The 117,747-nt window shown below is 46.6% G+C and overlaps 2 protein-coding genes and 1 pseudogene across 6 annotated transcripts; 2 read left to right on the forward strand and 1 right to left on the reverse strand.

The window, feature by feature from the left end:
• Window positions 1-1,081: 1,081 nt before the first annotated feature.
• LOC311587670 (integrin alpha-X-like) lies at window positions 1,082-108,088 on the forward strand. The gene is given in 26 exon segments (XM_084764744.1): window positions 1,082-1,390; window positions 12,532-12,860; window positions 24,760-24,840; window positions 25,246-25,349; window positions 25,648-25,718; window positions 25,850-25,964; window positions 96,477-96,625; window positions 96,745-96,890; window positions 97,135-97,288; window positions 98,340-98,456; window positions 98,458-98,491; window positions 98,692-98,765; window positions 98,921-99,050; window positions 99,179-99,321; window positions 99,478-99,618; window positions 99,703-99,912; window positions 102,922-103,052; window positions 103,177-103,334; window positions 103,449-103,461; window positions 103,463-103,601; window positions 104,278-104,356; window positions 104,359-104,408; window positions 105,014-105,087; window positions 105,246-105,271; window positions 105,274-105,410; window positions 107,682-108,088. Coding segments are annotated over 25 exon segments (2,925 nt in total). The 5' UTR covers window positions 1,082-1,390; window positions 12,532-12,780; the 3' UTR covers window positions 108,051-108,088.
• Window positions 49,326-88,387, forward strand: LOC311587641 (integrin alpha-M-like). 4 transcript variants are annotated; one of them, XM_084764697.1, is made up of 31 exons: window positions 49,326-49,471; window positions 50,384-50,470; window positions 52,448-52,553; window positions 58,626-58,729; window positions 60,371-60,441; window positions 60,596-60,713; window positions 64,654-64,784; window positions 65,095-65,240; window positions 66,213-66,366; window positions 67,610-67,760; window positions 68,491-68,564; window positions 68,735-68,864; window positions 69,147-69,289; window positions 70,689-70,829; window positions 70,909-71,121; window positions 77,855-77,985; window positions 78,072-78,235; window positions 81,271-81,425; window positions 81,519-81,650; window positions 81,798-81,871; window positions 82,087-82,228; window positions 82,312-82,422; window positions 82,881-82,960; window positions 84,387-84,470; window positions 84,856-84,931; window positions 85,619-85,726; window positions 85,875-85,958; window positions 86,053-86,166; window positions 86,256-86,357; window positions 86,604-86,714; window positions 87,124-88,387. In XM_084764697.1, exons 1-31 carry the CDS (start codon window positions 49,453-49,455, stop codon window positions 87,193-87,195), a joined length of 3,528 nt encoding a protein of 1,175 aa, XP_084620823.1. In that variant the 5' UTR covers window positions 49,326-49,452; the 3' UTR covers window positions 87,196-88,387. The 4 variants fall into 4 exon arrangements, with proteins under 4 accessions (XP_084620823.1, XP_084620821.1, XP_084620822.1 ...); XM_084764695.1 differs by lacking the exon at window positions 49,326-49,471 and having other exon boundaries at window positions 50,244-50,470; XM_084764696.1 differs by lacking the exon at window positions 49,326-49,471 and having other exon boundaries at window positions 50,244-50,470; window positions 70,912-71,121.
• On the reverse strand, window positions 57,498-58,218 carry LOC311587782 (small ribosomal subunit protein eS8-like; annotated as a pseudogene). Its single transcript has one exon. The product of its transcript is annotated as a small ribosomal subunit protein eS8-like (transcript).
• Window positions 108,089-117,747: the final 9,659 nt, after the last annotated feature.

A 117,747-nucleotide genomic window follows, 5' to 3' on the forward strand; every position in this document is an offset into this window, starting at 1 on the left:
TTTATCCATTCTTCTACTGAGGGACATTTAGGCTGTTTCCATGCTGTATCCTATTTTTAATTTTTTTTTACTTCTTCATATATTTTAGATACTAACCCTGTATCAGATATGTAATTGGTAAAGAATATTTCCCATTCTGTAGGCTGCCACTTTGCCCAAATGATATTGTCTTGTGTCACTCAGAGTTTTTCATTTTCATGACATCCCATCTAGTAATTGTTGGTCTTAGTGCCGGTGCTTTGGGTTCCTATTTGGAAAGTCTTTTCCCTATGCCAATCAGCTCAAGACTATTCCCCACTTTCTGTTCTAACGGGCTCAGGGTGAGGTCCACTTGGAGTTGAATCTTGGGCAGAGGATAAACATAAAGTTATTTCCATTCTCCTATGTGCAGTCTTCCATTTTGAACAGCACAATTTGTTGAGGATTCTGTTGTTGGGAACGAGCAAAGGAAACGTATTCTAAGCCCTACCACCATTTCTTTTTTCAGGCTCCATTTAATCCTAGGGAGAAACTAAGATCAAGGTCCCAGGCCCTAGGGAAACTGGAAAGTTCCCAATAGCTGAACAGCTTCTGTTGTGAGGAGACAGTTGTCTGAGTCCAGACATCTCAGGATTTAAGTGGACCCCAGAACATTGATATGTTCATTTGGCCAGGAATCCAATCATCCTACTCTGGTCCCTGTTTGTCATTGTGTGCATTCAGGGACGTTGTTTTGGAGATCCCACCAGTTAAGTCTGACTCTGATCTGTTCTGTGGTGCCGGTTTGAGCCCCAAAGAGGAGAAGCTGAGTGCAGCAAGGCTCCTAGGGTCAGAGGAGGTTGGGCGACATCCTGTTTCCTCTCTCCTTCCCACTGGTGAATGTCTTGTTTTGGCTTTGGTTCTGGGTCCCGCTGGCAGGACATCTGAGTCCCATTGTTTGGACATCTGGTTCTCTTCCCTCTCCTCCCTAATCCTATTGGTCGCCCTTGGCATGCCAGTCCATCCAAGTCCATCAGTTTATATCTGTAGTTCTGTTTAGTTGCTTGATTGTTGCTCTGTCTCATAGTCGGGGCGGGGGAAGGGCCAAACTTCATCTGCTGGTTGTTCACCCCTTGACTTAATATGAACTCATTTCAAAGACTTCCAGGGGGGAAATAGCAGCTGAATTGGGACAACAAAAACTGATAAGCTGGCACCGCCCTTGGAGCTCTGCACTTGCAGGCTGGAGTCTAGCTCTGCTGGGGAAGCCCCGCCTCCTGCCTGGATTCGGCAGACAGCAAGCCAGGGCCTGTCTGATCTGTTCAGGCTGCCCTTCCAGGGGAGCCAGCAGATTCCCAGCTTCTCTGATAAGGAAGCTGGTGGCTGGTCCTGCTACAAAAACCTCTGTGCCCTTGAGGACTGGATTCAGCAGGTAGCCAGTTGCTCTTTCTTTGAAATTACGTAGCCTCTACATGTTTGTTTCTGACTGGTCTTATGTGTATGAATTTACTGTGTTCTATATATCTTGGCTCTAGATTATTGGCTTATATACTATTGGATATAGTTAAAAATCTGTAGCATCTGTAACATAAAGTTAGCTTAAACTCCTAACGCAGGGTTGGAGCCATTCTGGGCAGTAACAAATGGCATAAGCCAACCAAAGAAACAGGTATCCAAAGATACTTTTAAATTGGGATAAGATTCTGCACAATTTCTGTCCTGTCTTAAAAACCAGGTTTGTAAAAATAAGATTTAAAACTATGCTTGATTAATGAGCTATTAAAGCTGCACCTCCATGCATTCATATACAGGAGGGGTTTTTTGTTTGGTTGGTTTTTGGTTTTTGCTAAAATTGGGCCACAACTAAATGCCAGAGACTGAAAAATCTCCATCTCATGATACAATAAAACAATGACCTTGGGCAGTCTAACAAAAACTTAGAATGGTTTCTCAATCTATGGGTTGCTACCCTTTAGGCATCCAAAGACCTTTTTAGAGGGGTAGCCTAGGATTACCTGCAAATCAGATGTTTATTTTATGATTGATGTCACTACAACATTATATATACACATTAAAGGGTTACAACATTAAAGAAAGTGAGAATCACTGGCTCACAGGGTCTATTCAGGATAACAGATATATATATATATTTAACCTCCTTGTTTTTACTAGCATTATGAAGATATAGCTATTTTTTGTAACCTGAGTCATACAAGGAAATATTCTATAACGATAAACCATGTTAGGATCAAGAAAGTTCCCAATCTCTATATTTTAAAATCTTCACACTGAAAGATTTTCAATTGAGAAATTGCTGTCTTATTATAAACTGTTAAAGATAATTAAAGCATACAAGTTAATTATTAGGTACCTCATAAATAGTTATATTGTTTAATATATTTATAACTACTTATAATCATTATTAATTACCAAAGTAAGCTGTATTTAACCTCCTGTATATGTTTTCAAAGTTAAGCAAAAAGTAAACAACTACAACAAACAACATTTGTCTATTTAGATATGTCAGACAGCTAGATGGTCCTCAGACATGTCAGAGATCTGCAGAACATGGCATTTAAAATATTTAATAGAAAAGCTTTTCATAATAGAGACACACCAGCTCCTGACAGCACCCCTAATGTCCTCCACAGAAGATGGGCCCAGAAGAACCTCCTCCTGGAGCTTTTGTTCATATGGCAAAGCTGGTCACTGGCTCTAAACTGTCCTTTGCCTCGGCTGCCGACAGCATGCTTTCCAAACTGCGGACAGGCGGGACACTGGGAAGTTGCCTGACTTACTTTGTATAGACAAAGGGGCAGTTCCCCCCCTCCCCTACCCCATACCACCACCACCAAAAAAAAAAATTTTTTTTTTCTGCTTCACATAAAAAGTCTTTTAAGGGCCTGGAGAGATGGCTCAGAGGTTAAGAGCACTGACTGCTCTTCCAGAGGTCCTGAGTTCAATTCCCAGCAACTACATGGGGGCTCACAACCATCTATAATGTGATCTAATGTGCACTGCATACGTAATAGGAAAAAAAAAGTCTTTCAGATCTTCCAGGCCTGACCGCCAATAACAGGTTTCCCTCCTTCCCCACCTCCCGACTACAGAAGTGATGGTGATTGACTGTCCAGGTAAGTTTATGTCATTTTCAATAGATCCCAAAGCTGCTTGCTTTGCACTTTCTGTTTACTCAGGTAAGAGTTATCCTTCTCAGGGCTCTGATGGGTTTGAAGATGAGGCTAATAAAAAGAAAACTTTTTGCTGGGCGTGGTGGCGCAGGCCTTTAATCCCAGCACTCAGGAGGCAGAGGCAGGCGGATCGCTGTGAGTTCGAGGCCAGCCTGGTCTACAAAGCGAGTCCAGGACAGCCAAGGCTACACAGAGAGACCCTGTCTCGAAAAACCAAAAAGAAAAAAAAGAAAAAAAAAAAAAAGAAAGAAAACTTTTTACTATTTCTTTACTATGACTACTCCCAATAATAAACTACTTGTGTCGTGATGAAAAATTGAATAGGAAGCCGGGAGTGGTGGCGCACGCCTTTAATCCCAGCACTTGGGAGGCAGAGGTAGGCGGATCACTGTGTGTTCGAGGCCAGCCTGGTCTACAAAGTGAGTCCAGGATGGCCAAGGCTACACAGAGAGACCCTGTCTCGAAAAACCAAAAAAAAAAAAAAAAAAAAAAAGAAAAGAAAAAAAAGAAAAATTGAATAGGAAAAACATAAAGTTTATATAAGTTCTGAGGATACAGAAATTTAAATTATGAAGATCTAAAAAAGATGTTTTAAATTTGATGAATGTAAATTATGAAAACTAGAGGATCTAAGAAGATATTTTAAAGTTGATAATGCATGTTATGAAGATTAGAGGATATGAAAACGAGCAGTGATAAGAAAATGATTTAAGATATATAAAAATTTTTAATGTCTTATTGTGCCCTTCGACCTGTTCCTCCTGGTTACACTTTATGCCCCTTACATGATAAGCTTCATTTCACATTTTATCCACGACTGCCTTAATGTTATAAAATTTATGATTTTGAAAACACAGTACCATCCCTTATATAACGGACAGGAGGCAGAACATCAAAGATTTGATTCAGGTACGTGAAGAGAGGGGCGATGTTGGGGACGAGCAATAGAAACGTATTCTAAGTGCTACCGTTTCGTTTTCAGGCTCCATTTAATCCTAGGGAGAAACTAAGTCCAAGGCCCCAGGCCCTAGGGAAACCAGGGACTTCCTAATAGCTGAACAGCTTCTGTTGTGAGGAGACAGTTGTCTGAGTCCAGACATCTTAGGGACAACTTGTAAGGAGACAGTTGTCTGAGTCCAGACATCGCAAGGACAACTTCCCCATCTTGCTGTCAGGGTCAAACAAGTTCATGTTCCCAGGTCCAGGGACCTACTCTTACCCTGATTGGTGGAGACTCCCTTGCTCAGCCCCGTATGTCAAAATATGATTGGACAGTGCTACAGCCCACCCCACACCCCCTTGCTCTATGGTTCTATCCTTTAAATACGCTGTACAGCGTCCCTTCGGCGTCCTAGTTCAGCTCCCAAGTCTGTTCTGTGGCCCTGATAGATGAGTGTGGCTTGATTATAGGACATGTTTGTAAAAAATAAAATAAATTAAATTAAAAAAAAACGTTTGTTATCTTCTTTGACCTGGTGTTTGACCCCAAAACACTGTCTTTTCTCCATTGTATATTTGTGGTGTCTATATATGTGTGGATTTATGTCTAGGTTTTCTTTTTTTATAATACATTTATTTAGCCGGGCGTGGTGGTGCACGCCTTTAATCCCAGCACTCGGGAGGCAGAGGCAGGCGGATCGCTGTGAGTTCGAGGCCAGCCTGGTCTACAAAGTGAGTCTAGGACAGCCAAGGCTACACAGAGAAACCCTGTCTCAAAAAAACAAAACAAAACAAAAAAACCAAAAAAAACCCAAACCCCACATTTATTTTATTACACACGTATAAAACAAAGTACATATAGCAGGAGAACCATGTGACAATCCTGAGTTCTATATATATTACATTTATAGTGGTTTGGCTATTTGTATCTGTCCAGCTTGAAGTAAACGTCTTTCCTGTCTTGTCGGGCCTAAATTTCAGAATGAAATTCAATATCTATCCTATCTCAACTCTACTAACTTGACTTCTTTATCTTGATCTAAAAAGATCTTATCCCCTAACCAGCTAAACTTGACTGTAAAACTGTACTATCTGGCCTTCAACACACCTCAGAGACTTGAGAAGGAATAAAACTTAAATTCCTGAGTGAGTCAGCAGTGCGGGTTAGCAGCTTCCAAAATGTACAAACTGACTTAGACAGTTTACTGCCTGAACAGTCACCCAGCACTCTCTATAACGTTGGAGCCTCACCTTCTGCTTTTTGGCCCCATATCTCGGCCAGACTTATTCGCAGGGCAGGAACTATTGAGGACTTGCTTACCCTGACTTGGCAGAGTGTGGTCATCGACTCTGCCCCTAAGCTGCCCATTTTTAGATAGAATTCTGTCTGTGGCAGGAACAAGGTATGTCTAGGTTTTGATTTCAATCCCATTGATCAACGTATCTGTTTTTTATGCCAACACCCTGCTGACTTTATTACCATAGCTCTGTAATACAACTTGCAATTAGGGATAGAAATACTTTTAGCAGTTCTTTTATTATTTGGGATTGCTTTAGCTACATCATTATAAAGATTAAGGTTGATTCCCCCCCCAATTTCTGTGAAGAATTGTGTTGAAATTTTGGTAGGGATTGCATTGAATCTGTAGATTGCTTTTGGTAGGATGTCCATTTTCACTATATTAATCCTACTGACCCATGAGCGTGGGAGATCCATCTTTTAGTGTTTTCTTCAATTTTTTTCAATATCTTAAAGTGATTATAATACACGTCTTTCACTTAACCTGGTTAGAGGTGGTGGAAGGGGGGTTGTGTTTTGGGGGCTTTTTGTTTGGTTTATTTTTGTGAGGTTTGGGGGGTTGTTTTGTTTTGTTGAGGTTAGATTGTTTCAGGCTATTGTGAAAAGTACTATTTCCCTGATTTTTCTCAGTCTCTTTGTCATTTGTATGAAGAGAGGCTACTGATTTGGGTGTGTTGACTTTGTATCCTGCTACTTTGCTGAGAAAAATGTCAGCTGTAGAAGATTCCTAGTGGGGGTTTTGGGGTCTTTAAGTGTAAAACCATATCATCTGCAAATAAGGATACTTTAATCTCTCCCTTTTCTATTTGTTTCCCCTTCATCTCCTTCAGCCGTCTTATTGCTCCAGCTAAGACTTCAAATACTATACTGTTGTTGGTCTTCGCAGCCTTGTGGGTTCTTCTTTTTCCCACCCTTTGTCCTCCCCGGTTTCAGCCACTAACACTACATAGGAGAGAAACAAGGAGAGAGAGAGAGAGAAATTAGGAAAATGCCTGAATCTAATTTCTTTCCTTTTGTTTCTTCTTTGACCACGGGCTATTAACAAACTGCAGCCAACCTCACTAAATGACCACCAACCACCAACCATGCCTGTCAGGGCTCTAGCATTTATATACTCTCTGAAAAGTTCCTAGAATTCCAAAGTCACATAATCGCAGAAACTATCTGCAGCTGGAAAAAATACACCTCTGCCAGGGCATGAGGCAAATCAGCATCAACTACTGTGGACAGTGCAAAGCAGACCCACATCCCTACACCTGGAATTAAAACAAAAGCACATACAATATTTCTGTGGGTTTTTTTTTGTTTGGTTTGGTTTTTTTGTTTTTGTTTGTTGTTGTTGTGTGTGTTTTGTTTGTTTGTTTGGTTTTGGTTTTTGGTTTTTCAAGACAGAGTTTCCCTGTGTGTAGCCCTGGCTGTCCTGGATTCACTTTGTAGACCAAGCTGGCCTCAAACTCACAGCAATCCTCCTGCTTCTGCCTTGAGTGATAGGATTAAAGGTGTGTGCCACCACGTCCGGCAACATTTCTGGGTTTTTTGTTTTTTGTTTTTTAAAGAAACCAGGATTCTTTCTACACTATATTGAATTGGTATGGAGAGAGTGGACAGCCTTCTCATGTTCCTGATTTTAGTAGACATGCTATAATTTCTCACCACTTAGGTTGATATGGGCTACTGTAAACTGCTTTTATTATGTAGAGGTTTGTCCCTTGTATCCCTAGTCTCTCTAGGACTTTTATCATGAAGGGGTATTGGATTTTTTTTTTTTTTTTGTCAAAATCCTTTAAGGAATCTAGTAAGGTGATCATGTGGATTTTTGTCTTTCAGTTTATTTATGTCATTGATTATGTTTGTTGAACCATCCCTGCATCTCTGGGATGAAGGCAACTTGATCGTTGTGGATAGTTTTTTTGATATGTTCTTAAATTCCAGTTCGCAAGTATTTTATTAAGAATTTTTACATCTGTATTCATGAAGGTATTGATCTATAATTTTCACTTTTGTCAGGTCTTTGTGTGATTTTGGTATCCAGGTAAAAACGTCTTTGTAAAAAAAGAAAAAGAACTAAACAATGTTCCTTCAGTTTCTGTTTTGTGGAATAATTTGAGGAGCATCAGTATTAATTCTTCTTTGAAGATCTGGTAGAATTCTGTGCTGAATCCATTTGGCCCTGAACTTTTTTTAAATTACTGCATCTACTTCACTAGGGGTTATGAGTTTGTTTAAATTAATTGTCTGAAAAGTAAATTAACGAGGAGGAAAAATAAATAAATAGCTTGTCTGATCTTGATTTAATTTTGGTCAATTACATACATCAAAAAATTCATCCTCTTGCATGGTTTCTAACTTTGTGGAGGACTGTATTTTTTTAAAATATTTTTTAATTTTTTACATACACATTTATATTATTACACAGATATAAAATAAACTATATACAGTAAGAAGAACCACAAAACAACCAGGAATTATAATAATTTTACATTCATAGTGTTTTTAGCTATTTGTATTTGGCAACCTTGAAGAAAACATCTTTCCTATCTTGGTGAGTCTAAAATTCTGGCTGTTAAGTCAATATCTATCATATCTCATCTCCATCAACTTAAAACATCTATCCAGACCTAAAAACATCTTAACCCCTAAACAACTAAGCTTCTTTGTAAAACTAAACTCTCTGGTCTTCAACCCCATCTGAGACTTGAGAAGGAATAAAATTAATTACCTGAGTAAACATAAGGTGCATGTTAGCAGCTTCCAAAGTGAAAAACAAAATACAGAGACAGTTTTCTATATTGTTAGAGGGAAGACTGCGTTTTAAAGTATGTCTTTATGATCTCTGGATTTCCTTGCTGTCTGTTGTTATGCTGGGGGGCGTGGCGGTTACTATCTCATTGTTAATTTGAATCTTCTTTCCTTGTCTTTTAGTTAATATGGTTAAGGATTTGTCAATCTTACTGATTATCTCAAAGAGCCAACTCTTTGTGTCCTTGATTTTTTTCTATTTTATTTATTTCAGCCCTGAGTTTGATTATTTCTTTTTGTCTACTCTTTTTGGTTTTATTTCTATTTGTTATCTAGAGCTTACAGGTATGTTGTTAAGTTAGTAATATAAGATTTTTCCAATTTTCTGATGTAGGCACTAGCCTCTTAAAACCACCTTCATTGTGTCCCATAGGTTTGGGTGTGTCGTGTTTTCACTTTCATTCAATTCTTTAATGTTTTTACTTTCCTCATTACTGTCTTCACCCTTTTTTTTTTTAATTCAGTAGTGAGCTGTTGGGTTTCTGGGAGTTTGTATGCTCTGTATTGTTTTTGCTGTTGATATCCAGCTTTAATCTGTTGTTGTGGTCAGATAGAACATGGGTGTTATTTCAGTTTTCTTACATCTATTGAGGCTTGCTTTGTGTCCAGGTATATGGCCAATCTTGGAGAAAGTTCTTCGAGCTGCTGAGAAGAAAAGTCATTATTTTGTGTTTAAATAATGTGTTCTGTAGATGTCTGCTGGGTCCATTTGGCTTACGTTATTATTTAACTCCAGCATTTCTTTGTTTGTGGCTTTTGTCTGGATGACCTGCTTATTGGTGAGAGTGGGGCACTGAAGTCTCCTACTATGGCTGTGTGAAGGCCGATATGTGATTTCAGCTGTTTCTTCTATGGACTTGGGTGCCCTCGTGTCTGGCAAATATGTTTAGAATTGCAGTATCTGCGTTGTGAATTTTTCCTTCAATGAATATGTAATGAATGTCCTTCCCAATCTCTTCTGATTGTTTTTGGCTTGAAGTCTATTTTGTCAAATATTAAAGTGGCTGTACCTGCTTGTTTCCTGGGTCTATTTATTTGAAATACCCTGAAGTAATGTTCAACCTTGATGATGAGGTATACTATTTGGATGTGGTAGAAAAGTTGGATTCTGTTTTCTAATACAATCTGTTGGTCTGTGTGTGTGTGTGTGTTTTTTTTTAATTGAGAGTTATCAATGAGAAGTGTTTCTTGATTCCTGTTATTTTGTTTTTATACTATGGGTTTTTTTTTCTTCCTCTTTTGATTTACTGCTCTGGGATTGTTTATTCCTTATGTCTTGGGTATAGTTCACCTCTTGAGACTGAAGTTGTCCTTCTAATGCCTTCTGTAGAGTTGCCTTGGTAGATAGATATGGCTTAAATTTGGTTTTATCATGGAATGTTTATCTTTCTCTATCAAATGTGTTTGATAATTTTTCTGAATATAGTAGAGTGAACAGGCCTGGGGTCTCTTGGAGTTTGTAGACCATCTGTCCAGGCCCTTCTGTGTTGGCTGTTTTTTAAAGATTAAACTTTATTATACAACCCAACTATCTTACACAAGAGGGGGAAAAACGTTAATGGGAAACAAGAGTGAACCTTCCGGTATCTTTTTCTCATTGAGAGTCGATTAGAAACACAATAATCCAGGTGGAGTGCCCGGTCCGGTCCGCTTCCTGAATTCCAGGCCCGGGATGGCACCACCCAGTCTATCTCAAGGTTAGTCTCAGGGAGTACCTGTGGTGTGTCCAAGGGCAAAGCCCGCCAAGACTGCTTTCCCCTGTGACAAAGCTTACACTCCTTCTCACACTTCTGGCTTTTAAAATCTCCATTGAGAAGTCAGGTGTTAGTCTATGTTAGTTATATATGACTTTGTCTTTTTTCCCTTGCAGTTTTTAACTTGATTTCTTTGCTCTGTATGTATAGTGCTTTAATTTTTATGTGTGTTGGGGAAGTTTTTTCTGATCCTGTCTATTTGGTATTCTGTATCCTTCTTGTATCTTGGTAGGCGTCTTCTTCTTTAGGTTGGGGAAATTTTCTTCTATGATTTTTGTTAAAAAGCATTTTCTGTGTCTTTGGTCTGGTTTTTGTTTGACATCCTAAGCTTTTCACTTCCAGCTTTATTTCAGTTTGATTTTTCTATAGTGATTCTATTCCTTTGTTTAATTTTACTCTTATGTCTTAAAATGTTTTCATTATTTTTGTTTCCCAAGATCATTTTTATTAAGATTTGTTTATTTTTATTTTCTGTATATGAGTGTTTTGCCTGCTTGAATGTATGTGCACCACATGCATGCCCAGTGCCTGCTGAGGCCAGAAAAGATCATCAAGTCCCCTGGAAATGGAATTATAAATGGTAGGTACCGAGAGTCAAGCCCGGGGCCACTGAGAGAGCGTCAAGTGCTCTTAATCACTGGTCATCACATCAAATCCACGAGAGGCAGCAAGTCATTTATTTGTGCTCTCTCTGATTTTTTTTTAATATAGGAGTTTAACAGTATAAATTTCCCTCTGAGAAATGCTTTTAATGTGTTTCAGAGATTTTGTTGTACTGTACTATGATTTTCATTTTGTTCTAAGATTTAAAAAAAAAAACTTTCCTGGATTTGGAGAGACGTCTCAGCAGTTAAGGGTACTTGCTGCTCTTCCAGATGATCCAAGTTCAGTTCCCAGACTTATATCAGGTGACCCATAACCATCGATCACCCCCAGTTCCAGGGGAGCCAATGACATCTTCTGGCACCCACACATAGGGTATACACAGACATACACACATAAGTGAAAATAATCTTAAAAATAGGAATATTTCCTACTGTCTTCTTTGACCCGTTCACCATTCTGGAATGTGTTGTATAATTTCCATACGTCTGGGTAAATTTGTGCACTCTTGATTTTGACTTTAATTGCATTGTGATCAAATAGAATACACAAAGTTGTTTCGGTGTTTTGTGTCTGGTTTAAACTTCTTGAAGCTATTTGATGACCCTCCTGATTGTTCTCTTAAACTCTGTGTCCTAGAGCCCACCTAGGTGACTCTCGTTGGAGAACATCTACAGCACAGGTCAGTTAGGGCGGGGATGTACTGCTGCCTTGGTCTTCCTTACAGCTTCCGTTGCTGTAACGAACCCTGCACATGGGGGTGTCTTTCCTGGATTGTGTGTCTGGGGTGAGAGTCTAGTCGGCCTTGGGTTGGGCTGGTGCAGATGCTGCATGACTAGATCCAGGCCTGGGACAGCCAGAGCTGCTTTGACTGCAGTCAGTCTCGCAAGTGTAGAGATGACCCAAGAGCCTCGAGAGTCAGGGGTATTCAGGCGGCAAAGTTGGTGTGCGAGCTGCAGGAGCTAGGCTGTCAGGTGTGGAGGAGGTGGGTGAGGGGCCACATTATACGTTCTAATTCTACTACTCTTCCCGCTCCCCCTCTCTTATTCCCTTCCCACCCCAACCAGCCCAGCAATCCCACTAGTCCCATCCTACTTTGGTGCAGTTTTTCTTTGTTTTTCGGTCTCTGCTTTGTGACCCTCTTGGTCTAACCAAGGCAAGTGCATGGGCATGGGTGAGAAGCTAGCCGCTGAAGCACGGAGACACCACTGAAGCCAATGACCTCTCTGCCAGCAACCTTTGAGAATGCCGTCAGCTCCCCGTGGCAGGGCAGGGCACCGTCTCTATGACTGAGTATTGACTAGTTCAGTTTTGTGGGGGCCTATGCAGACAACTGCAGCTATTCACGAACGCCATAAGATAGCCTTTCATAGCCCTCCAACCTATGACTCCAACTCTTACACTCTTCCCGTTCCTTCTTCTGAGATGCTGTTCTCTGAGCCTTGGAAAGGGTGACCTAAGTGTCCTGTTTGACACTCAGTACTCAACAGTCTCCTGGTTTCAGCAGCAAACCCAGCCATGAGTCTACATTAGCCACCATTCACTGCAAAGACAGGATAGGGAAAATGTGGAAAACGCTTTATTATGTAAGGCTAGTTAGTCCTCAAGTGCCCCTAAACTTGGGAAAGTATCTGAAAGAACAGTGAAACAGCAGTTAGAGTCTGAATGAAGGCACATTGTATTGGTGGGGAAAGGCATTCCCTAGGAGCCACAAGATGGGGTATTACCCTATAAGTTGTTAGCCAAAGAGATTTCTGGTGCCCCTAAAGCCATAAAACCTGTTTCCACGGCTGCTGGTTGCATGTTAGAACTAGACGGTAACTCCACTGCTGCTGGTGCCACATGTTGGCTGTGAGAACAAACAAGCTGGAGCAGAGCTGCCAGCTCCCTCATTTGTTGGCTAGACAAGCCCTGGGTGGAATAGCTCCTTTGGCCTTTTATCAGTGCTCCATCGTGGGTAAGCAGATGTTTGCTTATGTCTTCCCAGGAAAAGAAGAAGTCACACAGCAAAGTGGCATAGGCCTTTTTTTTTTTTGACCTTGAGCTGCACTAGAGCAACGTGCCTCCTAAGACAGCAGGACACCGTTCTTCCCAGAGCAACACTGATGCCAGAATCCGCTTCCATCTATTACACTGCACAGATGTTTCCTTGCCAATTCAGTTTGAGAATGCTGGGGTTAACAGTCTCAAAGAGAAGCTAGAAACCGATGTTAACAATACTAAAACTGAGGATAATATGGAAGCACAGAGCATCCCAGGCCATCAAGTCAACTGTAACCTCCTGACGGGAGACGGGAGACGCGGGAAACAGACAAGGTAAACAACTACCGCCATTCTTCACCACAGAAAGCCCATTGGTGGCCATGACGCAAGGGGCCAGTGAGCTGCCCATGTATCCCTAGGTAGAAATCTCGCTCACGTTCTCTGGGCCATGGCCGAGACCCTGTCATCTGAGTTTCCAGGTAAAGTTTTGAGCAGACAATGGCCTTTCTCAAACAAGACACAAAGAATACAGTTGGCCTAGTCCCAGCATTCCTGGTGCCGAACACACCACTGGGCCTGGTGTAGGGGAGAGCACAGGATCTGGGAAACATCTCAGGAGGGCATGTTCAAAGAAGACGAGGAGGTGAGTTCTCACTGGGCAACTTGGGGGTCCGACGTCCCGTGTTCTGAGGCAAACTGGCCATTTGCTTCCTCCATCATTTCCTGGTACTGACATTTGAAGAAACCAGCCTGCGGCAAGAAAATCGGCATGAAGTAGTGAGGGGGAAAAAGAGAGGCTCTAGTGTGGTCAGTGAGTAAAGCACTCCAGAACCTACATAAAGGCAGGGTGGCCACCGTGCCCCTCCTGTCATCCCAGAACTCAGGAGGTGGAGGCAGGGGATCCCTGGAGCAAGACGGCTAGCTAGACCAGCCAATGGATGATCTCTGAGTTCAAGTGAGAGGCTCTGTTTCAATATATACGGTAGAGAGCAAGGGAGACAGACACTCAACATCTACTGATAGCCTTCACATGCACACATGCGTGTATACCCACAAAATCACGTGTGCCTACACAGGCATGCATACACACATTCATGCACAAACTCGTGCACGTGCGCGCGCACACACACACACCATGCAAAAAAAAGAAAGGAAGATGACTAAAGGAGAGGAAAGCCAGCCATCCTAATACTTTCAAATAACCTGGTACATGTTGTATCACTTAGACAGGGCCGGGGGGGGGGGCAAAATTATGTGACTGAAGTCACCCTCACACTAAAAAACACCAAGACCCAGACGAGCCCCAGGGCTTATGTCAACAACCCTCAGATTATGTGGGTCCCATCAGCGCATGGATTAATTACACACGGGAGCTCAACCAATGTTTGTTCCTGATGAGTGACTTCATAGAGAGTAGCCATGCTCTGCCTGACATGGAATGCTAAGATGGCGCCTGCTCGGTATTCTCTGCTCCCTGGGCTCAGGGCCTTCTCCCATCCTCTCCGGTCCACTTAGGTCCTATCTGCCACTCCCCTTCCCTGACACCAGTCCTCAGCAGCATCTCTTTTGTCCCTGTTTTCTACAAAAGTGGGGAAGGAGAAGGTTCAAAAAGCCCTATGGGAGTGGTTTCCAACCTTCCTAATGCTGCTACAATTCTACATGTCATGGTGACCCCCCCAACTATAAAATTAATTTGTTGCCACGTCATAACTGTAATTCTGCTACTGTTATGAGTTATCATGTAAATATCTGATATGCAGGACTATGATATGCAGCCTCTGTGAGGGTCTCAGCTGTTTCTTAAGAAAAGAAATGTCTTATGCAAATGCTGAAGGCCTTTTTCAGATTAGCAAACTTCAAGCTTACTTTTAAACTTACTCTGCTTTGCCATGTTTACGCTATACTTTGATTTTTTTTTTTTACATTTCCAGAAGACTGTATAATGGGAGATATAAATTGGCCTCTGCTTTCTAGCTTGTCTCTGTAAATAAATGACATTTACATTTAGAATGACCACATAGTTCTAGGCATATTAGAAACATTTAATCACTTATGAGGTGATTGACCATTAACTCATATTTTAATTACCTTTGTTTTAAGAATTAATAATGAACTAGAAACTCCCATAAGATTTAGTATTTTATAAATTAGAGTAATTTATCTTTGTTAAGATTTTAAGCTTTGGGGGTGGGTATGGTGGCACACACCTTTAATCCCAGCACTCGGGAGGCAGAGGGCAGGTGGATCTCTGAGTTTGAGGCCAGCCTGGTCTACAGAGCGAGTCCAGGACAGCCAGGGCTTGTTGGCTCTGTTTATTAACAATTAAGCTTTATTATACAACCCAACTAGCATATACAAGAAGGAAAAAAAGGTTAAAGGGACAAAAGAGTAAACCTTCTGGAATCCGTTCCCCAGGACGGGTCCTTAGGTGTCTCTGTCCCACGAGCTGGTCCGGTCCCTTGCTCTCTCCGCGCGCCCTGCTCGCCTTCACCTGTTGTTTTTTCCACCTTGTTGCGAGCAGAGAGTTTACACTCAGAATCTGGAAGAAAGGAGGCAGGCCAAGAGCAAGTGGTACGATTTAGCAAGAGAGGTTTATTAGCAATACAAAGGCAACTACAACAAAAGGCAGCAGCTAAGGCTCCAAGGCCAAGCCACCAATACCATTCCATTATACTCTTAAAACTATCTTAATTCTAATAGGAGTAGCATTTAGCATCTTATACTATCAATGTTCTGGGAGCTTATGTCATTAGGGTATACGACCTGATATCGCGAAGTTCTGCCGAACAGGTTCGCTGCTGCGACTTGAATCAGTTCTCGGGTTGTTATCTGACAGCATGTCTGTCTGCTCTGTCCGGGGAGAGCGCCCCATCGGCTGGCAGCATTTCAGGTAATCATGGTGACAGCGAGAGAGCTGGCTGCTTCTTCTCAGGGTTTTTATACTTAACTTAACCTTATCCTCTCTAATTCACACATCTAGCTTTCTGCGTCACTCTTATCACCAACTTGCAGTCCTGGCTGCTCCTAGGTCAGAACTTACTACTAAGGTTTTATCTATCACTCACACATCTGGTCAGACGTCAGCTTTTTGGACTGTCAGCTATTTTCTACACTGGGCTTTGAAACAAGCCCTGACATGTAGCTGCTTCCTACACTGGGCTTTGAAACAAGCCCTGACATGTTTATTACAGAGTGAAACTTCCGGTATCCGTTCCACAGGACGGGTCCTTAGGTGTCTCTGGCCTGCGCACTGGTCTGGCCTGTTTGCTGATCCTCTTCCTGATCCACATGCGCTCAAGGCCAGTCTGAGCCTGCTGCTCCTCTCTCCTCTCCACCTGCCTGTCTGTCACATGCAAGGGGCGGTCTCCCTCTCCCATTGAGGGTCGATTAGAAACACAATAGCCCAGGTGCAGTCCCTTGGTCCCCTTCCTGAATTCCAGGCCCGGGATGGCTCCACCCAGTCTATCTCAAGGTTAATCTCAGGGAGTACCCGTGGTGTGTCCAAGGGCAAAGCTCGCCAAGACTGCTTTCACCTGTGACAAAGCTTACAATCCTTCCCACACTAATTTACTCAACAGCCGCTGCTTGGGTACCCACCTGTGTACCAGTCCTTGCGACAAGTGTTGGTGGGCAGAGGGTGGGTAATAAGACAGTTGTTGTTCCCTCCCTTACAGACGTCCAGTGGCACAGGCAGGAAAGGAATCTGGTGATTACAATATAGTATAAAGCAAACGATCACGTGGTGACATTGGTAGGGGTTCCCGGTGTCCAGAGAAGAGTCTTGAAGAAAGCGTATTTAGGTTGTGAGTAAGTCAAGCAAAGGCCAAAAGATGGAAGGAAGCATGCACCAGGCAAACCCTGGAGCTTGGAGGCAACTGGGCATGCTCAGAACAGCTTACAGTTACGGGTCCTTGGGATGGGTGAAGGCTGACGACTTGCGTTGCACCCCTGGAACCCACCTAAAGGTGGCAGGAGAGTACCGACTCTATGGAGCTGTAGTATACGGGCTGCCGGGTATATGAAGCCACCCACAGCAGGGTGAGAATAAATCAGTAGGGTCTGCGGAGGCAGCTCATCAGGGAAGGGCCAAGTTCAACCTCTGCAAGCCACATGGCGGAGGGAGCAAAGCGACTTCCATAAGTTGTTTTCTGACCTCTGTGAGGTGGAGAGAACTGTAGGCTTTAGGACGCGGGGACAGCTGACATGGAGACAGATCGGGCGCAGAGGGGGAGGGGAGGGGAGATGGAAAGGCTGAGCCTCGGTGCTTAGAGCTAAGGACCTGCCTTCCTTTCAGTGAGAACAACATGTCCAGGACCCACAGAACTGAGTTTCAGTTGGAGCTGCCAGTGAAGTACGCCGTCTACATGGTTGTCACCAGGTGCTGTTCCACCCCGCTGTCCCCTGACAGGCTGGACACAGCCAGCTTAGTGTTCATGAGCTGCTGCCCTGCGTTGTGCATATATACATGCACCTGTGCTCATAGGCACACAAGTGTGTGTGCATGCGTGCATGTGTGTGTGTGTGTGTATACATATGGGGCCAGAGCAAACTTGGCACTGTGCCCGACACACAGGAAGCACAGTATTCATGCTTCCTAAAACTGCTTCTGCTTCTGCCCAGACCCACACACTTGGTGTCTAGCCGACCTTGTCCCCAAGACCTGTACTGCCACCTTCCTGTTCTCTGAATATTCAGTTCAAGCCCCTTTCTCAGGACACCATCATGTTCTGTCACCTGTTGTCTCTCTTTCTCTCTCTCTTTTTTTTTCTTTTAGCGATGAGAGTTCTATCAAATACCTCAACTTCACGGCTTCAGAGATGACCAGTCAGACCATACAGCATCAGTATCGGGTGAGGAGCAGGGAAGTCTGGGTCCTGAGAGGATGCTGGGATGGGAAAATTGCTGTAAAGAGAGGCAGAAGCAGTTTTAGGAAGCATGAATACTGTGCTTCCTGTGTGTCGGGCACAGTGCCAAGTTTGCTCTGGCCCCATATGTGTACACACACTTATACACATACACACATGCACTCACACACATGCATGCTTGCACTCCCACACATATATACACAATACACATACCATATGTGTACTTTCATACACAATTGCACATGCATATACACACTTACCCACATACATACCCCACACTCAGAAACAGATATTCTCTCTCTCTCTCTCTCTCTCTCTCTCTCTCTCTTTCTCTCTCTCTTTCGAGCAGGGGTCAGTACAGTCACCACCTTGACGGAGAACAAGAAGGCTCAGCTGGTGGTGGCTGCCCATGATGTAGACCCCATTGAGCTAGCTGGTGGTCTTCCTGCCTGCCCTGTGTGGAAAGACGGGGGTCCTTACTGCATCATCAAGGGAAAGGCCAGGCTGGGGCGGCTGGTCCACAGGAAGACTTGCACCACTGCTGCCTTCACACAGGTTAACTCGGAAGGCAAGGGTGCTCTGGCTAAGCTGGTGGGAGCTACTAGGACCAATTACGACGACAGATAGCATGAGATCCATTGCCACTCGGGAAACAACATCCTGGATCCTAAATCTGTGGCTCGCATTGCCAAGCTGGAAAAGGCAAAGGCTAAAGAACTGGCCACTAAACTGGGTTAAATGTACACTGCTGAGTTTTCTGTACATAAATATAATTACAAAATTAAAAAAAAGAACAACAGTTATTGGGACCTCATGGAACTTAGAAGCATTGGAACGGCAAAGGGCACAATCATTTGGGCAGAAGGGGCAGGCTACAGAGTTCGAAAGGTTCCTTACCGATTACACATTTGATAAAGGGTTAATATCTAAAATATATGAAGAGCTAAAAAAAAAAACCTGGACATCAAGAAAACAAATAGCCCAATTTAAAAATGGGGCACAGACTAAGAAGAGAACTCTCAAAAGGTAAAATGCAAACGATGAAGAAATGTTTAAAGATGTGTTCAACATCCTTAGCCAATAGGGAAATGCAAATGAACACTACTTAGAGATTTCATCTCACCCCAGTCAGAATGGGCAAGATCAATGAAACAAATGACAGCTCATGCTGGCGAGGATGCAGGGAAAGAGCGCTTATCCACTGCTGACGCGAGTCCACTTGTGCATCCACAAGGAAATCAGGGTGGAGGTTCCTCAGGACTCTAGAGCTACCTAAAGACCCAGCTACACCACTCTTGGGCATATACAGACATACTTGTCCATCCACGTCTGTTCCTGCTTTATTCATAATAGCCAGATGTTGCAAACAGCTTAGCTGTTTATCAACCGAAAACTGGGTAAAGTACATTTACACAACTGAATATTAGTCAGCTGTTAAGAAATGAAATTGTGTAATTTGCTCGTTCATGGATGGTTAGAAAACAATCATCCTGCGTGAGTTAACTCAGACCCCCTAAAAATCCCAATTATTGTTTACTTTCTTTTATGTGTGAATGTTGGCTTTTAAGTCTTTGATATGCATGCTGCAATTCATACACCTAACCACAGAGGTGAGGTACTTAGTAAGGACTAGGGAGAGGAGGGACAGCCCAACAAAGGGCACATAGGATATATTGTTGTAGAGGAATGGGGAAACGGGAATGGAAGGATTAAATGGGGAGGGAAAAGGGATGGGAAGGGAAGGAGTGTGGGGGAGGGAAAACAAACTCTAAGAAGGGCTCGACAAGTCGCCGTATTGGAAGCCTGCAACCATAGAAGCTTCCTGAAATATATACATATATGAAAAAGATCTAAATGGAGCCACCAAACAATGTGAGAGGCAAAGCCCCAAGTGAACCTTTTTTTTTTCCACACTAAGAGAAATCTCTAGCGACAGAAATAGGTTACAGCTAGCCGAGTCATTGGTCAAAGGGCTACAAAGAAACCCCCAGATTCCGCAGGCTGTTGCTAAGGTTTCTCTCCACAAACTGACGCTAACCTCTATTGTTGAAAGCAATATTTACATGTCTCATTAGACATGGAAAGGTTGAGCTGGTGCCTAACTAGAGGCTTCTCTCCTACTGACTGCACTTCGTGGTTCTAGAAGGTTCTGTAAGTGTTACCCAAAAAAGAAAAGCAGCCATCAACTCAGCTACAAACCTGCAACCTACAAAGCCGACCTGCTTACACGATACGCTGCTTTAACAGTAGCATAAATGTTTTGGGTGTAACCAACTTCTGTCTATGTTGTTGTTTGTTTGTTTCCCCAACCACTTTTTCATTAGATTTAAGACCTACTATGCGGAATCCATACCTGACGCGACTGTGGTAGCCAAGAACCTGACACTGGATAAGTCACGGATCTAGGGGGAAACCAAACACTATCGATCTGCTAAAGGAACACAGCGATAACATGACTTCGAATGATCCTCACCTATACCCATAGGCCAGTGCCTCACTTAACCATCACCAGAGAAATTTCTTGCAGTAGACAGGGAGTAACACAAAGACTCACAACTGGACAACGTAGGGTAAAAGATCTGAGCCCACTTTCTGGTTTGAAAACCTACTGAAACCCACGAATCCCTGAGCACAAACCCTCACCATTCCCTTGACTGAAATCTCACCAACCCCGCCCCCCCACACACACACCTTGGAAATCTCCAGGGCGCACTGTGTATTCAGATGCCAATTTCTGTGCCCAGAGAGATCTGGTTGCTGTCCAGTGGGCATTGCCGTTTCTATGAAGAATCTGCTGTCTCAATGTTGTTTAAGAATTGTTGTTTGTCACCTCTGATTGGTTAATAAAGAGCTGATCAGCCTATAGCTGGGCAGGAGAGGGAAGGAGGCAGGAACAGCCAGGGGCATTAGGTGGAGGAGGAGAGAGAGAAGAGAGTGAAGGGTTCGCCATGAAGACAGATGGAGCAGGAACACCCAGGGTGAGACTAAGATGGCAAGTCTCGTGGGACCCGTGGCTGGGAAGCAACGGGGCTAGTATAACTGGCTTAGATCAACATCATCTGCTCAGCTGTACTGCTTCAAGCTTGTTAATCAATGTAATTAGTCTCTATGTCATTATTTGGGAGTTAAATGGGTTTAGAAGATGCCCCTACTTATACTATATTTTTACCGTTTTTTAATGGAAAAGAAGGAAATTTAAAACACCTAAGGACAATAAGAAACATTGCAACTTATTGATTAATTATATGAATTTTAAATACTACATCTAAGTTAAAGGAAGATTGAAAATAGGAAATTAATAATAAACATTTAGAGGTTATGTCAGAACTAAAGATAAATATTTTTTAAATGGAGCTTTGCCCAACTGTCTCCTCTCATTTGTTTTTGGCCTAAAGCCCACTTTCTTTATTTTCAAGTAAATACAATTCTGTATAAAAAAGACGGTTACCATGGCTTGCTTTAGACAAAGCATAGAAGGCAAAGAGACCTCATACTACATCTAAGATTCTCACTTATAAAAGAAGTGACCCTATGCTGATTAAATGGGAAAAGAGCATGATGTAACAGCTTACTCCTGCTAATCAAGCTGGGCTCTTTCTTAATTAAACTTTTCTTACATCTTGAAAGATTAGAAATGTAAACTTTATATATTTGGACTGTATCTTGATCTATTTTATTTGCTTCGTGTCTCTTCATGACAGTTGTTTTCATGTAATTGTCTGTATATGCCTCTTCCCTCTCAACCCCTTCCCCCAACTCTCTATGTAGCCCTGGCTGTCCTGTAACTCACTATGTAGATGAGACTGGTCTCGAACCTCTGACTCCTGAGTGCTAGGGTTAAAGGTGTACACTACTACATCTGGCTGTCATATTCATTTTTTTATAATAAGAAAAAAAAACTGGAAAAAAAAGAAGAGAGAACTGAATAATAAAATCTCTGGTCACTTCATTTATGCCTTTAATCCCAGCACTCGGGAGGCAGAGGCAGGAGGATCGCTGTGAGTTCGAGGCCAGCCTGGTCTACAAAATAAGTCCAAGACAGCCAAGGCTACACAGAGAAACACTGTCTCAAAAAACCAAAAAAAAAAACCCAAACAAACAAATAAAAGAGAAACTGCCTTTACTACGAAATGAAGCACTTTAGGATAATCTGGAACCTTCACGTGCCCTATTATGCATTAATCCCATTAAACAGTGTTTTGTTGTTGTTGATTTTGTCTTTTGGTTTTTGGAGACAAGGTTTCTCTGTGTAACCTTGGCTGTCCTGGACTCACTTTGTAGACCAGGCTGGCCTCAAACGCATAGAGATCCGCCTGCCTCTGCCTCCCCTAGTGCTGGGATTCAGGCGTGCGCCACTGCCCCTGGCTGGTTAGACAGGTTTTAAATGACTTTTTAAAATGTAATTTTATGCAAAGGAAACTAACCACATCCTGGTTGTTATTGTTCATTAGTATTATATTGTCTTTAATTTCATATAGGAAAAGGAAATTTAAATATATATTCATCACTTTATATTTATAAGAGCTTTAATTAAATCTTATAATTATTTGCATATTATGACTATTCCTGGCCCTGATGACCTAAGTTCCATCTCTAGGCCCTACATGGTGAAAGGGAAGAACTAACGCTGCCAAACTGCCCTCCACATGAACAACAAATGAACAAACTCAGTAAAAATTCTGGTGTGTCTATACTGGAGAAATAAGCCTCCCAGTGAGAACTCACTTGATACACTCAGGAAAAATAAGGAAAACTCTTTAATAATCATGCGGGACTGGTTCTGGCTGATGCACAAAAGGGAGTCAGTCCAGAACAAAACCCACATCAGTTTATACAGCGCCACCCCCCCATAGTCCCACACCCCCACACCTCCACGGCCCCAACAGTCCCACACCTCCCATCCCCCCACACCCCCACACCCCCACACCCCCACACTCCCACAGCCCCACACTCCCACACCCCCACAGCCCCACACCCCCACAGCCCCACAGCCCCACACCCCCACACTCCCACAGTGCCACACTCCCACACCCCCACACCCTCACAGCCCCACACCCCCACAGCCCCACAGCCCCACACCCCCACAGTGCCACACCCCCACACCCCCTCACTCCCACAGTGCCACACCCCCACACCCCCACACCCTCACAGCCCCACACCCCCACAGCCCCACAGCCCCACAGCCCCACAGCCCCACACTCCCACAGTGCCACACCCCCACACCCCCACACCCCCACACCCTCACAGCCCCACACCCCCACAGCCCCACAGCCCCACAGCCCCACACCCCCACACTCCCACAGTGCCACACCCCCACACCCCCACACCCCCACACTCCCACAGTGCCACACCCCCACACCCTCACAGCCCCACACCCTCACAGTCCCACAGCCCCACAGCCCCACACCCCCACACTCCCACAGTGCCACACCCCCACACCCCCACACCCCCACACCCCCACACTCCCACAGTGCCACACCCCCACACCCTCACAGCCCCACACCCTCACAGTCCCACAGCCCCACACCCCCACACCCCCACACTCCCACAGCCTCACAGCCCCATGCTGCATCTGAGCAACTAAGCACGTTCCACAGAGACAGAAATTCCAAGGTGTGGTTGTTTGGAGAAACAGGGGGATTTACAATGTACGATATTGTCCCTGGCCATCCTGGCTTTCCCAGGCAGCTGTTAGCCAGGCCCATCCTGTCTGCCTGGCACAATTATGCTCCTTGCTGATAGGCATGCTGGGGGCGCACCTTCAGCTGAATTCTTCCTCGTGTGACTCAATATTTCTTGAGCAAGCTTAGCAGATCTTTTATAACATCACAGTAATATATTCTCAGCTTCTCCTCTAGTGTGGCCACAAGTGTCTGTGACCCCAGGGCAGGGTGACAGAGACAAGCGTCCCCCTGAAACTTGCTGGCCTGCTGAAAAGATGAGGGCAAACTCCTGCCAGTGGAAAAGGGAGCCAAGAGAGAGGAGACCGGCGGGGGGGGGGGGGGTGTGGGGGTGTGGTGGGGGGGGGGTTGCATCTACCCAGGCAGAAGTTGGGAGGGCCAGAAAAATGTGGCAAGTAATTTCTAACTAGAGCAACTTTTCCAGGGAAGTGAAGTGTGTGGGCTGCCTCAGCCCCCTCTGTACCCACTTCGTCGCAATTCCCCACCATCCCTGCCTGAGTCACCCTGGCAACTTCCCTGCTGCTTCCCTCTGGCCTCCTGACCACCTTTCTTCTCATTTGCTTCCTTGGTGACTCGGTAGCTGTTTCCGAGTTTGTTCGGAGCCTTGCTTCTGTTCTCCGGCCGTGAGCCACACATGCATGGCCCTTCTTCGGCTGATGGGTGAGCCTGGGGCCTGGAGAAGAGGGACTGGGTGCTTGGTCCTAGTGAGCCAGGCCCCTGAGCTGGAAGCTGCGCTTGAGAGATCGGGGTCTTGGTTAGGAGAGAGACTTGGCATTAGGGGAGGCTGAGGTGTGGGGCTTTGGATCTGGGGTTTGGGGAGTGGGAGACTATTGAAGAGCCAATCTGGGGGAGAACCCAAGTGGTCCTGAGAGTGAGGCTAGTTGACCTTGACAGCCCACAGATTTCTGATGTAGGCAGAGCTAGTACATTTCACGGTATATCCAGAATAGCACTGTGGCATCCATTTGTCCCCCCTGGACTCTCCCTCATCAAAGCCCCAAAGAGAGAGAGATGGGAAAACTGTCTTCAAGCCCTGAGGGTCACTCTGTGGAAACAGAGACCTGAAACTTGATGGTAAAAAGTGGTCCATGATCCAGGGGTCCTGCTCAAACTATGGCACCAGCCAAGGACAATATAGGGAGTAAACTTTGAACCCCTACCCAGATCTAGCCGATGAACAGGACATTCTCCACCATTGAGTGGAGAGTGGGGTCTGACTTTCATGCGAACTCTGGTGCCCCATTTTTGACCACATCCCCTTGATGGGGAGGCCTGGTGGCCCTCAGAGGAAGGATAGCAGGTTACTAAGAAGAGACTTGATACCCTATGAGCATATACAGGGGGAGGAGGTCCCCTTCAAGTCACAGTCATAGAGGAGGGGAGTAGGAGGAAAGCGAGAGGGAGGGAGGAATGGGAGGATACAAGGGATGGGCTAACAATTGAGATGTAATGTGAATAAATTTTTTAAAAAGTGGTCCATAAACTGAGTGCAGGAGAGAAGAGGGACAAGTCTGGGGTTCAGGGCAGTGGTTCTGAGGTATTGAGTGTGGAAGAGAGACAAAGGAGCAAGGAGCCTGGCAGATGCATGCTGGGAGGGAGGGCAGGGTGGCGGTCAGGAGGGAAGAGGCCGTCTGTAAAGCTTGTCGCTCCTCCCTCCCCAACATTGGCTTCTTCTCTTGCCCTCAGCTGGGACACAGAGACGGTGACACGCTTCCACATGGACGGCGCTGGGTTCGGACACAGTGTGGCTCAGTACGGCGGCTCCTGGTGAGGACTTGGCAGTCGCAGCAGTGCCCCATCCTTCCTCAGCCCTGCTCTCCTGTGGTATCACTGCAGACTTCTCCATTATGGGATGTTCTGAGGGTTTCCCTGACTACAGGCCTTCGGGATAATTTCAGATAGCATTGACCGAATGCTTACCAAGTGCCAGGCACTGTGACCTGCAGCCCACAGCATTCATATGGATCTCGTTGTACATTTGCAAGGAACTTCCCCTCAAACATATATTTACTAAATATCTAGATGCCGGCAGTGGAGGGCTTCTATTAGGACAGACCAAAACAGAAAAAAGACCTACCTACCCAGACCTTAAAATGAACCTTCGTTTTCCAGAGAGGTGGCGTCAGCTCTCTGCAGTGGCTCCTAACTGCAGCGCTCTCTGTCTTCCCACAGGGTGGTGGCCGGAGCGCCAAAGGAAATAAGGGCCACTAACCAAATAGGTGGCCTCTACAAATGTGGCTATCACACGGGCAAGTGTGAGTCTATTCACCTTCTGGGTGAGCTCTGGATCTCCTCAGGACTAATGCTGAGCTCCTACGATGTGGGGGGGGGCCTGTGTGGAGCCCAGGAGCCCCATTTCCCAGATGCAGCTCTGCCCATAAACTCAGTCTCAGACAAGCTCCTGGGCCTACCCATTGCACCCCAGTGCTGCCTCAGCCCCACCCCCTTATATGACCAGGATGTCTGCTTTATCCGTGGGGCCTCCCTGTCAACCAGGTGGGGGTAAGCCCCACGCATCTCTCATATGATGCTTTCTGTCCTCAAGGGTGACTATGTACATGTCTGTCTCCTTAGTGCCCCCACAGGCTGTGAACATGTCCCTGGGGCTGTCCCTTGCTGCTGCCACCAACCTTTCCCGGCTGTTGGTGAGTGGCTTGTGGGTAGGAATAGGGACATGGTGCTGCTGGGCTGGGCTGTCACAGAGGCTAGAGGTGCAGGGGTTGCAGAATAGACCAGACCAGAGCAATCCTCATTCACCAAGCCCTTCTGTTCCAAGGCCTGTGGTCCTACTGTGCGCCACACATGCAGAGAGAACACATACTTGACGGGGCTCTGCTTTCTACTGAGCTCATCGTTACTGAAGAAGCAGTTGCTCCCAGCTGGCCAGCAGGGTAAGTGTTCAGGGCCACCAGCTCCTCTGGGGAGTCCACACACATCCATTTGGGGTTCAGTGGGTTAGATTCTTTTCCAAAAGTGAGTAAGGAAGAGGCGATCTGGACAAACACACTGCCAGACGGTGCAGCAGCTCCAGCCACAGGTGGAGAGACACTGCTGGCACAGACACCTACTGTGTGATTGTCTTGGAACTTTGGTTTCTGCATCTATCAAACGTGCCTAGTAATAGATGGAATTTTGAAAACAACACAAGGTGACTCACGACCAGCATTTGGTACCGTGCCTGGCCTGCCATGATGGTGACGATGATATACACTGCTATTACTCTTAGAACGCAAGTGGAGGAGAGTCATTGGCCAATGACCAGTTAGTGCCACTGTCTGGGTCTTGTTGAAGGTGCAGTCTGAGCTGGAGGTATATATGGTGTGTGTGTGTGTGTGTGTGTGTGTGTGTGTGTGTGTGTGTATGTGTGTGTGTGTTTACCAGGTCAAGACATGGGGCTTGGCTTCTCTGGTACTGATGGAGATGGAAGATGAGGTGAGCCCACTGAGGCTCTCTCTTCCTCAGTTTCATACTCACTCTGAGGCCCTTAGGGAAATAGATGGGCATCCTTTACACGAATACCCTGTGTTTAGGCCCCACCCACAAGAACTGTCAGAACACTTGTCTCTTCTTTAGAGAGCACACAGAACAGGAAGGCTGGCAGGAATGGTAGGCACAGTTATAGAGGCCGTGTATTTTGTTAGTGGCCCTTTGCTTCTTGGGTGCTTCCACCACCACTCTGGGGAGTCAGAGAACGCTGCGGTTAAGAGAGGCAACATTGCTGCTGCGCCAGAGGGTTGGCTCCATTTTCTTAGCCTCTTGTGAAGAAAAATTCTGATATTATCCAGGAAGGGAATCCACACTGAAAACAAAAACAGAGACAGCGTGTGGTTCTTGCCAGGGATGACGCTGAAACCACCTAACTGTAATGTGGAACTGGAGCCATTGTGACTTCATCGTGTCAATGGACTCCATCTTAGGCCTGTCTTTAGGCCTGTTCTCAAGGTAACCTCAGCTACTGGAAGAAACATAAACTGCTCCAGGAAAAGAGCCCCCTTAGGCCTGAACTAGTCAGGGGACAGCAAGAAAGTACCTAACATCCCCAGATGTCAAGCATTTTGTGGTCAGGCTTGGCCAATCCCCTAGCGCCATCCCAAACCTTGATAAATGTAACTGCCAAACTCCCATTTTGTGTTGTAACCACAATAAAAACGCTGCCTAACAGCAGTTCAGGACTCTCCTACTGATCCACTACTTCAGTGAGGTTCGAGAACTTTCGGGCTGAAGTTTAAGTAAAGGCCCCTTGTTTTTTCATTCTGCTTCATACTCCTGGTGGTCTTTGGGAATCTACTGATCTGGGCACAACAGTAACAAAAGTACAGTGTCACACTGACCAATAAGGATAGGTACTGGCCACAGACTATGGTCCTTTCCAAGCTGGACATGGGGAGGGACTGTTGCAGGCCTCGGGGGAAGGGCTGGGTGGTCCACGCAGGGGGAGAAGGCTCTCAGTTTCTTGCTCCTAGAACAGGAGATGCTTACACACACACACACACACACCCATGCACACACACACATACACACACCCACATGCACACACACATGCACACATATACATACACACACCCACATGCACAACCACATGCACACACACATATACACACGCACACACACACATGCACACACACATGCACACACACACACTCGCGCACACACACGCACACACATGCACACACACACACATGCACACATACACGCACACACACACACACACACACATACACACCCTGCTCAGTTCTAGTGATACTTGTAGGCATATGATTCAGGGCTGAGCACTTGGGATCGAATAACCAATTAGGGGGTTAGGGGGCGTGTTCATCCCTAGGGAACACTTTTTCTCTTATTCTCAGCATCCTTATTGGCCCGTACCTCTTTTGTGTGTGTGTGTGTGTGTGTGTGTGTGTGTGTGTGTGTGCCCCAAGAGATTTCCCACTTCCATGTCAGCACGCCTGTGGGTGTTGCATTTCTTCATATCTTGTTTAAGCAGCAGTACTATTGAGGTATCACGGGTAAAAATTTAACTTCACATCTCTATATTTTCTATAACCTCTTAATTTTGATGAAGAGTAGGTGTTATTTGAGTACGTATGGGACGATGGAAGAAGACCTCAGAGAGGACTGTTTCATGGGATGACGTGGGAAAGCTGTGAGATGTGACTACCAGCGCCAATTTATTTCGCAAACCTGCAAGGATGTCAAGGTTCCGCACAAACATGGAGTGGCCACACCCATTCTGTAGAACTGGTTTCGCTTGGGGCTTTGGGAGAAGCAGGTGGCTTTTAAGGGGCATGAGCACTTAGTTACTTATCAATGAGCTCATTGTTTCTGGTTCAGGACTCCCGTAACCCTGCTGCTTCAGGCTGGGAGAGAGCCTCTGGGAGGGCTGTAAACACCACACACTCATCTAATTTCCGCACCTGGAACACAGAGAGGCAAGTGGAGGCCTTTTTTGTCATTCTGAGGTCAGCCTGCTAAAATAGTGAATTTGAGGTCTTCCAAGGTTACACAGTGAGACCTTGTCTCAAAACCAACAAAATTTGTCCCTCATGTGACACATTTATGGCAGAAAAACACTTACTCTCTCGAACGGAGATTGGGCAAGCAGAGTGATCAATTTCAGCCCTCACCGTCTCTCTCATGAGCCTCACTTCCGTGTACCACAACACTGGCACACTGCTTGCTGGAAGGGTTTTGTCTTGTGGTTTCTGTTGTTGTAATGAAACACCATGACCAAAAGCAACGTGGGGAGAAAAGAGTTTATTCCACCTCAAAGATGACAGTCCATCATTGAAAGAAGTCAGGGCAGAAACTCAAGGCAGGACCCTGGAGGCAGGAGCTGATGCAGAGGCCATGGAGGAGGATGCTTACTGGCTTGTTCCTCCTGGTTTCCTCAGCCTGCTTTCTTAGGGCATTCGGGACCACCTGCTCAGGGATGGTACCACCTTCACCGTGAGCTGGCCCTTCCCACACCAACCATCCATTAGGAAAATGCAGCACAGGCTTGTACAGGCCAATCTGGGGGAACATTTACTCAGTTGAACTTCTGTCTTCCAAAAATGACTCTAGCTATGTTAACTTATCGTAATAACTAGCCAGGTCAGGGTTGAAGCACTTTGACAAAATTCCTTCCTAGTGGAGATGGTCATTTGGGCCATTGTCCTTGGTGATATTGGCTTTGGAGAGGCCAGGTCACCTTCCCTCTCTGGACATCCATTTCTCTGTCTGTACTGAGAAAGAGCGGGTCTAGATTATTTCCCAGAGCAAGTGACTGGGACCAAGATGGCCTGGACAGCCAGGGCTACACAGAGAAGCCAGTCTTTAAAAAACCAACAAGGGCTGGAGAGATGGCTCGGAGGTTAAGAGCACTGTCTGCTCTTCCAAAGGTGGTAAATTCAATTCCCAGCAACCACATGGTGGCTCAAAGCCATCTATAATGAGATCTGGTGCCCTCTTCTGGCCTGCAGGTGTACATGCAAATAGAATACATCACCACCATCACCATCATCATCATCATCATCATCAAAACCCAAAAACAAACAAACAAAACAAACCAAAAACCAAAAAGCCAACCAACCAATCAACCAAAAACAAAACATTGAGTCCAATTTGTTCTGCCCATATATTCTTGGGTGGGCATTCACTGTGGTGGGCCAACATACCAAGGGTTGGTCTCTCCAGAGAAATTTAGCAGTGTTTTCTCCCAAACACTTATTGATTGTATAGGTGTAGAAACTGTAAGACATCCACAGGGCTTAGTTTCCATGGCAGTGTGGCAAGCTAAGGGCAGATAAAAGAGCAATATGTTGCTTAATTGAAAAAAAAAAAGTGTGGCCAGGCATGGTGGTACTCGCTTTTAATCCTAGTACTTGGGAGGCAGAGGCAGGCAGATCGCTGTGAGTTTGAGGCCAGCCTGGTCTACAAAGTGAATCCAGGACAGCCAAGGCTACACAGAGAAACCCTGTCTCGGGGGGCGGGGGGGGGGTGTATATGTGTGCATGTGCAGGTGCCCAAGGAGGCCAGAAGAGGGCAGTGGATCCCTTGGGTGAGTCCACTTAGTATGGGTTCTGGAAACAGAACTTAGGCGATTGATTAAGTAAACAGAGTGAGCTAATTGGCGGCCACGCTATAATGCAGGTTTGTTGGAAGCTGCACAGGAGGGGAAAGGGAAGGGGGGGAGCGGGCTGGGGTTGGGTGGGGGAGGGAAGGAGAGAAGGTAGGGAGGTAGGGAAAAAAAGGGGGTTCCTAGAACCAAAATGTCTGGTTTATATAGTGAATTTCTGGGAGAGGGTTAAGTCAGGCCCCTAGGTAGAGGGCAGGCCATGCCAGCCGTGCCCTGCAGCAGGACCTAACTTCCCAGCCTTTTGATGACAGTAAATGGATAAGGGATGAAGAAACAATCTGGTCTTTTGACTGTTTCCTGCTGACAGTAGGACGGCAACAGGGAGTCCAAAGGCTGAACTCTTGGCCAAGACCGGGAAGAGCAGGCTGCCATATTTGCTGTTCAGGATCCGTGAGACCATCTGTGGCCAAGAAACTGCAGGTCTAGCTAATGCAGTCTGTGAGGTTTAGGCCGGAGCACCTGCGTTCTCAATGCAGCCCCTGGCAGGACGCTGGGACATATATATGTTAGGAGCACATTACGTGCTTTGGAACCTCTAAACCATCTCTCCACCTTACTTTCTTGCTTTCTCTCTTCTTTCTTTCTTTCTGTCTGTCTTCCTTCCTTTCTCTCTTTCCTTCTTTCTTTCATTTCGTTTGAGACAGGGTTTCACTATGTAGCTTTGACTGGCCTAGAACTCACTAGATAGACCAGACTGGTCCCAAACTCACAGAGATCTGCCTGCGTCAGCTTCCTAAGTGTTGGGATTAAAGGTATGCGGCATCATGCCTTTAATTTTCTTTTTTCTTTTTAAAGATTTACTTGTTTTATTTTAGTGTGTGTGTGTGTGTGTGTGTGTGTGTGTGTGTGTGTGTGTGTGTACATGAGTGCGGGTATCCACAGAAGCCAGAGGAGTTGGATCTCCCTGCAGCTAGAGTCACAGGTAGTTGTGATCTGACATGGGTTCTGGGAATCAAACCCAGAGCTGAATGTACTCTTTACTGTTGAGCGATCTATCATGTTTGCAAAGCCATAGAGGTCAGAAGAGAGTGTCAGATACCCTGGAACTGGCATTCTGGGTGGTTATGATCAGCCATGTGTGCCCTGGTGTTCCAGATGGTTGTGAACAGCTATGTGTGCCCTGGTGTTCCAGATGGTTGTGAACAGCAGTGTGTACCCTGGCATTCCGGATGGTTGTAAACAGCAGTGTGTGCCCTGGTGTTCCAGATGGTTGTGAACAGCAGTGTGTACCCTGGCATTCCGGATGGTTGTAAACAGCAATGTGTGCCCTGGTGTTCCAGATGGTTGTGAACAGCTATGTGTGCCCTGGCATTCCGGATGGTTGTGAACAGCTATGTGTGCCCTGGTGTTCCAGATGGTTGTGAACAGCTATGTGTGCCCTGGGACTTGAACCCCTCTTCCCTGGAAGGCCAGGCAAGTGCTCTTAACTGCCGAGCCATCTCTTCAGCCACAGAAGTTGCTCTCTTACTTTATAACTTTGAAATCATCTTGGGACATTCGCTCCCTTCCCAAGGTACTGCTCGCCTTTCTTTTGTTTCTTTTTGGCAGTGTTTGGAAGGGAACCAGGGCCTCACACTTGAGAGTCCTCTCCCATTAAGTCCTTAGCTTTCCTCTCTTTTTGCTTGCTTATTTTTGAGGTGGGATTTCATGTAGCCCCGCTTAGCCTCAAACCCAACTGTAGGCAACTTGAGCTTCTGATCCTCTTGCTCCAACTTCCGGAGTTCTGAGGCTTTGCTCTGTATTTGCATGTGTGGGGGGGGACAAACAAGCAAACAAAACATCTGTGTCTCTGCACATACATTGGTTTTGTGCCCATGTTTAAGACAATTACTTAAGTCGCAGTGACAGAATACATAAGTTCAGAATACATGGCCTAACATATTGCTTTATAGGTCTCACCTTAGAGCTAGTGTGTCAGAGTCAACCTGTAAGCCCCACCTGCCCGAGGACCCGGTGACTTCCTGGAATCCTGGGAGTTGTAGTTCTTGGAAAATAAGAAAGCCACATGGGAAATATCCTTGGTTTTAGTCAACAGTTTTGTCCTTAAAAAGCCCCTACAACACGTGTCTTGTCGCCAATCACCAGGAACCCAGGAGTGGACCTGACCAGAGACCACATTTTCTGGTCAGTGCTTAATTAAAGCTTGCTTCAAATTTGGCTCAAAACTGTGGAACTGGCTTTTCTCTTTTGAATCTCAGGATTAGCACTAGGGTTTCCAAACCACATAGTCTTTCAAATGGAAGTCGAGAATTGCTGGGATGGGCAAAACTGGAATGCTGATAAAGGAATCACTGAACAGAAAATCAAAATCATTTGGTAGAGCTGGGAACGAAGCTCAGTTAAGGAGCCCTTACCTGGTGTGAACAAGGACTTGGATTGTATCTTGAGCAATGCAGAAGAAGGGAATGTGTTGTGTCTCATTCACCCAGCAGCCACCAAGCACAGCAGACGTAGTACTGTTGTAACACAAGAATAGTGCCACACACGCTCTTCAAGCACCAAGCTCAAGCACCAAGCTCAGGAAGACATTGGCGGCTTATCAGAACACCACACCCCAAGGCTGACCATGGCCGGGGACAAAGTAGACTTGGGAGCCAAACTGTGACACTGGCCTGTTTCTAAGGCAGGCCTTTTTATAAGAAAAACCATTACCCAGGTAACAGCCAGGCAACCAGGCGGGGAGCAAGTGGCAGGGCAGCATGACTTCATCATGATTAGCTGAACACAAGAAGAATTGATTCTATTCCAAGCACAATGTATCTAGGTAGCTAGACAAAGCATTTTAAGCTGGTTGGCTGGGATACAGGCTTGGGGACTTTCCAGTTCCACACTGTTCCAGAAGATAGGACCATAGCATGGTATCGTGGTTTTGTTTAAGTATTACATAAGTCACTAATTCAAGTAGAATTGATCAACAGGTTTTGAATTGTAAGTGAAAAGCTATTCAAGCCCTCAGCCAGGCAGAGCCTGGGAACCGGAACTTAATCTCACTTTATGATCAAAATGGAGACTTAAAGGCAAAATGGTTTCTGATATGCTAAAAGGGACAGCAGGCGTGAACAGAGGAGCCACAGTTACGCTAGAAACTAAAGTAGGTCTCAACTGAGGGCTGCGGAGTTTAAGCAGGTTAAGCAGATTACAACACTTTGATATCTGTAACTTTTCCCCCAACCTCCAAGGCCCATGCACCTGGCTTATAGAGCCTTGGATTGACTATAACTGTGATGCTGTGATACAGGATTGGGCCAGTGGTACCTATGGCTAGTCCTCACTTTGGCAAGCTGTTGAGATGTTTCTTTCAGGTGTTTGGAGTAACAAGAGGAAGAATGTGTCTGGAGCTAGTGGAGTTTCTTTTTTATATTCAATTTTAGCTAGACACATAGCTTCTTAGAACGAAGACTGTATTTTCCAGCCTCCCTGTCAGTTATGTATGTAACTAAATTCTGGCCAATGAGATGAGATGGGGAGAATACACAAAGCTGGCCCATCCCTAGAGCAATCTGCCACAAGGAGCCTGGGTCTCTGATACTGGATTCTTTACACTTCGTGGCCTGGCTGTGTTTGGACTGTCAACAGGGCAGCCTGGCTAAAGCCTCTGCAACTTTACTCTTATAACAATCTAACCCTCTGTGCTGGTGTGAATGAAAATTGGCCTCATGAGCTCATAGGGAGTGGCACTATTTAAAAGGATAAGGAGGTGTGGCCTTGTTGGAGTAGGTGAAGTGTTTCACTCAGAGTGGGCTTTATGGTTTCAAATGCTCAAGCTAGCCAGGCCCAGTGGCTCACTCTTTTCCTGTTGCCTGCCAGTCTGGATATAGAAGCCACCATGCTTCCTACAATGATGACAGTGAGCTAAACCTCTGAACCTGTAAGCTGGCCTCAATTAAATGCTCCTTTGTAAGAGTTGCTATGGCCTGTGGGCCTTTGTCTGCAGCCCTGCAGGCCAGAGGAAGCTCCCCCCCTGTAAGCTTCTGGCTGGGACATAGGTGAGCGGACCCCCTGCTGGCAACAGGCCGCCAGACCCAAATGTGTTAAGAGATAGTTCCTTGCAGACCCTAACCCACACAAAAGGTGTCAAAAGCTGGCTCTTTGGAGAGAAACACATCGAAGATGCCCTGGAGACAAGCCCCGGAAAGTGGCTTGGGAGCATCTCCTGCTAAAGCTTAGTTTAAAAACCCAGGGGCTGGAAGGTTGCGCAGCGCAACCCCCTTCCCTTCCCCGTAGCTCTCTGCCCTTGCCGTTTTTTTAAGTTTAGTGAATTAAAATCTAGTTGTTTGACTCTTTCATCTTTATTTTAATAAAGTGTAGACAGAAATTATTAGAAGCAGGCGATGTGGGATGAGGGCGATATGGAAGGTAGTTTATGGGGTTAATCTCTGTCCTGCCCCATGTGAAGGAAGGCTATTCTAAATACAACAGGTGTCTGGTGTTTTTATTGATTGATAGTGGGTTAGAAATTACCACCATAACAATTACAGGGCTAATAATAAAGTTTATTAGACTATACCTTGCAATGAACAGCAACAGGTGGGTAGCTAAATGTCTGGATTGTGTAGGGAGGAGCCTCTGGGGAAGGGCAGCCCAGCCCCTGGGCTGGAGAGTTCAGGGTTGAGGAAGGGGAATGCCAGCCATACTCTGTAATAGGTAGGGACTGAAGGATGCTGGGAGAATCTGGAGGCCAAGTCTGCTTTGATATGTTAAATAGGCACCTTAGGAACTTATTTTTGCTTTGAAACTTAACATATATGTACTCCATTTTCACAATACATCATTGCTTGAAGGACATTTTGGCTGTTTTCATTTCCTAGCTACTTTAAACAGAGCAGCAATGGACATGGCTGAGCAAGTATCTGTATGTTTCGTGTGTGTGTGTGTGTGTGTGTGTGTGTGTGTGTGTATCTGTGTGTGTGTGTGTGTCTGTGTGTGTGTGTGTCTCTGTGTGTGTGTGTGTGTGCGTGTGCGCGCGCGCGCGAGTGTGCTCCCTTCTTTAGTTTAGGGAAGTTTTTTTTTTTTTCATGGTGTCCCACATTTCCTGTGTGTTCCTTTCCTGTATTTATTTATTATTATTTTAAAAAAGATTTATTTATTACATATACAACGTTCTGCCTGCACGACAGAAGAGTGCACCAGATCTCATTATAGATGTTGTGAGCCACCATGTCGTAGCTGGGAATTGAACTCTGGACCTTTGGAAGAGCAGCCAGTGCTCCTAACCTCTGAGCCATCTCTCCAGCCACCCCCATGTTTGATGTTTTATTTCACATTCCTTGCTTGTTTGCCCTAGATCCTCTGCCTTAGCTCTGAGTCCTGATATTCTGTCCACTGCTTAGCTCATTCTTCTTGGGTTTTTTTCAATTCCATCTTAATTTCAGCTTGAGTTTCCCTTTGATATTCTTTTTTTTTTTTTTTATGTATGCAGTGCTCCACCTACAGAACAGAAGATGGAACCAGATCACTTATAGATGGTTGTGCACCATCATGTGGTTGCTGGGAATTGAACTCAGGACCTTTGGAGGAACAGCCAGTGCTCTTAACCTCTGAGCCATCTCTCCAGCCCCCCCCCCTTTCTTATCTCCTTATTGAATGCCATCCTCAGATCCTGGTTGTTCAGGCCATCATCCATTTTTTTTTCCCGAGACAGGGTTTCTCTGTGTAGCCTTGGCTGTCCTGGACTTGCTTTGTAGACCAGGCTGGCCTTGAACTCACAGAGACCTGCCTGCCTCTGCCTCCCAAGTGCTGGGATTAAAGGCATGCGCCACCACACCTGGCTTAAGGCCATCATCCTTTTGTTTGCATTGTCTTGGGCATCACTCAGGTCTTCCCTTTTCTTCTTTGCTCTTACTGTCATTGAGTTGTGTCTTCATTGTGTCTTCTTTAAACTCTGTGAGTTCTTCGATGACGTCTACAATTTTTCTCATAAATTCTGTGTTCTGGGTTCCATCTAGGAAATTCTCATTGGCCAACATTCCTGCTGGTCCGATAGGCTTTGGAGAGAAGATACTGACTTGACATTTCGTATTGTTGGTTTTGTTGTTGTTGTTTTGTTTTTGTTTTTCAATGAGACCTGGGCGTGTGGGCTTCCTTTTTAAATTCTGAGTCTGCTATGGTCAGAGCAAGTTGGGGTGGAGGAGAAGATGGGTGGGGTGGGGGGGCCTAGAGGTTGGAAATAGCTTGGATGAAGTGAAGTCAGGAGGAGAGAAGAGACTGGGTTGGTGAGGCGGAAGTGCGCTGTGGTCCACGCCTGGAGTGTGGGGCTACACATGGCTGAGTGGGGAGGATGGATGTGTGGGTCACTGAGCGGTGGCAGGTCCTGGAGGAATCTAGAGAATGGTTGTGGTGCAGCGTGGGTGGCCAGACTAGTTTGGTGCAGTGGCTGTCGTGCTGGGTCTAGATGTGGTGAGTTGGGGGGCATAAGCATGGATGGGAGGTCAAGGAGACTCCCAGGGATGCAGCCTGGAGAGGAGGAGTGGGGGAAGGCCTGGCTTTGAAGAGCAGTTGGGTTCATCGCAGAAGGGACCTGTAGCGCTTCTGTGTTTTCTTATTTGTGGAAATATCGTCATAATACTATTGCACAGCCAATACCACCATGAGTCGAGTATAACTACAGTGATTTCTTAGAACTGGTTTCAGCCTCTCAGGGGTCGTACACGATCAGAATATTGGGATCAAACGGTTTTGTTTTGTTTTTTAAATCATGAATAGACTCAAGACAGTGAAATGATTACAGTCAACTCAGGCTGAGCATTCAAGGCATGATTCCTGACAACTGTTGTCTCAGGAATTATCACAACAGCCACAGTACAGTAATAGCAGGAGAGCCAGAGAGTAACTTTATTAAGGCCTATACTTACATGGGCTGGAGAGAAGTCTTGGGGGGTTAAGAGCCCTCACTAGCTACTCTTCCAGAATACTGGGGTTGGAGTGCCAGCACTCATATCATGACTCTTTTGGAGCATTCAACTCAATCTCTTGTCTTCCTCCAGCACCAGACACAGATGTGGCATATAGCCATTTATGCTGGCAAAGCTCCCACAATGTAAAAACAACACAATTTAAAAAGTCATATACTTACAGCACTAGAGTTTAGCATCTCCTCAGTTTGGCTCATATTCTGTATTATTTACTGCTGCATCACTGTGACCAAAATAGACCTGCAGCTTCTGGGAGGGATAATTCTGGCTCCTGATTTCAGGGCATCCCAGTGTATCCCTGCAGGGAAGGCAAGGAGGAGCAGAGGCTGCTCACGTCACGGAAGAACAGGAAGTGGGGCCCAGTCTCGCCTCCAGCTCTTGATTTCCTGCCTCAGCTTTCCAAGTTGTGCGATCACAGGTGTGTAGCTCTCTGTTTGTCACCCAGTTTGCTTTACGAGACAAAGACCAGGAGGGGTTTTGGCTGTTTGTGTAAATGACCCACCGCTGGACCCTAAGGACGATCCAGTGTATCTTTATTGGTTAAACAACTCGGGCCCCCGGTGGTGTGGCCTTGTGTCATGGGCCGACGCACAGAGAGGGAGTAAAGGAGGCAGGTAAGACAGGTAGTAACGGTAATGAAACAAGGTCACACCATCGAGTTACACGACCAGTAAAGATGTACGTGTGAACACACACATACAAAGGCGTCTGTGAACACACACATGCACATGCACATAAACGCTCGTAGTACTTGGGAGGCAGAGCTGAGTGGATCTCTAGGAGTTTGAGGCCAGCTTGGTTTCAGATAGTGAGTTCCAGAACAGCTGGGGCTACATAGTGAAACAGCAACAACAACAACAACAACAACAACAACAACCACCAAAGAGGTACAAGGACTGACTTCTGAGCTCCTCCACTGGGGAGGAGAGAATTGACCAAAGAAATCAGGAAGGAGGGACCAAGGTAGCAGACAGGGCGACGCGGTTTCAGAGGCCGACTGAACACTCAGCTCCAGGAAGTAGTGATGAAATGTCAAAAGGGCTGCGTCACTAAAGATAAAGACTGGGACCTGAAAGCTGAAGTAGGCCCAGCTGGCTTGGTGACCTCCGAAGCTGTTTTGGTAGAGAAAGGGCTAGGGTGGGGTTTGCTGCCTTGGAAGGAGTTTTAGGGAGAAAAACACACAGCAGATATAGACAATTGTTTTGGGGAAGATTTGCAAAATGGAAGTGAAACCAGGGTGGTGGTTGATGAGGGAGATAGGACCACAGGCAGGCTTTTTGCTTCTCTTTGGGAGAAATTCATTGGTTTTGATGGTAGTGCCAGGTCCCCCTTTTTTCTTCATAAAATTTTGTTCTATTTTATTTATGTATGTGTGCGTGCCCACTTGTGCCAGGGTGTCATGTATGAAGGTAGAGAACAACTTTGGGGTGTCAGGCTTCGTAGCAAGAGCCTTTACCCACTGAGCCCCTTGTTGGTTTGCTCTATTTTTTTTTTTTTTTTTGAGACAGGGTCCCTCTGTGTAGCCTTGGCTGTTCTAGACTCAATTTGTAGACCAGGCTGGCCTCGAACTCACAGCGATCCGCCTGCCTCTGCCTCCCAAGTGCTGGGATTAAAGGTGTGCGCCACCACACCCGCCTGGCTGCTCTATTTTTTTTTTTTTAAACAGGCTCTTCTATATCTCAGGCTGGCCTTTAAGTCAGTGGTGTAGTCAAGTACAACCTTGAACTTCTTTTTAAAAATTTACTTATTTAATTTTATTTTATGTGCATTGTTGTAAGAGTGTCAGATCCCTTGGAACTAGAGGTATAGACAGTTGGTGAGCCCCCATGTGGTTGCTGGGAATTGAACCTGGGTCCTTTGGAAGAGCAGACAGTGCTCTTAACCACTGACCTACCCCACCTTGAACTTCTTATCTTTCTGCCTTCATCTCCAGAAGGCTGGGGTTATTAGTGTGTTCTGACATATTTAGCTGTTATTCCTTGAAGAGTCCTCTTTCTTTTAGATTTATTTTTATTATTTTATTCATTCATTCATTCATTTATTAATATTATTTTAGTTTTTGAGACACGGTCTCTTGACATAGCCCTGGCTATCCTGGAACTCACTCTGTAGATCAGACTGGTCTCAAACTCAGAGAGATCCACCTGCCTCTGCCTTCCCAGTGATGGGATTAAAGGCGTGTGCCACCATGCTCATCCTATTTTTCTTATTTTAAATTGTGTGATGTGTGTGTTTCATGTGGGTCGGTGCATACGAGTACAGATATCCGTGGAAGTCAGACCAAACTGAGGCCCTCTGCAAAAACAGCCAATGCTCTTAGCCTCTGAGCCTTTTCTTCAGCTTTTGTTCTTTCCTTTCTTTTCCCTATCTTCCTTTCCTTATTTTTTTGGGGGGGAGGGGGGAATCTCTGGCAGGTTTTACTACAGAAGAGCTTCCCTGGCTCACTGTTTCCCAGTCTGCTCTGGTGTGCTTCTACTTGAAAGAAAAATAAAAGGAAGCAGGGTGTGGTGGCACCCGCCTGTAATCCACGGCACTCAGGAGGCAGAGGCAGGCGGATTGCTGTGAGTTCGAGGCCAGCCTGGTCTACAAAGTGAGTCCAGGACAGCCAAGGCTACACAGAGAAACCATGTCTCGAAAAACTAAAAAAGAAAGAGAGAAAATAAATAGATAAAAATAAATAAAAAGGAAAGGACATGGCTGCTCTTAGGCGTGGTAGAGGAGAAAGTTTACTGTAGGTGAAAGGGAGAGCATAGGCAGAGGCAGGGACATCTGGGAGAGTCCAGAGTGAACATGACCCTGAACTGGGCCATGTGGGGAGAGGGGAAGAGAGAGGGGACAGAGGGAGACCAGGTACAGCAGCCAAGAGGGCAAGGGCACAAAAGGGGCTTGAAACCAAGGGAAGGGCCTCTGGGGGGAAGGGCAGCCCAGCCCCTAGCCTGGAGAGTTGTATTTGAGGGCGGGGTATGCCAGCTGTACCCTGTAACAGGTAGGGACTGAGGGATGCTGGGAGAATGTGGCAGGCAGGTCTGCGCCTCAGCTACCTGTCTGGTCAGAGGGGCTGTGCTGACAATCCTCTCCCTGTTTTGTCTTCTGCCTCATTGGCTGCCAGTGACAAGTACCTCACGACGCTGTCCTCTTTCTGCGCATGCTTACTTCTCTTTGAGCTCCTTAGACATAATACGTTCATTGTTCCGGCTCCAGACCTGTCTGCTCTTTCCCTGCTTGCTCATCTTCCTTTAAGTACCTGGAGTGAATTTGTTTTCCAGCTCCACAGAATTTTTTCTTAGGTTTTATCTTTCTGTTGCTATTTCTGTTTGCTTGCACGCTGGTTTCTTGATCCCCTCTATATTACCTTCCTTTGGTTTTCTTTTCTAACTCCCATGCAGAGCTCTTTCTTCTTAGCCTCCATGGTCAGGTGGCGTTGGGTAATTCACAGTGGCCTGGCTGAAGATTTCCTCTAGTTCCGCAGAGATCTTTAAAGAAGACGTCGGCTGGGCATTAGTGGCGTCTCAGGAGGCAGAGGCGGGTGGATCTCTGTGAGTTTGAAGATAGCCTGGTCTACATGGTGAGTTCCAGGACAGCCAGGGCTACACAGTGAGACATGTATTAAAGGGAAAAAAAGAAATATATATGTAGTTTGTTTTTTATATATTAATTTATCTATTCTTTCATGATTTCTCACACACACACACACACACACACACACACACACACACACACACTCTCATTGTGTTCTGTGACCATAGCTCTCCGCCGTACTCTCTCTTATTCCCTTCCCCATCTGCTCAAGCCCCTCCTTCTTGCTAAGGGGTTGCAGATGCTGATAAAGCCAAAGAATAGGAGCATCCAGGCTGGTTTGACGCAGATCAGGACTTTCTAAGGCACCTTGGAGGCCACCAAAAGGATGAGCTGAAGTCCTTCATCATTTAGAAGTACCACTGATCCATGCTCCCAAGGAGGCCCCCAAGAAGCTGCCCTTGCCACCTTTTCCTCCACTCTCATGTCTTTTCTTTCTTTCTTTTTTTTTTTTTTTTTTTGTGGCTCACTGCATTTAATTCAGGTTGCCTGCTTGGGAGCAGTAAGGGTTCTTTGCTTGAGCAAGGGCAATGCTCCAGGAGCTATACCATGACTCTCCTCCTCCCCCAGCAACTTTTAACGGCTTCTAGCTCAGCGGCTCTCAACCTTCTTAATGCTGTGACTTGTTGGACCAAGTGCCCTGGGATCTGGTTCCCGCCCTGCCACGGGCATTGTTATGAATGTTGAAACCATCTCCTGTACCCATGTGATGTAAGGAATGTTCCCCAATCATCCCTGGTTGGCTAAGTGAAAGGCCTACACACCCTGGCAGGACAGAAGGGAGAGCTGTAGCTAGGGTTCAAGGGCTTTGAGGGCCGAGGGGTCACTGACAGAAGAGTAGAGGAGGAGAGCCGCCTTGGGATAGGTAAAGAACCACGTGGGCTGGGTGGGAGGAGTCAAGTCTGAGAATGACGTGGGAGGAGCGGCCTGGACGGAAGGACAGAACGCTTGTGCGAGTCTTTCCGGGGCTATTGGATGGCAAAAAGTTCAGATAGAAGTGATTCAGTCAAATAGCGTGGGATGTGGGCCTGGGCAATAACGAGGTAGTTTCGGGGTTTAATATCTGCCGAGCCCCAGGTTAAAGAAGGCTTATCTAAAAATCTATCAGGTGTCTGTATCTTTTATTGTTTGATAGTGAGTTAAATAAAACTACCATAATATTTATGCGCTTTTAATAATAAACATTATCAGCATTTATATTTTCTACAACATTGACCCTTTAATAAAGTTCCTCCTATTGTGGTAACCTCCGATCACAAAATTATTATTTTTTTCAACATAACATTTTTTGGAATTATTTGGGAATTTCACATCATGCACCCCAATCATACTCACTCCCTAGTCTTCTCATGTCCACCTCTACCCTTGTGACCTCCCATCCCATAAAAAGAAGAAAGAAAGAAAGAGAGACAGACAGACAGACAGACACTGGAGTAAGGTCAAACTCCCAATGGCCAGTCCCCTAAAAGCAAGTGAGTCTTTCTCCACCTGCACCCCTGCCAGAAGCATCAGTTGTGGAGAGCTACACTTCAGCATCTTTATCACAATTTTTAAGAGTTCTCTTGAATGGCTTCCTGTCTAGACTGTTATGTTTGGGTTGTGGGGTTGTGGTTGTGGGTGGGGGTGATATAGAGGTGGTCACAGAAGCCTTCTGTGTCTGTCCTCCTAAACTGGGTGTCTGCAGTCATAGATTCCACTGCAAAAGTAGCTTTCTTGCCCTTCATAGTTAGGAGGAACATGGACCCCGGGCCTCTAATGGTTTCTGGCAACAGCACAGACCACGAACATCCACGTGGTCCCCAGCATCAGCGCGCATCAAGGCCCTCCACCTGGCACCCGGTGGCAGCATGGACAAGGCCCTCTGCTGAAGTACGGGCCATGGACACCAACATAGCACTCAGCAGCGGCACAGGCCAAGGACATCAACATGGCCTTAGGTGGCAGCACAGACCACAGATGGACCATAGACTCAGCATGGCCCCAGGTGGCTGCACAGACCACAGATGGACCACAGACTCAGCATGGCCCCAGGTGGCAGCACAGACCACAGATGGACCACAGACTCAGCATGGCCCCAGGTGGCTGCACAGCCCATGGATAACTGTAGTGGGAATTCTTGTTTCGTTAAAAACACACACACACACACACACACACACACACACACACACACACACAGAGAAATATTATGTGTTTTCATTTTAATCCCAGGTGTGGAATATGGGGCTGTTTCAGATTATCCACAGCAGCTGACTATGATTTGCCTCATGCTCTAGCGTGCAAAATCTGAGATTGTGTGACATTTGGAATTCTGGGTGTATTTTTAGAGGGTGTATAAATGCAATAGGCCTGATAGGTGGGTTGCTGGTTGGTTGCTGTTGGTTGTGGTTTGTTAAGTAGTCATGTATATAGAAAAAACAACAAGCTGGGTGTGGTGGTGCATCCCTGTAATGCCAGCACTCAGAAGCAAAGGCAGGCAGATGTCTGTGAGTTCGAGGCCAGCCTGGTCTACAGAGCCAGTTCCAGGACAGCCAAGGCTACACAGAGAAACCCTGTCTTGAAAAAAAAAAATTCAGATTCTTCTGCTTCTCTGGTTTTGTTGCTGTTTTTGGCTTTGCTTAATGCAGCTTCTTCAAAAAGTTTAACAGATTTATTGACTTTATTTTATGTTTTTGAGTGTTTTGCTTGTATGCTGTCTGTGCACCTTGTGCATTCAGAGGTCAGAAGGGGCACGGGATCCCCTGGAACTGGAGTGTCAGGCAGTTGTGAGCCACTTTGTGGGCGCTGAGAACTGAGCCTGAGTCCTCTGCAAGAGCAGCAAGTGCTTCTAACCACTGGGCCATCTCACCAATCCCTAACGGCAGCTTGATGACTCAGCAGTAAAAAGCTAAACTGAGTTCAGTTCCTGGAATTCACAAACAGGCGCCATTACAAGTGGGGTGTGGCTCTTCCTCCTCCTAAGCAGATGAATGAATGTGATTAAAGAGAAAGGGGAAGGGAAACACATTTGAGCTTTAAATCGCCCTGGCCTCTAAACATTGTAATCCGCTCTCAGCACGCACCCGCAGCTGCCTGCCCTGGGGTTGTGTGGTGGGGTCTATAGCTGTTGCAGGGTTCCAGACTGACGTTGTTAGAAGGAATCTCAATTTGCTCGTCACACTTTCTCCTGGAAGTTACAAGCTGTGACTTGCCTGGTCTAGACTGACTTGGAGACTCACTCTGGGCTTGGCTGTGAGAGAGTTTATAGACTGGGTTGATTAAGGTGGGCACTCCGTCCATGGTCCGCAGAGTAGCACTAGTCGGGAAAAGTGGGCCCATGAGACGCTACCCTTGCTGGAGGGACTACAACAATTAGCAGTTGAGAAGGGATGGCATTTTCTTCATGGATCCGGGCACAGATCAGTTGGCCTTGCTCCACTAAATAATCCTTCTCATGACTGTAACAAGTGCCTGACAAAGCAACATAAGGAGGGAACCGTTTATTTTGTTCACAGTTTGAGGTTGCAGTGAGTAATGTTAGGAAAGGAATGGTTGTGGAGCAGGAGTGTGGCTAGGTCACACCCACAGCCAGGAAGCCAAGGGACACAAATGCTGACACTCAGCTCAATGGGGGGCGGGGCGGGGGCAGGGTCCTCCCCGGGCTTCATGTACTTTATTACTGTAGTGTTTGACAACTTCGTATTCATATATAATGAATTTTAGTCATTTTCAACCCTTAGTCTTGGCTCTCATCCCCCTTCCTCTCCCACTGGGGGTGGGGTTGGGGGGGGGGGAAACCTTCTCAACAAATCTCCTCTTACTTTCTTCTCTTATTTTATAGGCCTCTGTGATGGTTGCTTTTAAATGTTAGCGTGCCACAACCCAGAACCACAGGGTCAGAAAGCCTCAGGTGAACGGCTGTGGGAGCATCTGGCCTGTGGTGATTATCTTGACTGCTAAGTGACGTGAAACAAGCAGCCCTTTGTGGGCAGCACTGGTGTGTGTGTGTGTGTGTGTGTGTGTGTGTGTGTGTGTGTGTGTTTTGTTTTTTTTCTTCCCCCATCTGGGCCTGGGACTGTGTACGTGAGAAGGAATGCCAGCAGGCAGCCGGTGCATTTTTCTCTCTCCTCTTGATCGTGGATGTGATGTGAGAGCAGCTTGACTCTCCCAAAAGGATGGACTGTCTGTCACCTGGAATTTTAAACTAAAACAAAACCCCTCCCAGTTGCCTTTGGTCATGTGTTTTATCACGGCAACAGAAATGCCACTAGGACAGTGGGCCACTGAGAAACACTCTGGACTGGAGAGCTGTGCTGAGACTTGTTCTAGATCTTTGCAGTCAGTGGACGCTTGGCTTCTGCTTATCCTAGAAGAGGTTTAGATGCTGAGTTAGAATAGCCCCTTGCAGTGGCCAGAATGGAAAAGATTTTTTTAAAATCAAAATCAACCCATCTCATTATTAACTTACTCCTTGTTAGTGGCTCAGATGTGAAATGGTCCATCTTCCTCCCTCTGCCCCCATTCAAGTGCTGGATGGTTGGTCTCTAGTTTGTGGCCTACTTTGGAAAGGTCTGGAGACTGAAGGAAGTGGGGTCTGTTTGGCAAAAGTAGGTTACCTTTGGGTGTCAGGGTTAGGGTTGTCTGGAGGAGCAGCACTAATGACAGGGTTCGGGTAGACCGACACCACCTGTTTGTACACACCTGTGAGGCCAAGAACTTGAAGCTGCTGGGGGAATTTTGCGGTCCTCAGTAGATGCTGGAGTCTGATGCCAGCGAAGGACAGCCACAGCAGATGACTGCCATGTCCACCAGTAAGATGAAAAGGCAGGTGGGCGAGCAATGCCTTCTCCCTCCAACCTCTTCTATCTGCGACACCCATCACAAGGAGCTGTATACCCAGAGGGGACGTTTCTTTCAATTTGTCTTTTCTGGAAGTTTCCTCAGAGATGCACCTACAAGTTATGCCTCTAGGCCGATTGATTCCAGATGCCGTCAAATCGACAGGCACAGATTCGCCATGGCACTGGGGTGGGACTCTGAAGCTTGTGTCTGGTCTCCAGTCTTCCTAGGGTTTGCTGAGAAGGGAAGTGTGTTCTCTGCCACACACTCCTGCCGTGATGTGTAACCTTACCAGGGTCCAGACACACAGAGCCAAGTAACAATGGAGTTTGGAACCTCTGAAGCGTTGAGTAAATAAAGGTCTTCTCCCCAGGCCGTTTCTGTCGGGTGTTTGTTCCCACACACCCCCACTCACATCCCGTAGGTAACTTCTCCTTTGCGTCTTTGGGCTTTTGTTCTTCTTTCCCTCAGCCCTTAGCTGCTAATAATAGTTTCACTTTTGTCAGTTTAAATCAACTACAGTTTTTTCTCTCTGGCTATAAGGGTTCCCTGCCTCCCCCCCCCCCCCACCTCTCTCAAGGCCACAGCTCTAATCCTAGCACTTTGGAGGCTGAAACAGGAGGATTACAAGGTTGAGACCGACGTGGCCTGTTGCAATCATCCCTCACATCTGCAAAAAAAAAAAAAAAAAAAAATCCCAATAATTTTTTTTTCTATTTTGAGTTAAGGTCTCACTATGTGGCCCTGGAAAAATCCCAATAAATTTTTTTTCTATTTTGAGTTAGGGTCTCACTATGTAGTGCTGGTTGACCTGGAATTTTCTATGAGGCCAGGCTGGCTTTGAACTCCTAAAGATGCCTTTAATCTCAGCACTCAGGAGGCAGAGGCAGGTGAATTGCTGTGAATGCGACGTTAGTCTGGTGTACAAAGCGAGTCCAGGACAGCCAAGGCTACACAGAGAAACCTTGTCTCGAAAAACCAAAACAAAGACTCACCTACTGCCTCTGCCTTTCCACGTGACCACTCCTGGCTCATGACCCCAATATTTCTGAAATAAAAACTGTGTGGAGGAAAATGATAATCTCTTCCCCTGGCAGATGAAGGCTGGTCACAGATCCTTGGGCACAGAGTTGAGAAGCACTGCTGCTCGCCGTGAACACGGAGGATCTCTGTAGCCACTTAGTGAATAGAACCTGGTGGCAGTGACTTTGGAACATTCTGGGAGAAACTCAAGCCACATGGAGAGATGCTGCAGCCGACAGCACCAGCCTTAGTCTGCAGCCAGCGCCAACGCTCAGCTGTGTGCATGACCCACCTTGGAAGGCCAGCTTAAGGGTGTTTGGATAGCTGCAGCAGTAGTCATGATCTGATTGCAGTCGCATGAGATACTTCAGTGGGAACTGTGAGCCAGGAGCCCCAGAAGCCATCACAACAATAACAACCCACCACAATACATTACCCATGAAATAAAGTGCTGTGTTAAGTTTTGGAGTGGTTTGTGAGGAAGTAACTGATAACCTCACGTGTTAATAACTCACTGTCTCAGAGATGACGATATTAGCATTTATCCATTCATTTGTATTTAATTTTTGTTTTCAAGCCAATATTGTTTATTCTTTGAAAATGTATACATTTGTGCAATGTATTTTGATCAAATCCATCTACAGTCGCCTTGTCCAACCTCTCTGCCCTGTCACCCATTGTACTGGCTAGTTTTATGTCAGCCAGAGACACCTGAGAAGAGAAATCTCAATTGAGGAAAATGTCTCCATTAGATCCACTAATTTTCTTAAAATTAGTGATCTAGAGGGGAGGGCCTGGCTCATTATGGGAGGTACCATCCCTGATATGGTGGTCCTGAGTTCTATAAGGAAGCAGGCTGAGCAAGCCATGGGGAGCAAGCCCATAAGCAGCGCCCCTCCATGGCCTCAGCATCAGCTCCTGCCTTCAGGTTCCTGCCCTGTCCCAACTTCCATCCATGACGAACAGTGCTGTGGAAGTGTAAGCCAAATAAACCCTTTCCTCTAAGTTGTTTTTGGTCGTGGTGTCTCATCATAGTGATAGCCCCCAAGCTAAGACACCCTTCTAACTTCATGTCCTCCTTTGCCAGAAATAATCTCAAGTTCAATTAGCTCTTCCCTTATGGACATAGGTGTCAGGCCACCCACTGGGGTATTTATTGCTTTTGTTTTTGTTTTTTTGAGACACTGTCTTAATTTGTATCCCAGGTTGACCTTAAATTTGTGGGAATCCTCCTGCATCAGCCTCTGGATGCTTAGATTACAGATGTGTGCCACCTTACATTTTAATTTTGTGTGTATATGTGTATATATGATGTATGCATGTATTTGTGTGGGTGTGCACATGTATGTGTGTTTGCATACATACATGTGTGTGTTTTCATGCTTAGATCGAAGATTACAGTTGTCAGGTGTCTTCCTCCATCATTCTCCATATATATATATATTTTTTTTTTTGGTGGGGGGGGGGGGAACACACTGAATGTGGACTCTCATTGATCAGCCAAACTGGTTGGCCAATGAGATCCAAGGGTCTGCCTGTGACTGTCCTCAGTGCCTGGGTTACAGGTGTGTGTCATCATGCCTAGATTTCACATGGGTTCTGGGAAATCCAACTCTAATGTTCATACTTGTGTAGCAGACACTTAACAAAGTGTGAAACAAAGTGTACACAATTTTTTTTCTAAGCAGGCGAACATCTATTTCCATCTGGATATTGAAAATAGAACTAGGAATGAAGAAAGCTGGGCACATCAGTGTGTGCCTGGGCACCCATCATCAGTGCGCACTGTGTGGGTAAAGGTACTTGCCACTAAGCCTGATGGCCTGAATTTGATCCCTGAGGCACCACGTGATGGAAAAAAAGAACCTGACCCCAACTAGTTGTACTCTGACCTTCATTCATACTTACACATTGAAACATAAAAGCATTCACACACACATACACAACCCAAATAAATAGATGTAAACAAAACAAAAGAAAAACAAACAAACAAACAAACAAACAAACAAAAACCCCCAAAGAGTAAAGAAACCACTTAAAAAAATTTTTTTAAATTTAATTTGACCAGGGGAGAGTGTTAAATATATAAAAATTTAAAGATTAAAGTGGATGATAGAACACAAGGTACCAGGCAGATATTACTTTATACAGAGTTTATTAAATGGGCATGGGGGGAGAAGGAAAGGGGGCAGAGAGATAGAGAGGGAGGGAGTGAGGGAGAGGGAGGGAGGGAGGGAGGGAGAGAGAGGGGGGGAAGCGCCACGTGGACGATCTGTTCTTTTATATGACCCAGGGCAGGGCCCCGCCCCCATGGCAGGTAAGCAGTGACATCACAGGTAGGCAAACTGATGCAGAATCCTAACACAGTGTGAATTCAGATCCCCCCTACCACAAATTAAACAGTCAATTATCCTGGATTTGGGGAAATCTCAGGGGACCGCGTGCCCCAAGTGCAATGGGTGAGTGTGGGGGACGGTCATTTTAAGACCCCCGAGCTCACAATAAGAGCTACTCCTTTCTGGCTATAAACTAGCTTTTCCAGTAAGACTACTGGTAAAACCAGATAAAGGCCAGCTCCCCGCCAGCAGCAGGTCCGGGAACTTTTTCCTGACTAACCAGATCTTTTACAACTTCCCTCTCTCTCTGGAATTTCTCCCTCTTCTGTGATCATAGCAGCTGTAAAAGTAGACACCTCCTGGAGCATCTCACAATTAGGCATCCATAGCAACCCCAGCTTACGCAAATACCCATGCCGCCATGCCTATAAAAACCCTGTGAAATTTTTCAATAAAAGAGATTTGATCAGAATCCAGACTTGCCCGGTTTCTTGTGTCTCCTACCCTCTCTCACTGCCGCACCCCTTTCCAGGGTCCCGTTTGAAAACCCCGCGGAGCTGGGGCAGGTGAGCCTCGCCCTGGGAAAACCACCTTCCTGACCATGGTGTCTACCCTGCCAGGTAAGTATGAGAAACCACTGTTTTTAAGAATGAGACTCTGGAATGTTCTGCATGTCCAACAAGGCAGCAATGGCTGAATATCTCACGAATGTCATCCTTCAATTCCATTGTGTGTAAATAACTTCAAGTTATTTTCCAAAACTTTCACGAACTATATAGAACACCAAGCTATGTCTTGGATGTATGGCTCTTAATGAGATCCTAAGTTGATAGTTTCTTCACTCTTGGGGTGGGTATGGGTGGGCATGTACCAGCTTGTAGGAGTTGGTTCTTTCCTTCAGCCGTGTGGATACTGGGGATGGAACTCATTCAGTGCTTAGCGGCAAGCCCCTTTACCAACTGAGCCACCTTGCTGGGCCAACTCATGGCTATTGCTTTTAAAACAAGATTTATTCATTTTATCTTACGTGTGTGGGTGTTTTACCTGCATGCATGTCTGTGTACCACGTGCATTCAGTGCCAAAGGGGGCATCGGATCTTATGGCCTGGAGTTAGAGATGATTTTAAGCCTCCATGTGAGAACCAGATATGGGTCCCCTGTGAGAGCAGCCTGGTCCTAAACGCTGAGCCTGAGCCGTCTTCCTAGCTTTTTTTTTTTTTTTTTTTTTGGTTTTTTGAGACAAGGTTTCTCTGTGTAGCCTTGGATATCCGGGACTCACTTTGTAGACCAGGCTGGCCTCGAGCTCACGGTGATCCACCTGCCTCTGTCTCCCAAGTGCTGGGATTAAAGGCGTGCGCCACCACCGCCCGGCTGTCTTCCTAGCTTTAAAAAAAAAAAAATTTGACCTCTCCCAGAGGGAAATCAGTACCAAATGGGTGCTTGCGGGGCCTCCGCCCTCTTTGAATCTCTCACAGCTTTTGCCTCTTACTTCTCTATTTTTACCCCTGCTGGCCTTCGTGGCTTCCTCAAAGTGTGTCTGCAGTGCTGCAACCCCACAGTTCACACTTCCAGACTCTCGTTGCTTTCAGTCATGACTTTTAAAGTTCTTCTGGTAACAGGTATGTCAGGGTATTTGGGGGATCGTCAGGGTGAGGAGAAGGGGTTGTGGGGGGCGCCTCAGGGTGGGAAGGAGGGATTCTTTTGGGCCTAAGAGTGGAGAGGACGGTCATAGGACAGGGAAGGTGGGAAGAGGCAAAGGGCGTTAGTGAATGTGAGGTACTAAGGATCGAACTCAGGCAGTCAGTGCTTAGTGGCAAGCCCCTTTACCAACTAAGCCACATTGCTGGACCAATTCTTGACTATTTCTTTTAAGAAAAAGATTCATTTAATTTCTATTATGATTATGATTATGATTATTATGATTGTTATTATTATTTGTGTTAGGGGGTATGGGTGTTTTGCCAGTGGAAGTCAGAGGGGGCCATCAGAAAGAGAGGAGGGGATCTTTGGGGCTACAAGTAGAGCGAAAGAAGGTCAGAGAACAGGAAGGAGGTGGTGGGGAGAGGCAAAGGGCGTTCGGGAAGGATGAATGATTCAAGAAGAAAAAGAGGAGAGGGAGACAAGAGGACCGGCCAGGGAAGCCTGCGTTGAAGGACTCAACCCATCGGCTCTGCGTAGAGGAGGCCACTGAGGCCGAGAGCTGCCGGGACAGCACCGTGGGGCACAGCCGGTGTGTTTCCTCCTGCGCTCCACTTAGCATTTCTACTTAGTCCCAAGTTCTAGCTATCCAGCGCCTGGCCTGGGTGTTTGTTGAATGACCGATAAATCAAAAGGGGGTTTGAGTTTGTTTCCTTTTATGTCGCTTTTTTTGTAGGGAGTGAGTCAAGAAGGGAAGGGGATGCCTGAGAGTTGCATAGGAAGGAAAATTTCTAACCTAAAGGTCTTGGTTGTGTAAATCATTGTGGTTGTGAAAGGGGCGGGGAAGAGGCCGCTGTGGGCTTAGACAAGGTTACGTTATAGCCCATGAAAGGCTCCCGTGGACCCTCGAGCCTGACTCAGCGCGTTTGGCAATGGGTTAAATGTGGCTATTCTTTTGAAAGACGGACCTCTGTCACTCATCAGCGACAGAGGTTGCTGAGTGAACTCCCCGGTTAAGTGAACCGCGAACAAGCCTGTCTCTCAGAAATTGTCCTAACTGATTACAGCTTGAATTTCCTTGATGAAAACTTGGTAGGGATGAGGCCTGGGGCTTGCCTAGCATTTATGAAACTCTAAATTTGATTCCTAGGGCCAGATAAACACCTGTGATTCCCTGCATAGGGGTGCGGGGTGTGGGGTGTGGGGTGTGGGGGTGGGGAGTGGGGTGTAGGGGTGGAGGGTGGGGAGTAGGGAATGGGGGTGGAGGTGGAGGATGGGGAGAATCAGGAGTTTAAGATTATCTTCATCTACACAAGGAATTCAGAGCCAGCCTAGAATAGGTGAGACTCTGTCTTGAAAAGCTTTCCCTCAAGCAGTGCAGGTGCCATGGAACATCCCTTTAATCCCAGCACTCAGGGGTCAGAGACAGGTGGATCTCTATGAGTTCAAAGCCAGCCTGGTCTACAGAGCTAGTTCCAGGACAGCCAGGGAACACACAGAGGAACCCTGACTCTAAACCACCACCACCACCACCACCACCACCACCACCACCACCACCACTTTCCTCCATGGTCTTGCCAGGCAGTCCTGACTAGTCTGGAACACACTAGTGAGTCTTTTGCCTCCCCAGTGCTGGGTTCTGCTTAACTTCTGTGGAAATAGTGAACGACGGCAGTGTGGTGGCCACCCCTGCACCCCCAGCGTCTGGGAGGTAGGATGGGTGGCAGGAAGATCAGGAGGTCTCGTAATCAGTTACACTCTAGTGCTCCAGGCCAGGCTGCTCTATGTACACCACTGTCTCACAGTACCACAACAGGCAGACCCCACGCCCGTGAAGCCCTGCCCGGGCTGTCAGTTTCAGTGAGTGTGGGCAGGAACGGTCCCATGGAGAGGTGTGCTGTCCTCTTAACCGTGCCGGCTCCTTCTCTTGGACTCTCGTTTCCTTGTTATCCTTCCAGTGCTGGGCCTATGTCATGGATTCAATCTGGACACGGAACATCCCATGACCTTCCGAGAGACTGCAAGAGGCTTCGGGCAGAGTGTGGTCCAGCTTGGTGAATCCCGGTAAAGGCTTCAGGGGAGCCTTTGGTCTAAAAGCCGGGGGTAGGGTGGGGAGAGAAAGAGTTTCCTTATTGATTGCCCCCTCCCCCCACTTTGCTTTCTTTTCTGGGGATGGAGTCCAAGGCTTGCCAATGCCCTGCCACTGAGCTGCAGCCCTCTGCTCTCTTGGCTGCTTTTTCTGTTTTGAATTAGTAATGAGGTTTCAGGAGTTCAAATTCACAAGATCCAAGAAAGTTGGGATTAAAAAAAAAATCTTTCTTACTCCTTGTACTTCCCTTCCTAGGAGGGGCCCCTGACAGCTTCCTTCTGTGGTTCTTCAGGAAGGATTTTTAATCTGTCTTCATAGCTGCCTCCGCTGCTGCCCAAATCCTGTCCTCAAGCTGCAGTATGAGCTTTGTTCAAATTATGGCCTACTTCCAGGTTATTACTGTAAATACTTCTAAGACTATTTTTTTAGTGTGTGTGTGTGCGTGTGCGCGCCACAGCATGCATGTGCGGAAGTCAGAGCTACTTGTTGGAGTTGGTCTTGCCATGAGGGCCCCAGGGATGCACACAGCTTGTCACCTTTGTCCAGTGAACCATCTCTCTGCCATGAAGTTAAATTTTATTGAGCATGTTCCTGCTTACTTGCCACTCAGAATAAAGGGAAGTGATAAGGGATAGAGGTCACAAAAATCTAAAGCAATTTTTAAAAAGAGAAATAACTTACTTGGGAGTATCTTCTCAGAATAAAGACGTCTTGGGGTCTGCAGTCACGGGGGGGGGGGCAGGGGCTGTGAGCAACAGCACTCTCAAGTCTAGAAAACACCGTTTCGCTATCATCGTCCATTGCTTCCGGCTCGCACAATCTTCCCACTTCCTGTTCCGTAATGAGCCCTCAGCCTTGAGAGGAAGTGTGTAGTATGGATGTCTCTTTTAGAGCTGGGCACTTGAGTCTCTCCTTCTCTGTACTCATGGCCACCTATGGAAGAAAAAGCTTCATTTGTGAGGATGGAGCGAGGTGCTAATCTAAGGTATAACGGAAGTTCTTCTAAAGAAGGTTAATACGGTGCCCACTTAGTAGATTAATAGCACTAGATTCTCCCCTCAGGCCTATGGCACACCTAACTACAAGACTCTTGACCTAGTTAGCAGTACTAGATATGCGCTTTATCTTGTGGACCAGACTCTGATGCAAATAGAGAGCAAAGGCTACTGCTTGTCTTAGGTTTCTCTGATAAAATACCATGACCTAAAGCAACTCGGGGGAGGAAGAGGCTAATTTGGATTGCAAATCCGGTGTCGCCTGTCCACCAAGGGAAGCCAAGGCAGGAATCTGGGGACAGGAACTTAGGAGGAAGGAACCACCGCAGAAGCCCTGGAGGAACCTTGCCTCTTGGCTTGCGTAGCCTGTGTTCCGAAGCAACGCAGAGCCACCTGCCCAGGGGTGGCAGTGCTCCCAGGACTCTCGTATCAACCACTAAGCAAGGAAGTGCCCCTACAGTCCAATGTGATGGAGGTTACTCTTTCACTGAGATTACTCTTTCCCTCATATGTCTGGGCTTGCGTCAAGATGAGAAAAGCTAACAAACACACTCCCATAATATTCACGCCACGAGTACATCAGTGGGCACTTGGATGTTGTGCCAGGCCAGTCCTTATTGTCGCTGTGTAAAACTTTTGGGTTACTTTCTCACTGGTAGTACGTATAGACCCGTCCAGCACTGTGGAAGCTGGGCAGTTGGGATGAAGTGTCCAGCTTGGTGCCAACTTGGTTTCTTTATACTCGATGACTCAAGGGTGTGTTGTCTTAAGCAATAAGCTATGGCCGTCAGATTCTGGAGGGTAAGCGAGAGCAGTGGCTGGTAGTCTGTAATGTTTGGCGGGGGAGTTTAAGGGATCCCACTGACCAACAACTTGAAAATAATAGGTCCTCTATAGCTAGACTTTTTATTTGATGGTATCTGCTCTATATACATTTCGTGTGTGTGTGTGTGTGTGTGTGTAGTGTGTGTATATGTATGTGTGTATTTGTGTGTGTGTATGTGTACATATTTTGTACATATTGTAAAATATGATGTACATATTTTAGGGAGCTCCTTTAGTAGTTGGTCTCTATACTGCTTTTTTTAAAAAGGTTTTTTATTGTTAGCTGCCCGTCCAATACCCATTCCTCTCTTAGCTCTCCTGCCTCACTGTCCTCCTTTCTCTCTCCGGGCCACTCTCATTCTATGCCTTCTCCCGGGACACTGCCCTCCCCACGATCCCTTGTTACTTCCTGACTTCTATGGGTACCCCAGCTTAAACATAGATAGACGAAGATCCAAAGACTGCACCCACATATGAGCGAGAACATGTGGTGTGCGTCTTTCTGGGTCTGGGGTACCTCACTCAGGATGATCTTTTCTAGTTCCATCCATTCGCCTGCAAATGTCATACTTTCTCTTTCCTTTATATTACATCATGCACATGTACCACATTTTCATTATGTTAGCCGGGGGACATCTAGGCTGCAGCCATTTCCTGGATATTGTGACTACAGCAGCAGTGGACGAGCTGGTCTCTCTGTAGCAGGAAACGGCACCCTTTGGGCAACATGCCCAGAGCTGGTGTCGTTGGATCTTGGGGTAGATCTATTTTGATCTTTTTGAGGAAACGCCACACTAATTTTCATAGTGCCTGTGCCAGTTTGCTCTCCCACCAACAGTGATTTCCTCACATCAGCATTTGTTGTAATTTTCAAAATAATCTTAGTCATTCTGCCCGGGGTAAGATGAAATCTCAAAGCATTTCCCTTTAATTTGCACTTCCCTGATTGATAAGGATGTTGAGTGTTAAAAATTTTTTTCTCAAAAAAATTTGAGATTTTTATTTCCATCCCAAAGGTATGCTTGTCTGCATGCCTATCTGTGCACCATGTGCATGCAGTGCCTATAGGGCCAGAAGAGGGCGTTAGATCACCTGGGACTGGAGTCATAGATGATACCCGAGCTTTTATTTGATAGCCACAGTGTCTGGGAGAGGAATTGCCTCCTCCATTATAGAGTAATGCCCTATAAATTAAAAATATATATATACATATGTGTGTGTATCAGTGTGTGGGGGTGTATGAATATTAGTTGTACACACACAACAAAATATAATAAGTGTTTGTATACATATACATATGATGTATATGTTTTAGGAAGCTTCTGTAGTCATTGGTTTCCATATTGCTTTCTTTCTAAAGGTTTTTATTGTTAGTTATCCTTCACTATACTTATTCACACACGCACACACACATGCACTTTAAACAAATCTTAGCCTAGTGTGAGATTGAGACCAGCCTGGTCTACATAATGAGTTCTAGGACAGCCAGAGTGACATAGTGAGACACTATCTTAAAAAGAGAAAGAGAGAGAGAGAGAGAGAGAGAGAGAGAGAGAGAAAGTAAGAGATAGTGATGGCCACCATGACAGGATCATGGGGAGAGTCCCAGAGGGAAGCTGGAAGAAATCCTGAGGACCCAAAGAAAAACGCTCGGCTTTTATAGCTTTTCAGGAGATGATGGAAAGTTTTGCAGCACGTGGTTTGGTGTGAGGTGGCATGTGTGATGAGCAGAACAGGTGCCAGGTGCCGAGTGGGGCATAAATTAGCAGTAATATCACACGCACAGAAGTCTTCCTCCCTCTGTCCCAGGGAGTGGGTGTAGCTGGACTTTCACTACTTTGTGGAGTCTTCTTTCACCCTTCTCCACTCCTTTTCTTCTTCCCTTTCAACCCCCTAATACTAGATATGAGAGAAAAAAAGCATAGAGTGTAAAGGAAAGAGATCCCTGAATAAAGTCAGGGGTTGGAAAGCGGTGACATCATCGTTAGACTACTTCCTGCTGATTAGGGACGTAGAGTTCTTGGGGGGCAAGTTTGATATTCATTTTCCAGGATATCTACTTGTTTTCTTCTTTGTGCACAACTGCTTAGCAAACTGCAAATACCCACCAAAAACCCACCACACCTCTCAGGGCCCTAGAATTTATAAACCTCTGAAAAGCTCCCAGAATTTCAAACACAATTGCAGAAATTATCTGCAGCTGGAAAAACCAAGCCTCTGCCAAAGGCACAGAGCAAATCATAGGAGCAGCCCCATCGCCCCACACCTGGGATTAAAACAAAACCATATTCTTATAATATTTCTGTGTTTTTATAGAAACCAAAATTCCAAAATTCTCACCACAGGGGAGCTTCTGGGGGGATGTGGCTTGATATTTTCAGACTGTGCAATCTGACCTCCTAGTAGTGTATGCATGTACAATGTGTGTGTGTGTGTGTGTGTGTGAGAGAGAGAGAGAGAGAGAGAGAGAGAGAGAGAGAGAGAGAGAGAAAGAGAGAGAGAGAGATGGCACACATATGGAGGTCAGAGGATCACTTTTGGGAGTCAGTTCTCTCCTTCCGTCATGGGACCTGGGGATTGAGCTGAGGTCATCACGTTTGTGTGGCAAGGCACCTTCACCATTGGTGCCATCTCACCAGCTGGTTTTCTCTTTTTATGGGAGGTGTTTTTTGTTGTGTGACTTTTTCCGGAAAGATATGATCAAATATATGTTTGCTGCAGAGAGGACACTAACCAGAGACTAAAGAATGATTCTGTCCATGTCTAGCTCTGTGGGCCAATGACTTTAACTGGGATTGCTTAAAGGGTTACCCACAGGAGCAGGAGCCAGAGGCTCTTTCTTCCGACTAACTCTTAAAGGGCTTGCGAGCTCCTCCCTCCTCTCCAATTGGAGCACTGATGGGGTCAGTCTCTTTCTGTTCTCTTCTGATCATTCCAGCTGCTGGGAGTTCAAGACGGCAGTGGCCAATCTGGGCCCAGAGCACTTGTTCCACAGCCGACCCTTTTCTGTTGATGCTTCCCCACCCCCACCCCCCCTTTTTCAACTTTTCCACTTCCTGGTTTGCAGGAAGACCAGAGGAGGAAGGCAACCTGGGGTGTAAGTTGCAAGTCTCCCTTTCCCAGATTGTCATTTATCTTTTGGCTTTGGTTTTTTGTGTGTGTGTTTTTGTTTTTTACATGAGCTAGGAATGGTTTATTTGCCTTTCCGGGCTTTGATCTTCCTCAAATAGAACTCCAGCTCCTTGCCCTCTAGCACATGGCCATCTGCTCTGCCACACTGGTCTTGAGGCGGTACAGGCAAGAAGCTTGCCCTGCTGGAACTGCTCCTCCAGAAGACTGCTGATTTTGGCATTCTTTTTTCCTCTCATCGTATTTCTTCTGAATTTTCCTTGATCGTTTTTTGTTTAAAATCTCTTCCTCCTCAGGAGTCAGCTTGGCCCCCTTCTTGCGGCCCAGGGGCAGCGCGTAGTGGGACTCGTCCCACTGCGGGGCGGGGTGCTGTCAATGAGCCACGATGCGGTTCTTCACCAGGGTCTTGGTGCGCACAAGCTCGTTATTGGATGCATTGTAGACAGCATCAATGATCCTTGTTTTACGAGTACAACACTCAGAGCCCCAGGAGAAGCTCCCCACATCCAGTCTCAGGGCACGGTACTTCTTACTGCCTCCTCGAACTCGGGCTGTGTGGGTGCGATGAGGCCAATCTTAGTGCTGGCAGCGGCCGTCCTAGCTCACACTTCCGCTTCTTGTGGTAGGGCTTTCTCTTACCCCCGGTCTTGCAGCCCTCGTGCCAGTTGTCCCGAGAGATGCCCATCGCTCGGCGCTGGCTTGGCTTTGTTTTTAATCATTGTCACATCTATACATTTATTAAAATGGTTATATGTTCAAAATACCCATTTATTTTGGTTTGAGAATTGCTTACGTGTGTAATGTCTTTTGAGCAAACCCACCTCTTAGCGCCTGCTCTCCCATGCTCCCCTATTACTCCATCCCTTTTCCATCCTAACTTTATGTGCTGTTTTCTTAAACCCATTTTTGAAAAACTCCCTCAGAGTTTTATGTTATTCTTAGAAAGAGCCTTCCCATTCGAGGATTTAATTTTTTTTTTTTTCATTTTTTCTTTGCTATTTCTTCCTATCTGTGGGAGTTCAGGAACCTTACTTCTCTCTGCATCTGTAGCCTCCTCTCCCTGCCTTCAGAATGTTCTTTATTACCCTCTTCCTACAGAGTGGTTGTTGCAGCCCCCCAGGAGGCAAAGGCTGTTAACCAGACAGGTGGCCTCTATGAGTGTGATGTCAGCACAAGCAAGTGTGAGCCCATCCGCTTGCAAGGTGAGTCTTGACTCTCCCTTTGACTCCTGAATGGAGTCTACCTGTGAACACACCTGGTTTGTCAAGCTTCTGTGCTTCTTTGGCGGGGCAGGGAGCACCTGGCTCCCCAGCCTCTGCCTTGGCTATAGACACCTCAGGCAACCCCTCTGTGCTCCTTCCTCATAGTCTATCCTGGGTCTTCCAGGCTGACGTGACTCTTTGCAGCTCTTTTTTGCTAAAACAATTAATATTTAAATTTTTATATGTGTGTGTGGTGTGTGCACATGTGTCTGTAGGTGCACATGCACTGGGTGCAGCTTGTGGTCAGGGTCAGCATCCGTTTCATCCCTGACTGCACTCTATCTTGCTTATTTTGAGTCAGGAATTCATTGATTTGGCAAGGCTTTCTGGGCAATGAATTTCTCTTCTTCTTCTTCTTCTTCTTCTTCTTCTTCTTCTTCTTCTTCTTCTTCTTCTTCTTCTTCCTCCTCCTCTTCCTCCTCCTCCTCCTCCTCCTCTTCTTCCTCTTCTTCTATTTATGTTATATCTGAGTATTTGCCTCCATGAATGTATATGTGCCATATGCACTTCTGGTGCCCAGGGAGGCCACACGAGCGTGTCAAGGGTCCTTGGAACTGGAGTTACAGACAGTTGTGAGCTGCTATGTAGGTGCTGCTGAGCCATCTGGCCAACGGATTTCAAGGGTGCTTCTGTCTCTGCCCTTCCAGCACTGGGGTTGGATGACATGACCACACACCCTCTTTATCACATGGGCTCTGGGGATCTGAACTCAGGTCCTTGTGCTTTCATGGCGACAACTTCATGGACTGAGGCAGCCATCTGGCCTGTCCCCAGATAGACATGAGTAGCATATATCATGTCATATAAGAGGAGAATCCTCTCTCTGTCCTCCTCGGCCTCTCTCTTCCCTTCCCCTCCCCTCTCTGCAAAGTCTCTTGACCCAAGATAGCCTCAAGCTTGCTTTGTAGCCAGCAATGGCCTTTGACTCCTGATCTTCCTGCTTCCTTCCCAAGTGATGGCTTCACCACAGGTGGCCTTATGCTTTCTGTATGCTAGGTCACACTCTACCAACAGGGTCACACCTCCATCATCCCTGAAGTTGGGCTTTTTTTTATGACAGTTTCTTTTTCTTTCTTTCTTTCTTTCTTTCTTTCTTTTTTCTTTTTTCTTTTTGAGACAGGGTCTTGAAACTTCTATGAGGACCAGGCTGGCCTCAGATGTGCAGAGACCTTCCTGCCTCTGCCTCCCAGCAACTGGGATTAAAAATGTTCTTCGCCATGCCTGGCTGACGTTGTGTATAATATATTTCAATCCTTTTGCCCTCGCTACCCTCTCTACTCTCCCCTGGCTCTTCCTGCTGACCTGCAATCCTAATAGTCTCCTGCATTTTAAATCTTATCTTACTCAGTCCCATCCACTTCTATACAAGGAACATAATTTCGTTCTTCTTTGTGTCTGGATAAGAGTCCATTGTGTAGACTGCAACCTCTTTATCCAGTCATCTTTTGACTGGCATCTGTGCCTGGCTATTGTGAGGAAGACATTGAACATGGGTGTCCACACCTGCCATGTCCCTGCCTGACTGTTTCACAACTTCTCTTCTCCCTGAGGGCACAACTATGCATATATCTGTCTTTTCAGTGCCCCCAGAGGCTGTGAATATGTCCTTGGGCCTGTCCCTGGCTGCTTCAGCAGTCCCTCCCCAGCTGCTGGTAAGTTGCCTTCCATCAGAAGAAGGTCTTGAGGAGAGAAATGGGAGACCTGGGATGCTGGGCTGGAGGTCTTGCGGAGGGTGGAGGCGCTTCAATGGGAGGCAGGAGCCGGGTGCAGGGGGTGAGCAGCCTCTTACTTCTGCTTTGCCCTCAGGCCTGTGGCCCCACTGTGCACCAAAACTGCAGGGAGAACACATACGTGAATGGTTTGTGCTACCTATTTGGCTCCAACCTGCAGAGGCCGCCCCAGCAGTTCCCAGAGGCTCTTAGAGGTAGGTGCCTTTCGGCAGAGACTTGGCAATGGGGGAGCGGGGCTGAGATGGTGGGTGCTCATTGGGAGGGGGGCGCGCGCGCGCATCTGAGTACAGGGAGATTAGAAACCCTGGGTCTCTTGGAGAGAAGTTAAGGGAAGTGCACTAGCCAGTCACTCCTGGGAGAAGGAGACCAAGCCACTCGGCTTCCTTGGAGCAATTGCTGGAGTTGCCCAGCCATAGTCCTTAGTGTTATTGATGGTGTAGACCCTGCTTGCTTCTCCAGCTTCCTTCCCAACCCACTCTGCCTCAGCCACTATGGTTCAGAGCCTCCCACTGCCTCTCTTCTCCAAGAATTTTACCAAGCTGTCCTCAGCGCACTATCCTGGGGGACTTCTTTCTCAACTCTCGTCTGATCATCCGTTATTGTCATTCTTGATTAAATATCATCTCCTTGGAAAGCTACTCATGGTGGCACTTCCTTGTGATGCCAGCGCCAGGAGGCTGAGGCAGGAGTGCCATGGGTTTGAGGCTGGTCTGGGCTACATAGCAGGACCCTGTCTAAGATAAGTAAATCAATAAAGTTGTTTGAAGTCGTCTCTCCTCTGTGCTCTGTGGGCCTTCGAATCATCACACCATCAGTCCTTATCATAACACCCTCCTTTGACATCTCATATAGACCCAACTTCCTTGTTTTTTTTTTCCTTATCCTGTCCTTCCTTCTGCATGAAAACAAGCACACTGCCTAGTGTGTTCCACGTGCCCTGTGCCTATTGTTACCTAACAAACAGCAGTTTCAAACTGGTTTTTATAAAAAAAAATTAATTTACTATCTCAAATGTTCTATAAGTCAAGAATTTTGTCTTGGCTTAGGCTTTACTTCTGAGTCTCTTGGGAGACTGAGGTGGAGTTGTTTAACCATGGGATTCTGCTTCCTTTGAAGTCTTGCCTGGGGTGTAGTCCTACTCCAAGCTCGTGTCTGTGCCTTCTGAGCTGACGGGCTCTGCTCCTCATGGGCAGTAGGCTGGGGGTCTCTCTCAGTTGTTTGCCACGTGGTTTCCTCAAACACCGGCTGAGGCATAAAAGGAGGGGTCATAGGGGAGGTAGGGGATGGACAAGGTAGATGAGTGATGGGGGACAGGGGAAAAGGGGAGGGAGGGGGGAGGAGAGGAGGGGGAGAGAAGGCAGAAGACGGAACAGAATTGTTTTCTGCTTTTTCAGAATTAGCATCTCAGTACCCCTGTCATATTCTATTCCTTTGAAGTAAGTTAAAAAAAAAAAAGTTCTGCTCAGCTAAGTGTAATGACCTGTCCCTGTGTACCTAACACTTGGGAGGAGGAGGAAGGAGGACCTTGTGTTCAGGGTCATCTTCAGCTACACAGTGGAGGGGACTGTCAGTGTTCTATCACTGTGAAGGGACACCATGACCAGGGCGACTTATAAAACAAAGCTTTAAATTGGGGCTGTGTTGACATTTGTCTTTAAGCTCTATTTTACTTGGGGGTATTGAAGCCTTTACCTACCTTCCACCAACTCCTTAACCCTAGGTAAGAGAGAAAGGAGGTTAGTGGGGAAAGAGGGACACAGACCCCTTTACTTGTCCCAGCTATTTAGGGTCACTTGGGTTCTTTTGGGGCAATATCAATCCCCCTCAACAGCAAACACAGCAAGCAGTCTGCTCTGAGCTGCTGCATTGAAACGTTTTTTTTCTCTGTCCGCCATACTGTCAGTCTCTGCCTCTCCATACTGCTACACGCTACATGCCACCAGCCCAGGCCACACGTTCTCTCTCAGGGTTCTCTACTATTTATATCACATAACTGAGTTTCCAAAGCAACCAAAACTCCCATTACAGGGCTGGCTTACAATTCATTATCATCATGGTGGGAAGCATGGCGCAGGCAGGCCAAACCAGTGCACGAGGAGTAGCTGAGAACTACATTCTATTCAGCTGGGGGAGAGAGAGAGAGAGAGAGAGAGAGAGAGAGAGAGAGACAGACAGACAGACAGACAGACAGAGACAGAGACAGAAACAGAGAGAGCGACAGAGAGAGAGAGAGACAGAGACAGAGAGACAGAGACAGAGAGACAGAGACAGAGACAGAGACAGAGAGACAAAGCCAGAGACAGAGACAGAGAAAGAGAGAGAGAGACAGAGAATGACTCTGGGTTTGGCATGGACTTTTGAAATCTCAAAGCCCATCCCCCAGAGACACACTTGCTTCCAACAAGGCCACACCTCCTAACCCTTTGAAATGGTGCCACTCCCTGCTGACCAAACATTCAAACCTATGAGCCTATGGGGGCTGCTCTCATGCAGACCATGATAGGGAGCATACAAGTTTACTGCAGTCGCAGGACGGGGCTGGGTGGCTGCCTAATAGACTCCCATCCCCTAGGCATTTGCAGATGGAGAATGTGAGGGGTTGAATAATCATTTCAAGCTGCTTTCCCACAGGGCTGCGTAGCTTCAAGCTGGCTGTACAGCTAAAGGCAGGCAGTTTTTTCTTCTTTTATAATTTCTTCTCTGTCTGTGTCTGTGTCTGTGTCTGTGTCTGTGTCTGTGTCTGTGTCTGTGTCTGTGTCTGTGTCTGTGTCTATGTCTGTCTGTTTGTCTGTCTATCTGTCTCCTTCTCTCTCTCTCTCTCTCTCTCTCTCTCTCTCTCTCTCTCTCTCTCTCTCTCTCTCTCTCTCCCCCCACCCCCCTGGAAACAAGGTCTCTCTACATAGCCCTGGCTGCTCTGGAACTCACTGGCTGGCCTTGAACTCAGAAGACGTGAATTCCATTGCTCCTCCTGGGCTGTTGCCTTGGCTTTTTCAGAGAATGGTCAACGGGATGGTTCCTATGGTGGTTTGAATGGGGCTGGATCCTGCAAGCTCATATATGTGAATGGTTGGTTCCCAGTTGGTGGGCTGTTTAGGAAAGACTAGGAGGTGTGGCCTTTAGGGTGGGTACATCACTGGAGGTGGGCTTTGAGGTTTTGAAAGCCCATGCCAGGCCCAGTCTCATTCCCTCTCTGCCTGCTGTCTTCAGATTAGAAGGTAAGTTCTTAGCTACTGCTCAAGCGCCATACCTGCCCGCCCGTGATGGTCAGGAATTAGCCCCATGAAGCTGTAAACAAGCATCCAATTAAAATGCCTTTCTTTTATAAACTGATTTGGCCATGATGTCCCTTCACAGCAACAGTACAATAACCAAGTCAGCTCCACAGTAACCTGAGCCCAAAGAGTACGTGGTAGTTGGATGGGTAGCCTCTGACCCCAGTGGTAGGAAGGTACCATGGTTACCCATCCCTAGAGCAGGACACACAGAGATGGTGTCTGTGGTTCTAAGATGTGATGGCGTTGTTGGAGCAGATGCAGTGTTGGCTTTTCCAGGGGAGCACAGCCATGTGGATTCCAGGATTCCCTTGGCTGGGCTTTATGCCTGTGAGGGCTGCCGAGATCCCCACTGATGAGGACTGTACATATTTAAGGTGCTGAGAGATGTTGGTACTCTCTTGCAAAGCTTCCTCCTGTCATAGGGAGAAGCCTCTATTGGTTTGGCACTGATCTTGGCTTTGGAAACCAGATGTAGACCCTCTGTGGCCAGGCTGGGTTTCTGTCCTCTCTAGGGTCACTGCTACTCCCTTGATGTGTTCTGGTACCCCACCCCCACCCCCCCAGTTACTTTCATACAAATGTAGTTGGTTTTAATTGTGCTGGCTACCAAAGGCTTCTGGTCACCCATCTTGAAGATGTGTAGGATATTTGTCCATGTTTATTTTTCTTGATGCAAAATCAGGATTTCTTTTCCTTCCTTCCTTCCTTCCTTCCTTCCTTCCTTCCTTCCTTTCCTCCTCCTTCTTATTATTATTATTTTTTTACCCTTTTCCCCTTCACTGTCCAGACGAGAGCTGATATTCAAAGATGACATTTCTAATTACATAACTAATTTGTATTCTTTTTCCCTCTGGCCTAGGATGTCCTCAGCAAGAGAGTGACATTGTCTTCTTGATTGATGGCTCTGGTAGCATCAAGACCACAGAATTTCAAAAAATGAAGGAGTTTGTCTCAACTGTGATGGACAAGTTCAAAACGTCTAAAACCTTGGTGAGGGCTGATGACAGATTCATGGTGGCAAGGCTGTCACTGTTCTTACATTACAAAAGTGTAGGATTTGGTAAACTGATGACCGTGTTGCTTTCTCACGCTCTGTTCTGCAGTGCTTGCTGCAGTCTCAGCATTCCTTTGGTTCCTGTCCAGTAGTGGTCCTGAGTAATTGATAGAGGCTACCCCTGTGGAATGGAATCCACATGTCGTTCTTGCTGAGCTCTAGTACTGTCAAAAGATGTGTAGGGCCGTTGTTGGGGTGATGGGCACTTTCTGGGGTGTAAAGCATGTGTGTGTGCCCTCTTTCTAGTTCTCTTTGATGCAGTACTCTAATCGCTTTCGGAAACACTTCACCTTCAATGATTTCAAGAAGAACCCTGACCCAAGATTTCACGTGAGCAAGATAAGTCAGCTGGACGGAGCAACGCACACCGCCACAGGGATCCGGATGGTAGTGTGAGTCCCTTCATCTTTGCTGTTGATTGGAGGAGGCGATGGTACTTACAGCTGGACTGGGAAGGGTCAGGGGAGCTCTTCAGACAGGGACTGGGTGAAGCAGTTTCCAGAGGGCAAAACTATTTGAGGAATGTTCATGTAAACACAGGTTGCAGTTAAAGTTGACAGCTAAAAGAGGCCTTTAAGAGCACAGCTGGAAAGAAGGGCTGAGCCTGTTCTGGGTGTGCATGTGGCTCAGGGCAGACCAGGAATTTTAAGCAGGTGGGAGGCATTCCGTTATGTCTCTGTTACAGTTTTTTCTAAGATGGCTCTGTTTTGGGTATGTATACAGAGGTGAGTGTGGGCTTGAAGTGTAGGAAGCTGAGGGTTTGGTTAATAAAGTTAGTAAAGGGCTTGTAATGCAATCATAAAGACCTGAGCTCACCCTATCCCCAGAGCCCATGCAGAAAAGCCAGATACTGGGACAATTCACGTATAATCCCAAGGAGGATCCCTGGAGCTTGCTGGCTAGCCCAGTAATAAGTGAGTCCCAGGCCAGTGAGAGACCCTGTCTCAAGACAAGGTAGACAACTGCTGAGGTGTGACATACACACATACACATGCGCACACACCCCACAAGTATAGGGAAATGAGCTAGAAAGCATGTATAGTATGCTGGGTGAGATTTGATGATGGACCAAGGAGGTCTATTTCTTTACATTTTTTCCCCTCTATATTTAACAGTAATGAGGAGCCCGTGTGTGGTGGTGCATAACTGTAATTCAGGAGGAAGAGGCAGGGGGATCACCAATTCGAGGCCCAGCAAGACTCTGTGTCCAAAACATAGAAACAGAACCACTCAAACTCAGGGGGAGATGGCTCCACCTAGACAGAGCTCAGCACCTGCGATGGTGACTCTGTTGCTGATTCATGACAAATGCTGATGGCATCTCTGTCTCTACTTTTGTTTCTGTCATTTTCTTTTCTGTACAGAAGAGAACTGTTTCATAAAAACAGCGGGGCCCGGGAGAATGCCCTGAAGATCCTCGTTGTCATCACAGATGGAGAAAAATATGGGGATCCCTTGAATTATGAGCATGTCATCCCTGAGGCAGAAAGCGCGGGGGTCATCCGCTATGTTATTGGGGTAGGAAATGTAGATATTGGGTATAGTACTTCTGTGGAGATTGGTGATTTTTCTACGGATGTGTTCTGTCTTCAGTGTGCAAATATTGGTAAAATTAAAAGAAGGCAAGGGCTACTGCTAGGCCACACACACTGCTGCCACAGATCTACGTCACAATAATACTGTACATGTAAAGGTGATCCTCAGGTCAGCGATCAATATAAGTCAGCTTGTAGTTAGTTTGGCCAGCAAGGCTTACTTAAATAGCCGCTGTTAGCTGCAGGCTAGTGGGCGGCTCTGCTGACCTTGCCTTTCTTCCCTCCTCTCCTCTCCTGGATGAGCTATGTTTGTCTGCTTGGGCCAGATGGCCTTGCTGGGAACAAGTAGAGAAACTTAGCTCTACTGCTCCCTGGGCCTCATTCTCCGGCGACCGCACCTGGGGATACCCTTATGATAAAGACAGAGAGGAAAGGAAGTAGACGCTGCAGGTGCTTTCTACAAGCTTCTATTCTTGGTCACACTTGGTAACAATCGTGGGCTGACACAGAGAGAGTGAGTGGGGCAGGATATCCCACCAAGACTCGTACGTGGGTGTGGTAAAATTTGGGGAAAAGGCTTATGCACAGGAAGAGGCCAAAATGTAAGGCTCGCCAGTGTGGCCATGGACAACATAGAAAAAGGTGTCATGAATCTATAGCGTGGTATGTGAGAAGGACCTTCACATATAGAAAAGGATTCTCTTGGGGCTGGAGAGAAGGCTCAATGTGAGAGAAGCAGTGTTCGCTTCCTAGCACCTAGGTCAGGTGGCTCAGAAAAGCTAGTAACTCCAGCTCCAAGTGGTCCAGTACTTCTGCCCACCTCCCACGACATATGCACAGACACATAAACATAGACACGGACATACACTCAGTCTCTCTTACACACACACACACACACACACACACACACAGACACACGGGGGTCGGGGGAGGGGAGAGAATTAAAAGCAAAATAAGTGAGAAGGATTCTCTTTTGCTGGGGAGATGTCAGCTCCCTACAGGAAGGGATGACGTAACAAATGGGCGACCATCTGGATACCAAATTGCTCTGTGTGCTGTGTAGGATCTGCCCAACTGTCCCCAGCAGCCCTGTTCTGAGGTGTTCTTTACTGAACTCTTTGTTTGACAGAAAACGTTTCCTATTCATTCATCAAGGAATTTTCTTCGCTACATGGTACTGCTACTTTCAGAGAATACACAGTGTCGCTTTTGCTCTTTGACAACAGGTAGGAAATGCCTTCATCAAATCTGAGTCCCGCAGAGAGCTTGACACCATTGCATCTAAGCCAGCTGGCGATCACGTGTTCCAAGTGAACAACTTTGAAGCCCTGACCACGATTCAGAATCAGCTTCAGGAAAAGATCTTCGCGATTGAGGGTGAGCCAGCCCGGTGCAGGCCAGCAGCTCCCCCTTAGCGTCTGTACCCCAGCACCAGCTCTTCTCTAGCAAAGATAAGATTTTTGTCTCCAATTATCAAATCTAGGCTAGCACAGTGGATTCAAATACTGTACAATATTTTTCCAACAATGTGTGTTATGAGCATTGTTTGGCTTGCCGTCATGTCTCCTCAGTCTAAAATAGTATGTGGTACATAGAAATGTCCAACATATTTATCAAATACATCTACACATTAGAGAATTTCATCCTCCTCCTCCTCCTGCTCTTCTTCTTCTCCTCCTCCTCTTCCTCTTCCTCCTCCTCCTCTTCCTCCTCTTCCTCCTTCTCCTCCTCCTTCTTCTTCTTGGGATTTGTTTTTGAGATAGAATCTTCCCTTATAGCCCAGGATGACCTTGAACTCTTGGTAATCCTCTTGCCTCAGCCTCTCAAATGCTGGGATTACATATATGTGCTACAACACCTGACCAAATTAGGTCATTTCATATGTAAGCTGGATCTCCAACTTCTGTGAAAAAGTTGGAAGGTCAGATACCTCGAGGACCCCGTTCTTCATTGAGAAAAGCAGCAGTAGCTGAAGGGCTGCCATCCACATAAGGTGCATGTGTGTGCAGGTCAACACTGGAGCCTCCCTTTGTCTGGCAACGAGCTTTTGGGTCTTTGGTCCAGGCTTTTCTGCTCACCTTAACATAGAACATTTTCTTCCTTCCAGGCACTCAGACAGGAAGTAGCAGCTCCTTTGAGCATGAGATGTCTCAAGAAGGCTTCAGTGCTGCCATCACTTCTGTGAGTGGTCCTGCATTAAACTGGGGGTAAAGGTGGGGCACAAAAGGAAAGAAGGGGTGCAGGGGTTTGGGGCTTCTCTCCACAGTGGGTTCTCATGGGGAGGCTTTTTGGTGGGTTTCACTGGTCCTCTCTTTCTTCTCCTCTCAGTCCTGTTTTGTTCTTTCCCCCAGAATGGCCCCTTGCTAGGCTCTGTGGGGAGCTTTGACTGGGCAGGCGGAGCCTTCCTGCACACATCAAAGGATCCAGCCACCTTCATCAACACAACCAGAGTGGATTCAGACATGAACGATGCTTACTTGGGTAAGTGAGGAGGGCAGAAGTTATTCTAGGAAGGGATCAGGATGTTATGTCACTCCACTGACATGGGTGCTATTGGATCTTTAGTTGGCCCTTTGGGTAGCTATAATGATTCTTTTTTTAAAAATCTACATCTAATTTTTGTTGTGGTCATAATAGTTACCCCAGCACATTAGGCATGGGGCTGATCTATTGCCCTAGTTAAGAATAGTTTTTCACGGTGGAAAGGGGGCGGGGGCGGGTCTGCGATGGAAAACACTTGGCCTATTAAAACATTCTCTCTAGGTTATGCTTCTGCAGTCATCACGAGGAGCAGGAGCCAAAGCCTGGTTTTAGGGGCACCTCGATATCAGCACACTGGCCTGGTGGTGATGTTCAGGCAGGACTCTGGTGCCTGGGAGTCCCACGCTAATATCCAGGGCAGCCAGGTAAGTGTGGGGCATGTGAAGTGTAAACATGCAGAGGCATCCAGGAACGGAGAGATTCGAGGACAGACCGGTGCCATGTGTGCCCATCTGTGGAGGGCTTTATGTTAGAGTCCCAGCTCAGCTTTGCATAGGAAAATGTTGTGCCCACCCAGGCTTGCTTACATGCCAGATGAGTGCTTTATCAGTGAGCTATATTCCTGTCCTAGCCTCAGCATTTCCAGCAATGTTTATTAATTACAATTAACAAATTATTTAAATACAGTTAATATCTGACTTATATAGCGCTTTCTATGACTACCTGTTTCTGGCATTCACCCAAGATGTAACCAATATAGAAACACTAGATGTTAAAACACTGAAATAATTCCACATCTATGGGTGGCATGGAGAGATACTTAAGACATGAATTTGATGTCTAGACCCCACATAAAAAAGCTGAGCCCACTGACTTTATAATACACTTCTCTAGTTAACAGTGTATTCAGTGAGACACAGCTCAGTGGTAGACCAGTTGCCTAGTATGCCTGAAGGACTGAATTTCATCCTTAACATTCTCTCTCTCTCTCTCTCTCTCTCTCTCTCTCTCTCTCTCTCACCCTCCCTCTCCTCCTCTCCCCTCTCTCTTTCCTTCACTCTCTCTCTCTCAAAATGTATCACGAATCATGTCTTAGTCATTTTGTTGCTGTGAAGACACCAAAATCAAGGCAGCTCTTATAAAAGAAAGCATTTAATGGGGGGTGGGGGTGGGCGGCTGGCTTATAGTTTCAGCGTTTTGGTTCACTCTCATCACGGTGGGGAACATGGTGGCTTGCCTGTCCCTGAGAGCAGTAACTGAGAAAGAGAGGAATGCTGGACCAGGCATGGGCTTTAGAAAACTTCAAAACCCGCGGAGCATGGTGGCACTTGGCTTTAATCCCAAAAGCGAGAGACAGGCAAATCTCTGCGAGTTTGAGGCCAGCCTGGTCTAGAAAGCAAGTTCCAGGACAGCGAGGGCTGTTCACATAGAGAAACTCTGTCTTGGTGTGTGTGTGTATGTGTGTGTGTGTGTGTGTGTGTGTGTGTGTGTGTACACATCCTAGTCCTTCCAATCCTATCCAAGAGCCCCATTCCGTGGTGACTAAGTCTTCAAATATATGAGCCTATGGGGCCATTCTTTTTCAAACTGCCACAAATCGTATAGAAAGTCTTATCTTCTCCAAAAGCTTCCCCCCAGTAGGCACGATCTCATTCTGCCCCCTCTTCCTTTCAGACGAGTCTTAGGACAGATCCCTACACAGGCCGTGAACTCCTGCCTCTGCCTTCTAAGTGCTGACAGACCATGTCTGCCTGTGGACTCCGTCATAGCCCAGACTCTTCATAGGTGGAAAGGACTATGCGATCTTTGCCCTGTCTCTTTCAGATTGGCTCTTACTTCGGGGCCTCCCTCTGTTCTGTGGACATGGACGGGGATGACAACACAAACTTGATCCTCATTGGGGCCCCTCATTATTATGCGCAGACCCGAGGCGGCCAGGTGTCAGTGTGTCCCTTGCCAAGGGGGGTGAGTCATGGGCTGGGTGGGACTGGGTGTGAGACGGAAGGTTGCCAGGGTTTTGGGTTCTGACAGGGTGTCTCTTCAGCAGAGGGCACGGTGGCGCTGCGAGGCTATTCTCCATGGTGAGCAGGGCCATCCCTGGGGTCGTTTTGGGGCAGCTCTGACAGTGCTGGGAGACGTGAACGGGGACAAGCTGACAGACGTGGCCATCGGGGCCCCGGGAGAGCAGGATAATCAGGGTGCGGTCTACATTTTCCACGGAACGTCGGAAGTCAGCATCAGCGCCTCCCACAGCCAGGTGAGGCTCCGCCCCCCCCCCCCGACCTTGCGCATGCTCATGTGATCGGAGTCGCTGATTTGACTGCATCAGTTTTCCTTCACTCCTTCCGGAACCTTGCGAAGAGCGACACACCCTTCACAGATGCCCCATTTAGATGAATTCTCTGTAATGGTAGGCGGTGCTTCGGCGCATCCACTCTCAACTGTATAGCTGAGGCCTGGGGCCGTGGACGGCAAGCTGCAGGTGTGAGCATGTTAACCGTTGAGCACTGGCTGGGGAACCGCAGTTAGATCAGACGAAGACATGTGTGGTAGCTGCTGTACCTTGTGCTGCGCCCTTCTGGAATCTCAGCTCTGGCTGAGTGACCAGGAGCTCTCTTCTCCCCAGATCGGTTCCAATGTTAGTACTGGAGATCCTACCCCATGGGAAACGCAGACATATAGGACCCCATTGATCCTGGGCTTTTGATGAGACTTCTGAGTTTGGCTTAAAATTCTCCTGTTGCTACATTAAAAGTCTGTATGGATTGCGTGTGTGTGTGTGTATGTGTGTGTGCGCGCGCGCGCACACGTGTGTGTTTGTGTTCCAGGAGAGTGATGTGGAGGTCAGAGTCTGGTGGCGGGAGGTTCTTTTTAATCATTTCTCCACTTTATTCTGCCACCCTCCCCCTCCCCCGCCCCCAATTGAGACAGGGTCTCACTACGTATATAGCCTTGGCTGACCTGGGATGTACTATGTAGACCAGGCTAGCCTCAAACTCATAAAGATCCTCCTGCTTCTGCCTTCAAAGTACTGGGATTAGAGGCATGCATCACTATGCCCAGCCCCTCTCTTCATATTTCTGATGTTTTAAAAATTGAATTTTATTTTACCGATTTATTATTTTTATTTATACGTATGCATGTCTGCCTGTATGAGTTTATGTGCACCACATGCCTGCAAGTACCCACTGAGGTCAGGGGGCAGTGGGTCCCCTGGAGCTGTTGTAAGCCGCCTGACGTGGGGGCCAGGAATCCAACTCAGGTCCTCTGCAAGAGCAGTAAGTGCTTTTAAGTTCTGAGCCATCTGTCTAGGCCACACATTAAATTTCTTTCTTTTTTTTTCACGTTTTCATACATGTTCTGAATTCTCTTGCCCCCATCTTCCCTTGTCTTTTACTAACCCTCTTTTCTCCCAACATAGACATAATCATGAGTTTTTGTGTTGACTTGAATCTCACTGAGGTTAGCCAGGGCTATCCATGTGACCTGGTGGGCTCACCAATGGTTGGTTACTCATCTGACAGCAGTAAGTCTTTAGTTCCCAGACTCTCTCAGCGGCTACTTGTTCAGTAGGGGCATGGCAGGTCCTCTTGAGCCCCTTCCCCATTGGCGAGTGACTCTTGACAGTCCCGTTCTTGTTTGGGCTCAGGGCTTGGCACACATTATTCATATTGAATTCATTATGGGAATGTATGCACCATGCCCAGAAGATGGCATTTCATAGCTTTCCTTTTTATTTTCTGGTTCTTAAACCCTTTCTAGCCTCCTCTCCCATAATATTTCTGGAGCCTCAGTGAGGGTGTATAAATTGAATTTTTAAAATTGCATGTGGAGGGCTGGAGAGATGGCTCAGAGGTTAAGAGCACCATCTGTTGTTCCAAAGGTCCCGAGTTCAATTCCCAGCAACCACACGGTGGCTCATAACCACCTGTAATGAGATCTGGTGCCTTCTTGTGGTGGGCAGGCACGCGTGTGGGCAGAATACTGTATAAATAATAAATAAGTCTTTTTTAAAAATTGCACATGGGGGTTGCAGAACAATGTGTGGTCCTCGGGGATTGAACTCAGGTCGTTGGGTTTGGCAGCAGGTACCGTTACCTGCTGAGCAGTCTCAAGGGTCAGTCATCCACTTTATCTTTTAAGGGACTCTCACTGAACCTGGAGCTTCCTGGTCCAGCTACAGTGGCTAGCCAGCGAGCTCTCAGAACCCACCTGTCTCCCTCTGCCCCAGCACAGGCATTACAGATGTGTTCTGCCTTGGTGTGAGTGCTAGGAGTCTGAACTTCGGCCCTCACACTTGTGCACCAACCCTCTGTCTCCCTAGCCCCATTTCAAACGTCTTAGTAGAAGTTAGGCATCTTACCGTGTAGCCCAGGCTGGCCTCCAGCTCAGCTGTGTAGCCCAGGCTGGTGATTTCCAGCCTCTGGGTTCTGGGTGTGGGGATTGGAGTTGAGATCCACCATGCTTGGCTAGCGATAGCTTTTAAACAGGTGAACCCAGGATCTTCCTTTTGTAATGGGTCTTGAAAGGACTCATCCTGAATTCTGGCCCCAGAAACGGTCCTCTCCTCAGTGACTCTGTCACTGCCACACGGATTCCCTGCCTGTGGAGTCCTTGAGTTCTTGGCCCTCCTCACCCATCTTGTGTTCTCTCTCCCACTACAGCAAGCTGACGACATGTGGTACCTGGGCTCTGGTCTTTTCCAGTCTCACATTTTCCTTTATTAAAAAAAATATATATTATGGTAAAACTACTCATATACTAGACCTCCCCTCTTAGCGGACTTGACACGCGCTCTCTCACACCTGACTTGCTCTAGCTGCTTCTGGGCATTGGTCGGCAACCCTCCATTTTGCCTCCTCTTTGAGTTTCGTGATACTGGGAGACTGTCACTCTCTGCTGTGCTTATGTGGTTTGATTATTTCAGACAACTCCCTGCAGTGGGATGATTTGACCTTTTGTGTCTGACTTATTTTATGTAGAATAATGTCTTCTAAGTCAATTCCTATTGGCACAAATGCCAGGTCTTCCTTCTTTATGAGGGGGGAGTTGTATTCCACTATAGAAAGTGTCGCTGTCGGGGTGACTTGTCATCAGCCATTGTACATGCAGGTCATTCCATCTCTTGGCTTCTGTGAATGGTGTGTGTCTTAGTCAGGTGTCTATTGCTGTGATGAAACACCATGACCAAAAAGCAAGTTGGGGAGGAAAGAGTTAATTCAGCTGACACTTCCAGATCATAATCCATCACTGGAGGAAGTCAGGACAGGAACTCAAGCAGGGCAGGAACCTGGAGGCAGGAGCTGAGGCAGAGGCCATGGAGGGGTGCTGCTTACTTGCTTGCTCCCCATGGCTTGCTCAGCCTGCTTTCTTACAGAACCCAGGACCACCAGCCCAGGGATGGCCCCACCTACCATGGGCTGCCAACCCCCACTGATGACTAACTGAGAAAATGCCCTATAGCTGGGTCTCATGGAGGAGGCATTTCCTCAACTGAGGCTCCTTCCTCTCTGATGACTCTAATTTGTGTCAAGTGAACACACAAAACCAGCCAGTTCAAGGTGGCAAGAAATGTGGATGTGCTAACATCTCTTCAAGATTCTTATTCTGAATCTTTTGAGTAATATTTAGGAGTGGGGTTTTTTGGATCACGTGACAGTCCTGTTAGTTCATCACTAGCACCTTTGAAAGCCTAGATTCTACATATGAGAGAAAACATGCAAAGTTTGTCTTTCTGGGCTTGAGTTATTTTACTTAGCATGGCTTTCTTCATTTCTGCTTATCCTCACAAATGACCTGGGTCTCGCCATTTTGGCTAGCCTGGGTGGCCAGCAAGCCCCGAGGATCCGTGTGTTTCCTCTCTCCAGTGCTGGAGTTACAGGCAGACATGCCTGGTTTTCACACGGTGCTAGAGATCCACACTCAGATTCTCACAGGTGTGTAGAGGGTGCCTAACACAGCCTTGCTTTCCCACCTTTCCGTCTGTCTGTCTGTCTGTCTGTCTCATCCTGTCTAGGCTGGCCTGAAATCCATGGTCCTTCTGCTTGAGCCTTCCAATGCTGCAGTTACAGCTGTGTGTTTCCACACCCGGCCCTTTCTTACATTCTGACATATTTTAAATTAAGTTGCACTATCAGTTCTCTTTGTCCACAATACTTTGACGTGTAGGTTAGTAGCTAGAAAGACTCGTTCACAGTTATTTTAAGACATACAAATAGAAAATGCATAAATACGTATTCAGCGAGTCTTAACCAACATAACTCATCCCTTCCAATATACAGACACGTGGCTGGATGTGGCAGGACACACTAGTAATGCCAGGACACAGGAGGTAGAAGTGGGAAGAGGTCACGTGTAAGGGCTTCTTGGGCAATCTAACAAGTTCAAGGCCAGCCTGAGCCGTATATTCCGACCTTGCTCCAGCCCCTCCAGACTTCATCCACCCCCCCAAAGAAAACCCTCCTACAATGTAGGACATCCCCTCCACAGTTGGTTCCTTTTCTGCCCTTTACTTTCCCCAGTTCTGCTCCTTCTCTGGGCTGGGCTGGAATCCACAGACTCTAGACATGTCGCTGCAGTGGGGCACTCCACGGTTGACACATATTGGCGCCATGTCTTCTTTCATTGGTACAGTTGTGGTTTTTTTGGTGTGCGTGTGTGTGTGTGTGTGTGTGTGTGTGTGTGTGTGTGTGTGTAAATGGGTTTGAAGGTTTTAGTTCTCATTTTGTTTTATTGTAGAGGTCCTACATGCCCGCTAAGTAAATTTCTATATAAAACAGACAGTGGAAGCCCTGCTCTTCTCACTCCATTGTCACTTTAGCTCACACTTCAGAGGAAAACAAGGCCAAGGAGGGCGTATTTTAAAAATCGATTTTATTTCAGAATTTCATGCATGCATATAACGGGTTTGAGGAAAGCTAACCCTGTTCCTTTCCCCCCACTTCTGTTCTGCTCCTCACAGCACTTTCCTCTCCCAGCTTCATACGTCACGTGTTCCTCCCTTTTTAAAAAATGTGTTTTCTGAAATCTTATACATAATGGGTGTTTTGTCTGCATGTCTGTCTGTGCACCGCTGGGACTAATTCCTGAGGAGGCCAGGAGAGGACATCGGGTCCCCTGGGATTGGAGTGACAGATGCTTGTGAGCTGCGGGTCTTCTGGGAGAACAGCTTTTAACCGCTGAGTCCTCCTTCCCTCCAGCCCTCCTGCGCCCTCCCGACCTGTGAGATCCTACCGAGTCCGCCGAGTGCTGCCAGTGCGCGCATGAACCTGGGGAGGCTCCTGGGGGCTGCGCGCTGGCGAAAACAGAAGGGCGGATACACATGCACACGTGTGTGCTCACCCACAGTCTGTGGTTCAAGCAAATACAGAACGGATTGTGCTGCTTTGCTTTTATTCTGGCTTAATATATTTTTGTCATATGATTGAAACTAAAGGTGATAAGTATGGAACAGCTAGTAAACCAGGGATCTGCTTATTATAGACCTGCCACATTAGGTAACTTCAAAGCAAATGTCTTTCCAGAAAAACAATACACGAGGCACCAAGAACGAGGTTCACTGTTACAGTGCTTGCCCAGCTGGGCCACAGGCAGCAAACACACAGACCTTTCTTCTTCTTCCTCTTCTTCTTCTTTTGTTTGTTTTCGAGACAGGGTTTCCCTGTGTAGCCTTGGATGTCCTGGACTCACTTTGTAGACCAGGCTGGCCTTGAACTCACAGCGATCTGCCTGCCTCTGCCTTGAGAGTGCAGGGGTTAAGGGCATGAGCCACCAAGCCGGCTTTTTTTTTTTTTAAGTTTTTTGAGACAGGGTTTCTCTGTGTAGCCTTGGCTGTCCTGGACCTCACTGTGTAGACCAGGTTGGCCTTGAACTCACAGAGATCTGCCTGCCTCTGCCTTCAGAGTGCTGGGATTAAGGGCATGGGCCACCACCACCTGGCCACGCTTTACGTGCGTGTGCTGTGCTGGCATACAGATCTCAAGTAATGGATTGCTAGCCATGAGGAAGCCCAGTTAGACTTAGCTATCAAACACTTGGGGCAAAATGGCTCAGTGGGAAAAAGTGTTTCCCACTGAATCTGACAACCTCAGTTCAGGCTCCAGAACCCACATGGTGGCCAGAGAGAAGCGACTTCTTTAAGTTGTTCGTTCACCACCACATACCCTGTGGCACATACACTCGTGTGACTGGATAACAGGTGTGACGACCGAGGCCACGCCTCGGAACACATGTGTTGGAAGGAGAGAACGATTCCTGAATGCTGTCCTCTCACCCCCACATGGGCACTGTGGTGTGGGAATCCTGCTCCCTCAGGAAGACCAATGTAATAAATAGATACTTTTGGTTAGATCAATACTCCATGTTTCTATTTTTCTGACTACGAAAATGGGATTTGGATAGGCCAAACAGTATTATATATTTTTTATTTCTCTTCCGTAATACTTTCAGCTTCCTTAGGAAATTCAGATATCCGGGAACACTCTGGGTATTGTTGGAGATCGTGACTTAAACAGTTCCTTAATACGTTTATTTTATTTTTTTTTAACGGTGGCAAGTTCTATTTTCTTTGTTTAAATATAATGAACAGCACTGCAGGAATTGTAGGGTTGCTGTTTTCTATTCAAGAAGCCTTTTGAGTTCTAAAATAAAAATAATTTTTAAAAAATTGCTCAACTACTTCAAGTCATATCAAAATATTTTCCCTTATATTTAGAACTGTGGCCCTTAAGCTAGGCTGTCCATGGGGATTATTTGAATATTTAAAGATACATGTAGAGTGTTTACTAGTTCCTCCAGACTGAACTCCTGTATCAGGATGTTGGCTAGAGCCTGAGGATGGGATTTCGGAACTGCACCGGTACCCGCTGTGTGCACATAAGTTTTCAGTCACCTGAATTCCTTGAAAAGTATGGGTGGTCAAGAAGAGAGTCTCTGCCTTGGGCGACTGAGTCACACACTTAAGTATTTTCTCTCTTCTTCCTTACCCTCAGCGGATCACAGGCGCTCACTTCTCCCTTGGGCTCCAGTACTTTGGGCAGTCTCTGAGTGGGGGCAAGGATCTCACAATGGATGGCCTGACAGACCTGGCTGTGGGTGCCCAGGGTCACCTACTGCTGCTCAGGTGAGAACCCAGCTCACTGCATCCGCCCTTCCCCTTTGGAGCATCTCTCTGCCTGTTCCTGACGGCTTTCTGGTGTGTCCCTCTAGAGCCCAGCCCGTGGTGAGACTTGAGGCTACCATGGAATTCAATCCCAAGACTCTAGCAAGGAGTGTGTTTGTGTGCCAAGAACAAGTGCCAAAAAACAAGGATGCTGGGGAGGTCAGAGTCTGCCTCCGTGTCCGCAAGAGTACCAAGGATCGGCTGCAAGAAGGTGAGGTGTGCTCATCTCGGTCTGCTCAGACTTCTAAGCAGACAAAGCTCTGTCACTGACAGCCTTTTGAAGCCTGGCTAGAATGCGTGGGACAGCTCAGCAAACCTTACCAGAGAAGTGTCTAGGTTCTCTTTCCCTCCCTCCCCCTCCCTCCCCTCCCTCCCCCTCCCTCCCTCCCTCCTCCTCCATCCTTTTATTCTTTCTTTGTCTTTTTTAAAAAAGATGTATTTATTAATTATGGATACAGATCTCGTTATAGATGGTTGTGAGCCAACATGTGGTTGCTGGGAATTGAACTCATGACCTTTGGAAGAGCAGTCAGTGCTCTTAACCTCTGTGCCATCTCTCCAGCCCTCTTTTTTTGTCTTATGCTTTGTTTTTTTTGCTACATGTGGAAGCATCTAGTAATACACGATGTCTAGTACTTATGCCTATAATTTACATGGATTGTTATTTTCTACATAATCACCTTCCTATTGTTTGGTTTTTTATTTTTTTGAGAGAGGCTTTCTCTGTGTAGCCTTGGCTGCGCTGGACTCACTTTGTAGACCAGGCTCGCCCTGAACTCACAGCGATACTCCTGCCTCTGCCTCCCTGAGTGCTGGGATTATAGACATGCACCACCACTCCCATCAAACTAACTGTTTTTTTTTTAACTTTATATAATAATAATGATAATAAATTATTTTTTTTCAAGGCAAAGTCATGTGTAGTCATGCCTGGCCTTGGTTATATAGCCCAGGAAGATGACTCTTAGCTTCTTGTTCTTTTTGCATTGACCTCCCAAGTGCTGGGACTACAGGGGTACCCTGCCACACTCAGTTTTATGTGGTTCTCAGATTGAACTCAGGGCTTTGAGTACGCTAGGCAAGCAGTTTACAACTGAGCTACATCCCAACTTAGCATTTCATTATTATCTATCAAAAATGTTTTTTATATTAAACATAGAAAATAAGAGAGCAACATATTGTATTCTTAGGCAAGTTTTACATCTTTTCCAAACATGCTTCATTCAGTTCTTTCTGTTTTTCTGTTTTTCCAAGGAATCTTTAGAAACTACTCTAAAGTTTTTAGTTTTTAATTCTATGTATGTCTCTTTAAATATGTATGTGTGACTGTGTAAGAGTGTGCACAGGAGTGTGGGTACCCACAGAGTCCAGAAGAGACTGTTGGACCTCCGGAGCTGCCTGACGTGGGTGCTTGTCAGCAGAGCTCCGGCCCTCCGTGAGAGCAGCCTGTGCTCTAACCACCAAGCCACATCTCCCGCCCTTTAAATCACCCTTTCGCTTTTGTTTTTGTTTTGTCAGTGTAGCCCTGGCTGTCCTAGAACTTGCTGTGTAGACCATAGTGGTCTTGATCTCACAGAGATCCACTTGCCTCTGCCTTCCTGTTCTGGGCTTAAAGGTGTGCACCTGCACACCTGACTTAAATTACTTTGAAATCCTTAAAATATACATTTGATTTATGTATTCATACATCTACATGTGATGGAGCACACATGGAAGCCAGAGGATAACTCGTGAGAGCAGGATTGGAATAAGATGTGCCTCTTGCTTTCTAGTGTTCTCATTTATTTATTTCCTTACTGATAACTTCGTACATGTGTACAATGTGGGCTATTCTGACCATTTCATACATGTAGACAATGTATTTTAGTTAGATTCACCTCACTATTCTCACTTGTTCCTTTACTTGAACTCCTTATTTTTCCAACTAATCCTTGTGCTATGTTCATGTAATTTGTATGTGAATCTAATGCAAGCACGGATGGGAAACTATTTATTGGAGGACAGAGCAGATTAGCAGTGGCTACCTCAGTGAGGAAAATGACTATTCCCAGGCAACTGGCAACAGCACCCCGAGGAGGAGTGGAACCCCACGAGCCCCTCTCCCGTCCGTGACAGGATGCTGTGTGGGTCTTGTGCAGGCAACCACAGCTGATGTGTGTTCATGACTGCAATGGCCACGCCACATCCAGAAGATCGTTTCACAGCACTCCCCCGTCCCCCATCCTCCTGCCTCTGCCTCCCTGAGTGTTGGGGTTACAGGTGTGCGCCACCATGCCCAGGTGGCCCCTACATTCTCTCCATCCCTCTGTCTTGAAGGTTCCTTGGCCCTGGTGGGGGAAAGTGATGTAGATGCCTGATGGCTCAGATGCCTAGTATAATTTATTTCATTTTAAAAGTAATATTTTAATTGATTTTTGAGAATTTCATACAATGAATTTTGATCATAGTCATCTTTCTCTCCCTTCTCCTTTCAAACACACCCCATCTCCGTATCTGCTCAATGATGTGTCCTTTAAAAAAAAACAAACCCATTGAGAGCCTGGGTGTGCTGGCCACATCTTTAATCCCAGCACTTGGAGGCAGAGGCAGGTGGACGTCTGTGAGTTCTAAGCCAGCCTGGTTTACAAAGCGAGCCCAGGACAGCCAAGGCTACACAGAGAGACCTTGTCTAAAAAAACAAAAAACAAACAAACAAACAAACCCAGAAGCTACGGTCCACAGAGGAGAGAGAATTTGGTGTTTATCATTCTAAGTCTATTACTCAATATATTATTTCTCCAGTTTCATCCACTTTCAAAAAGGTTCATTTTCAAATGAGCCAGAACTGACTTGACAGACTGACTTGATCAAGTCCAACACAGTTTTTTGTTGTTGTTGTTGTTGTTGTTGCCAATGGTCTGACTTCTTGGCCTGTCCATGTTCTTTCTTTCTTTCTTTTTCCCTTTTGGTTTTTTGAGATAGGGGTTTCTCTCTGTGTAGCTCTGACTGTGCTGGACTCACTTTGTAGACCAGGCTGGCCTCGAACTCACAGCGACCCGCCTCCTTCTGCCTCCCGAGTGCTGGGATCACAGGTGTCACCACCACACCCAGCTGGGTAATTATTCTTATTCTTCCTTTGAAAGTGACGAACTGAGATGCAGGCAGGTCAGATGACACGTGGATAACCCCACAGCTTGGAACAGAGTTGTGGCCGCTGACCTTGGTCTGCGTGGTCCCTCACCACTCACCCACTCCCTTTCCGTTCAGGAGCCATCCAGAGCACTGTCACTTATGACCTGGCTTTGGACCCTGGCCGCTCACACGCCCGTGCCTTCTTTGATGAGACACAGAACAACACGCGCAGGCGCATCCAGGCCTTTGGATTGACACAGAAATGTGAAACCTTGAAGCTGTATTTACCAGTGAGCGGGCAAAGGCAGCTCTCCTGGGTAAGGGTGGGTGGTGGCCTTGGGAAACTGAAGAAGGCAGATCCCCAAATCCCTACCATCTCTTAGGTCTGTGTGGAAGATTCTCTGAGTCCCATCATCCTGCGCCTCAATTATAGCCTGGTCGGGGAGCCCTTGCGCTCATCCAGGGACCTTCGGCCGGTTCTGGCTGTGGATGCTCAGAGGTTCTTCATGGCTATGGTGGGTCTCAGGATTGGCGCCTTGTGGGAGTGTAACAGAGGGAGCTCGTAAAACATCTGTCTTATGTCATCACATTTAAACATCTCGTTTTACTGCCCCATTCTACCCTTTCCTTTCCTTTCTTTTCGGCCACATTCGTTTTTCTAGCTTCCCTTTGAGAAGAACTGTGGCACTGACAGCATTTGCCAGGATGATCTCAGCATCACTATGAGTTTCATGGGGTGAGTTTCGTTCTGTTACTGATCCCCTCACACCCGAGTCAGTGGGTCCCTGGATCCCTGAGGGAGCCCAGGCATCTTCAGAGATATTCATGTGGCCCAAGGTTCCTAGTACCTGCTCTGTCAATAGCCTTATCGCTCCCAGGGACTGCTGCCTCTCTCCATCAAAACAGACTCGCTTCAGGGAAGCCCACATGACCGGCTTGTTATTCTCACAGCCTGGACACTTTGGTGGTGGGAGACCCCGGGGACTTCAACGTGGAGGTGACTGTAAGAAATGACGGTGAGGACTCCTATAGGACCCAGGCTACCATCTACTACCCACCTGGCTTGTCTTACCGGAAGGTGTCAGTGAACCAGGTAGCCGAGTCCTCCCTCAGTCTCTTGGCTCTGATTCTCTCTCCCTGGTGGCTGGCAGCTGACCGTACTGTTTGCTCTCCCAGAAGCCTTGGCGTGTGACCACCTCTGAGTCCAGCTTTTCCGCCGAAGGGCATGGAGCTCTGAAGAGTACCACGTGGAACATCAACCTGCCCATCTTTCCTGCTAATTCCGAGGTCAGAGCATCATCCCCTTGTCCTTTTCCTCCTCTTCTCCTTTCTCCTCCCTTGTCCTAAGAACGACGCAGGCCCTTTCTACAAACCAGCTTTATTGGGGCGTAAAAACACCCCATAAACTCACTCACTGTTACAGTTCAGTGGCTTTCAAGCATTCTCATCTGGGACCTAGCTGATACCCATGGGGCTCCTAATTGACTGTCTCTGCATGACTTCACCTCTCCTGGACATTTCCCATCCATGGACAACATGCAACATGTGGTCCCTCTGCGTTTGGCCTCTTTCAACGATCATCACATTTCCAAAGGGCACTTACCTGCCAGTTCTACTCTATTTATTTCCGAGCCATATTCTCTCCTGTGGGCAGAACATGTTTGATTTATCCCAGTCAGTGGTTGGCGGACAATTGTTCTGTTTCTTCTTTGTTTCTAACCACTGTCTCCATTCTCCAATGCTAGGTCACCTTTATTGTCACATTTTACGTGGACTCTGATGCTTCCCTTGGGAACAAGCTGCTCCTCAAGGCCAATGTGACCAGGTACCTGTCCGCACACACTGCAGTCACCCTCCCCTCTGAGACCCAGCCCCTCATCCAGGATGAACTTTTTCCTTCTGTTTTGATGACTAATTTACCCAACAACCGCTGCTTGAGTATCCAGCTATGTACCAGGCCTTGTGTCAAGTGCTGGTGGGCCCGGCTTGCTCAGTCCTATAGAACATGAGACTCTTAATCTCAGGATCGTGGGTTCAAGCCTCATGTTGGGTGCCACTTGTTGGCTCTGTTTCTTAACAATTAAACATTATCATACAACCCAACTAGCTTACACAAAAGGGAAAAAAGGTTAAAGGGAAACAAGAGTGAACCTTCCGGTATCCGTTCCACAGGACGGGTCCTTAGGTGTCTCTGGCCTGCGCACTGGTCTGGCCTGTTTGCTGATCCTCTTCCTGATCCACATGCGCTCAAGGCCAGTCTGAGCCTGCTGCTCCTCTCTCCTCTCCACCTGCCTGTCTGTCACATGCAAGGGGCGGTCTCCCTCTCCCATTGAGGGTTGATTAGAAACACAATAGTCCAGGTGCAGTCCCTTGGTCCCCTTCCTGAATTCCAGGCCCAGGAAGGCTCCACCCAGTCTATGTCAAGGTAGATCTCAGGGAGTATCCCTGGTGTGTCCAAGGGCAAAGCCTGCCAAGACTGCTTTCCCCTGTGACAAAGCTTACAATCCTTCCCACACTAATTTACTCAACAACCGCTGCTTGGGTACCCACCTGTGTACCAGTCCTTGCGACAAGTGTTGGTGGGCGGAGGGTGGGTAATAAGACAGTTGTTGTTCCCTCCCTTACAGACGTCCAGTGGCACAGGCAGGAAAGGAATCTGGTGATTACAATATAGTATTAAGCAAACGATCACGTGGTGACATTGGTAGGGGTTCCCGGTGTCCAGAGAAGAGTCTTGAAGAAAGCGTATTTAGGTTGTGAGTAAGTCAAGCAAAGGCCAAAAGATGGAAGGAAGCATGCACCAGGAAGGCAAACCCTGGAGCTTGGAGGCAGCTGGGCATGCTCAGAACAGCTTACGCTTATGGGTCCTTGGGATGGGTGAAGGCTGACGACTTGCGTTGCACCCCTGGAACCCATCTAAAGGTGGCAGGAGAGCACCGACTCTATGGAGCTGTAGTATACGGGCTGCCGGGTATATGAACCCACCCACAGCAGGGTGAGAATAAATCAGTAGGGTCTGCGGAGGCAGCTCATCAGGGAAGGGCCAAGTTCAACCTCTGCAAGCCACATGGCGGAGGGAGCAAAGCGACTTCCATAAGTTGTTTTCTGACCTCTGTGAGGTGGAGAGAACTGTAGGCTTTAGGAGGCGGGGACAGCTGACATGGAGACAGATCGGGCGCACAGGGGGAGGGGAGGGGAGATGGAAAGGCTGAGCCTCGGCGCTTAGAGCTAAGGACCTGCCTTCCTTTCAGTGAGAACAACATGTCCAGGACCCACAGAACTGAGTTTCAGTTGGAGCTGCCAGTGAAGTACGCCGTCTACATGGTTGTCACCAGGTGCTGTTCCACCCCGCTGTCCCCCGACAGTCTGGACACAGCCAGCTTAGTGTTCATGAGCTGCTGCCCTGCGTTGTGCATATATACATGCACCTGTGCTCATAGGCACACAAGTGTGTGTGCATGCGTGCATGTGTGTGTGTGTATACATATGGGGCCAGAGCAAACTTGGCACTGTGCCCGACACACAGGAAGCACAGTATTCATGCTTCCTAAAACTGCTTCTGCTTCTGCCCAGACCCACACACTTGGTGTCTAGCCGACCTTGTCCCCAAGACCTGCACTGCCACCTTCCTGTTCTCTGCATATTCAGTTCAAACCCCTTTCTCAGGACACCGTCATGTTCTGTCACCTGTTGTCTCTCTCTCTTTTTTTTTTCTTTTAGCGATGAGAGTTCTATCAAATACCTCAACTTCACGGCTTCAGAGATGACCAGTCAGACCATACAGCATCAGTATCGGGTGAGGAGCAGGGAAGTCTGGGTCCTGAGAGGATGCTGGGATGGGAAAATTGCTGTAAAGAGAGGCAGAAGCAGTTTTAGGAAGCATGAATACTGTGCTTCCTGTGTGTCGGGCACAGTGCCAGGTTTGCTCTGGCCCCATATGTGTACACACACTCATACACATACACACGTGCACTCACACACATGCATGCTTGCACTCCCACACATATATACACAATACACATACCATATGTGTACTTTCATACACAATTGCACATGCATATACACACTCACCCACATACATACCCCACACTCACAAACAGATATTCTCTCTCTCTCTCTCTCTCTCTCTCTCTCTCTCTCTCTCTCTCTCACACACACACACACACACACACACACACACAGACACACACATTTATGTTCCTATGAACCCTCTCTCACTCTTGGTGTCCCTTGTTTACAGATAGAGAAACTAAGGGCCAGAGAGACTTAAATGTCTGGATTCTCACAACTGGCAAGTGGCAGAGCTAGAAGCTAGGATGAGCCAGTCTGGCTCAGCTGCGTGGTTGGCGTTTGTTCACACGCTCCCATCTTCCTGAGAGCAGGATGCTTAAGCCTTATTCTGTGGTCCTGGGCTGTAGGAAATGAGCCAATGAGCTAGCTGGACCACAAGGCTAGCGTCCTGACCCCCTCCTTTCTCATGTAGTTCAGTAATCTGGGCCAGAGGAGCCTCCCCATCAGTGTGATCTTCTGGGTCCCTGCCCAGCTTAACAAGGTGCCCGTATGGGATGATCCCCAGGTCATCTTCGCCCAGGTGAGTCCAGCTGGGTCCCCAACGTTCAGGTCTTTCCTAAGATCTCTTTCTTGCCTCTTCTGACTCTCTCTCTGGCCCGGGCTGTTACTCTGCTGGTTGGGACCACAGTCCTCATTTCTGTCTCTTCTCGGTGTCTGTCTTCCCTCAGAACCTCTCAAGTGTTTGTCACACAGAGCAGACGTCCCCCTCCCTCTCCAAGTTCCAGGAAGAGCTTGAGAAGACTCCAGTGCTGGTAAGACTGTGGGGGCGGGGGGCAGCTGCGAGACCGCATGGACGCTCATCACGGTCGTCCCTTTGTCATTGTTTCTTTGTCTTTCCACTTCCAGAACTGCTCTGTTGCGGTCTGTAAGAGAATCCAGTGTGACCTCCCATCCTTCAACACTCAGGAAACGTTCAACGTCACCCTAGAGGGCAAACTGTCATTTGACTGGTACATCAAGGTAAGCTTATGCTGTGCGCTGAGACTCTCGGCATAGCCATAATGGCCCGCGGAGGCCAGGCCTGGCACCCACTCTGCTCTCCCCCACAGACTTCTCATGACCACCTCCTCCTTGTGAGCAATGCTGAGATCTCGTTTAATGACTCCGAGTTTGCCCTGTTGCCAGGCCAGGAGGGGTTTGTGAAGTCTCAGGTACCCCGTCTCAGGCTCTGGTGGGGCTGGGGGTGAGGGGTGGGTGGGGCTGTTAGAGGGAGGAGGAAGCCGGGATGACGGATCTTATCTCTGGGTTGACAAGACAAGCAGGTGCGAAGAGAAGTGAGGCCTGTGGTCAGTGGTGTGGGCTGTAGGGAGCCGTTAGCCCCTGAGCTCAGGGATCTTTCCAGAAGGTTGAGGTGTGATCTCTTCTGCTGTACCCTGCTTCTCTCCCTCCTTCCCTAGACACAGACCAAAGTGGAGCCGTACGAAGTTCACAACCCTGTCCCACTCATTGTGGGCAGCTCCATCGGGGGGCTGGTGCTCCTGGCGTTCATCACCGCTGGCCTGTACAAGGTGCTCCTCAATCTGCCTTCTCTCAGCCCCCTCTCCCCACTCCTCAGCAGCTCCATTGCTGGGCTTGGCTCAGTATTGCTGCCAACTATATGGCTTTGGGCAAGTTGGAGGCTCTTTCAGTGCCCAGATACTATTATCACCCATTTTACAAAGAACAGCGGCTTGATACATGCGGAACTCCCAGGATGGCTCTGGTTTACAATGACCACTATATAAGGAGTGACTGCCCCAGCATTGATGCTGCTGTTTCTCTCCCTGCCTGACTTCCCCTGGGTCCTTTCTATTTTCTGCCCTGTCAGCCTTCTCCTTGCTTGGTCCCGTTGTCTGCCTCTGTCTCTCTCCTGATCTGTGTGACCTTGACCTGCAGCCATGGATTCTGTGGCCTCACCCATTGTCTCTGCCCTGACAGCTCGGCTTTTTCAAGCGACAATACAAGGACATGATGAATGAAGCTCCTCCTCAAGATGCCCCACCTCAGTAATGGCTTTCTCCGTGCAGTGACCTCCCCAACAACAAGCAGGTCTCGACCGTCCGACCAACACCCAGGTCCTGAGGCTGATGGACAGACAGTGATGTCTTATAGAAAAATGGCTTGGGAGTTCCGTGTGTGTGTGTGTGTGTGTGTGTGTGTGTGTGTGTGTGTGTGTGTGTACCCATGTATGTATGCGCATGTGCATGTATGTCTCACACATTTCTTGCATGTGGGCAATGCCTTGAATGCATCTTCTTGGAAGGAAAAGAATTTCGTGGGTTTCCTAGGGCAGACACTAATGGACCCTTCTCTGGCAAGGTGAAGAGTTCCTTGTAGGTAAGCATAGCAAAATACTGTCGCTGCCCTGTCTGAAGGAAGTAATATTTTCTTTTCTTTTAAATGTTATTTTGTGTGCATTGGTATGGGGGCAAGGATGTCAGATCCCTTGGAACTGGAATTACAGACAGTTGTGACCTGCCATATGGGTGCTGGGAGTTGAACCCGGGTCCTTTGGAAGAGCAGACAGTGCTCTTAACCACTGAGCCATCTCTCCAGCCTGGAAGTAACATTTTCTTGCATGGGTGAGCTGCAGACTTGCAGAGAATATAAGAAAGGCTGGACATGGAGTAAAGAACTGATGGCCAACAAGGGTGTCCAAAGAATCAGAAACCTCCCACCACCTAGTCATTTATTATTGTAGTGTTAATCTAAATATTCATTGATCAAACTGTGCACAGTACAAAAATCAAAAGACACTTGAGAATGGGAAAAGGTGGAAGCGTGCAGCTCATGGCAGAATGCTTGTCTGCTGTATGCAAGGCTTGGGCTCAGTGGGCAACACTGAAAACCAAGCAAAGCAAAACCAAACCAAGCCAAAAAGTGTACAGTGTTGGGGTTGAATACTAGGAGTATTCAAGTCTGTATGTTTAGAATCTACTTCAGAAAGATTGTAGGTATCTGTACACACACACACACACACACACACACACACTGGTTTAAACTAGTGGTAGCACACTTTTTTACTACTATGCATGTCTTTTTATTAATATGCTCAAATAATTTTATATGTGATGTAAGTTAGCTGAAGAGTACTCCCCTGTGACTGTAATGTATTTAACCAGTCTCCCTTGAATATATTATTTCCAACCTCTTGCTAGTATGAACAATGTTGAGTTAATAAATTGGTCATATCTAACTTTTACATATGTATAAGTATAATTTATTGGATATTTCTAGAAGTTTGTCTTCTACTTGAAGTGAACCCAAAATAAAAATCTGAGAGAAAGATGAACTTGGTAGTTCTTTCTTATAATCCTTTCTACTCTGGAGGCAGAGGCAACATTGTGCTTTCAAGGCCAGCCTGGGCTAAGAGTGACATCAAGGCCAGCCCTAGTAATTATTAAGACTTTTCTCAACAAAAGAAGTGAACAGACAAGGACTGGGGCTAAAGCTTAGTGGTTGAACACTTTCTTAGCGTGCGTGAGGCCCTAGACTTTATCCTCAGGAACCTTCCCTCACCCCCCAACCCCCAAAGGATTCAAGTGAGAGAGGCATCTCACAAAATACCTACAGGTAGAGGGCATTGTCTGTGGGAATGGAAGGCGGATGGCAACCAATGGGAAGCTCTGGAACTTGTGGGAGACAGTAAATAACACACACCTGAGTGTCGTCCAGGGGCAGAAGGAGGTGCGCCATTTCCACACGGTTATCATCTCATATGTGTGTGTGTGTGTGTGTGTGTGTGTGTGTGTGCGTGTGTGTGTGTATGCATGCAGCATTTCCACATGGTTATCAACTCAAATATATGTATTTATTTATATATATGTGTGTGTGTACATATGTATGTATGCATGCTCCACTTCCATATGGTTATCAACTCAAATATGTATATATGTATGTTAGTGGGGAGAGCGTGTAAATCCCTTGACTCTTCTGGCCTGCAATAGATATGAGTGGAGTAGAGTCTAGCGGTCAGAACCAGAGGTGCTGCCAGTTGGAAGAGCACAGGCCCTGGGAAGGCCCGTGGGATATGGCTGCAGCATCGCCAGCACTGGCCAGCAAGAGCAGACAGGAAGGTGTGATGGCCGTTATCTAGATGGCCTCCATCCTCACGGGGAGCCCAGTGCCCATCTCTTGCACCTTTGTGAATGTGGTAACCACACCCTTAGCCTGGAAAGCACCCGGTCCAATTTTACACTAGTCTGGCTAAGTAAGTGGCTGTCACTTCCTGTTTATTAATATTTAAATTTCATTTATGGGGAAACAGAGCTTCCTCCTACCTCATCCTCCCAAGTAGTTGCCAATATGGATGCAAATCATCTTGTCCAACTTGGCTGGCTTTTATTTTGTTTTTTGTTTTTGTTTGGTTTTTCGAGACAGGTGCTGGGATTAAAGGCGTGAGCTACCATGCCTGGCTTATTTTGCATAAAAGAAAGATGTGAGTTTCATACTATTCACTGAGGTACAAGAAGACAGTTGTGGGCTGGGCATTTGCTCCACTTGTTCCAGATGTGGTAGGAAGGGAGGGACTTAATTCTTCCTGCGGAGATGGAGGAAGGTGTGGTTGGTGTGTAGTGTGGGCGTGTCTTCCTTAGCTGCTGTTAAGAGATGAAAACATTCTTCCTATGGCATCCTGAAGAGAGGGCCCTTTGAAAGGTGATTAAAATTAGGTGAGGTCATCAGGGTGGAGCTGCCACAACGGGGTCCTGGTGGCGCTGTAAGTAGAGAGTCCTTTTGGTCCAGACTCGAGGTCCTCCTCCCTCTCCTACCTTCCTCCTGTCTCTGCGGACTTACGCTTAGTCCTGCCGCAGCCTGCACGAGCCCCTCCTCGCACCACACCTTCAGTCTTTGCAGATGCTGCCTCGTAGTGTGGACCAAGCATCCCCCTACTTCCTTGCCACTGCCCCTCACAGCCTTTCCTCCTAGGCCATCTCCACTCCTCGTGTCACCCACCAGCACACAGCCACCACACTTGCCTAGAATCCAAACTGGGCAACGGGAACCAAAGGACAGAAGACGCCCCGAAAAAGATGGAACCTGATATCTATAGTGAGAAACACTTCAAACATCATAACTTCAGAAATGCAGGTTCAGAAACACAAGCATGAGCATCCCAGACAATACCCCTCCTCAGGAAGCCAGCAACCCTACTGACATAGACCTGGAGGAAAGCAGTTTAGTTGAAGTACAAGACAATCACTTCAATTATGTTCAAGGACCTTAAACAGGATATGAATAGTCATCATAATTAAGTCTGTGAAAACATAGTTTAATTAAACAATGGAGATATATCAAAATATGAAATTAGAATTTGACAAAGAAACAGAGTCATGGAAAACTCAAACTGAAATAAAGCTGGAAATGAAAAATTCAAAATGTTAAACAAAAACCTCAGAGGTAAGCCTCACCAACAGAGTACAAAGCACAGAATACAGAATATTAGGCATTTAAGACAAGATATTAAAAAAATGGACACATCAGATTTAAAATGTCTAAAAAGATTCAAGCACAAAATTTCCAGGAAATCTGGGACACTATGAAAAGACCAAATCAACAAATAAGAGAAATAGAGAAAATAGGAGAAACACAAGTCAAAGACACAGAAATTTTTTTCTAAACAATATCATAGAGGAAATTTCCCCCAACCTAAGGAATCAGGTGCCTATTGAGGTACAAGAAGGCTACAGAATAGAAAATAGGACCAGAAAAAAATTCCCTATGACACATATCAGGGTACTACATGTACAGAGCAAAGAAAGAACATTAAAAGCTGCAAGGGAAAAAGACCAAGTCACAAGGCAGGCCCATCAGAACAACATCTTACTTTGACCATATATTAAGACATAAAATAAGTCTCAACAGATATTGAAATAAAATCACACATCATGTCTGACCACCATAGATTAAAGATGAATATCAACAATGACAGAAATATTATAAAGTATACAAACTCGTAGAAATAGAACAACTCACTACTGAATAAAAAATAGATTAAGAGAGTAATAAAAAAAAATTAAAATCTTTAAAAAAGATTTATTTATTATGTACACAGCACTCTGCCTGCATGTACACCTGCAGGCCAGAAGAAGGGATCAGATCACATTATAGATGGTTGTGAGCCACCGAGGGGGTACTGGGAATTGAACTCATGACCTCTGCAAGAGCAGTCAGTGCTCTTAACCATTGAGCCATCTCTCCATTCCCTAAAAACTTTTAAGAATTGGATGAAAATGCAAACACAATATATCCAAGCTTATGAGACACAATGAAAGCATTTCTATGAGGCAAGTTCATAGCACTAACTGTGTACATAAAAAAAAAAACTGTAGAGATCTCATTTGAGTAACTTAATGACATACTTGAAAGTTCTAGAACAACAAAAAGAAAAAACAACCAAAAAGAGTGTTCTTGAGATATAATCAAACTCAGGGCCAAAATCAATAAAATAGAAACAAACAAACAAAAAAACAATGTAAAAAAATCAAGAAAACAAAGAGTTGGTCTGTGGGAAAGATTAAGCTTTGTCACAGGTGGAAGCAGTCTTGGCGGGCTTTACCCTTGGGGCACACCATGAATTCCTTGTGAGAGACTGTTTGGAGCCTTCCTGGGCTTGGAATTCAGGAAGCCTACCTGGGAACCCCACCGTGGCTATTGTTTTCCTAATTGACCCTGGAAGGGAGAAGGAGACTGCCCTTTGCATGTGACTGGGAAGGTGGTGAGGAGAAAAACAAGAGGTAGAAAAAGGAAGGCGAGAAGGCGCGGAGAGAGAGGAAGGGACCGGACCAGCTCATGGGACAGAGACACCTAAGGACCCGTCCTGCTGACGGATTCCAGGAGGTTTTACTCTTCTGTCCCTTTAACCTTTTTTTCCTTCTTGTATATGCCAGTTGGGTTGTATAATAAAGTTTAATTGTTAATAAACAGAGCCAACATCTGGCGCCCAACGTGGGGCCCGATGGGTTCCACAATCCCTAATGATATGAGGGATGATTCAGTATTCCACGGGATAGAAATGTTGTTTCAGGCTATTGGCAAAATTGCAACTGCTGTTGCAAAACTCTTTCCTGCATTATACTTAGAGGGAATTCTTTGTTTTCTCATTGACCTTTTATTACAATATTTCGTGCTTAGAATTAGAAGACAGGCTAATGGCATAGAAAAGCCGGAAGGGTCAGTAAGTTCTATCCTTTTGGAAAAGATTGCAGATTTGACTGGACAGATAGAAAGGCTGAGGAATGAAAATGAAGGGATGGGAAAGTGGATAGAATTTTTGGCATTTGGTAGTGATGGACAGAAAATAGAGAGACCGGAAAGCCAGAAAAACCAGGAAGAGTCAATACGCTCTATCCTTTTGGGCAAAATGCAGAAAAAACTGGAAGGGCTGGAAAAGCAGAAGGCACCTTTGGTTAAAAAGGGTGGAGAAGGTCAGAAACCAGAGGCAAAGGAAGCCAGACCGACCAAAAGGTCTTTGGAAGTAAATGTACCAGTGGAGGATACCTCCACAGTCACCCAGGCACCTTCAGCTTTTCCAGTCACTGTAAGACATGTAATCGAGCCAAATGGTGCTGAGGGTCATGACGAAATAGCCTGGTGTCCTGTAGACATGATGGATTTAAAACATTTTAAGGAATCCGTCGTCAGATATGGTATGCATTCTAACTTCGTTAAACAAATGTTAAACAGCTGGGCCTATCAGAATAGACTTGTTCCCCAAGATTGGAAAATTTTAGTTTCAGCGGTATTGGAAGCGGCACAACAGTTACAGTGGTTATCATGGTGGCGAACAGAGGCTATAAAAATAGAACAAGAAAATATCGCACAGGGAATAAATATTAATAGAGATCAATTACTTGGTGATGGACCATATACTAACATGAGAGAGAAAATTCAAGCTGACGATAGAGTGATTGAACAATGTCGTAAGGCAGCGTTGAGAGCTTGGGAGCTGGTAGAGTAACCTGGGAAAACAACTATTCCTTTTACTAAGGTGTTCCAAGGACCTCTGGAGCCCTTTACAGAATTTTTGCAGAGATTAGGATCTGCTATGGATAAGGCGATGCCAGATTCTGATAACAAAAAGGCATTAAAACTTATCATGGCTTATGAGAATGCAAAAACTGAATGTAAGAAGGTGCTTAGACCATTAAAGGAAAGAGGCGCTCCATTAGATGACTGGGTAAAGGAGACAGTTAATATCAACTCTCAGGAATATCAGAATAATATTGTGGGACTAGCTTTAGTCAGAGAGCCCAGATATCATAATACTCGGTGCTTCAATTGTGGTCAAATTGGTCATGTGCAAAGAAACTGTAGAAATAGAAGGCGCACTAACCCAGGAGAAAACGTAACTCATAGAAGAGAACAAGGAGGTTCTGTTTATGATGGTAATGAGGTACCAAGACTCCCAGGGTACTGTAGTCACTGTGGAAAAGGGAAACATTGGGCTCGGGATTGTCAATCTAAGCAAGATGTGCAAGGCAATATCTTGCCGACGAGAAACGGCAGGAGGGGGCCATCGGCTCGGGCCCCCGTAAACAATGCCAGCCGAATTCCTTTGGCCAGTCAGGAAGTGACAAACCCGCAGGAAAACAGGAACTGAGTGTTAGCGATCTAATGCATGCTACTGAAGGCAGTGCAGCCTTGGATCTGGCTTCAAATATGTCTCTTACCCTAACTCCTCAGGTTGAATGTTACAAATTAAATACTGGTGTTTTTGGACCTTTGCCTTCAGGCACAGTAGGATTGGTTCTGGGAAGAAGCGGGCTGACTTCTCAGGGTTTTATTGTACATCCCGGTATTATAGATGGAGATTCTAAAGGGGAAATAAAAATCTTGGTATGTGTGAAAAAGGAGATGAAAATTGATGCCGGGAATAGGATTGCTCAACTCCTACTGTTTCCTTACATTAAGGGCAAAGCCGCTCCAGTGGAAAGGACTGGTGCGTTCGGGAGCACAGGGACACGTGTGTTCTGGCAAACAGTAATTAATGATCAGAGACCTAAGTTAATTATACAATTGAATTGTATTAAAATAGAAGGCTTGGTAGACAGTGGAGCCGACATCTCCATCATTTGCCAGAAGTCTTGGAACCAAACTTGGCCACTTAAGAAGGTTTATACAGAAATTGTAGAAATTGGTAAGTTATCTCAAATAAAACAAAGTGTACAGTGGCTTGAGTGTGTGGGACCAGATGGGCAGATAGGGAGGCTGAAACCCTATGTGGCTGACATTCCTATAAATCTATGGAGAAGAGACCTTTTACAGCAATGGGGTACTCAGATTACTATTCCTGCAAATACTGAGATAAAGAAGGTTGAAACAATGGGTGAATTGGTATGCGCTTCTAGGGAAGAGATTAACGTAAGTGATCCTATAGTGCGCCACACATGCAGAGAGAACACATACTTGACAGGGCTCTGCTTTCTACTGAGCTCATCGTTACTGAAGAAGCAGTTGCTCCCAGCTGGCCAGCAGGGTAAGTGTTCAGGGCCACCAGCTCCTCTGGGGAGTCCACACACATCCATTTGGGGTTCAGTGGGTTAGATTCTTTTCCAAAAGTGAGTAAGGAAGAGGCGATCTGGACAAACACACTGCCAGATGGTGCAGCAGCTCCAGCCACAGGTGGAGAGACACTGCTGGCACAGACACCTACTGTGTGATTGTCTTGGAACTTTGGTTTCTGCATCTATCAAACGTGGCTAGTAATAGATGGAATTTTGAAAACAACACAAGGTGACTCACGGCCAGCATTTGGTACCGTGCCTGGCTTGCCATGATGGTGACGATGATATACACTGCTATTACTCTTAGAACGCAAGTGGAGGAGAGTCATTGGCCAATGACCAGTTAGTGCCACTGTCTGGGTCTTGCACCTTCAGGTGCAGTCTGAGCTGGAGGGATATATGGTGTGTGTGTGTGTGTGTGTGTGTGTGTGTGTGTGTGTGTGTGTGTGTGTTTACCAGGTCAAGACATGGGGCTCGGCTTCTCTGGTACTGATGGAGATGGAAGATGAGGTGAGCCCACTGAGGCTCTCTCTTCCTCGGTTTCATACTCACTCTGAGGCCCTTAGGGAAATAGATGGGCATCCTTTACACGAATACCCTGTGTTTAGGCCCCACCCACAAGAACTGTCAGAACACTTGTCTCTTCTTTAGAGAGCACACAGAACAGGAAGGCTGGCAGGAATGGTAGGCACAGTTATAGAGGCCGTGTATTTTGTTAGTGGCCCTTTGCTTCTTGGGTGCTTCCACCACCACTCTGGGGAGTCAGAGAACGCTGCGGTTAAGAGAGGCAACATTGCTGCTGCGCCAGAGGGTTGGCTCCATTTTCTTAGCCTCTTGTGAAGAAAAATTCTGATATTATCCAGGAAGGGAATCCACACTGAAAACAAAAACAGAGACAGCGTGTGGTTCTTGCCAGGGATGACGCTGAAACCACCTAACTGTAATGTAGAACTGGAGCCATTGTGACTTCATCGTGTCAATGGACTCCATCTTAGGCCTGTCTTTAGGCCTGTTCTCAAGGTACCCTCAGCTACTGGAAGAAACATAAACTGCTCCAGGAAAAGAGCCCCCTTAGGCCTGAACTAGTCAGGGGACAGCAAGAAAGTACCTAACATCCCCAGATGCCAAGCATTTTGTGGTCAGGCTTGGCCAATCCCCTAGCGCCATCCCAAACCTTGATAAATGTAACTGCCAAACTCCCATTTTGTGTTGTAACCACAATAAAAACGCTGCCTAACAGCAGTTCAGGACTCTCCTACTGATCCACTACTTCAGTGAGGTTCGAGAACTTTCGGGCTGAAGTTTAAGTAAAGGCCCCTTGTTTTTTCATTCTGCTTCATACTCCTGGTGGTCTTTGGGAATCTACTGATCTGGGCACAACAGTAACAAAAGTACAGTGTCACACTGACCAATAAGGATAGGTACTGGCCACAGACTATGGTCCTTTCCAAGCTGGACATGGGGAGGGACTGTTGCAGGCCTCGGGGGAAGGGCTGGGTGGTCCACGCAGGGGGAGAAGGCTCTCAGTTTCTTGCTCCTGGAACAGGAGATGCTTACATTTTTGTATCTACTTGGGCTAACCTGAGGTAGATTATTCACAGTTGTAGCCTCTTTGAGAGACTCAAAGGTCTTGTCCACATCAGAGGACCATGGAAGGTTTGCTCTCTGACACAGAGAGGACCCATGAGTCTGGCTGGGCTGTGATTGCCAGACAGAGGTAGGTGGAGGGTCCTGGGAAAGTGCATTCTCGTGGCCAGGAGCTCTTGTGAGTGCCCCTTGGAGGGTCAGAGCAACATCCTTTCCTACAGTGTCCAAGCCAAGACCAGGACGTTGTGTTCTTGACTGATGGCTCCAGTAGCATCTCATCCGCAAATTTTAAGACAATGCTGAACTTTGTGGAAGCGGTGATGAGCCAATTCCAGCGACCCAGCACCCAGGTGAGTCCCCGGGAAGATGGGCGTGGACCTGCAGGGCCCTCTGGGAAGGAAGGCTCCCAGGGCATGTTTGAGGAGTCCTCCGGGGAATCTTAGCCTTCAGCCCCGTGTGCTTTTCTTAGTTCTCCCTGATGCAGTTCTCTAATAAGTTCTGGATACATTTTACTTTCAACGACTTCATCTCCACTTCAAGCCCTTTAAGCCTGTTGAGGTCTGTAAACCAGCTGGGAGGAAGGACGCACACAGCCTCGGCTATGAAGCATGCCATGTGAGTCCAGACTCCCTGTGCACCCGTCCCAGACCATCCCGGGATCCCTTTGGCCCTCGTTTGCGTTTTCCAAGAGATAAATTGAAAGAGACTGAAATGTAGCCAGTTTTTGGGGGGGGGGGGCGCAGTTCTGAGTGGGAGTGGTGCCTCCAACAGGAAAGGCTGTATCCTCGTTTTCACAAAGCCACTAGAATTCAGTGTAGTTTTACTTCACAGATATCTGGCCTCTCCTCTTTCTTGATAGGACACAACTGCTCACTTCCCAAAGCAGAGCTCGGGAAGACGCCACCAGGGTCCTCACTGTCATCACCGATGGGATGAAACTAGGTGATGTCCTGGGTTATGATGACGTCATCCCCATGGCAGAAGCCGCAGGCGTCATTCGTTATGCAACTGGCGTAGGACACAACAATGGTTGCCCACCATTTCCTCCTGTAACTTCCTCCTAAAGCAACTCCCTCTATAAAGAGTAGAAACCAGGCCTCTCATCTCTTGCTGCCTCAGGTTTATGGAGCCTGGGAAAGGTTCCTGCAGCCTGGGGACCTGGGAGCCCATTGCTTCCACTCCCTAATGTCATTTGCGCCTCTTTTAGAAAGAATTCCCAAGGCTGACTGAAGAGTTTTTGGTGGGCGGCAGCACGTATAATGCCTTAGCTGCTTTTGCCTCATTGTGGTAAAAAGCATCCAACAGGAACACGTAAGGGAGAAATGTCTGTTTTATTTTGTTTTTCACTCCTTGAGAGCGTTGCACATGTGTACAATGAGACGGGATCACACACGTCCTCCATTTCCTATTTCTGCCACCTTGACTGTCCCCCTGTGTCACCCAATTCCTTCCTTTCCTAACATCCTGTGCATGGGCGTGGCTGTGTTGTCTATGCGAGCTTTGGAAACCCTGCTAGGAGCCATACTCTCAAAGAAGGATGACCGCCAACGAGGATCTGTAACTAGCTCTGTAGGACGGGCCTTGGATGTAATCTTTCCCATCTGTGTGGGACTTTGGGCTGGCTTGATCTTATGTGCGTCCTTTGATGACAACAGCCATGTCATGTCCAGAAGACAGTCCTTCCCAGCACTCCCCTTGTCCTCCGGCCCTTACACCCTTTCCTACCTCTTCTTCTGTGATAGAATGGTCTAGTTTGGCTCACAGTTTCAGAGGGTCTCAGTCCATGATGGAGGAGGAGGAAGGGCGGAGTCTATGGTGGTTGGAGTATGGTGTCACAGCTCTTGATATTGTGGAGGACCAGAAAAGAGGCTAGAGAGAGTGGTTGTGGGGTATCATTCCGAAGCTTGCCCCGAGTGACCTACTTCTGCCAGCTGAGCCTCACCCCACGAGTTGTTCAAAAACATGAACCCACAGGGAGTTCTCAGACTCGAGCAGTGTCGTTACACCTCCTTGTAGGCCTAGGAGACTTTTCATCCTCACGGGCTTGGTCTCTGCTGGGGACAGGTAGGAAAGGCTTTTTCCACTGAGGATTCCATACAAGAATTAAAGGGCATCGTGTCGCTGCCTCCCCGTGAATACATTTTCAGCGTGGAGAACTTTGATGCTTTGAAGGATATTCATGAACCAGTTGCAGGAAAAGATGTTTGCCGTTGAGGGTAAGTCAGCAATGAAGCCACCAGCCTCGGGAATCCTCGGGCATAGATAGGGTTTCCCTCTTTTGAACTTAGACCCTCGCGAACGAGGTGCCAACCCTTGCTAGAGGTGTTGGTCTCTGACCTTAGATTCTCCTAAGAAGCCTCCTTGATCCTGGGAAACGTTCTTTTTCCCCAAGAGCCAAGCATCTTGCCTTCCCCAGGTACAGAGACAGCAAGCAGAGGCTCTTTTGCATTGGAGATGTCCCAGGAGGGTTTCAGTGCTGCGCTCATGCCTGTGAGTTGAGCCCCCTCAGGGCTGGTGATGGAGGCTGATGGCAGGGAGAGCAATGGGAAGTCAAGTGTTGACCAGATGGGCATGTGGAGGAAGGGGAAGTCTTCCTTTGGCTTAAGCAGGGCCTCTTGTTCAGCCCCGGCATCTTTTCCTCCCAGGATGGACCAGTTCTAGGGGCTGTGGGAAGCTTCAGCTGGTCTGGAGGTGCCTTTATATACCCCCCAAATATGAGGCCCACCTTCATCAACATGCCTCAGGAGAGTGTGGACATGAGGGAGGCTTACCTGGGTAAGAAGAGGCTGGTGGGGGGTGGGGGGGTAGGAGTACGGGCCGAGGGGGAGGGGGAGGTATTGGAAGGGCGGGTCGAGCTATCTGAAGGCAGGAGAAGCCTTGGCGCTGAGTTCTGGGCCCCTCAGGTTACTCCACCGCACTGGCCATTTGGAAGGGGGTCCACAGCCTGGTCCTGGGGGCCCCTCGCCATCAGCACACGGGGAAGGTTGTCATCTTTACCCAGGAATCCGGGCAATGGAAGGCCGAGTCTGAAGTCGGAGGGACACAGGTTGGCATGGAAGAAACCGGAGTGGAGCGTGAGAGTGGGCAGTGTGGCCAGGGTGGAGAAGGAGATGAAGGGGTCTGGGGGCCCACGGAAGAGGCTATGGTGTGGGGGAGGGGCCAGGGCGGGTATCTTTAGATGACTTCGGGCTTGTCCCATCAGATTGGCTCCTACTTTGGGGCCTCCCTCTGTTCTGTGGACATGGATGGAGATGGCAGCACTGACTTGGTCCTGATTGGTGCCCCCCATTACTACGAGCAGACCCGAGGCGGGCAGGTATCAGTGTGCCCCATGCCCGATGAGGTGAGTGCTGAAGGGTCCTGGCTGCTGGCATCTGGTGTGAGCAAGGCTGCCTAGGTTGGGTCTGACACTGGCTTTGCTCTGCAGAGGAGCAGGTGGCAGTGTAAGGCCACTCTCCGTGGGGAGCAGGGCCATCCTTGGGGCCGCTTTGGGGCGGCTCTGACAGTGCTAGGGGACGTGAATGGGGACGGTCTGACAGATGTGGCTATTGGTGCCCCTGGAGAGGAGGAGAACGGAGGTGCCGTCTACGTATTTCACGGAGGCTCAAAACTGGACATCGCTCTCTCGCCCGGCCAGGTGAGGCCTGGCCACTGTCTTCCAAGACTCCCGAGGCTTCCTCTTTGCTTTTCATTTCTTTCACAAAAAATTCCCTTCTGTGACTTCATTTATTTCTTGGCTAAGCACTGAGCATTTTGCAGCTGGTGAAACCTGTGCGATTGGACATGAAAAGACTGACCGCTGAGTGCCCTGCTTCGTCCTAAGATTTAAGACTTGAACAGTTTCCAGTCTGTAGCTGGCAGCAACCTGCGTTGGGTACAGGAGTCGGGTGGGGAATCTTTCTCATAGTTGCGACTTGGTAAGTAGGAGGTTGGTTCTGGTCTTTTGACTCCGCTGCCTTCAGTCTCTAAGTGTCTCTCTGCTGCTCACCAGCTTCCGGTCTAGCGTCCTTGCTATGCTGGCTTTAGCATCCCTTCATCTCCTTGAATGCTATTTAATTTCATTCCATTCCTGTAATCGGTGTTACTCGCAGGTACCTAGGGAGCCCTCCGCACAGCAGAACAGGGTTCCCTTAGAAGGCAGGGCTGCTTTGATTAGCAAGCGTGAAAGTGGTCAAATAGGCAGGTGTCTCAGCTCATCTTTCTCCAAAGAAGATTTTTTTTAAAACAAAGGCCAATAAACACACAAGATGCTCAATGCTTGACGTTGTTACTCATGAGGTACAGACGGAGCACCACAGTGAAGTGTAACCGCACCCTCATCAGCACAGCCGGAGTCACAAGGACCACTGTTTACCAGGAGGAGCACAGTGTAGCACACACAGGCAGTGGGAGTGTGAAAAAATGATGTGGCTATTTTGGAACATTGTGTTAACTTTTCACAAGACTAATTATAGAGTTGTCATATGATCAGATGATTCTAGCACAAGAGAAGTGAAAATCATGTCCTCACAAAAACTACAGAGAACGATCTTTGGAGCATTATTCATGACTAATAGATGAAAAGTAGAGACAGCCCATATGTCCAGCTGCCCTTGAGCAGATGAACTAAATGTTTGCCCATGCAATGGCATATTAGTCCACCATGGACTGGCACTGGCTATGTGGATGGACCCCGACATCCTATGCTAAATGAAAGAAACCAGTTAGAAGAGAGCAGCTATTGTGTGGGTACATTTTTATAAAGGTCTCTAATAGGCAGATCTATAGAGACAGCAAGTAGATTACTGGTTGCTTAAGTTTGGCCATAAAGGGAAATGACAGGCATGGGGTGACTGCTAACAGGTGTCAGATCTCTTTTTGAGGTGATAAAATGTTCTAAAATTGTTGGTGGAAATGGTTTCACAACGCTGAACATATAAAAGCCACAGACGTGTGAGGTGAATTGAACGGTATATTGTGAACATTAAAAATATTACTTATTATGTATACAGTGCTCTGACTGCATGTATATCTGCAGGCCAGAAGAGGGCATCAGATCACATGATAGATGATTGTGAGCCACCATGTAGTTGCTGGGAGTTGAACTCAGGACCCCTGGAACAGCAGCCAGGGCTCTTAACCTCTGAGCCATCTCTCCAACTCACTATGTGAACATTCAAAAAGGCTTGTGCCATCCTTCAGAAAAGCACAGGGAGGAGCCCTGTAGTTCCGCCAGTGACTGCAGCGCTGGCCAGGCCACCCTTGCGTATTCAGATTGAATTCAAGAGTACTAAGAGATTAGTGAGACCTCCTCCCTCCTCCGTTTCCTTCTCCTTCCTGGCTGCCATTTTGTGAGTAGTTTTGGTCTTCCACAGCCTACCTGCCATGAGCCAGAGCAATCCTTCCTCCTTCTGTTGTTTAGTCAGGAGTGTAGTCAGAATGAGGAGAGGTCTACACCCCCCCCCCCGCCCCCGCCCCGCGTGTTCACCTATAGAATGAACTAGGCACACCTAGCTGCAGCTGCCAGGCCAGGATTGAGTCTGTGTGCTCAGATTACCAGCCGGCACACCACTGTGGCTATGTTCCTGAAAGCTGCGGCGGTTACAACGGTGAAGGAGACCCGAAGACTCTCAGGGAGGAGAACTGAAGGGGTGCCCAGTTCACACCCGACTGTAGCCTCTCTTGACCAAAAGGTCTGATGGATTTACATCAATTACAAATGTCCCTGGGGTTCTGGCCATGAGCCTTTCCGGGGTCACCGGCCCTTAGCGACTCTTTCCCTCTTCATCCCATCGCACACCTTTTCTGTGTATGGATGCTTTGCCGTCATGACAGATGGCATGTGGGAGCACGTGTAAGAAGCGGAGATCACGGCAAGACAGGAAGCCAGGGAGAGCAGAGAAGGGCTAGTCTTGCTCTGATACAGGGTCTCGCCGTGTGACCCAGACTGGCCTTGAACTAGAAAATTCTTCTCTTTCGTGCCTTCCAAGTGCTGGGATTACAGTCATGTGTCCCCGCACCTAGTCAACGGAGGTCTTGTTCTTTTTTAATATTTCTATGAACTAGATGAACTCTATAAGATCTACTTAATCTCTTGGGCAGTGTCTTAGTTAGGGTTTCTCTCGGTGTGATAAAACACCATGGCCAAGAGCAACCTGGGTAAGAAAGGGTTGCAGCTTTTCCCAGCCCACTTCAGTTTTCAGCTCCACATCACAGGCCATCACTGAGGGAAGAAGTCAGGACAGGAACTCAAACAGGGCAGGAGCCTGGAGGCGGGAGCTGACGCAGAGGGCACAGAGGGGTGCTGCTTGCTGGCTTGCTCTCCGTGGCTTGTCCAGCCTGCTTTCTTGCAGAACCCAGGACAACCAGCCCAGCGATAACACTGCGCACTTGTGCAGCCCCACCCCAATCTGTCATCAACCTAGAAAATGCACTATAGATGTGCTTTCAGACCAGTTATATGAAAATATTTTCTCTAAATTTTCTTCTCCCTAATTGGCTCTAGTTTGTGTCAAGTTGGCATGAAAACTAGTTAGCGCAGAGCACGTGGACATCAATAATACATCAATACTAGACTGTTTGGCAAAACCTGCAGCACCCAAATAGAAAACAAACCACGGCTCGACTGTAGCATCATTTCGTTCAGTCTCTCTTTTCTTCTGGACAGGGGGTTTCAGGACCCCAGCTCTTTTCCAGCCTTCAGGATTTTGGGCAGTCACTGAGTGGGGGTCAGGACCTCACCCAGGATGGACTGGTGGACCTGGCTGTGGGGTCCAAAGGACATGTGCTGCTGCTCAGGTGGGCACACTTTCCCCAGACACTCCACATCCATCCTGGGTCCTGACTAGGACCCTTCTTCCTAATTGGAGGTTGCAGTCCCATTGGCCAAGAGTATCTCCTCAGCTCAGTGTTCTGCCAACAGGACCAGACCGACTCTTAGAATGTCATCGGCTATATACTTCACACCTGCAGCGATCGCCAGGTCAGTGTTTGAGTGTCTGGAGCAGGTGGCCTCTGTCCAGGCACTGGGTGATGCCACTGTGTGCCTCTATATCTATGAAAGTCCCAAGACCCAACAAGGTGAGTCTCTTCCCTTGGACCCTGACCCTGGAAAGCCTCCAACCCGGGACTTCTGTCTTGAGGATGGAATTTCCAGCCCTGTCAATCTTCCCTGTGTTCCACTTTCCCTTATAGGTGGCCTCCAAAGCTGTCACCTTTGACCTGGCCCTAGACCCTGGTCACTTGAGTCCCCGTGCCACCTTCAAGGACACACAGACCCAGACTCTGACTCGAGTTAAAACCCTTGGTCTGAACAGGCACTGTGAGACTGTGAAGTTGCTTCTCCCGGTGAGATGACTGCAGATGGCTTATGGGAACAGTTGTGGGCAGAGGCCATTTGAGGACAGTTCTCAGGTTTGGCAAAGAGAACAGAGCATGTTCTGAGCTTATTCTTAGTGACAGAGCTGCAGCCCCGGGCCTGGCATGTGGGTGATCGATAACTCCTGTTAGCTAAGTAAGTGAATAAGAGACTATGGCTAGTTGCAGTTGCCCAGGGGTCGCCCAGATGGAGCTTGGGAGAGCTGTGTGGCCTCAGGCTGGCTCATTCAAGCCTTTATTGAGCACATAATTATGGCTCCTCCTGAGACACGCCCACAGCAGGGGGCAAAGCAGTCAGTTCTCATGGGGAGTTCCCCAATGGTGATGGCAGGGGGACCCAGAACAAGCAAATGTCTACATATTGAATGTCAGGTAGAGATAAATGCTACAAAGAGAGAGAGAGAGAGAACCAGAGAACAGAAAGGTCTCTCATGAAGAGCCATTGAATAAATTGAGACAGTTGTATGGGGCGGTGTGTGTGTGTGTGTGTGTGTGTGTGTGTGTGTGTGTGTGTGTGTGTGTGTGTGAAAGCTACAGGTACTTACTGACTGATTGCTCTAACCCCCCCTTACATATGCAGAGATGGGACACCAGCAGTAAGTATGCAAGAAACTTTAAAATCACCCTTCAAACTCATCTCCTCTAGGCCTGTGTGAAGGACTCAGTGACCTCTATCACTTTATGTCTCAACATCTCTCTTGTGGGTCTGCCCATCCCTTCCTTACAAAAGTGCAACCCGTGCTGGCTGTCAATGAGCAAACGTACTTCACCGCCTCTGTGAGTCTGTTATTTGTGACGTCGGGGCTCAAGGGGGACACCGAGGCAGGCTGTCCTTTTGGGTAGGATACTTATTAGAAGAGTTATTAACAGCACGAACAGATATCAGCATCGTGGAGCTCTGGAGAGAGTTCGCGCCCACAAGTCAGAGTGTGGACCTCTTCTTACTGAGCTCAGAGAATGGAGAGGTTTAGCGCCATCTGCTGGTGGTTGGTGAGTACTTCACAACACGGATCTGATTTCTGGGCAGTTAAGAGGAGGACATCTGGGATCCTTGTTATGGGAAAAGAATGTGCACCCACAAGGATGTGGGAGAAGTGAGAGACGGGACACACCTAGCTGAGGTTGTGCTCTAATGTCCTGGGGGTTGGCAACCTGAACTTGCCAACTTCCTCTCGGGAAGTAAGAATAGTGCTGGCCATTTTGCGGAAGCCCGGAAGCTGGGATCTGCTAGGGAGCTAGAGAGTCCCGGGGGGCTCTGGTAGAGAGGGAGACTGCCTGCCATTTCCTTCTTACTGGCTGTTAGTAAGAGGCTGCCCTGTGCGGGCGTGGCTTGAGCAGCCTGTGGCCCCGGACCTAATTCCCATGTTGCCCCCTTTTCTCAGCCTCCCTTTGAGAAGAACTGTGGAGCTGACCACATCTGCCAGGATGACCTCGGCATCGTCTTTGGCTTTCCAGAGTGAGCTCTCATTCCCTGGATCTTCCCCCAGAGGCCAGCCTCCCCCCAGGATCTGGGGCTCAGAACCTGGGCGTCTCCTGCCTGTCTTTCACCGTGCTACCATGCAGTTCATCCCCAGCCGCAGGCTGTATCATTTCCTCTTCCCTCCCGACACCCAGCTTGACGACCCTGGTGGTGGGAAGTGACTGGAGATGAATGCAGAAGTGACAGTGTCTAATGATGGAGAAGATTCCTATGGGACCACAGTCACTGTGTCCTACCCCGTGGGTCTGTCCTTTAGACGGGTTGCAGAAGGCCATGTATTCCTTCGGGGGAAGGAAGAGGTGAGTGCGCTGCATAGTATAGACCTGGGTGGCCACTGCTTAGCAGTGTCTGGTGGGTCAAGAGATCTTAGCTTGTCTTGATTGGATGGTGGGGTTGTAGTGTCTGGGTTTTGTACTTTGGGCACCGTATTTTGAAGACACTGGATATGAGAGCCAGCAAGGCAAGGTCACTTGCCACCAAGCCTAACAACCCAGAAACCACATACCCCGCAAGGTATCTTGTTAGACGCCTGCTTCTGGTTCCCTAAAGCTCCTCCCTGAGGTCACAACCCAGGCATACTGTCCCCTGTCTGTCTTTGGCCTCCTGTGCTGTGTGCATGCACTATGTGTTCTTTTTCTGGGACCGAGTCTTGCTGGGCTGAAACTCACTATGTAGCCGAGGCTGGTCTTGAGTTCACAGTCCTCCTGAACCAGCCTCCAAAATGCCAAGAATATAGGCCTATACCACCAAGAGGGGCAAATACTTGAAAATATTATAAAATAAAGCAATGAACCTATTGGCTACTCTGGCCTGGGGCTTGCCAGACATTTTTTTCTGTGAAGGTTGGATGGAAATACCTAAGCTACACAGACCAAATTGCCTCTGCCCCAGACAGTCAGCTCTATCCTTGGTACATGAGAGCAGCTGCTGACATGGTTCGGGAAGACAGAACTCGGACCAGTAAGAGTTTTAAAAAACAGATCCCCTCCCCCTAAATTTTTATTGTTAAATAAATTTCAAACGTTTACTAAAGTGGTCAGAACGAAGCAAAGCTTCCTAAGATCACCACCAAAAGTGTTAGCAATGACCAACAGCCTGACCCAATCGCTTCATCTGTTTCTCTGTCTCCGAGCCAATGTCTCATTTAGCCCAAGCTGGCTTCAAATTCAAGTAGCCAAGGCTTGCCCTGAACTCCAGACCTCCCTGCTTTAACTTCCCCAGTGCTGGGATCACAGGTATACACCACCGCACCCGGCCTTGCTTTTGTTTACTGAAATGTTTTCTTTTTTTTTTTAAATAATTTATTTATTTTTATTTTATGTGCATCATGAAGGTTTTGCCTTCATGTATGTCTTTGTGAAGGTGTCAGATCTTGGGGTTACAGGCAGTTGTGAGCTGCCATGTGGGTGCTGGGAATTGAACCTGGGTCCTTTGGAAGGGCAGTCAGTGCTCTTAACCGCTGAGCCATCTCTCCAGCCCCTCACTGAAATGTTTTCAAACAAGTATTACACACCGGACCATTGCTTTCTCTTCATTTCATTTCTCTTAGTAGTTCTGAACAGCAGCAACATCTCATGTGACCCCAAGGTTGCCATGACCACCAATGAAGTGAACTATTCTTAGTGTTTAGAGCATAGTCAAATTTCCCTAATTCTCTGCCTTACTTGAGTGGAAGTTTAAACTTTAATCTTTGTAGATCTGCCATATCTCTCCAGCCAGCATCCCTGAGTGGGAGCACACTTTAATTACTTAAGAAAAACAAACCAGGAAAGCAATCTCCAGAGTGTGAGCAGTGACAGTGTTCCGAGATACATCAACCCAATGTAGTGTGTGAGACTTTGTTGGATATTGATTTTTAACCAGTAAGCAGTTCAGGAGACAACTCAGGAAAATGGAACATGGCCACTATGTTAGGAGTCTTGGTCAACTCTGTTGTGTGTGATTTGTTAGATCTTGTGGTTATATTAAAAATAACCTTGTTGATGTTGAGTAGACACTGACATATATTGGGAAAGAATAATATGCTGTGTAAGAAGAACTTTAAATTATTAAGAAACAGGGAGGAAAATCCTGGTGGGTGGGGACAATATGGAGATGTTGGAAACCTCTGCTGAGTGGTGGGAATAGGGGCTGAGAGTCCACTCTCTCTACTTTGAGCATGTTCGAAACTATCCTAATAAAAGTCTTTAAAAGTAACAAGAAGCTTTGTGTGCCGGCTCATGCCTAATCCTAATGTTTGGAGCCTGAGGCAGGAGGATCACCATGAGTTTGAGGCCAGATTCGGCCATCTAGTGAGTTCTAGAACAGTCTAGACTACAAAACAGCAAAAGAACAAAAACCCACAAGAAATGAAGGGTGTGTGTGTGTGTGTGTGTGTGTGTGTGTGTGTGTGTGTGTGTGTGTGTAGGCTCTAGTGACTAGAGCATTCCACATTATGGGAAGTTTGACCAGATGTCTGTCCTCAAGCATTAAAGATTTCCAGGGAACTAAGTCCTCAGATCCGAGAGTCTCTCTGGAACACTGACGAACACACCTATCTCCTGAGCGCTTTTGGCCTTGTTTTTCACTAGGGTCAGTGGCAGCACACCCTGCACCTCACATGTGACAGCGCCCCAAACAGGAGTCAGGGCCTCTGGAGCACCAGTTGCAGCAGCAGCCATGTCATTTTCCGTGGAGGTGCACAGGTCAGCCTGGCTTCTGCCCACCCTGTCCTCTGTCCGGATCCTGCCTCACATTCCCACCCTTATATCCCATACTCCTTCTCTGTCCCCAGTGACAGTGACATACCCAAGACCAGAAAGACCACCTTCCAGTTGGAGCTCCCAGTAAAGCATGCTGTGTACACCGCGGTCAGCAGGCACACTCTCCTGGGCATCAGAATGCTTCTTCTTTACTTGGAAACAGTGTATGTAAGAGTCACCACTGACCATCTGGGATAGCTCAGGTGTTATTGTCCTTTCTGGTGGGGCATAATGCCACGCTCTGTGCGTATTCATCCACGGATGTTTGTTATGGGCCAGTTATGCCAATAATTATCATAATTGTTACAGCATATGTTTAATATGCTACAGGTCTCAAAAGGTGTTGGAAACCCACGAGATTTCCTTGGATTCTATAGAGCTTAGGAAGCCCGCCCTTGTCTTTGACGTTCTTGTAGCCTAACTGGAGAGCGAGGCTACTGTACCCAAGCTAGAATCTCACCAAGTGCTCTTCTTTGGCTCTGTACCCTAGGTGGCATAGCGTGTCAATCAGATCGCCATCACTACAAGAAAATGAAGCACCCTGCAAGTGAGAAGGGCTCATTTTGTCTCACAGTTTGGAGGCTTCGGTCCACGGTTCGTTGGCCCGATGCTTTGGCTCTGTGGTGATGCAGGTTGCACCATAGAGGGCTCTCTCCTGTCACGGCAAGGAGGCAAAGAGATGGCAGAAGTTGGAGTTATGGCTTTGTGGTCTCCTTTGGGGGCACACCCTCACTGATTTAGGGATTTCCCAGTAGCCACCCCCCAAAGGCTTCACCACCTCCAGATTGTGCCACTTAGAGAGCCAGCCTAAATGTAGTGAACGGAGGGATGGGTTTTAAAGTAAACTGCAGCAGGATCCTAAAAAAGGAGAAAGGTCTTCTTTAAAAGGAAGGTTATCTAAACATTGGTGGGTCTATGTATTGGGCTTGACCAAAGGGATTCTCCTTTTTGTTTGTTTGTGTTGTTGTTGTTGATCTTTTGTTTTTCAAGACAGGATTTCTCTGTGTAGCCCTTGTGGGAAAGATTAAGCTTTGTCACAGGTGGAAGCAGTCTTAGCAGGCTTTACCCTTGGGGCACCCTATAAATACCTTGTAACAGACTGTTTGGAGCCTTCCTGGGCTTGGAATTCAGGAAGGGGACCAAGGGACTGCACCTGGACTATTGTGTTTCTAATCGACCCTCAATGGGAGAGGGAGACCACCCCTTGCATGTGACAGACAGGCAGGTGGAGAGGAGAGAGGAGCAGCAGGCTCAGACTGGCCTTGAGCGCATGTGGATCAGGAAGAGGATCAGCAAACAGGCCAGACCAGTGCGCAGGCCAGAGACACCTAAGGACCCATCCTGTGGAACGGATACCGGAAGTTTCACTCTGTAATAAACATGTCATGGCTTGTTTCAAAGCCCAGTGTAGGAAGCAGCTACATGTCAGGGCTTGTTTCAAAGCCCAGTGTAGAAAATAGCTTACAGTCCAAAAAGCTGACGGCTGACCAGATGTGTGAGTGATAGATAAAACCTTAGTAGTAAGTTCTGACCTAGGAGCAGCCAGGACTGCAAGTTGGTGATAAGAGTGACGCAGAAAGCTAGATGTGTGAATTAGAGAGGATAAGGTTAAGTTAAGTATAAAAACCCTGAGAAGAAGCAGCCAGCTCTCTCGCTGTCACCATGATTACCTAAAATGCTGCCAGCCGACGGGGCGCTCTCCCCGGACAGAGCAGACAGACATGCTGTCAGATAACAACCCGAGAACTGATTCAAGTCGCAGCAGCGAACCTGTTCGGCAGAACTTCGCGATACCAGGTCGTATACCCTAATGGCATAAGCTCCCAGAACATTGATAGTATAAGATGCTAAATGCTACTCCTATTAGAATTAAGATAGTTTTAAGAGTATAATGGAATGGTATTGGTGGCTTGGCCTTGGAGCCTTAGCCGCTGCCTTTTGTTGTAGTTGCCTTTGTGTTGCTAATAAACCTCTCTTGCTAAATCGTACCACTTGCTCTTGGCCTGCCTCCTTTGTTCCGGATTCTGAGTGTAAACTCTCTGCTCGCGACAGCTGGCGTAGTCGGCAGGATCTGGAACAAGGCTGGGGAGAGGATTAGTTTATGCTGACTTTCCCCAATTTACATAAGGCTTGCATGTAATCTGGCTGAAAACTTATATCGAGTTACTAGGTGATTACCGGACTCCTCGATGCCAACTCTGGTTCGCTGGAGGAAGAGCGGGGCCATAGGAGCGGGGAAAGCCTGGGTCCGAAAACACCACCCTCCCTAAGGGTGCGGAAGTAGGACGAACTCAGTGCCCGATGCCAACTCTGGCTGTTGCTGGAGGAAGAGCTGGTAAATGGCACAGAGGAAAGAAACTCAATATAAGGCAACTAAAATTCAAACAAATGCTGAAATTTTTCAGTAAACGAATTGAAAGATTGGCCGATCTAAAATTTGAAAAATTAATCAAGAGCACTCAAACAAGTAACCTTCAGTGGTACTTTAGGAAAAGAGAGATTAAACTGCTATACTGGTTGGCAAATAAGCTGTGGAAATGAAGTCTTTAATTAAGAAAATGAGAGGTTTACATCTAAATCCAGCCACAGGAAGCCCCCCAGAAACTGCAGAGGAATAGAAATGGTTGGGAACAGCCCAGGCAGTTAAAAATAGAATTGGCATGAAACCTACTGATGTAAGAATAGATCTTATCGACCCATCAGTAGTGCAACCGCTGGTAGAGAACAGGCGCCTAAGAATGAAGTACCAGCAATTTTGGTGAAAACTATACAGGATATAGACAAGGACCGAATTATGGGCAAAAGGCTAGCCATGAATATAGTGAGGAAACAGAAGAACCTGGCCAGTTCATCTGAACCCTCATACTCTTTCCCAGTAGTAACCACAAGTAAAAGGACTCCAATCAGGAACATTGCCAGTCGTCTGAATCCCCTCAGCGATGGCAGACAGCCCCACTATGCCCCGGGAACAGAGGTCAAAGAGTCCAGACCATACTCCCCACAGGAGATGGCAGATGTAAGACGGGAATATGCCCAAAATGATCAGAAAGATGCACAATACATGGTCAGATTGTGGGAAAAAGGGGCTGACACAATCATTCTAACAGAACAGGAGATGCGGAGAATTAGGGGAATCATAGAAAACCCGTCTATCTATGAAGCATTGGAACATGTGTTGGACACCGCTAAAGGTGACACATACCCACTCCTGGATTGGATAACTGCAGCCTGGCGCTTAGCTTTCCCCACCCTAGATCTAACACAATTTGAAACAGCAGGTAGATGGACAACTTATGCAGAGGCAATTAACATTTGCAGGAAACTGGGTATTCTATGGTTCATATATAATGAGGCTAACACACCCCAGGCAGCACCATTTTTGCCATCCTTCAAGCGAATTATAGTTAAAGGAGCTCCACAACATCTAAAAATGAGCTTGACAGGAAGCATTCAGGGCTGCCAAACAGTGGCAGAAGCTATCAATTTCTTTAAAGGCTTCAGAGAATTAGAACAAGAACGAGTGCTTTCTTTCCAAGCGAAAGTCAAACCTAGACAGCAAAAACCAAGATTCAGACCATTCCAGAATATCAAACTAAAACCCTTTGGCAGACAAAATCTCCAAATGCCTATAAGACCTAAAAATAAGTCCGGCATGTTCAATAGTTTCAGGGGCACGCCGATAAGACCTTTTAACAACTATTCCAACCGCCCAAGAGCAGTGATAAGACCTTTCCTGAGGACAAGACCATTTTTAGGCAACGGGGGGCCGCAGGGCCCCTCACCCACAAGCACAAGTCAGACAATGGCAACGGAACCAGAATGGCAGGACCTAGACTCCAGACCATTTGTTAACTTCCCAATAGATATAAATGGAAAATTACAACCAGTAAGGTGGCTACTGGATACAGGAAGTCAAATCAGTATTATAAACTGTCACCCAAACCAAAACAAAGGATTTAAAAATATACAGGTATAAGGTGTAAATTCAACTAAAACAGTACCAGTTATCAAGGTAACAGTAGACTTATTTGGTAAAAAATATGAGTTAGACATGGCAAGCTTTACTGCACCCTCAAGTGTTTTAGGAATAGATCATATTAGGATGCTTTTTCCAAAATTTTTGCAAATCAAAAATATTAAAAAATTCTTCACTAATTTAGCAGAAGTAAAAATAGAACCCGTAAGGTTACCAGAAAGTAAGCCCTCCTTCACCCCACAATATCCTATAAAAGGGGGAATAGAGGACATTACAAACACCTTAAAGGAATTGCTTAAAGAAGGCATAGTAACACCTACCCAAAGCTTTAATTATAATTCACCCATTTGGCCAGTATTAAAGCCAAATGGCAAATGGAGATTTACAGTAGATTATAGAAAAATTAATGAATTAAGTCCAAAAATGCCAGGAACCTTACCTGACATTGAGGATATATTTTTAAGAATAAGACAAGCAGCACCAAAGTGGATGGCAACTATAGATCTCTCAGATATGTTCTTTGGAATACCATTGCATCCAGCATCACAAGAAATAACAACTTTTACCTGGCAGTCAAAGCAATATAAATTTTTAAGACTGCCTCAAGGCTATTTAAACAGTCCAATTATAGCCCACACCACCCTGATGAAAACCCTGGAGGACTTTGATAGTCAGGGGGTGGAGTTAGTATCTTATATTGATGATTTGATGATTTATGGACAGGACAAAGACAAATACAAGATACAGTAAAAAATTTAATACAACATTTAAGAGATAAAGGATGGACTATTAATCAAACCAAGGTTCAAGGACCTAGCAAATAAGTAAAATTTCTAGGAGTACGTTGGTCCACAAAAGGACCTAAAATACCAGAAGTTATTAGTAAACTAGATACTCTGGAACAGCCTAAAAATAAGCAGCAGGTGCAGCACCTGATAGGACTGTTTGGCTACTGGCGCCAACACATTCCTTATCAGCAACTCCTACTGCAGCCTCTTTACAAAATTATCAAAAAAGCTCAAGACTTTGAATGGTCAGAAGCACAGGAACAGGCGGTCAGAACCATGATTGACCTAATCAGACAGTACCAATCCCTTGGCTATATTAATAAGGAAGATACAGTAATAATAGAAGTATTGTATACAAAGGGATATGGCAATTGGAATATCTTTGCAAAAGGAAGTAGATTAACACCAATTGGCTTTTACTGCAAAAAGTTCCCATGGTCAGAAAATAAATACTCTCTATTTGAGAGGACCATCTGGGCTACATATGAGGCATGCAGAATGGCCCACTCACTAATAAAGAATAACCCAACTGTGATCTGAACAGAAATGCCCATTATAGACTGGATTAAAGCACCTGGAGAGGCCTGGGCAGGACTATCCATGGAAGGCAAAGTACTTCACTGGAAGTGGTACCTGTCAGACTTTTTCAGACACAATAAAGTATCAACCCAGGGTCATATATCCCAAACCTCAGAAGAAGTTCTGAGATCAGGGAATACAGAAAACCCAACCTGGTTGATACCACCCAGTCTTATACCTAAGGGCGCTGAACCTGGCCCAGATCAGACCATTGGTCTGTGGGGCACTAAGGAGTTCAGCAAGAATATACCTAATGCATGGTTTACGGATGGGTCATCAACAACTACTAATAATATAGTGAAGTGGAAAGCTGCAGCCTATAGGCCAGAAGATGGTAAGGTCATAACTGACCAAGGAACTGGAAAGTCAGCGCAACACGCAGAAGTAATTGCAGCATTATTAGCGGCTAGACAAACAAAGCAGGAAAATAGGAAAATTCTAAATTTATACACCAATTCATGGTGCGTGGCCAATGGGATTGCAGTCTGGTCTGGCAAATGGAGAAGGACCGGCTGGAAAATAAATGGTAAACCACTATGGTCAGGAGAGGCATGGAAAGAATTAGCAATATTAGGAGAACAAATAAAAATTACAGTATTTCATGTAGATGCCCATACTAATAAGCAAGATGATATGCATAAAAATAATGACGTAGTGGACAAATTAGCAGCCATTATGGCCAATGTTAAAATTAAGAAAACTTATAAAATCCAGGATATTAATCCGACTAAAAAGATTATTAGGACCAATTATGAATTGGTCAAACCAAATGTAGAACCCATCGAGGTAACAAAAGATGAAATTATTACATTACATAAGGAAATGGGACACATTGGTGCCCATGCACTCAAACATTGGTTTGACAAAAGGAATATTGGTATTTCTTGGCATGCAATAAGACAAGCATTAAGGAATTGCTCCCAATGCCCAAATGAAAAATTACGATTTAAACATAATTACCATGGTGTCATTGGACATCAGATGGGATTTAATTACAAACTCAATAATGAATATTAGCTGTACCAACCTAAATGAAGAAACTATGAACGACATAAACACAGCCTTTACCCTACAGGCAGGCTGTTGGTTGGTTCATAATTGCTCTATATTACATGCCATGAACAAGACAGAGGTAACAGTATTTCTTTGCAAATGGTACACTTATACACATCACCAACAATGTTTATAGAAGAATTAGAAAAGCAACATTACAATGAATTTGTACAGAAAAATGAGGAATTACAAAGATTAGCAGAATTTAATCAAAAACAGCTGGAAAGCATACACACCAAAATTAAAACAGCCCAAACTAGCCTAACTAGAAATATGCAAGAAACACATAAACTAGTGGGAATACTAAGAACTAACTCATTGATTCATAAAGATTGGCACAGCAAAATTGGAAAATGTAGCTTTTTTGACTATGTAGCAAGAATTATACAGCTTGATTTTATATGTTCCCCACTATATGGATGGTGGGAATGGTTTAAAGAAATGGTAATGGTAGCAGGCATTGCTATTGTTGTCATTATTCTTGCAAAATTTGCTTTGTCATGCAGAAATAGAGGAAAATAAGCCAAACTTCGGAAAAGGACCCAGTGGACGACGGTGTGACCTATTACAGTGCAACGGACCCCGCATTTTCATCTCACACTTCTACCACAGGCATTTTGACCAAATCAATGACCTTCTACATAGAATGGGATTGGCACCTGGACACATTGGAGAAGAATCCTGTCATTTCTGTCGACACAGATTCTCATCCATGTTCCTTTCAGGCCCCCCGGATGATGATAAATTGTTATTTTTAATGAATCATTTTGTACATCACCCTTTGGATAATATGCGAAGTCACCCAGTAGAAAAAATAGTACATATGTTAGCAAGCCTATTATCTTGTTATATTATGAAAGGATCTCATGCTCATTATAGTTTATGTAAGGCAATGATAAGACATGACCCTTATAAAGCTAGAATGTTATTATATGGAGATTACTATTGTAGTTGTGCAGTAGAACATGTTTATACCCCAAATAGCTTACAATCATGGGCAATTAGAGCCCTGATAGCACCAATGATGGATGAAATGTTATTAGAATTTGCAGCCTTTAAAACATGGTATGAAATGAATAGAAGATATAGAATTTTAAAACGTTTGCATATTGAAGCTAAGTTAAGGAAACCATTAACTTTAATTACTAGAAGTTTGCGCCATTACGACTTTGCAAACCCCAGCCCTGTATTCTGTATTCTGTGCTTTGTACTCTGTTGGTGAGGCTTACCTCTGAGGTTTTTGTTTAACATTTTGAATTTTTCATTTCCAGCTTTATTTCAGTTTGAGTTTTCCATGACTCTGTTTCTTTGTCAAATTCTAATTTCATATTTTGATATATCTCCATTGTTTAATTAAACTATGTTTTCACAGACTTAATTATGACGACTATTAGTATCCTGTTTAAGGTCCTTGAACATAATTGAAGTGATTGTCTTGTACTTCAACTAAATTGCTTTCCTCCAGGTCTATGTCAGTAGGGTTGCTGGCTTCCTGAGGAGGGGTATTGTCTGGGATGCTCATGCTTGTGTTTCTGAACCTGCATGTCTGAAGTTATGATGTTTGAAGTGTTTCTCACTATAGATATCAGGTTCCATCTTTTTCGGGGCGTCTTCTGTCCTTTGGTTCCCGTTGCCCAGTTTGGATTCTAGGCAAGTGTGGTGGCTGTGTGCTGGTGGGTGACACGAGGAGTGGAGATGGCCTAGGAGGAAAGGCTGTGAGGGGCAGTGGCAAGGAAGTAGGGGGATGCTTGGTCCACACTACAAGGCAGCATCTGCAAAGACTGAAGGTGTGGTGAGAGGAGGGGCTCGTGCAGGCTGCGGCAGGACTAAGCGTCAGTCCGCAGAGGCAGGAGGAAGGTAGGAGAGGGAGGAGGACCTCGAGTCTGGACCAAAAGGACTCTCTTCTTACAGCGCCACCAGGACCCCTTTGTGGCAACTCCACCCTGATGACCTCACCTAATTTTAATCACCTTTCAAAGGGCCCTCTCTTCAGGATGCCATAGGAAGAATGTTTTCATCTCTTAACAGCAGCTAAGGAAGACACGCCCACACTACACACCAACCACACCTTCCTCCATCTCCGCAGGAAGAATTAAGTCCCTCCCTTCCTACCACATCTGGAACAAGTGGAGCAAATGCCCAGCCCACAACTGTCTTCTTGTACCTCAGTGAATAGTATGAAACTCACATCTTTCTTTTATGCAAAATAAGCCAGGCATGGTAGCGCACGCCTTTAAGCCCAGCACCTGTCTCGAAAAACCAAACAAAAACAAAAAACAAAATAAAAGCCAGCCAAGTTGGACAAGATGATTTGCATCCATATTTGCAACTACTTGGGAGGATGAGGTAGGAGGAAGCTCTGTTTCCCCATAAATGAAATTTAAATATTAATAAACAGGAAGTGACAGCCACTTACTTAGCCAGACTAGTGTAAAATTGGACCGGGTGCTTTCCAGGCTAAGGGTGTGGTTACCACATTCACAAAGGTGCAAGAGAGGGGCACTGCGGTCCCCGCCAGGACGGAGGCCATCTAGATAACGGCCATCACACCTTCCTGTCTGCTCTTGCTGGCCACTGCTGGCGATGACACAGCCATATCCCACGGGCCTTCCCAGGGCCTGTGCTCTTCCAACTGGCAGCACCTCTGGTTCTGACCGCTAGACTCTACTCCACTCATATCTATTGCAGGCCAGAAGAGTCAAGGGATTTACACTCTCTCCTCACTAACATACATATGTATATATTTGAGTTGATAACCATCTGGAAGTGGAGCATGCATACATACATACGTACACACATACACATATATAAATACATATATTTGAGTTGATAACCATGTGGAAATGCTGCATGCACACACACACACACACACACACACACACACATATTTTAGATGATAACCATGTGGAAATGCTGCATGCATACACACACTCACACACACACACACACACACACATATTTGAGTTGATAACCATGTGGAAATGCTGCATGCATACACACACACACACACACACACACACATATTTGAGATGATAACCATGTGGAAATGCTGCATGCATACACACACACACACACACACACACACACACACACACATATTTGAGTTGATAACCATGTGGAAATGCTGCATGCATACACACACACACACACACATTTGAGTTGATAACCGTGTGGAAATGGCGCACCTCCTTCTGCCCCTGGACGACACTCAGGTGTGTATTATTTACTGTCTCCCACAAGTTCCAGAGCTTCCCATTGGTTGCCATCCGCCTTCCATTCCCACAGACAATGCCCTCTACCTGTAGGTATTTTGTGAGATGCCTCTCTCACTCGAATCCTTTGGGGGTGGGGTGGGGTGAGGGAAGGTTCCTGAGGATAAAGTCTAGGGCCTCACGCACGCTAAGAAAGTGTTCAACCACTAAGCTTTAGCCCCAGTCCTTGTCTGTTCACTTCTTTTGTTGAGAAAGGTCTTAATAAGTTACTAGGGCTGGCCTTGATG

The sequence above is a fragment of the Acomys minous genome (assembly GCF_964271855.1).
Source record: "Acomys minous genome assembly, chromosome: 2".
Classification (NCBI taxonomy): domain Eukaryota; kingdom Metazoa; phylum Chordata; class Mammalia; order Rodentia; family Muridae; genus Acomys; species Acomys minous.

Bases quoted from the DNA above. Each gene is read 5' to 3' on its own strand.
- LOC311587641 (XM_084764695.1), top strand. From the start codon at position 50,284: ATGGGTGCTTGCGGGGCCTCCGCCCTCTTTGAATCTCTCACAGCTTTT. The intron at 52,554-58,625 runs GTAAAGGCTTCA...CTCTTCCTACAG, and splicing joins GTCCAGCTTGGTGAATCCCG to AGTGGTTGTTGCAGCCCCCC. The intron at 70,830-70,908 runs GTGAGTCATGGG...GTGTCTCTTCAG, and splicing joins TGTGTCCCTTGCCAAGGGGG to CAGAGGGCACGGTGGCGCTG.